The sequence below is a fragment of the Bombus terrestris genome, chromosome 17 (assembly GCF_910591885.1).
Source record: "Bombus terrestris chromosome 17, iyBomTerr1.2, whole genome shotgun sequence".
NCBI classification, from domain to species: Eukaryota; Metazoa; Arthropoda; class Insecta; order Hymenoptera; family Apidae; genus Bombus; species Bombus terrestris.
The window spans coordinates 6,585,135-6,729,313 of record NC_063285.1 but is presented as its reverse complement, the minus strand read 5'-3'; the positions used below and the strand labels follow the sequence as shown (position 1 = coordinate 6,729,313).

Below are 144,179 nucleotides of genomic sequence, written 5' to 3'. Positions count from 1 at the left end.
ACTTCTTAACTTTTAAAATGTTTTTAACAATTGACCGTAAAAAGTGCTAAATTTTATGGCGGTTGCTTAGGATATGCATTGAGTTCTTGGTTGATATGCTTTGACAGCTGATGGCCATCTAGATCGAGGGATGGATTGTAATACATGGCAAGATTACGGGCGTAACAGTTGTTATTATTTGTTATTACCGATTTTGTTTGTTGTCGGACCTTGAGATAGCCTTTTCTTTGAACTGATTGCATTTATTTTAAGAATAACTAAATTATTTTATCGGCTGGTCAAATTGACCGCCCGCAGTAGCCAGGACAGAATACAGTTTTTTCTTAGAAAAGAAAAAAAGTAATCTAGAAGTAAATACAGAAAAAAATATTGTATGCATGTTTTAGGAACCATGTTATGCCAGAAATTATAAAGCGATATGATAACGTTTAAATATGGTTAATTTTATATAAATGTTTGACAACGGTCAGTTTGACTAACATTGGTAAGTTTAGTGTTAATATCTATGGATTCTATGTCTTCTTGGCTGTTATGTTACATAATCCTTTCAACATTAGTAACTGTAAAAATTGACGTTTTTCTTGTACTTTGAGCCATTGAGGCCATTTCTCAAATGCCACACGCGGAACATCATTGACAAGGCACCTCTTCATTACAACTTCATTTGCAGTTTTACAGAGAAACCAGATCATTACATCTGTATTTTCGAGCTATCGCGGGGAGACGCGGTCGTTAGAATACGCGTCAACGGGAGTCATAAATTACCGTTACGATTCGAATAATCGACACCACGTATAGTTCGATCCCCGTATTTCGGTTAGGATAATCGAGGTAGTTGTTGCGGTATAACACTGGGAGTCACAGAGTTATTATAATGTATATTTCCAACACTTTATACAATCACACAAGGTAGTAACGTCGTTGATTAAGATACAGTTAACGAAGAGAGGGATTATTCTTAGATGCGAGAAGGAGAGCTGTGTGTGCTCTAGGCCCGTGAGAGCTGTAGGAGCTGTCGGACTTGTGGATACTGTGAGAGCCGTAGGAGACTCTAGGCCTTGTAGGCACTTTGAGAGTTGTTGGAAACTCTGAGAGATATAGGAACGGTGAGAGTTATAGGGAATGCAGGAACTCTAGGTCCCGTGAGAGGTGATGAAACTCTGAGAGATGTAGGAACGGTGAGAGTTGTAGGAATTGCAGGAACTCTAGGCACCGTGAGAGACGATCTAACTCTAAAATTTTATTCTGATGTGAGTACGGAAGAAAGCTCGGTATGGGTGTGCCCTTTGAACGAAGAACGCGGATTCGTTGCATACATTTTCAGTTCAGTTCCACTGGGCAGGCGACCTAAACGGACGTGCGCAACAGTGTCCCAGTGAAAGTGCGGCAAGAGGGAAGAGAAAGGGACAAAGTAAACGCCAAAAATCGACAAAACGTGGAATCATGCAGATTCCACCAATAAAAATAGTTAATTCCGGTGAAACATATTTCATAAATAAAGCTACAGACTCTACATATGTAGAGGAAAAAGACGATATTATGGAAACAACACAATCCGACGGGGTGCAAAACATACCAATACACCAGGAAGAAAACTGGACGGTGGTAACCTCCAGCAAAAAACGGAAGGTAACCCCGCTCGCAAGCGCGAGGAAAATTGATACATATGAAAAAAAAAAAACAATGGCTACAAGATATCAAGCTGCACAATCCATTCAGCGCACTGCCAGAAGAGGCAGCAACGGACCCAACGGAAAGTCCGACAAACCGTATTCCCAAACCACCACCGATATACATAGATGCGAAAATAATTGACCCCCTCATCGAACTACTAAACAACACCGCAGGGAAAAACAACTATGTCATCAAACAGATAAAAATAGATCAGGTGAAAGTGCAAACCAACACCCCAGAAATATTCAGAAAAATTACAAGATCACTAAAGGAAAGAAACGCAGCATATCACACTTTTCAACTCAAAACTGACAGAAGCTACAAAGCAGTAATCGGGGGACTACACCCAAAAACAAATACCGAAAAAATAAGTGAAGAACTGGAAAAAATCGAACACCAGGTAAGGTCAATTAATAACATCAACAAATACGATACCAAACAACCGTGACCGCTATTCCTAGTTGAACTAGAACCTAAAAACAACAACAAAGAAATATACGATATAGAAAAATTACTAAACACAATAGTAAAAGTAGAACCACCTAGACATAAAAAAGATATCCCACAATGCATAAGGTGCCAACAATACGGACACACTAAAAACTATTGCAATAGAACCCCAGCATGCGTGAAATGCGCAAAAAGTCATCTTACGATACACTGTCCATCCACGGGAAAAACAGAGAAGGTTAAATGCTACAACTGCAACGGAAAACACCCAGCCAGTTATAAAGGTTGCGAAGCTAGGAAACAATTACGACGCAAACTGTTCCCGCCCCTACGAAGCAGGACAATCACTAACATACAAGGCCAAAAGGACAACACAAAACCCGAAATAATACCAAATACAGAGCAAGCAACAAACACCAAACCCATCAGCACCAACACCATTGGTAGTCTAAGCTACGCTCAAGTAACCAGCCAATCGACACAGACAGACAATCAATATCACAGCAATAGTAACAATGATACTGCAGAAATCAAAGAACTGCTCAAACAATCCATAAAGAACACCGAAATGCTAACCAGAATGATAAGCGAACAAAACGCAGTACTCAGACAGCAAACCCAACAAATCACAGTCATGCTACAACTATTTACAAACGTGCCAAACAAAAAATAAAAACGGACACTCTAAAAATAGCAGCCTGGAACTCAAACGGCCTACAACAATGGGCCCTCGAAATTAAAACATTCATATACAATAGCAATATAGACATACTACTTGTCTCAGAAACACACTTCACTACAAAAAGCTATTTGAAAATACCATACTACACCATATATGATACCAAACACCCCTCAGGAAAAGCTCACGGAGGGACAGCAGTGATAGTCAGAAACGATATCAAACATTATCTTCACAGCCAAGTTAACAAAGAATATTTACAAGCAACCACTGTTACAGTTCAAACTAGCAGCAACTACTTCCAGTTGTCAGCAGTATACGTGCCCCCGCGACACAAAATAACAACACAAATGTGGGAAGAATACTTCCAGGACCTAGGGGACAAGTACATCGCAGCGGGAGACTACAACTCAAAGCACACGCTCTGGGGATCAAGAAACATTACACCTCGAGGTAGAACACTGGAAAAATACATTAGAAATAATAACCTCAATATATTATCCACAGGAACACCGACACATTGGCCGACTGACCAGAACAAAAAACCAGATCTTCTGGACTTTGCAGTTACAAGGGGACTAAACACAAATAAACTAAAAATAAGCCAATAAAAGGAAGCCAATAATACTCGTCCCGGCAATCAGAAAAGCAGATAACACATGGGCAAGAAGCAACGAAGAACAAGCTGAAGAATTCTCCAACCACCTCTGCAACACATTCACACCACACATTATCAACAACAGCAACCTCAAAAGTCATACGGAGGAGGATCCACAAACCACTATTACCACAACCGACAAGGAATACACCATACCTAAAACAACAGCACAAGAAATTAGAAACATAATGGATAAAACAAAAAACAACAAAGCACCAGGAATCGACCTAATCAATGGTAAAATCTTGAAAAACCTTCCGCCAAAAGCAATAAGACTAATGACAATAATATTCAATGCAATTCTAAGAATTCAATACTTCCCCAAACCATGGAAATTAGCACAGATCAAAATGCTACATAAACCAGACAGAGACCCGCACCAAACTGCATCTTACAGACTAATATCACTGCTTCCAGTATTTTCCAAAATACTGGAAAAAATAATGTATTGCCGGATAAAAACAACAATACAGACAAAAAAACTAATACCGGATCACCAATTTGGTTTCAGAAACAAACACTCCACGATAGAGCAAATGCACAGGCTTATAAACGAAATAATAATAGCATTAGAAAATAAGGAATACTGCACAGCCCTCTTTATGGACATAGAGAAAGCATTCGATAAAATTAACCATGAAAGTATACTACAAACAATTAGGAAACAATTCCCGGAGCAAATACACCAATTAATAAAATCCTACCTAAGCAGCAGAACCTTCGTAATAAAAATCAAGGACACACATTCTGAAGTCAAAGACATCAAGGCCGGGGTACCACAAGGAAGCGTCCTAGGCCTAATACTATACACATTATACACGGCGAACATACCAACAACTACCAATAGCACAGTATTGACATTCGCGGACGACATAGCTATACTAGTCAGGCATACGAACCCAGAAACGGCAGTCAAATTACTACAAGAACATATCACAAAAATAGAAAAGTGGCTGCAAGAAAAACAAATAAAAGCAAACCATAATAAATGCAACCATATTACATTCACGCTACGAAAAAAGATACCACCAAACATCCTTCTGAACGGCACGCATATAACACAAACAAAGCATGTCAAATACCTAGGACTCCACTTAGATACACAACTCACATGGAAACTACATACCAAATCAATAATAGAAAAAATACAGAAAACAAGGAGACAAATGCATTGGCTAACAAGCCGAAAATCCAAATTAAGCATAGAAAATAAATTAAAAATATATAAAACGATCATAAAACCAATCTGGACGTACGGAATACCATTATGGGGGACAGCAGCAATGAGCCATATAAACAAAATAGAGGTAATACAGGCTAAAATCCTTAGAACAATAGTAAACGGACCTTGGTACGTCAGAGACGAAGATATACGGAGGGACCTGGGAATCCCAACGGTCAAGGAAGAAATTAGCAGATACTCCGAGAAATACAAGTCAAGAATAGCATCACACCGAAACCGGTTTGCTGCGGAGACATACAAAACCATAAACATGGACAGAAGACTAAAAAGGAAGCACCCTGCAGACCTTATAAAGGACATAACCTAGCAAACACGAGGATGGTACCCCGCTGGGGGTAGCCACCAACATGCTAATTTAACTGTTAAAAAATTCCATCAAATGTCCAAATTGGACAAATTGTGAATTTCAATAAATAAATAAAAAAAAACCACAACTTGTTATATTTTTAATCACGCAACGAATCTCATTCGCGATTGCAGACTTATTTTTAGTAGATGATAATCCTTCTTCTGCTATTACGATAGGCGTTACAATCGCAAGTGAATGACATTTTCTTGTTATATTTTCGTCGCAATCATCAGTTGTAGACATCGAGAGTATTGCCTCCGCCCTTTCTTTTAGATTAATGCCTTCCACAGAATTCACAGGAATAAGAAATAAACAAATAGATATTACAGGAAAATAGACACAAGAGAAAACACATAACAACGAATGAAGAGAAACACAAGGCAGCTAATTGTTCCACAACATACTTGGCGGATATCGGTTATAAACACATACGCGCGGTTCAGTGTCCGGGAGCAGAGTCCATTGAAAAATATCCTGTGCTAATTAAAATGCCAAGCGTATAGGATTAAAATTATATTAAGCTGGACTTGCGTCATGCGCACTAAAGATAGCACTTGTCTGACCGCTTCGCGGAGTGACGTGTTCGCGGTAGAACGCGCCAACAACAGTCGTAAATTTTCATTGCGATTCGGTAATCGACGCCACGAATCGGTTGCTTCTCTATTTCGGTTAAGATAATAAGGCTGGTTGAATGATTATAACACTGAGTTACCAGGTTTAATATACACATTACTTCCAACAACTTTGAAGATTTGAGTATTTCCGCGTGGTGCGTGTAGAGTTTTTTCAGCGCAGTGTTAATAGCAAGTGAGATGTGTTCAGATCTCTGAAATACGAGCAAGTGCCGTTCGGTATCGGTGATGTCGGGGAGGAAAACTATTGATGGGTGTGTCTAGAGCACGAGACAAACGGATTCGTTGATGGCAATTTTCCTTAAGTGAGGGCAACGGATATCGCTGCTAATTGGTAAGAAAACAATTGGTGGGTAAGGATGGGCGCTGGCCGTTCCCTACCAAAGGCGCTCACGAATGGCATTATACATAGGAAGAATCCGCTGCCCTGCGTTTTCCCGGCGTGAATAACAACCCTATGGAACGTTTCTCCTTGAATGATATCTGAGAGATTCAAAGGCTTTGATTGTAAAAGATGCTAAAATTTATGACGGATATTAGGATTATTGCAAGTCCGGCTAAGGATATTGAGACATCTGGTAATTATCTTAACCGATAGATGGAGTATGGTTTATTTGGAGGGTCACAAGACGCAACAGTATATTTTTTATTATTTAATTCGTACCTTAGTATTTTGGAAACCATAGGAAGTAGTGATATTGGTCTGTAAGATGCAGTTTTGTGTGGGTCTTGCCTGGCTTAGGTTACATTATGATCTGTGCTAGCTTTCATGGATTAGGAAAGTATGGGATTCTTAAAATTGCCCTGAATAATATTATGATTAAACGTATTGCTTTTGGGAGAAGGGTTTTCAGGATTTTACTATCGATTTCTGGAGCTTTATTGTTTTTTGTTTTCTCGATTATGATTTTAATTACTTATGCTGTTTTATTAGGTACGGTATAGTGCTTGTCAGTTGGAATACTAGTATTTAGCGCATCTTTGAATGAATGACATTGAATTTACTGTTGTTACTATTATATGGAGTAAATGTGTTAGAAAGGTGGTTGGAGAATTCTGCAACTTACTCTTCGTTGCTTCTGGTCCATGTGTTGTCTGCTTTTCTGATTGCTGGGATTAGTTTTATTGGCTTCTTTATTTTATTCGTGGCTTTCCATAGAGAGTAGTTGGCATTTTCATGCGCAGACAGTGTTTCTATGAATTTTAGGAATTCGTTATTATTATGATTTTTTATTTTACATTTCACTTGCTTCGTGAAATTATTTAGATGTTTTTTGTTTACACTATTGTTTGTTTGTTGTATGTTTTTGTCATTTTGCTTTCGCTTTCCTTTTTTCTCTAATTTTGTCAAGGATGTCGGTTGAAATTATTTTTGTTTGCCTGTTGCTTGGTTCATGGTTAGTAGTTGCCCATGCTGCCTCTTGTATAATTTCTGTCAATGTTCTTACTGCCTGATCGATGTGTTTTTTTTTTTTTATTTATTTATTAAAATTCACAATTTGTCCAATTTGGACATTTGGTGGAATTTTTTAACGGTTAAATTAGCATGTTGGTGGCTACCCCCAGCGGGGTACCATCCTCGTGTTTCTTAGGTTGTGTCCTTTATAAGGTCTGCTGGGTGCTTCCTTTTTAGTCTTCAGTCCATATTTGTGATTTTGTATGTTTCCGCAGCTAGCCGGTTTATGTGTGTTGCTATTCTTAATTTGTATTTCTCGGAGTATCTGTTGATTTCTTCCTTGACCGTTGGCATTCCCAGGTCCCTTCGTATATCTTCGTTTCTGACGTACCAAGGTCCGTTTACTATTGTCCTGAGGATTTTAGCCTGTATTACCTCTATTTTGTTTATATGGCTCATTGCTGCTGTCCCCCATAATGGTATTCCGTACGTCCAGATTGGTTTTATGATCGTTTTATATATTTTTAATTTATTTTCTATGCTTAATTTGGATTTTCGGCTTGTTAGCCAATGCATTTGTCTTCTTGTTTTCTGTATTTTTTCTATTATTGATTTGGTATGTAGTTTCCATGTGAGTTGTGTATCTAAGTGGAGTCCTAGGTATTTGACATGCTTTGTTTGTGTTATATGCGTGCCGTTCAGAAGGATGTTTGGTGGTATCTTTTTTCGTAGCGTGAATGTAATATGGTTGCATTTACTATGGTTTGCTTTTATTTGTTTTTCTTGCAGCCACTTTTCTATTTTTGTGATATGTTCTTGTAGTAATTTGACTGCCGTTTCTGGGTTCGTATGCCTGACTAGTATAGCTATGTCGTCCGCGAATGTCAATACTGTGCTATTGGTAGTTGTTGGTATGTTCGCCGTGTATAATGTGTATAGTATTAGGCCTAGGACGCTTCCTTGTGGTACCCCGGCCTTGATGTCTTTGACTTCAGAATGTGTGTCCTTGATTTTTATTACGAAGGTTCTGCTGCTTAGGTAGGATTTTATTAATTGGTGTATTTGCTCCGGGAATTGTTTCCTAATTGTTTGTAGTATACTTTCATGGTTAATTTTATCGAATGCTTTCTCTATGTCCATAAAGAGGGCTGTGCAGTATTCCTTATTTTCTAATGCTATTATTATTTCGTTTATAAGCCTGTGCATTTGCTCTATCGTGGAGTGTTCGTTTCTGAAACCAAATTGGTGATCCGGTATTAGTTTTTTTGTCTGTATTGTTGTTTTTATCCGGCAATACATTATTTTTTCCAGTATTTTGGAAAATACTGGAAGCAGTGATATTAGTCTGTAAGATGCAGTTTGGTGCGGGTCTCTGTCTGGTTTATGTAGCATTTTGATCTGTGCTAATTTCCATGGTTTGGGGAAGTATTGAATTCTTAGAATTGCATTGGATATTATTGTCATTAGTCTTATTGCTTTTGGCGGAAGGTTTTTCAAGATTTTACCATTGATTAGGTCGATTCCTGGTGCTTTGTTGTTTTTTGTTTTATCCATTATGTTTCTAATTTCTTGTGCTGTTGTTTTAGGTATGGTGTATTCCTTGTCGGTTGTGGTAATAGTGGTTTGTGGATCCTCCTCCGTATGACTTTTGAGGTTGCTGTTGTTGGTAATGTGTGGTGTGAATGTGTTGCAGAGGTGGTTGGAGAATTCTTCAGCTTGTTCTTCGTTGCTTCTTGGCCATGTGTTATCTGCTTTTCTGATTGCCGGGACGGGTATTATTGGCTTCCTTATTTTTTTTCGTGGCTTTCCATAGTGAATAGTTGGTGTTCTCGTGTGTGGAGAGTGTCCCTATGAACTTTGCGAATTCGTTATCGTTGTGCTCCTTTATTTTGTTTTTTATTTCCTTTGCAAGTTTGTTTAAGTGTTTTTTGTTTTCTCGGGTTCTGCATTTTTGCCATTTTGCTCTTGCTTTTATTTTTTCTCTGATTTTGTCGAGTATTTCTTGCAGAATTGTTATTGTTTGTCTGCTGGTTGATTCGGGTGTAGTGGTTGTCCTTGCTGCTTCTTGAATAGTTGCTGTCAATGTTGCTACTGCCTGTTCTATGTGTTCAGGAGTTTTCAACGGGATTTTGCAGTTTATTTTGCTTTCTATTATTTCTTTGAAAGTTTGCCATTTGGTGGTTTTATTGCATAGTGTTTCTGGATTGCTATCGTGTATTGGTTTGTTTCTGTATTCAATTATTATGGGTGTATGATCGGAGCTGAGCTCGAGGTTGGTTGTTATTTTTAGTTTATTTGTATTTAGTCCCCTTGTAACTGCAAAGTCCAGAAGATCTGGTTTTTTGTTCAGGTCAGTCGGCCAATGTGTCGGTGTTCCTGTGGATAACATATTGAGGTTATTATTTCTAATGTATTTTCCAGTGTTCTGCCTCGAGGTGTAGTGTTTCTTGACCCCCATAGCGTGTACTTTGAGTTGTCATCTCCCGCTGCGATGTACTTGTCCCCTAGGTCCTGGAGGTATTCTTCCCACATTTGTGATGTTATTTTGTGTCGCGGTGGCACATATACTGCTGACAACTGGAAGTAGTTACTGCTAGGTTGAACTATAACAGTGGTTGCTTGTAAATATTCTTTGTTAACTTGGCTGTGTAGATAATGTTTGATATCATTTCTGACTATCACTGCTGTCCCTCCGTGAGCTTTTCGTGAGGGGTGTTTTGTATCATATATGGTGTAGTATGGTATTTTCATGTAGCTTTTTGTAGTGAAGTGTGTTTCTGAGACAAGTAGTATGTCTATATTGCTATTGTATATGAATGTTTTAAATTCGAGGGCCCGTTGTTGTAGGCCGTTTGAGTTCCAGGCTGCTATTTTTAGAGTGTCCGTTTTTATTTTTTGCTTAGCACGATTGTAATTAGTTGTAGCATGACTGTGATTTGTTGCGTTTGCTGTCTTAGTACTGCGTTTTGTTCGCTTATCATTCTGGTTAGCATTTCGGTGTTCTTTATGGATTGTTTGAGCAGTTCTTTGATTTCTGCAGTGTCCTTGTTACTATTGCTATGGTATTGGTTGTCTGTGTGTGTCGATTGGCTGGTTACTTGAGCGTAACTTAGACTACCAATGGTGTTGGTGCTGATGGGTTTGGTGTTTGTTGCGTCCTCTGTGTTTGGTATTATCTCGGGTTTTGTGCTGCCCTGTTGGGCTTGTATGTTAGTGATTGTCCTGCTTCGTAGGGGCGGGAACAGTTTGCCGTGTAATTGTTTCCTAGCTTCGCAACCTTTATGACTGGCTGGGTGTTTTCCGTTGCAGTTGTAGCATTTAACCTCTATTTTTCCAGTGGATGGGCAGTGTATCGTATGATGATTTTTTGCGCATTTAACGCATGCCGGGATTCTATTGCAATAGTTTTTAGTGTGTCCGTATTGTTGGCACCGTATGCATTGTGGGATGTCTTTTTTATGTCTAGGTGGCTCCACTTTTACTATTGTGTTTATTAATTTTTCTATATCGTATATGTTTTTGTTGTTGTTTCTAGGTTCTAGTTCATCTAGGAATAGCGGTAATGGTTGTTTGGTATCGTACTTGTTAATGTTATTAATTGACCTTACCTGGTGTCCGATTTTTGCAAGTTCTTCGCTTATTTTTTCGGTATTTGATTTTGGGTGTAATCCCCTGATTACTGTCTTTGTAACTTTTATCGGTTTTGAGCTGAAAGGTGTGATATGCTGCGTTTTTTTTCCTTTAGTGACCTTGTCACTTTTCTGAATATTTCTGGATTGTTGGTTTGCACTTTCACCTGGTCTATTTTTATCTGTTTGATGACATAGTTATATTTCTTTGCAGTGTTGTTTAGCAGTTCAATGAGGGGGTCGATTATTTTCGCATCTATGTATATTGGTGGTTGTTTAGGAATGCGGTTTGTCTGACTTTCTGGTGGGTCCGTTTCTGCCTCTTCTGGCAGTGCGCTGAATGGATTATGCAGTTTGATATCTTGTAGCCATTGTTTTTTTCAAGTGTTTGAGTTTTCCTCGCGCTTGTGAACGGGGTTACCTTCCGTTTTTTGCTGGAGGTTGCCACCGTCCAGCTTTCTTCGTGGTGTATTGGTTCGTTGTCCTCTCCGTCGGATTGTGTTGTTTCCATAATATCGTCTTTTTTCTCTACATATGTAGAGTCTGTAGCTCTATTTATAAAATGTGTCTCCTGAGTTGGTTATTTTTATTGGTGGAATCTGCATGATTCCACGTTTTGTGAATGGGCGTTTACTTTGTCGCTTTCTCTTCCCTCTTGCTGCACTTTCACCTGAGCACTGTTTCGCACGTCCGTTTAGGTCGCCTGCACAGGCGGAACTGACTGCCAAATATCAACCACCAATTCGGACAGGCGTTAAACGTCTGACTTTCCGTCACGATGATGCTGCGTAGGAATGGGATAGAAATGCATGGGATGGCGTGTGTCTAATGATACGAGATCATCGGATTCGTTAAGGAAAGCGTTGGTTCGGAAAGTGAGGGAAATGGACGTCGCTGTTAATTAGCTAATTTCGTGTTGGTGGTTGGAAAAGGGTGCTAACCGCTCTTGAGAGAAAGTTGTTAGCGTAGTAGGTGGTATATTTAGGAACAGTTAGGATAAAGCTTGTTTGTCCGTTTGAAGGACTTTGGTTAACTAAATCTTAAGATTTATAACGGGTCCTCGGGCTAGCTGAACATGTACTGTGGCGATGCGTCGACATCTGGTAATCATCTTATCCGAAGAATAGAGTCTGCGTGTGGCGAGCCACGGGACAGAAGTCGTTGGAATATTTACTGTCACGCGCCGCTACAACTATTTCTTTTAAGGAGTACTATAGAATTACTCCATACCTCTGTTACGTAAAAACGCTCATCCCGTAACCGCGGCTACGTTCGGCGACTGGTTGTCGCCTCGAGCTCATGATCATTATCATAAATCTTGAACAAATACAATCGGATTGAATGACGACAATTGCTTAATTACGGCTATGGTAGAATCTAGATTAAAGTGTTAAGGTACTTTCCCAAAATTACAAAGGGAAGGCTCCGGTATCCTTTCATCTCCGACATATATAACAAAATAAATACAAATATAGCCTACTTTTACTAACGTGTGCTTGCAGAAGTACTCATTTTTTATTTCTACAAGAATTAACAACTACAATTGCTGGGAAAAATTGCCAACTTCGTAGGTTGTTACTAACTACTTTTGCTAAACTTTAACCTAAATGTATATACATTGACGTTTGAGTACATACCTCTCGAAAGCAGGATAACATTCTTAAAGTTGGACCGCACGATTTGAATTTTTTGTAGAGATATGTGAATTAGTTGACTAGATTTTTTGAAGAGTTATGTCAGCCATATACATACTGTTACGCCGCGCGACACATCTGCATTCCATCCCGCGCGGCGTGACAGCCAACAGTCTACGTGCCGTCCTTCGAACCCTCCACAGGCCTAAGGACCCACCATAAAGTCGAAATTCTAACTGCATTGTTCGCACACATGGTTTACGTCAATCTGTTTGCCAGAAAGGACTTTCTAATTCCAGAAGTGTTTTCAGCTGGTTTTTTAGAAGGGTCCTTGGGTTTATTATGTGCTCTTAAGAATTACGAAGAAAGCGGAGATATACCTAACGAAAAATCTGAGTTTCCCTGTAAACAATGTCGCCTAGGACCCAAGTTGGTAGGAGGTTTCTTCCTCCTCTCTTCCTTCCTAACATTGGCCCCAACCAATCGACATCGCGGATTATTGCCCTCACTTTACTAACTAAAATGTAAGCAACGAATCCGCGTTCTTCGTTCAAAGGGCACACCCATACCAAGATTTCCTCCGTGTTCACATTAGAATAAGCTTCAGAGTTTGATCGTCTCTCACGGTGCCTAGAGTTCCTGCATTTCCTACAACTCTCACCGTTCCTGTATTTTTCTGAGTTCCTTCATCATTCATCAAGGTGCCTACACGGCCTAGAGTCTTCTAAGGCTCTCACTTATCCAGAAGTCCGACAGTTCCTATAACTCTCAAGGGCCTAAAGCGCCTAAAGCTCTCCTTCTCTCATCCAAGACTAACCCTTCTCTCGTTATCTGTATCTTAATCAACGGCGTTAACTACTTTGTGTGATTGTATAAAGTGTTGGAAATATACATTATTATAACTCTGACTCCCAGTGTTATACCGCATTAACCACCCCGATTATCCTAACCGAAATACGGGGATCGAACTATTCGTGGTGTCGATTATTCTAATCGTAACGGGAATTTACGACTCCCGTTGACGCGTATTCTAACGACCGCGTCTCCCCGCGATAGCTCGACTAAACACATACTCAATATCTAATCGAAACCGGTTAATGTTGCTGAGAGTTACAAACGAATGAAATGGAAATCGCAGTTTTCCACGACTCTCACTGTACTATAACTGTAATAATTCTATATATTGGTCCATTTTTTGATACTTGTTACACGTTTCTGTATCAACCAATTTCAATGAAACGTGCACCATGTATATAGTTGACAAAATTCTTCAGAATGCGTTATTTAAATTTTCATTGCATGCTCAGATAAAAAAGTTATAAAAGAACACTTTTATCTTTTTCTGTGCGACGCCCATCAATCATATTTTTTCAAAAGTGAGGCGTGTATGGCGTTAGGTTGTCGTCGGTGATAGTAGTAGTTGCCGGCTGTAGATGTCGCTGCTGGAACGCTGCTAATTATTCTTTTTTTATTTTGATGCGTGGTAGCAAAATAGGATCACGGGCGCCGGGACTCCTGCTCGGACAGCCGATGAGGACGGACGTGTCTAGACGGTCGTCCTCTCCAGGTATAAGTGAATAGTGAAAAAGTGCTCCAAAGTAATAGTGCTGCAAAGTGATAGTGAGGAGGAAATAAAATAACAATGCAGATACCAACTATAAACATAGCAACAAAAGGAGAAACATATTATATAAAAACCAAACAAACTAACATGGAGACAGAAGAAACAAAAGACCATCGGGGACAGGAAGATAGCAATTCAGAACATGAAAGATACTACCAGGATGAAAGCTGGAAGCCAGTGAAGGCTAGCAAAAAACGTAAAACAACCACAGACACAAGTGCCATAGGAAACCCAGTCACAGAAAAGCAGCGATGGCTGCAAGAATTACCACTAAGTAACTCCTTCAACTCACTAACTGAAGAAATAGACGCTGACCCCGTAAGTAAAACCACTATCCAAACAAACCATATTACAAAACCACCACCAATCTTTGTCGAGGCCCAAATAATAGACCCGCTCATTGATCTACTAAATAATCTAGAAGAGAAAAACAATTACACAATAAAGCAAACAAAATTGGATCAAGTAAAAATTCAAACAAACACACCAGAATCATTTAGGAAAGTTATAAAAGCATTAAAAGAAAAAAATGCTATCTACCACACGTACCAGCTTAAAACTGAAAGGAGCTATAAAATTGTCATAAGAGGATTGCATCCTAAAACCAACGTACATAAACTAAGCGATGAGTTAGCTAAAATTGGACATCAAACAAGAACAATAAACAATATAACAAGATTCGACACAAAGCCACCACTACCACTATTCTTAATAGAACTTGAACCCAGAATCAATAACAAGGAAATATATGATATCAAACAAATACTAAACACAATAGTAACAGTCGAACCACCACGACACAAAAAAGATATACCTCAATGCATGCGGTGTCAACAATACGGACACACTAAAAACTACTGCAACAGAAGCCCAGCCTGCGTCAAGTGCGCAAAAAATCACCTAACTGCACACTGCCCATATTCAGGAAAAATAGAAAAAGTTAAATGCTTCAACTGTAACGGTAACCACCCAGCCAGCTATAAAGGCTGTGAAGTAAGAAAACAACTACAACGAAAACTGTTCCCGCCCCTACGAAGCAGGACAAGCACTAACACACAAGCCCATCATGACAGCACAAAACCTGAAATATTACCAAATACAGAGCAAGCAATAAACACCAAACCTATCAGCACCAACACCATTGGTGGTCTAAGCTATGCTCAAGTAACCAGCCAACCAACACACACACACATAACCAATACCACAGCAATAGTAACAACGACACTGCAGAAATCAAAGAACTGCTCAAACAATCCATAAAGAACACCGAAATGCTAACCAGAATGATAAGCGAACAAAATGCAGTACTCAAACAGCAAACCCAACAAATCACAGTCATGCTACAACTAATTACAAACGTGCTAAGCAAAAAATAAAAACGAACACTCTAAAAATAGCAGCCTGGAACTCAAACGGCCTACAACAACGGGCGCTCGAAACTAAAACATTCATATACAATAATAATATAGACATACTACTTGTCTCAGAAACACACTTCACTACAAAAAGCTATTTGAAAATACCATACTACACCATATATGATACCAAACACCCCTCAGGAAAAGCTCACGGAGGGACAGCAGTGATAGTCAGAAACGATATCAAACATTATCTTCACAGCCAAGTTAACAAAGAATATTTACAAGCAACCACTGTTACAGTTCAAACTAGCAGCAACTACTTCTAGTTGTCAGCAGTATACGTGCCTCCGCGACACAAAATAACAACACAAATGTGGGAAGAATACTTCCAGGACCTAGGGGACAAGTACATCGCAGCGGGAGACTACAACTCAAAGCACACGCTCTGGGGATCAAGAAACATTACACCTCGAGGTAGAACACTGGAAAAATACATTAGAAATAATAACCTCAATATATTATCCACAGGAACACCGACACATTGGCCGACTGACCTGAACAAAAAACCAGATCTTCTGGACTTTGCAGTTACAAGGGGACTAAATACAAATAAACTAAAAATAACAACCAACCTCGAGCTCAGCTCCGATCATACACCCATAATAATTGAATACAGAAACAAACCAATACACGATAGCAAACCAGAAACACTATGCAATAAAACCACCAAATGGCAAACTTTCAAAGAAATAATAGAAAGCAAAATAAACTGCAAAATCCCGTTGAAAACTCCTGAACACATAGAACAGGCAGTAGCAACATTGACAGCAACTATTCAAGAAGCAGCAAGGACAACCACTACACCCGAATCAACCAGCAGACAAACAATAACAATTCTGCAAGAAATACTCGACAAAATCAGAGAAAAAATAAAAGCAAGAGCAAAATGGCAAAAATGCAGAACCCGAGAAAACAAAAAACACTTAAACAAACTTGCAAAGGAAATAAAAAACAAAATAAAGGAGCACAACGATAACGAATTCTCAAAGTTCATAGGGACACTCTCCACACACGAGAACACCAACTATTCACTATGGAAAGCCACGAAAAAAATAAGGAAGCCAATAATACCCGTCCCGGCAATCAGAAAAGCAGATAACACATGGGCAAGAAGCAACGAAGAACAAGCTGAAGAATTTTCCAACCACCTCTGCAACACATTCACACCACACATTATCAACAACAGCAACCTCAAAAGTCATGCGGAGGAGGATCCACAAACCACTACTACCACAGCCGACAAGGAATACACCATACCTAAAACATCGGCACAAGAAATTAGAAACATAATTGATAAAACAAAAAACAACAAAGCGCCAGGAATCGACCTAATCAATGGTAAAATCTTGAAAAACCTTCCGCCAAAAGCAATAAGACTAATGACAATAATATTCAATGAAATTCTAAGAATTCAATACTTCCCCAAACCATGGAAATTAGCACAGATCAAAATGCTACATAAACCAGACAGAGACCCGCACCAAACTGCATCTTACAGACTAATATCACTGCTTCCAGTATTTTCCAAAATACTGGAAAAAATAATGTATTGCCGGATAAAAACAACAATACAGACAAAAAAACTAATACCGGATCACCAATTTGGTTTCAGAAACGAACACTCCACGATAGAGCAAATGCACAGGCTTATAAACGAAATAATAATAGCATTAGAAAATAAGGAATACTGCACAGCCCTCTTTATGGACATAGAGAAAGCATTCGATAAAATTAACCATGAAAGTATACTACAAACAATTAGGAAACAATTCCCGGAGCAAATACACCAATTAATAAAATCCTACCTAAGCAGCAGAACCTTCGTAATAAAAATCAAGGACACACATTCTGAAGTCAAAGACATCAAGGCCGGGGTACCACAAGGAAGCGTCCTAGGCCTAATACTATACACATTATACACGGCGAACATACCAACAACTACCAATAGCACAGTATTGACATTCGCGGACGACATAGCTATACTAGTCAGGCATACGAACCCAGAAACGGCAGTCAAATTACTACAAGAACATATCACAAAAATAGAAAAGTGGCTGCAAGAAAAACAAATAAAAGCAAACCATAATAAATGCAACCATATTACATTCACGCTACGAAAAAAGATACCACCAAACATCCTTCTGAACGGCACGCATATAACACAAACAAAGCATGTCAAATACCTAGGACTCCACTTAGATACACAACTCACATAGAAACTACATACCAAATCAATAATAGAAAAAATACAGAAAACAAGGAGACAAATGCATTGGCTAACAAGCCGAAAATCCAAATTAAGCATAGAAAATAAATTAAAAATATATAAAACGATCATAAAACCAATCTGGACGTACGGAATACCATTATGGGGGACGGCAGCACTGAGCCATATAAACAAAATAGAGGTAACACAGGCTAAAATCCTTAGAACAATAGTAAACGGACCTTGGTACGTCAGAAACGAAGATATACGAAGGGACCTGGGAATGCCAACGGTCAAGGAAGAAATCAACAGATACTCCGAGAAATACAAATTAAGAATAGCAACACACATAAACCGGCTAGCTACGGAAACGTACAAAACCAGAAACATGGACAGAAGACTAAAAAGGAAGCACCCAGCAGACCTTATAAAGGACATAACCTAACAAACACGAGGATGGTACCCCGCTGGGGGTAGCCACCAATATGCTAATATAACTGTTAAAAAATTCCACCAAATGTCCAAATTGGACAAATTGTGAATTTCAATAAATAAGTAAAAAAAAATCCTGCTTTCTCTGTAATTTGTAAAAATGTGCAATAGAGCTAAGGACTGTTTTAAGTATCAGCTATAAACCGAAAATACTTGCAGGATTAAAGGTTCCTGCAAGCTAATAAGACTCGGTTTATGTTGGGGCCTTAGGTTTATTGACGGTCTTTCTATTGGTGTTTGGGCCTTGACGGTCAGACAATGAAGGACGTCGCGCGGACCATTTCACGCGACGTAACAATGCTATTGAATGGTGGTGGTATGCTCCCTTGCATGAACTACATACAGTGTCTACACAAAATACCGGTCACTGCATATTAAAAGATTCACATACATACAACTGAAATGAAAAATGGAGATATAAGAAAACAATAATAAAATTGCTTGATCTTATGTTCGAAATATTGGCTAAGGTATCGCTCGATCACAATTTATAAGCGTCTCAAGAAAACTTAATGCGTATGTGATTTTTCTACGGACATACGCGGACAGAACAATCGCGGTGCATGTATGAAATTGGCATAAACATTCTTTATATGTGCTATTACTTAGTAATTAATTACAGAGACAATAAATTAGAGGAAACATTCATTCATATCATTTCTACTGTAATATTCCATGAGACGGGTTTCGATATGCTATTCTGGATTTTAATGAGTAAGCAAGTTTAATGTCTAATCTATGATTTTTCTTAAAAAACGTCGCGCAGTACAGTTTACGTTTACAAATCTTCTTCTCTATGACTTGTACAAGGTAAGCTGCTGACATACTTCCGTTCGTATAAGCGGGTTACCTCGCGCACGGGGATATTTCGGATAAGTTCTAATTATCGATAACTAAAGAACAAAGCCGAAAATGCAACCTTTTTTTATTCTTGATCATTAGTTAATTTGAGATTCAAGAATCACACCTTAAATTATTTCACACCCATAGTCGAGCACCCTGTACATTGACAGCAAACACAAGTCTGGCAACATTAGTCAACAAATTCTACGTTTTTATTCATAGTGTGGCGGCACTCGACAAGCCAAATACCACCATTCGACACTAACTAGTGTTGGACGACGGCAGCGCAGTGGTTAACGTCTTAGGTTGCGAACGTTCGGAACCCGGGTTCGAATTCCGGCGACCGGAGTCCGATTTTATTTCCACGCACCAAAAAACGGAGGAAAAATCAGCAGTACCCCGGCAGCTACATCTACAGCCCCCTAGCGACAATTACTGCGGACGAGGACCAGCAACTACTACAACTATAACGCACGTCCAATATATATGTCGGGTTGGCGTTAAGATTTGAGTTAGGGTTGAGGGCGTGAAACGAATCCCTATTGGCGCTAGACGTGATCATTATGCAATAGAGGAGATATTTACTAGTGCAAATATGACTATGATGGAATTGGATAAGTAATCGCGATAAGTAGATACTCGAGAAGCTAATGACAATGATCCTAGGCTCACTAACGAATCCGCGGTCAAGGGGATGACGAACTCTACTTTTCTTCAGCGTCTAAGTTGTACTCAATGTTAATGCACGAGGCAATCACTACGTATCTGAGAGTTACTTGAATCGTCTTTGAGATCGTACCGGAGAGAGTGGTTCTCCATCACGGTAACGCTGTCGAGGAAAACTATGACGGGTGTGCCTAAGAGCACGAAATCATCGGATTCGTGGAGAAAAGCCTTCATTCGGAAAGTGAGGGAAATTGGCGTTACTGTTAATTGGTCAATTTCCATGTTGGTGGTTAGGGAAGGGTGCTAGCCGCCTTTAAGAGAAAGTTCGAGAAGAGGAAGCGTCGTTCGTGAGAAAAATAGATTTCTCCTATTTTCTCGTAGTTGGGACGAGGACTGTTTGTCGGTTTGAAGGACTTTAGTTAAACAGATCTTAAGATTTATAGCGGGTCCTCGGGCTAGCTGAACATGTACTGTGGAGACGCGTCGACATCTGGTAATCATCTTACTCAAAGAATAGAGTCTGCGTGTGGCGAGCCACGGGACAGAAATCGTTGAAATGCTTACCGTCGTGCCCCGTCCTAAGTATTTCTTTTAAGGAGAGCTATAGAGTTACTTCATGCCTTTGTTAGACAAAACGTTCATCCCTTGACCGCGACTACGTTCGGCGACTGGTTGTCGCCTCGAGCCCGAGCTCACTATCATAAATCTCAAATAAGTACAGTCGAATCGAATGACAACAGTTTCTTAATTCGGCTATGGTGAAATCTAAATTACAATACTAGGGGTCTTCCCAAAGTTCCGAAGGGAAGGTTCCAGTATTCTTTCATCACCGACATATATATATATATATAACGCACATCACGGCCACCTCAATAGACAGTACCTAGACTCAAATTTAGTCTCTAAAATACACTCAAAAAGAGTATATTTCAGATGTGATGTCAAACAGGTGGTGTGACATGCCATAGCCTCTACATATCCAACACTACCAGAAGGAGAAAACCAAGTTAAGAAAGATAGGTGCCCGGGAAACCAAGTTTAGTCAAAAAGTTAAAGCACCAACCATAATAAGATAAAACTGTCATGTACATATTTGGCAATTTAAGAAGCACCACGGAAGATAAGCAATTCGGTATTTGTTTAGAGCGTCGATAGGAACCTAATATCCGATATTCAACGACTTTTGCTTTTGGCTGGGGCGTTTCTTAAAACGAATGGCATGCGATTATAGTGAAAGTGTCCCTGAGGTGTGCTAAAGGCTGTATATTTCTTTGAGTCGGGGTCCATAGGTATTTGATGGAATCCTGAAGATAAATTTAGAGCGGAGAAGAATTTGGCGTTGCCTAATTGTGACAGGATGTTATCGATTGTCGGTAATGGGTAAGCGTCTTGGTCGGTAAGTTCATTTAGCTTTTGAAAGTCGATAACTATACACCATTTTTGTTTGCCTGATGCGTCTGATTTCTTGGGTACTACCCATACTGGACTGTTGTAAGGAGAATCTGATTCTTCAATAATATTTTTATCTAACATTTCTTTCATTTGTTTTCCGATTTCTGCTTTATGGGCTTCGGGAGGTAGGTATGATTGGATCAACGCTAGTCGAAGCGACAGGTGTAATTTTCTTATCGTCTCTTTTGTCCATTTCAGAGTAATAGATCGTCGGAGTCTGACGTTACCGAATACAGTCGATCGATTCTTTTAGAGGACATGGTTCTACTTACTAATAAAGCCGTCTTTCGTGGTGCAGGTTGCTTGATACACCTTTGGTCGGATGTCCCGTAGGCCAAAACCGTAGTCTTGTTTTATTGAACCGTAGTCTTGTTTTACTCGACATTATGACAGGGTCGCCATAATGTCGAGTAAAAAATAACTCTCGTGGTGATACATATAAAAACTTTATTTCTCAAGAGTCGAAGGCACTTGAGTACCAATATTACAATGCTCCAGTATCGGCTTATAATTCAGACTGGCTCGGCCGTCATTATTCGGAGTCTAAATACTAAGCGAGAACAACGAAAATGATGGAGGGGATAGTATTCTGAGAAGATCCTTATCAGGGTGGCGAGGTGTTAACTGTCCGGAGAACATCTAGAGGTGGTCGCCTAAGGTGACGCCAGGGTAAAAGAATTTGGGGTTACACTAGCGTGTAACCAAACAGGCCGGATCCATAATTTTATAGAATATTGTATATGGTAGCTTGTGTCATCTTCAGTACCTAACTGCATTGTGCAGTACTACTCCGGGAACAACCAAAACCATAAGCTTGAACATTCTCATTTCTCCTCTAATACTACTAAAGTACTCGAAAAATACGACTGCTGATCAAATATTTCCTCTCTCTGGGGGCATACAAGTATGCATATACACATGGAGCTGTTGGCTCCCATTGATTCTTCTTTATCGAGTGAACGTCGTTTATGAGCAGAGGACGCTAAAATGAGTATCGAATTTCCAATCACGTCAATGACAATCGCGTCAATGACGTGACAATCACGTCGGGCTACAAAGATACAAAATGTACTGTATCTCTTCTGAAAATGTTTGTGGCTACACATTTGTCTGCCTGACGTACCGTCGATATCATCTGACTATGTTCTCTTTTCACCCGGTAGGTGGCACCGTTTTACATTTTCTTGTCTTATTAATTTTTCTTGTATTAATGTAACGACCTGCCGTTTCCTTTTATTGCTTGTATGTATTTCATGTTTGGGGGAAAATATTTCTTTCAAATATAAAAGAAATATTTGTTTAATATTTGAAAAAGAACATTCTTTTTCCGTATATAAAAGAAATATTTAAATGAATACTTTATTTTAGCATGTAGACCGTAAAAAATATACTTGCCATTCATATCTATCCATTTACATTCATATCCCTAAAATGACACTTATTTTCTACCAAACTGAATGAAATATCTATTTTGTATTAAACAAAGCGCGTGTTTCAGAGTGTTTAAATAACAAGAAAGAATTAAAGGGAAAATACAAAAAAAAGCCAAGTGGAAAAGAAGGTATGCAATATATAACGATGAATTTGTCACGTAAAATAAAAAAAGGGGTAGCTGAAACGAAAAGAAAAAATAAAATGTAACAAAAAACAAGAGAATTTATTTCTTGTACTCCGAGTTTACACTGACTGCAATTTGGTTCTGAGCTCCAGCCGTGACTTTCCAAAACTGAAGCTCTTACAATATGACTTTCGGTAGCATCTGTTACTTCTGTGTTTGTCATTCCTCAATATCCCCACTACCCTGTAGGCGTACGTGACCGTTGCCACGCTTTTAGAACATTCGGCGGAAGGGCCGTTGGGATATCGATGACTCATTAGGCACTTCGGCGATATACATTGTCGCCAAGGCCGCCACATCTTTATCCCCATCATCGATCCATCGAATTTGAAGTATGCCGATCGTGACAAATTGATCTGTTTGGATGATAACTGAGTATTAACCTGTATCAATAGATGCTACATTTCCTGTATTTGTCTGCAAAATGTAGACACATGTAGTATCGAAAAGAGGGAGGTGTACGTTCTGTTACGCTGCGAGGTTTTAGTATAGGTCGCATTTCTGGTCGTCGCTCGCGGTCATACAATGTCGTAGGCGGATCGCCTTGTCTGCCCGACGAGGGACATACAATGTATCGACGAGCGCATCCAAGCAGCGACTTACAGAAATGTCGATTTCGGCTGTTTGTTTCAAACGAATGCGGCATATGTGGTCATAGATGCGAACGGTGGCATGATCCGAGCGTGGTTAGGGTCGTCTCCCCGAGAAGACCAAGAAATGATCTACGAAAAGTAGTCCTTGTTGAAGATTCTAAGAGCACACGTCGAGAGGTCAGATGTATAAAGCCGCTAAGCCGAACGAATACGTCGAACACGTTGTTTATCACTGAATAATCTATCGCTCTTTATTATTATATTCATCGTTATTAAATACACAAACTATACCAACTTATTAACAAATAAAGCATCCTTACTTGTTCTTCCTCTAAGACCCATTAAGTTACTACACACATTGTGAATAAAGCCAGTATAAGAATTACAATTTTAACATTTTCTCTAGAACAAGTGATAATTTGCGACTAATGATTTCTTTGAGATTTTTGTTCGTCATAATGAGTAGAATACAAATTTTAAAACTTGACCTTCGATTCCAGGTAAAAGTCGCTTTCGCACAAACTGTTTTTGTACAAATTTCATATCTAATGGTGCACAATCACACCACGATCTCTAAACTTGCTTTCTTTATATGCTACAGAATATAAATATCCAATGATTCTTTTAGAATGCATTGTATATAACACCTTGTAAAAGTAAGTCATCAAAGCGATGAACTTATGCAATTGCGGATTTGAAGTATTTAATATGATGTAGCTCTTGTTGTTAAAGAAAAAGTATATATATGTCGGGTTCACATTATGATTAGGGTTAGGGGCGTGAAACGAATCTTCATTTGGATTAGACATTATTGTTATGCAATACAGGAGATATTTACTAGTGCAAATATGATTATTATAGAATTTGACAAGCCGTAATACTCGAGAAGCTAATGACAACGATCCTAGGTTCAATAACGAATCTGCAGTCAACGGGATAATAGAAAGCGCCTTCTTCCAAAGTCCAAGTTGTACCCAACTTCCTTGTCTACGGTACAAGAATAACTAAACTAACTCTTTGTTAAAACATAAAATATCCACCGAGCGTAAAGGCGCTATGTAACTCGCTAATGTGACCTCATGAGAGAATGACTTTCCGTCACAATGATGCTGTAGAGGAAAACTATGATGGGGTGTGGTCCAATGACATAAGATCATCGGATTCGTGAAGAGATGCTTTCGTTCCGAAAGTAAGGGATATTGACGTTGCTCTTAATTGGTCAATTTCCATGTTGGTGGTTAGAGAAGGATGCTAGCCGCCCTTGAGGGAAAGGTACTAATGGGAAGCATAGTTCGTGGGAAAAACAGATTTCCCGCATTTTCCCATAGTAGGTGGTAGATTTAGGGACTGTTAGGATACAGACTTAGGATACATGTTTGTCCATTTGAAGGACCTCGGTTAACTAAATCTTAAGATTTATAGCGCGTCCTCAGGCTAGCTGAACATGTACTGTAGAGATTTATCGCCATCTGGCAATCATCTCGCTCGAAGAATAGGGTCTGTGTGTGGCGAACCACGGGACAAAAACAATTGGAATGTTTACTGTCGCATGCCACTACAACTGTTTCTTTTAAGAAGAACTGTACAATAACTCCATACCTTTGTTAGGTAAAAACGTTCATCCTTTGACCGCGACTACGCTCGGCGACTGTTGTCGCCTCGAGCCCAAGTTCATCATCACAAATCGCGAATAAACACAATCGGATTAAATTACGACAATTGCTTAATTACGGCTACGGTGGAATCTAGATTAAGGTTTTAAGGGATTTTCCAAAATTCCAAAGGGAAGGCTCCGGTATATATCGACATATATACATGTCGGGTTGGCGTTAAGAAGTCAGTCAGTAAAGGGCAGTTGAGATTCAATCAGCTTTTGCAGTTGAATAAAGTATTGGTCGAGTGTTAATATCAAGTTCAGGAAAACAGTAGTCATTGCGAAGCTGCGAAGTGTTTTTAATCTAGCCATAGAAGCTCCTGCTCGTAAATATTATTTTTGATTCTTTCAATAATTAAGCCTGCCAGGAGCCAAATTGATTAACTTTACTTCCTTTTCTGGAATTGTGATCGTGGTTTGAGTGCTCAGATTTACGATGAGATGAAAGCAAAGTATGCTTCAGTTCTCGCCAAGATTTATCCCGTGAAAGGTGATGTAAGTCTGCCAAATTTGGGTCTTTCGTAAGAATATAGAAATCTGTTGTCAGAAAAGGAAATCAAAATTTTTGACTTCGCGGCCACGAGATGAATTTTGTGAGATTCAACGAGCCGTTACACGTGGCTGTTAATGTGAATACGAAAGGTACTTCTTGTGTCATCGAACTTTGGAAGGAACTAATGCATCCAATTAGCTTCGTCCATGTTAATGTCACAACCGGCACACTTCAAATGGACTGATGACGGAGATAAAGATGTGGCGGCTCTCGGCGACAATGTATATCACCGAATTGCTTAATGGGCCATCAATATCCCAACGAACCTTCCGCCGAATGTTAGAGAAGAAGGCGTGCGCGGCAACGGTCGCGGATTCCAACAAACGCATGGATAGTGGGGATATTGAGAGGTGACAATGAAGAAAGAAAAAGATCCGATCAAAAGTCAAATTAGAAGAGTTTCAGCTTGAAAATTCACGGTTGGCGCTCAAAAGCAAATCGTAATTAGTGTAACGGAAGTGTTAAAAAATAAATTCTCATTTTATTTTTTTTATATTTTATTTTTCTTTTCATCTTCGACTTCCTTTTTTATTTTACATGACATTAGCATAGCTTATAGTCATGCGAATCTATATGAGATCGGGGAAAAATTTTATACGTAAGAATAAGTTATACGCAAACGTTATTCCATGGTTTACGAATATTGTATTTGCAATTATAGCGTGAAGAATATGTTCACTTATTATTGACTTTGCAGCATGAGCTCGAAACCTTCAGAGGTGATCGATATGTGTGACAAATTCGACAAAACGTCGATCAACGAAACAGGAAAAAATATTTTAATAACTTATCCAAACACATATACATTCAGTAAGAATTTAGCACAACAGATCTGCCAGTTACGATAGTTTTTTTCTCTTTTTGTTATTTACTAGTATCTTGCGATCAATTCTCGCATTAAAAATTTTGAGTAAGTTTCTCCGGTGTGGCGCAGTGGCATGGCTAATTATTTATAATACGTTAATACTTATTAACTTATTATATATACGTATAATTTATAAATAATTATTACAAGTAAGTAAATATTACTTATTAGAAATATCTAGTTGAATCTTGTGCTTAGGTCTAACGGGTAATGTTTTTTTAGCCTGTGGATCTGGTCCGACTGGTTTGGTTTAGCACAAATTTTTTGAGTCTCTCTTTCCTTTTTTTTATGCAGAATGTGTTCTAAATACTTAAAATCTTCTACCTTTTCCTCAACTTTTACTCTATCGCCCTAATTTCCTTTTCCTCCTTTCCTTTGGCTTCTTTTTTTCATAACCGATAGGAAGTATCGATCTTCCGACTTTCTTGCGTTTAACATTAAATCTTTTCCTTTGTCGAAAGTCGCTACAAGGTCGGTGAAAACGCGTACAGTTTCTCCCCTATTTTCTTAATTTCTCTGTTTATCACTTAATTCAGGATACAAATATTTAAGAAGGAAATGAAGAAGAAAATGTTTCAGTGTGTAGCTTCTCACCTTGCTTATATGTGTTGTTGACCTCACTCTTGGACTATCTAAGTACTAAGTTAGTATAGTTGAAAGACTGAATGTATGAATCGTTGACGATTAATAAAATGCTCGGTTTTACTTCTTGATGTTACTCAAAGACTGAATTAAAAACAATTTTCGGCTACACAAAGACTGCTGTACCTCTGAACTTGATATTAACTCTCGACCAATTCTTTACTCAACTTAACTTATTCTTACTTACTGAATAACTGAACTCTTAACAAATTTTTAACTAACTGAACTGAACTCTGAACTGAATAACTAAACTCAACTGACTGAACTCTCTACAATCATTCTCTCTACAAGTCTTTTAAATGAATTGCGCTTTGACGAAATTTACACTGAGCTGCTCTCTGCACAAATATTTACTGAACAGCCCTGTGTCTAAGTGGTCACCCTTATTTGTACTAAGACTATTATGGGCTAATTGTCACGTGACGGATTATTCAATTATAACGCGGGGTTTTGGTTCTGCTGGTGTCCTTCCAGAATTATTAGGGTTTCAGCTGATCTGGTTTTCCTGGAATTGTTATTCAAATTTCCCCTTTTTTAACTCGTCAAGACTATCGAGACCTTTTTGTTTCTTATGATACTCCAGAAGCATGTGCCCAGCTTTTATGTATGTCTTACATATGTATTCATAATGGTGCACAATGTACTAAAAATAATTTTTAGTTATCATATGAAAATTGCCAGACACGTCAAGGTTTTATACGTATTAAAGGACTGGACCACCGAGAGTATGATGTAGGTAAAAGTCAAGTAGAACTTTTCATTAGTAAAGAAGCATACATCATTAATGTAATCTCCATTAGGATGTTGTACTCGACGACGTAGGTAACGATCCGTAAGAGGTCAATTTGTCCATGATCTACGGGGGTTCATGGCGGAATAATATCTGGCAGAACGAGGTATTTTGTCGATGAATTCAATAATAGAATATGATTCAATTTCTTCTATTTTACGACGTCGATACAAAGCTAAAGAAGTGGATCGGAAGTTGCTGTATTCAATGATATAGTAGACTGTATTGCGACAGAGCGGGTATCTTTTTTCTATTTATTGGCGGGATATTATTTTGCCTTGAGACTACTTTTGATCTCCGGTCTCTGGTCGAATACGATGTTTTCGAAAGGTGTGAAGGCGGAATATTTAAAAAATTAGCAACTCCTGAAACATTTTAAATTAAAATATTCCTTTACCTCGTGTGCTTGTTTACGTCCACCGCTTCACACAAGGTATAAAGGACATAGAGAATCTGTTTCTTGAAAGTTTCAGATTATACATCAATCATTCAATATGCATTACTGAATAGTAAATAATTTTCTCATCTTTGTCTAGTTCTTGCTACTTGGTATAATTTTCTTTAATTTTTGTAATTTGCAATTACACACTTACGTGATTATATATATACATACCAATATATGTACATACCGTGCATGTTTCTGTACACAATTTATCACTAAGTAATTAAATTTCACTGAATTATATCGTCAAGTTTTGTTGTTAAATGTTACTCAATTTTCATGAAAATTCATATTCATGAAGTTCAAATATTCCTACAATATTACATAACACTATAACATATCGTTATATATTATAATGATTATTACATAATCTTTGTTTTCGTCGATTCTACATAAATGAAGTCATCAAGCATGTGTTACGCATCTGATAAAACTCCTTTATCATCTGAACATGGCCCATTAATACCACAAAGTTCTCCGAACGAATACCGCACTCTTTCGATTGTAAGAGTATAAAAGCCATTCGCAATCTCCAGAAATCGATTCTTCTTGTATTATCCCTCAAAGAGTAAATTTTATTTCATTTTGCGAAGTAATTATAGTCCTTAACACTTTAAAATTACAATACTAATATTTTCTTGAAAGTTAAGCAAAGTTTATCGTACGTAGTAAGCTCTTTCGAACCACCTTTGAGATATCAAACTTTATTTAAAAAAGAAAGACAAAATGCTCCGTACGGTTTATGACGTGGCACATGTATGACCGTAAAAATTGTAGACATTCTCGTAGTTTGTGATATTCTGTCATTTTACGTTATTATAACACATTGTATTTCTAGTTTTTCTTCGAATAACCAAAATTAATATCCAACTCATAGTAGTTTACCACGCATGATTTATGGTTGTTATTTACAATTCCTCTTTCCACAGGCGAAGGTGAAGAGGGACAAGCCGCCCCAGGCGTTCGAATTTTACGTTTTCTTACACGAAATGATCCGCAAGGTCATTGGAAAGGAAATGTATGTCTTTGAAACCCGTAAGAAGTTGGATGTTATTGCTAAGAAGAGACACGGAGGTACAGAAAACAGGTTTTTCGCATATCGAAAGATATATAATGATTTTTCAGATAAATTCACAAATGTACACTTTGGAAAAATCTATAAAATAAGGCGTATGAAGTTAGAAACCCTCCATGTGATGATTTGCAATAGAAATCGTTAAAATATGGTTTCTCTCATTCGTATGTTATTCGACATTCGTAATGACAAAAGGAGTGCGCTAATGCATTCGTACAAACGCATTTCGAAATTTCGTGAAACTCTTCCTTTAGAAGTTATGTAAGTGACTGACTGATTACACGATAAACTGATTGTGAATAATGATATTGAATAATATATCTACGATAAATGCAAGAATATCAGTATAAAACACGTATATATCATATGGTGATCCATACGGTATACACTCAGTGTCGAGAAGTCACGTTCTTTCCATGCAAAATATTTTCTTAATCATTTTATAACCAACAACGAGTGAGGACTAATACATAACTTGATAATCTTGATAACATATGTGAATGTCAAGGTCATTGGAGGTTAACACCACTTCCTACGTACACTATTTACTACTTGTTGTGTGAAGGAATGTTTCGTTCAGCTCTGACTATCACGTCTGTTCGCTATTTCGTCCATGATGTTATATATTTTAACGCCGATTGGTGAAAGAACTACAAGGTTTGTGAACAAACAATTCAGAAACCAAAATGAGCTTTTAGAACTATCTTATTTTAAAAGATATTTTTTCTATCGTCATTGTCCATTGCTCAGAGGACTTTTCAATAATTTGTTATTGTTGTTATCGCATAGTGATCTTTGTACTAGAAACATCGTGGAATAAAGATATTGTCATGTATGACAAATCAGAAACCGTGTGCATATAAATACATACATCCATATTAAGCAATGTCATAAATGAATATATTTAGAAATCAAACGAGTGGAAAGACAAAATGAAAGCAATGATGAATCCCTTCTTTATAAAATTCTATTTACATTGTTCTTGGTTCAAAGAGAAAAAAGTAGCATTCAAATAGTCAGTACACTAATTATAACATTATCCATAGCAAAATTATTATACCGGATATTTTGGTGATCTGATGTATCCAGTACAACCTGAAATAACCGAAAATATATGTATTTATATTAGTTCCTATTTTGTTATAAGAAGATATTTTTATACGCACCTTGATAATCGTTGTCGGGCTGTTGACTTAAACTCTTCTTTCGGAATAAATTTCTTAATTCCCATCAGGTAAATTGCAATATACTTCTCCCAATTCATATCTCGTAAATCTAGTTTGACCATATCGCTGTCGTTTAACATTTTCACCTTCCTCGCCAAGTCGGAACAGTTATCCCTTTGAAAAGTCCATTCGTTTGTGGTGAAATGTGTTATCGATGCTAACAGCTTATTGCCATTTTTGAGAAGTTTCATCATTCTGAAATATCATTTTTAATTATTAATATAAATGCAATCAGAGATAATATTCTTGAAAGATTGATCTCGTTGATCTAGGATCGGTAGAATACTTACATTGGTTTACCGCGTCGGAGTTTTAAAAATATATCTATAACGAAGGCAGGAAAAACACGCGGAATTACACTCAGAACGTTGTAAATATATTTATTAGCTACGACTAAACAACCTGGGTACCATAGCGTATCGTTCAGTGGGGTATCTATATTACATTTTACCATAGCATCTATCAGCGGACCAAACCTAGTTAATTGGAACATTTACATTATTACAATTAATGGAATTACGCGTAAAGTAAAGTTTATCATTATCCGAGTATCTCAGGAAATATTATGAAATTTGAATAAATATTATTTATATTACTATTTTACAAAATTGAGATATTGGGAGCAAAAGTGGACTTTTATATTCTACATTTGTTTGGGCTTTCATTGTCCACGTTACTTAAATAAACTGAAACTTTGGAATACTATAACAATCGAATTACATTAGTTCGTAATAAATTCGCAATAAATATTACTTAAAAGGGTATGCGTTACTCGCGCAGTTGTATACTTTAACTTCGTGATCACGATGCAACGTGACATGCCATGCAATACATATTATCGTATCGACTACGAAATCGACAGGCAATATATCCAATCTTGTATCTCTCCTGCACCATACTGCTGTTGCACATCCTCTGCCGATTAGCAAAAAGGTACCTGGTAACATTAAGTTGGTTTAGAAATTATTTGTGATTTTGAACTAGCAGAAATGTAACGCTAAATACATAGTAATAAATTCTCGTAATAGCGAGTAGCAACAAATTTGAACTATAATAATGATCAAGTAGCGGAAAACCTCTCATTTAGCCTCTAACAAACTAACCGGTTAACTCTACTTCTGTGAAATGTAAGGAATATTGACCAATTATCACTGAAAAAGATTTATGTAAATACCTGTAACTGCAGAAATATTCTGTATCCAATCAGGACATGGCTCTTCCAAAGAGGCACCAATCATGCTTGGCCGTACTATCGCAAATGGCAGATCTCTGCACTTGCTTGCTATAATCTGCTCTGACATATTCTTACTGAATGTATATGTGTTGGGATAAGTTTTTAAAGTCTTTTTTTCTATTTTGTTGATCGACGTTTTATCGAATTTGTCACACATATCTATTACTTCCGAAGGTTTCAAGCTCGTGCTGCAAAGTTAGTAATATGTGAGCATATTCTTCACGATCTCATGTAGATTCGCATTACAATAAGCTGTGCTAACGTAGACGAAGCTAATGGGATGCCTTAGCAGCTACGTGTAACGGCTCGTTGAATCTCACAGTGGTCGCAACGTGAAACACTACATTTACTTTCTCTAACAACAGATTTCTATCTTCTTGCGAAAGATCTAAATCTGGCAGACTAACGGCACTTTTTATGGGATAAACTCTGCTCAAAGCTGAGGGGTGTTTTGCTTTGATGTCATCGTGAATCTGAAGACGAAAAAATACCAACTCAATTCCAGAAAAGAAGTTTAATCAATTTGGCTCCTGACATGCTTAAATATTGAAAGAGACAAGAACGTGATCATCTATCAGCTTCTTAAATCGTTGTTCTATCGTTTCGTCCGTTTTTGGACGAAGTAGTATAAAAATAGCAGTGATGCGCGGACACATGCGGATCAGGCTTTCCAGGAGACCTTTTCCAACGAAACCGGTTGCTCCAGTCACAACAATCCCACTACCGGCGTAGAAGGTTTATTGATCCCAAATTCATTCGTTTTTTTATTGATTGTATCCATGTTTCAGAATGTTCGCCCTTTCAGTTCCAATAACCACATGTCCATCTACCCTTACTCCTCAAGACCTTCAATAAAGCTAAGGAGTCACCATAAATCTTAGTATCTTAACAATGAGAACTCTAAAGTCTCGTAAGTGTCTTTGGTCTATTGATGATTCTTGGTTGTTCTACCCATTATCATCCACTAACGTTTTTTCTAATCAATTGGCATCGCTGATCGTTACCCTCATTTTTCCCAATGAAACGTGCCATAAGCGAATTCGCTTTCTTCGTACTCTAGACACACTCATAACGTTCTTTCCTTCCGTAATAACACGACAGCCGATAGTCAGTCAAAAGTTAGTCGCCAAGTTGCCAAGTTGTCAAATCTCTTTATTAATCGCCTAGTCGCTAAATCGCTAAATCGCTAAATCACTAAACACATCTCTCGGTTCATATTTTACTTGCGATTTATACCTCTTGCGATACTGTAGCTCATTACTTGCAAGTCACACTTACTACTATTAACATCGTAGTCTTGCTAGTAACTATTCGAGCCGAACACTTTTAACCTTATTGTAAACGACATTACAATTCGACATCGTAACATACCACGCGAGTCTCTCCGAACATTTATACTCGCTGCGAGACAAGTTGTTGGAATAAAGTGTATTTTATAACCTGTTAATTCAGTGTTATACTAATTCAATCACCTCTATTATCCTAACCGAAATAGGGAATCGTTCAGTTCGTGGCGTCGATAATCTAATTGTAACAGGAATTTACGACACCCATTGACCTAACTCCTCCGCAATCGCGTCTCTTCGCGAACGGTCCAACAACAGCAGTTTGCAATCTAAAAATAGTGTCACGCTTTAAAGGAAACGACAAGTTTCCGAATATATTTTACTCAGTTGTCTTAAAGATACTAAGAGCACGGCATATTGGGATATTCGAAATAGTCCCGCGCTTCAGAAGAGTACGACAAGTTTTGGAAACTGTTCCATTCAGCCGTTTCCATTGTTTCAAACATTAACGAACGAAAATCAAGTTAATCAAAACAGTTTAACGACGATTTCTGGTGGCAGCAACTACTGTATTGATTTAGATATAATTCGAGAAACTCCAGATTCGACATGTAGAATTGCACATAACGATTACGAACATCGAAGATCAACACCAGATCGTAACACTGTATACAGTAGAGTCCCCATTATCCCTCCCGCATTATCCCAATATTCCAATGTAAGAACGATTTATTATCTGAACATAATATTTCCTAATAGCGGATGCCTCTTCGATTTCACATATCTACTGTGGCTATACTTTATTCGTGTTCAAGTACAATGTACTCTAATGTATTCCTTTCCTTATTCGATTCAGTGAATTCTTATTATAAGACTTTAGTATGAAACTAATGGTGCTTTAGCTATCGAAACAAAACAAAACAAAAACTCGAAAGTGGTGCAAATGCTGTTATTAAATATAGGTTGATATTTAATTAATTCACACAGATTCAAGTTTTACTTTCTATATTTCACCACCTCGTACAACCGTCAGATTACGCCGAATACTCTTAGACAATTAACACGTGGTCAACTCCTAAGACAAAAGAGTGTCGTTAGAAGTCGTACCAACTTAGCTTGTAGGAACTAGCGATCACACCAACTTAACGTTTCTCAACAAATGCAATAGAATTAACAAATATACATAATGTTGGGAGAAGCCATAATCACAGACTTTGAATGTACTGATGTAATGATCTGGTTTCTCTGTAAAACTGCAAATGAAGTTGTAATGAATAGGTGCCTTGTCAATGATGTTCCGCGTGTGGCATTCGAGAAATGGCCTCAATGGTTCAAAGTACAAGATAAACGTAAATTTTTACAATTACTAATGTTGAAAGGATTATGTAACTTAACAGCCAAGAAGACATAGAATCCATAGATATTAACACTAAACTTACCAATGTTAGTCAAACTGACCGTTGTCAAACATTTATATAAAATTAACCACATTTAAACGTTATCACATCGCTTCATAATTTCTGGCATAACATGGTCCCTAAAACATGCATGCAATATTTTTTTCTGTATTTACTTCTAGATTGCTTTTTTTCTTTTCTAAGAAAAAACTGTATTCTGTCCTGTCTACCGCGGGCGGTCAATTTGACCAGCCAATAAAATAATTTAGTTATTCTTAAAATAAATGCAATCAGTTCAAAGAAAAGGCTATCTCAAGGTCAGATAATAAACAAAATCGGTAATAACAAGTAATAATAACTGTTACGCCCGTAATCTTGCCATACACTACAATCCATTCCTCGATCTAGATGGCCATCAACTGTCAAAGCATATCAACCAAGAACTCAATGCATATCCTAAGGAACCGCCATAAAATTTACCACTTTTTACGGTCAATTGTTACAAACATTTTAAAAGTTAAGAAGTTTCTTAGGGATACTGCTCATTGCGATAAAACACGGTAAAAGCAGATTTTTCTCAATTCCACCCTCGTGTAACCGTTGGTGAGAACGGCCAAGACTCATCAATATTTTCGTATGAATATCGCCATCGCAGACCATATTCTTACTTGCTACTGTCCTTTCGACCAGAATATATCTCAGTTTGTTAGTCAATAAGTCGACATCTAAACTTGTTATCTCCAAAACTAAGAGGAAGCATCTCAGAGCGTTTTGTGTAAAGTTGTTATAAAAGCAAAAGTAAAGCATATATAATTTGACAATAATTTTGTATCCCGATCATGGTATTATTCTATGATAAATATTTACCCTAAAAATGTCAAGACTTTCCAAAAAAAATTATTAAAAAAATAACGGACATGGAAGAATGTTCAATGTGCGACGAACAAGAAACTTCAGCAACAGAAAACAGCATGGAAACACATGAAAAGCTCTTTATAAGCGAATGAAAGTTGAATATAATAAATGAGCGTTCGCGTCTAGAGCAAAAAGGAAAGAAATTATCGTTACTGACTGATGTAGAGAACCAACCTATCGTAACTGGGCCCGATGGAACAGCTTGGAAAGAAATAGATGTGTAGTATCGGAAAAGGATAGGATTAGGATAATTTACATTTTTTAAATTCTCCTAATACTATTTATTTAAGGTAAATAAAAATAACAGAGATTAATTGGACAGAGAACGATAAATGTTCAACTTGAACTAAACGCAAAAATCTTATTCCACTCAAATCACTCTCGCAACTCTATAACTCTAACAACTCAATCTCTCTACAATGCTAGTGTAACCCCAAATTCTTTTACCCCGACGTCACCTTAGGCGACCACTTCTAAACATTCTCCGGACAGCTGATACCTCTAATCTAAATATTCTCAGGACAGTTGAGATACTTCTAAATATCCTCCGGACAGTTGACATTTCTAAATATCATCCGGTCAGTTAACACCTCGCCACCCTGATAAGGAACTTCCAGGAACAATATCCCCTCCATCATTTTTAATTGTTCCTGCTTAGTATTTAGACTCCGAATAATGACGGCCGAGCCAGTCTGAATCATAAGCCGATACTGGAGCATTGTAATAATGGTACTCAAGAGCCTTCGACTCTTGAGAAACAAAGTTTTTATATACATCACTACGAGAGTTATTTTTTACGTGACACTAGCAACTCAGGCAACTCCGCAACTCTCACTGACTCTCTCAACTCTACAACTCTACTCTTCGGCTTCTGCGCTCGCTCTCGCTTCTCAACTCACACTGTACCCCTTTTGCATTCGTTCTCAACTAACACTGCCTTTAGCGTCTCTTTGTCTTTTCCCACCCTATCGCGCACGTGTCCCGAAAACGCCCGTGGCCAGGGTCACGCAGGCCTTTTCCACGAAACTATTCACTTGAAAGGACTGACGATACATTGATGTACCCGACGATGCCGCGGCTCTTGCGACATTGTTTTGGTTTGGCCGATATCTTAGGCCTTTTGTCCACGATACTACAGATGCAAGTCCCAAACCTGCCTAGATATCAGTTCATAATATTTTTAGAGATATGCTAAATGGCATATAATGAAAGGACAAATGAGAACGACATTTTATCTTATCACTGATTACCGTATAAGGAATCATAGAATAAAATATACGGAAGAAGCATTTAGAGTATTGGGGAATAAGAGGGAGTTAGATGCAACAAAACTAGACGTATTTATTGCTGTGCTTTATGCCCACGGTGCATATTAAGCAAAGGAATTTAGATGTCTCATATTTCTGGAATGAAGTTTGGGGGCCTGCATTTTTTTAAAAACAATGAGCAGAGATGACCTTACTGAAATACTGAGGTTTATATGATTTGATAAGAAGAGCGAATGAAGCCAATAAATTTGCAATGGTATCTGCAATATGGTGACTGATTTATAGAAAATCCACAAAGTGGTTATAAACTTGGTGCATACATTACTTTTGTATAAAGAATTGCGAGAAAAAACCATGCAATGAAACTATCAACAAGTTCAGATTCATTACTACAAAAAACTTGTCGAATAGAAAATTGTAAATGTTACAAAATTACGAAAATGTGTTCAAGATGCGGGAAATATGTATGCGGCAAATGTACATTTGATAATAAGATAATTTGTAGAATATGCAATGAGGTTGCAGAAGATATGTCTCTATATAAATGAAAGTGTAATTTTATGTAAGTCTAAACTTGAAATCAGGCAACAGCAAATTTGGACGAAATTTTTTGAAAGTTCATCGTTTTATATACATTCAGTTATAAATTAATCGTTACCTAAGCTAAATCACAAAAACTGTTATTTCTTTAATCATCGGTCATTTTGACCCGACAAAGTAGGAATAGATGTACACGAAGTGCCGGTAGATTTAGTGCAGAAGGTACAGTCAATCGATCTTGATGTGTATTTGAATAAATGAAATTTCGTATGAAAGTGATTGCTCCATTATCCGTACAAGTAATGTATTTTATCACGATGAACGATATTTTACTTGAACTTAATAATATAATTGAGTAATACATATTTCTCCATTACCATTTCATGGTATCTCTTATACATATGTAATCAATGTTACATTAGCATACTTCACTTCATCTGCGTATATTTTATCTTATTTTGTGAAAAACATGTATATTTTTTACTAAGAGAATGTTACACAACTAAAATATATCTCGCATGGTTGATATTGCCATCGCAGATCGTATTTTCTACTTTCACAGATACGAATGCTTTGGGAGATGAATTAATTAATAATATCAATAACGCATATCATTATCCAGTTTCAGTAGTAGGGTGGGGTTATTAATATTAATAAGCTCTTCTAAGTTCTCATAGTATTATGAGAACTCATAGTATTATGTATAGTAATTCTCATAGTATTATGAGAACTTAGAGGAGTGACACATTGAATATCGTTAGAGTGCTGCGACAGACGTACCGGTATTCACAATCGTGAAGTCGCACTTTTGTTCGATGTTTGGTTAACGATACGCAGTGGAAATATTATCAGGTAACAGACGATTCCTTGTTATTTTGTATTCAATTGTGTCTTTCATTAAAGGTTATTCATTATTACCACTATCATATATATCAAAGATATCATCGGGTCATTAATTACTACAATAGCTTAAATGAAGTTTTTGGATTCTCAAATATTTATCTTATATTTTACATTTTATCCAGTAAAACTGGTTTATTATTGCGATTTTTCAATAATTTACAACCAACCAATCAATCAGTAATCGGAACATTCGCCGTTTCGAGATAGTTGCACGAGATATCGGATAATTTTACGGAATATATCGGAATGTATCGGAAAATACGCTCCGCGGTGACATTAATCATGCGAGATATTTCAGCCATTTTAAATTTTAAATGGTTAGATCCCTTGGTTTAGTAATAAAACTGAAATAAACTGAAGTATACATGTATAATATTGATTATATTTAAAAGAAACGATGAAATGGTAGTAGAGAGGGTATTTAATTACGCAATTATTTTATTAAATTTAAGCAAAATGCTCTACATCGTGATACAATATATCTCTCTTGTTATATTTATTACATTCCTTATAATTATACTTTCTAATTATTTAGATGCTGCGTCAAAATATCTCTTCGAATAACAATGTAAACATCGTTTCATAGAGATTCGTGAGTTAAAAGGGCTTTATGTTCAGTATTTTTACAAAATTGTTTTTAGTTGATTATATTAATTTTCTTCACTTTTATACTATATATAGATGTGCGTGTACAATACTCGACGTATCAAATCTCTATATCACAACAACTTGTGCTATAAAAGGCTTGGTATTGTAAAGATCAAGCAGAAAAATAACAAAAATAAATGACGTAGAATGTAATGCAACGTAACATACATAAGCATGATAATATAAATATATATTACACATATGTACAAAGCAATATAGATATATATGCATACAATGACAGATATAATACATAATAACGTATACATAAATATGAACGTATTAAAATTACAGGATATGTGAAAATCATCATAAAAATATAGATATAATATATGTAGTATCGTGGAAATTTAGGTATAAATTTTTCCTGATACTATTTACAATTTGTAATTTATTTACAATAAATTAGTTATACAGATATTAATGAGACAGAAAACGATGATTGTTTAATATGGAATTAAATGTAACAATCTTACTCTAATTCGACCACTCTCGCAACTGAACAACGCGAACAACTCAATCTCTCAGCTAGGCTAGTAACTCATGCAACTCGACAACGCTAACAACTCCACTCTCAACAACGCTAACACCTCTCGCAACTCGACAACGCTAACGACTCTACTCTTCGACTCCTCGATTAACTTTGAACTCTCAACTTACTCTCCTTCTCGATCAACCGTCTAACGCTTCTCGACCAATAACAACTTCTTTTAGATTCAAACCGTCCTCCTCCGTTGGCGTTATTTTTTCCCCTCTCTAATCCCGTCCTGTTAACGCTCCTCAAGAACTAGGTGACTTTAGTCACATAGGCTTTTTTCCCTATGTAAACTAACAACCGAAGGACAGACGATATTGTTTTGATCGATTTCTAGCCAGGCTTTTTCCTCACGATACTACATATATGACATATAACATGTAGGAATATTATGTTCTGGTTAATTTCATTGACCGCTGTTCTCATTTACACTATCACATTCATCAGTTTGCTGTGAGAATAAAATTTTAACCAGGTAATTTGAAATACAGTAGAGCCTCCGGTGTCAAAACTAACAGGGCGACAAAACTGTTCGGATATTGGAACAATCACTTTTATATGAATTTTCATTTATTCAAATACAGATTAAGATTGATTGACAGTTCCGTTAAATATCCAACACTATGTATATACGTTACTTATATTGCATTTACATTACTTTCGAGTTTTTGTTTTGTTTTGTTTCGATACCTAGAGCATTATTAGTTCCATACTAAAGTCTTATATTCGGAATTCACTGAACCGAATAAATAAAAGAATACATTAGAATACATTGTACATGAACATTAATAAAATATGTGTACAGTACATATTTCAAATAGAAGAGGCATCCGCTATTAGGAAATACAATATTCTGTTCGGATAATAAAATGTTCCAGTATCAAGGTAATCTAATAATGGATGCTCGAAAAAATCGGATGGGGGGGGGGGGAGGGACTACTTATACAGGGTGTTTGGTTGCAAAATCTTGAAGATACAATAAAATAAAAATATCAGAAATTTTCCTCCTTTTGCCACCATAAATAATTAATGAATGAAGAGAACTTATGAAATATATTAATACTGATATCACATGAGCATGTTGTCACGGAGGGTGACAGCAGAATCACATACGCATTAACTATTCACGAGGAGCTACTAAATGTGAGCTAACACTGTCTCGCACGACCTACACACATTTCCCACACAAATTACTGATCACTGTATGTTATGATATTCACAAGCATACACATGAAATAAAAAATGAAGACGTCAAATGAAACTACATAAGGAATGTTTAAACTTAGACTCGAAATATTATCGTTACTTAATCGAATATCGTTGACCTAACGCAATTATTTGATTCATGCAAAACGAACCAATAATTATTGAATTACGTAGATTTCTTTAGAAGGTAATATATAAAAAGATTTCAACTATAACCAATATGGTATATCATTTAACACATTTTTCCACTTACTGTTTGTCGGGAATGATAATCTATAGCAAATATTGGAACTGAAAGTGTCAAGATCCTGAAACATGGATACAGTCAATAAAGAAAGAAATGAAAATGCGATCAATAAAGGGTTGAATAAGACGAATACTCTCGAAGAGTTCTACGCCGGTAGTGGGATTCTTTTGACTGGGGCAACCGGATTCATTGGAAAAGGTCTCCTGGAAAAGCTGCTCCGCATGTGTCCGCGCATCACTACCATTTTTATACTTATTCGCGCAAAAGCTAACGAAACGATAGAACAACGAATTAAGAAGCTCATAGATGATCCCGTTCGTAAATATATTCTTGTTTCTTTCAATGTTTAAGCCTGTCAGGAGATAAATTGATTAAATCTCATTTCTGGAATTTTCGTTTTCAGATGTACGATGACATCAAAGCAAAACATCCCTCAGTTTTCCATAAAGTCTACCCAGTTAAAAGTGACATGAGTCTATCGAATTTAGGTCTCTCGCAAGAAGATAGAAATCTGTTGTTAGAGAAAGTAAACATAGTGTTTCACGCCGCGGCGACTGTGAGATTCAACGAACCGTTACACGTGGCTGTTAATGTGAATACAAAAGGTACCGCTCGTGTCATCGAGCTTTGGAGCGAACTAAAGCATCCGATTAGCTTCGTCTACGTTAGCACAGCTTATAGTAATGCGAATCTACATGAGATCGGGGAAAAAGTTTATACGTAAGAATAAGTTATACGCAAACGTTGTTCCATGGTTTATGAATATTATATTTGTAATTATAGCGTGAAGAATATATTCACATATTATTAACTTTGCAGCACGAGCTTGAAACCTTCGGAAGTAATAGATATGTGTGACAAATTCGACAAAACGTCGATCAACGAAATAGAAAAAAAGATTTTAAAAACTTATCCAAACACATACACATTCAGTAAGAATTTAGCAGAGCAAATCGTAGCAAGCAGGTGCAGAGATTTGCCAGTTGCTATAGTGCGGCCAAGCATAATTGCTGCCTCTTTGAAAGAACCATGTCCTGGTTGGATACAGGGTACTTCTGCACTTACAGGTACTTTCGTAAATCATTTGCAATGATAATTGTTCAATACTCGTCACATTTCAGAAAAGAGGAGTTAATCTGTTGGCTTGTAGGAAGCCAAATAACAGGATTTCCACTAGTTCATCATTATTATTGTTCAAGTTTGCTGTTGTTCATAATTAGGAGAATTCTTTCCTATCTATTTAGTGCTACATTTCTGCTAATCGAAAATCACAAATAATTTCTAAACCAAATTAATGTTACCAGGCATCCTTCTGTTAGCCAGTAGAGGATGTGCAACAGCAATACGGGGTAGGAAAGATGCAAGATCAGATGTAGTGCCCGTCGATTTCATAGTGGACGCGATAATATCTATTGCATGGCATGTCACGCTACATTCTGAGCACGAAGTTAAAGTTTACAATTGCACGAGTAGCGCTAATCCTTTTAGGTAAAATGTATTACGAATCTTTTTCAACTCATGTAATTCGATTGTTACAGTATTCCAAAAAACTCAGTTTGTTTAAGTAATGTGAACAACACGCAAATGAACGTAGAATACAAAAGTTCGCTTTTGCTTCAATACTTCAATTTAAGAAAGTAGTGATATAACATAATATTTATCTAAATTACGCAATATTTGCCGAGATACTAACATAACAGTAAACTGTGCTTTAAATAAAGTTGCAATAATTGTAATAATGTAAATGTTCCTATTGACAAGGTGGGGTGATGTGCAACAGTTCGTGTTGAAGCATAGCAGAGAAACGCCACTGAACGATACGTTATGGTACCCGGGTTGTCCAATGATAGCTAATAAATATATTTTTAACGTTTTGAGTCTAATTCCGTATGTTTTGCCTGCGTTCATCATAGATATCTTTTTAAGACTCCGAGGTAGTAAACCAATGTGAGTATTCTATCGAACCTCGAACAAAGAGGACAATCTTTCTGAGACAATCTTTGTGTTCATCTACAATAACAATTAAAAATGATATTTCAGAATGATGAAATTTCTAAAATCTAGCTACAAATTGTTCACATCAGTAACATATTTCACCATGAACGAATGGACTTTTCAAAGGGAGAACTGTTCCGACTTGGCGAGAAAGGTGAAAATGTTAAACGACAGCGATATGGTCAAACTAGATTTAGGAGATATGAATTGGGAGAAGTATATTGCAATTTACCTGATGGGTATCAGGAAATTTATTCTAAAACAAGAGTTTCAGCCAACAGCCCGACAACGATTATCAAGGTGCGTATAAAAGTACCTTACTATAAAAAAATATGAACTAATATAAATACATATATTTTCGGTAATTTCAGGTTGTACTGGATAGATCAAATTTCGAAAATGTTCGGTATAATGATCGTACTATGGATAATATACCTTATCTTGTACTGACTATTTGAACCTTATTTTTTCTGTTAAAACAAATACAATATAAATAGAATTTTATGAGAAGGGAAACATAATCCGCTTCATATTGTCTTTTCACTCGTCCGGTTTCTAAATAAAACTATTAGGTCATCCCATAAGTTCGTGCCGACTTTTGTGTATACATTTTATGTGTCGCTTTATAAACATACGGCAATAAGGGACCAATGCACTTGAAAAACGGGAAGAAGTTGTACAACGAGAGGGGGATTACATTTTTTCATGAAATTGAAAGATATGTAAACAATCTTAACATATATAACCGCTCGAAAAATGGAACGACCTTATGGGATGACCTAATATTTAATACTCTTAGACAATTAACACGTGGTCAACTCCTAAGACAAAAGAGTGTCGTTAGAAGTCGTACCAACCTAGCTTGTAGGAACTAGCAATCATACCAACTTAACGTTTCTCAACAAATGCAATAGAATTAACAAATATACATAATGTTGGGAAAAGCCACAATCACAGATCCTGAATGTACTGATGCAATGAAATGGTTTCTTTGTGAAACAGCAAATGAAATTGTAATGAAGAGGTGCCTTCTCGTGAGGAATCGCGCGTGGCATTCGACAAATGGCCTCAATGGCTCAAAGTACAAAAAGAACGTAACTCGTTCCAAATAATTATGTTGAAAGAATTATGTAACTTAACAGGCAAGAAGATGTGGAATCCATAGATGTTTAACACTAAACCTACCAGTGCTAGTCAAATTGACCCTTTTCAAACTTCAACACAAATTTAACCATATTTAGACGTTATCATATCGCTTCATAATTTCTGACTCTTCCTAAAACATGCATAGTTTGATTTTTTCTTTTATAAGAAAAAATTGTATTCTGTCTTGCCTAACGCGGGCGGTCAATTTGACATGCCGATAAAATAATTTAGTTATTCTTAAAATGAATGCAATCAGTACAAAGAAAAGGCTATCTGATGAGGATTATACGATTTGATAAGAAGAGCGAAAGAAGCCAATAAATTTGGAATGGTATATACAGTATTGTGATCGATTTATAGAGAACTCACAAAATAGTTATAAACCTGGCGCATATATTACTTTCGTATAAAGAATCGCAGGAAAAAACCATGCAATAAAACTATCTACTAATTCAGATTCATTACTACAAAAAGCTTGTGAAATAAAAAATTATAAAGGTTACAAAATTACGAAAATCAAGATGCGGGAAATATGTATGCGGCAAATGTACACTTGATAATAAGATAATTTGTAGATGTTTAGCTAACGTGAGGACCCGCTATAAATCTTAAGATTTAGTCAAGTGAAGTCCTTCAAATAGACTTTGTTGCAACTACGGGAAGATAGGAGAAACCTATCTTCGAACGTTGCCCCCCGTCAACAACCTCCCCTCAAGGGCGGCCAGCATCTCTTTCAAAACGCCGATATGGAGATCGACCAATTAGAAACAGCGCTAATTTCCCTCACCTTTGGAACGAAAGCTTTCTTTGACGAATCCGAGGATCTCATGTCCTTAGACCCACCCATTATAGTTTTCCTCGATGGCATCGTCGATACGGAGAGTCATTCTTTCGTGCGATTTCATTGACGAGTGACAGTACTATCTTACAAACAGTGAATACCTCACGTCTACTTAACAAAGAGTTAGACTTGAACTGTGCGAGAACATACGTTTATCATCCCGTGACCGCGGATTCGTTTCGAACCTAAGGTTATTATCACTAGTGCTACGAGTGCCTAATCTTGTTAATAAGCCTGTGCTAATAAACTCTTCATTGTATCACGGCAATGACTAATTCTAATGAAAATTCATTAAACGCCCCTCTCCTTAATCCTGACTTCAACCCGACATATACATTCAGTTATAAGTTAATCATTATCTAAGTTGAACTATAAAAGCTATTATTTCTTTAATCTCCGGTCACTTTGACCGGACGAGGTATGAAAAGGTATACACGAAATGCCGGTAGGTTTAGTGTGAAAGGTACTGTCAATCAATCTTGATGTGTATTTGAATAAATAAAATTTCACATGAAAGTGATTGTTCCATTATCCGTACAGTTTCGTCGTATTTAAACAGATATTTTGACACAGCAATATTTGATAAGTATACTAATAAAGACAGTGATAAATAAAATAAGGGAAATGTATTTTATCACGATGATATTTTACTTGAACTTAATAATATAATTGAGTAACACATATCTCTCCATTATCATTTCATGATATCTTTTATACATATGAAATCAATGTTACATTAGTATACTTCATTTCACCTGCGTATGTTTCAGTTTATTTTACTAAAAACAAAGGATCGGTAACATTTAAGATATTACACGACTAGAATATATCTCGCATGATTGATGTAGTTCCCGCTGAGCGTATTTTTCACTTTCATGAACACGAAAGCTTTGGGAGATGAATTAATTAATAAAATCCTTAACGCATATCACTATTGAGTTTCAGTAGTAGGGTGGGCTTAGTAATAGTATGAGAATCTAGAGAAGCGACACATCGAATATCGTTACAATACTGCGAAAAGCGTGTTGGTGTCTACTATCGCGAAGTCGCATTTTTGATCGATCATTGGTAAACAAAACGCAGTGGAAATAGTGTTAGGTAGCAGACGATTCCTTGTTATTTTTTATTCAATTGTGTCTTTCGTTAATGCCATTATTATCAATTTCATTATTATAAATATCATATATATCAAAAATATCATCAGGTCATTAATAACTTTTTTTTTACGTGGAGGAAATCCGCACGGACACCAGGTCACTTCTGGGGGGAGGGGGGAAGTGGTGTGGTAGTTCCGGACTCCAACCGACTAAAACCTCCACGATGACCGACCCGGCTGCGATCCGAAGAGGCCCGGGATCCGGTGCGAGCAACACACCGGGCCCCTCCTGCGCACAAAAATGCATCATCTCCGGAGCCGCCGTACAAGGCAGTCTGGTTCCCCCACCGGACTGCCTGGCGGTCCCGAGGCGCTGATCTATCAGCACCAAACTTTGACCCCCACCGGGGGGAACGGCGGCCCTGGAGTGCCTTGTTCAAGCGTGCCCGCGGGCGTCTGCCGCGCCCCCGCCGGTTGATACTCTCGGGATGGGAGCTCCGCATCCTTACTCCTTCCGCTGCCTCCTTCCGAAGCATAACCTACTCACAGAAGGAGGTTACGGCCCTCCTCCCTCTCTAGCTCACCAACAGTGCCGCGAGAATCGCCTGTGGCGAGAGATTCCACCCGACTTCCGCGATGAGATCGCTGCGCAGCCGCGCCCACGCCGGACAGAACTGTAACGTGTGCTGCGCTGAATCCACGCTCGCATCGCAGTGGTGGCAACGCGCGGTCGCTTCCTTCCAGATTCGATGCAAGTATTCGCCAAAGTATCCGTGCCCGGTGAGCACCTGCGTCACCCTGTAAGTCAGGGGGGCCCGGCCCCATCCAACCAAACGTCCCAGTTTGGGAGGACGGCCTCTAGAACACTTAGCCCCGGCGCGCCTGCCCTCATGTCTAGGCTGACACGCCATCTGTCGAGCAGGGCCCTCAACGTCGTCGCCCACCGACTCGACCCCGTTAGACAGACACCGCGTGTGGAGGTAAATTTCGCGACACCTCAGAGTGCCTGCAGTTCGAGCGGGGAGAACACGGCGAGCACCGCCGTTGCTGCCGCCGAAATGGTGCGGAAGCCCCTCGCTACCCTGATTGCCACCGTCCTGTGCAACCTCCTGATCTTCAGGAGACTGCGGCGGCTGGCCATCAAGTCCTCTGCCCAGATCGGAGCTCCATAGAGGAGCCTCGATCGCACTACGCCGGTATACAGACAGCGCACTCCGACGCCGGGCCCGCCCAGCCGAGGCTGCAGACGTCTTAATGCATTCGCCGTCGCTTCGACCGATGGTACCAGGCGCTCGAAGTGAGAGCGGAAGGTCCAGTGACTGTCGAGGGTCAGGCCCAGGTATTTCATGCTGGTTCCGACCTCGATCTCAGCCCCCTCCAACCTCAGGCGATAGCCCACTGGAGGCGTCCCGTGATCGGCCCTGCGGCAGAACCACATTGCCTCAGATTTCTCAGGGGCACCCTCAGCCCCAATCCCTTGATCGCGGCGACCACGCGGCCCACAGCCAGTTCCGCCAGACGGACGATTCCGTCCCACGCCGCGCCCCAGACCAGCACTAACGTGTCGTCGGCATAGCACACCAGCGGCGAGTCCGGAGGCATCGGCACTCGAAGCACCGCGTCGTACGCGATGTTCCATAGCAGTGGACCTAGCACGGAGCCCTGCGGTACACCGCCCTCTCAACCATCCCCTCGCCACAGATGCTTCGGTCCCAGAGAAATGCCCGGACCACACCCCATAGATACGCGGGTGCCCGATGAAAGTCGAGAGCCCGGCGTATCCTGTCCCAGGGGATGCTGTTCAACGCGTTGACCACGTCCAGCGACGCGGCCAACGCCACGTAACCGCGCCGTTCGGCCCCGTCGACCAGGGAGCGGACACGGGCCACAGCGTCGGCCATAGACCGTCCCCTCCGGAAGCCAAACTGGCTGTCGTGCAGTCCTGGAAAACTCCGGTACAGGTGCGACTCGAGACGGGTCGCCACTATTCTTTCCAGTAGTTTGCCAACCCCGTCCAAAAGGCACACCGGCCGATAGGCAGAAGGCGAGTCCGGAGAGCGTCCCGGCTTCGGCAGCAAGACCATTCGTGCCTCATTCCACAAGATGGGGAATTTGCCCCGAGACAGCCATCTGTCAAATAGACGCATTAATCTCGGGGCTAAGACCCCGGCGACGTCCTTCCATAGGCGGGTCGGGACTCCGTCGGGGTTTGGAGCCTTCCGTGCTCCGATCCTCCCGACAGCCTCGGCCAATTCTTCCTCGGTGACTCTCGATTCCGGGCTCCAACTTCCCGCGGGGTCCCGTGGCTCCTCCTCCGACGGTTGGAGTTCCTGCTCCTCCTCATTGGTGGACCTGTTATTTTCCTCGTCCGTCGCTCCCGGGAACAGGGTACCGACAACCTCCTCTAGGAACCGGGGATCCATGTTCTCCGTTGTGGAAGGCGCCCATGGACGAAGTTTATTCAGTACCATCTTATAAGGGCGCCCCCAGGGGTCGTTGTGGAGGCTGGTCAGAAGCTCGCCCGACGCCCGCCTCTTCGCCTCCTTGATGGCTCACTGTAGGGGCCTCCGCGCTTCGCGGTAGGCCTCATACAGTCGAACCACCGTGGCTTCGACCTCTCGCCGCCTACGGCGGGATCTGGTGTAACGGCTCCGAGCACGGATGCACGCCTCGCGGAGACTAGCGATCCCCTCGGACCACCAGTACGCCGCGCCGTCACGGCGCGGGGCTCCGGACCGCGGCATACATGAATCGCAGATCGCATGCAAGTCGCGCCTCAGCCGCGTCGCTCCCGCCTCCGCGTCCTCGTCGGTCGGAGATTCTTCCGACCAGGCGACGGCTATAGCGGCTGCCGCTATGCCGGTAGTGAAATCCTTGTGACTGCAGCAACCGGATTCGTAGAAACAGATCTACTAGAAAAACTGATGAGCGTGTGTCCACGCGTCGTTGCCATTTTTATATTAATTCGCCCCAAAACTAACAAAACGATAGAACAACGATTTAAGAAGTCCTCTTCGAGGTGGGTCACCGCCCACCGCGGGAATCCTCTTCTCCTTTCTGGTGGGCCAGTCGGTCCGCTCGCATCGAGCGACGAGTCGCCCATCGCACCCCTAACCGCCATCTCCATCAAAATGTAGAGGTGGTCCGAGAGGGTCTCCTCCGGGGTCACGCCCCATCCGGAAACACGGCGGGAAGCGGCTGGGCCACGTGAGGTCCACTATGGACTCTTCCCGCCACGCCACACACGTGCTGGTCGACCTAGGTCATTAATAACTACAGTAGTTTGAATCAAGCTTTTGAATACCTAAATATTTTGTATTTTACATTTTACGCAGTAAAATGGTTCATTATTTTGATTTTTCAATAATTTACAACCAGTCCATAGAGGTAATCGGAACATTCGCTTTTGCGAGATAATTGCACGAGACATCGGTTAATTTTACGGAATATATCGGAATGTATCGGAAAATACGCTCCGCGGTGACAACATTAACCATGCGAAATATTTGAGGCATTTTAAATTGTAAATGGTTAGATCCCTTGATTTTAGTAAAAAAACTGAATTGAACTGAAGTATACATGTATAATATTGATTACATTTAAAAGAAACGATGAAATGGTAGTAGAAAGGGTATTTAATTACGCAATTATTTTATTAAATTTAAGCAAAATACTCTATATCGTGATACAATATATTTCTCTTGTTATATTTATTACATTCCTTATAATTATACTTTCTAATTATTTAGATGCTGCATCAAAATATCTCTTCGAATAACAGTATAAACATTATTTCATAAACATTCGTAATTTAAAAGGGCTTTATGTTCAATATAGTTACAAAATTGTTGTTAATTGATCATAATAAATTTCTTCACTTGTATACTATATATAAATGTATCACATCTCTATATCACAAAAACTTGTGCTATTTGTACATTACACTGGAAGTATCGTTGACTTAACGCAATTATTTGATTTATGCAAAACGAAACCATAATTGTTGAATTACGTAGATTTCTTCGGAAGGTAATATATAAAAAGATCTCAACTATAACCAATATGGTATATTATTTACAAAACTTACTGTTTGTTGGGAATGCCAATCTATGACAAATATTGGAACTGAAAGTGTGAAGATCTTGAGACATGGATACAATCAATGTAGAAACGAATGAAAATGGGGCCAATGAAGGATTGAATAAGACGAATTCGCTCGAGAAATTCTATGCCGGTAGTGAGATCCTTGTGACTGGAGCAACCGGATTCGTAGAAACAGATCTACTGGAAAAACTGATGAGCGTGTGTCCACGCGTCGTTGCCATTTTTATATTAATTCGCCCCAAAACTAACGAAACGATAGAACAACGATTTAAGAAGCTCATAGATGATCCCATTCGTAAATATAATACTTGTTTCCTTCAATGTTTAACCCTGTCAGGAGCCAAATTGATTAACTCTCATTTCTGAAATTTTCGTCTCATAATTAGAATCTAATAAAGGAAAGGATACATGAACGCTAATAAAATATGTATACAGTACATATTTCAAACAGAAGAGTTATCGTCTAGATTTACATTGACGATTTTCATAATTTCCTTAATAGACATTAATTCACTCACCGCTTCCGATAGAGCTACATACTCTGCATACGTCGAGGCTTTTGTCACACACCTTTGTTTTTTAGACTTCCAACCAATTACATTTCCATACAATCTAATTACATATCCAGAAGTCGATTTCCTATCTAAATGATTTCCTGCATAATCAGCGTCCACATAACAATCTATCGTTTCACATTTTTCATTCCTTTTATAATCTAATCTTAAATCTCTAGTCCGGTACAAATATTTCAATATTCGCAAAGCATATTTAAAATGCGCCTCGCTACAACAATCTTGAAATCTACTCAAATAATTCACATATAACTTATATCGGGTCTGGTATTTACACTAATATACAACAATGCGCCAATTAAATTTTTGTATCCAATATCCTCTCTATTTATCTCAGCTTTTTCAATTTTTTAAGTTGGTCTCCATAGGTGTACAGTGCAATTTGCTATTTTGTAACTTATATTTGTTTGCTAATGATTCAATGTATTTCTTTTGGCTTAATCTCATTTCATTTTTTAAATAATCATACTCTATATTTATTCCAAGATATTCTTTGACTTCACCTAAATCTTTCATTTCAAATCTATTAGTTAATAACTTCTTTACACTTTGTATCTTCCTTTTGTTTTTACTACAAATTAACAAATCGTCTACATATATTAACAAATAAACAACATTTTCTCCCTCTCCATGTGTATATAGGCACAACTCTATGTTATTCTTCTTAAAACCTAATCTCGTCACATACTTATCAAAACACTCATACCAGTCCCTTGGACTTTCTTTTAACCCATAAAGCGCTTTCGATAGTTTACAAACTCTATTCGTTCCGTCCGCATATCCCTTTGGTTGATTTACATATATCTCCGAGGTTACTTCACTATTTAAAAAAGCAGTTTCTACATCCATTTGCTCAATAATTAATCCATTTTGACAACAATATGATAGCAATATCTTAAAAGTCTGATTACTCGCTACTGTGGAATATATGTCATCGGCTACGTTTCTTTGTTGGAATCCTCTTACCACTAATCTAGCCTTATACGTGTCATCTGATTTTCTCGTGTAAACCCATTTTACATCTAATACTTCTTTGCCTTTTACCCTTTCTACCAATTTCCAAGTTTTATTCTTATAAAGACATTCTATTTCCTTATCCATAGCTTGTTTCCAATCTTCACTATCTTCACAACAAATCGCCTCCTCAAATGTACAAGGGATATCTACTCTACAATAATTTGCATGGATTTCACTAATGTTTTCTTTTTCTGGATATCTTACTGGAGTTCTCTTATTACGTGTAGATCTTCTAGGGATGTTTAAGCTTTCAAGACTGTTATCATTTTCATCTTCCCTACTTTCTAACTCTTCCTTATTCATGTTTACCAATAAATCATTATCCTCAATGTCATCGTTATCTTTATCGAATGCATTCTCCACAAAGCCGATACATTTTGTGTCTGTTCCTATGACCTCTACATGTCTCGCTATTGTTATTTTCCCACCTAATAAGACTCTGTAACCTACTTCACTATATCCTAACAAAATTCCCATATCTGCCTTCTTATCCCATTTAGAAACTCTTTTTTGTTCTGGTCTTCTTACAAAAACTTTACTTCCATATAGATGTAGATTTTCAACACTTGGTTTTCTCCCGAAGAATATTTCAAAAGGTGTCTTTCTCTCTATAGTATTTGCTAGTATTCGATTTTTCAAGTATACCGCTCTACAAACTATTTCCGGCCAGTACCTTTTATGTACTTTCGCTTCCGCTAATAAGCAACGCGCCATGTCCATAACTGTTCTATTATATCTTTCCGCTGTCCCGTTTAATTCATGTACGTAGGTTGCGCAATTATTTATTCTGATACCTTTATTCCTAGCAAATTTATAAATTCGATTATTCAAGTACTCTTTTCCATTATCACATCTCAATATTTTTAACCTCTTGCCCGTTAAATTCTCGGCTTCATTTACAAATTGTACGAAACAATCAAAGACTTCATCTTTTGATTTTATATAATAAATTCTGGCTATTTTGCTATAATCATCGATAAATGAGATGAAATATTTCTCTTCATTGAATCCGGTAGTCTTAAAGGGACCGCACACGTCCATATGAATAATTTCCATTATCTCCCTAGCCTTGTTTCGATTATTTTTGAATGGTAAATTGTGCATTTTACTTTCCATGCACACCCTACATTTCAAAAACTCAATTTTCAAATTCATTCGGTATACCAGTAACTAGCTGCTCTTTATCCAAAATATTTAAATATTTAAAATTTACGTGTCCTAGCATCCTATGCCATCTTTCCTTTTTACTCATACCACTACGTTCGGCGCTGTTTGCTAAGTGCTCCTTCCCTTTCAATATACTTTTCACTCTATATGTTCCATTTTCTTTAACCGCTACCGCTTATTGTCCTCATCTATTACTTTTGCAATGTTTCCTTTTGAAATAACCGTGTTCTTATTATCTGTTAACTTGCCTAAACTAATCAAGTTTGCGGACATTTCTTTCGCATAAAAAACATTATTCATATTTATTTCATTTTGCTTTTCAAATACTTCAAAATAACTTATAACATTCCCTACTTTTGTTGCCTTTATCGATCTATTATCGCCTAAATATATATATTTACCGGTTCTTTAAGGTCAATAGATTTATTGAAATAATTTACGTTGTTAATTATGTGATCTGTACAACCGCTATCTAATAGCCACATTACTTCATTATTACTTATCTCGTTCACCTCGCCGCTGTGTGCCGCGTGCGCCGTTGCTATTGTCACGTAAAATAAAAAAAGGGGCAACTCGAACGAAAAGAAAAATAAAAGGTAACAAAAAAAACAAGAGAATTTATTTCTTGTACTCTGAGTTTACACTGACTGAGATTTCCAGCCGTGACTTTCCAAGACTGAAGCTCTTACAATTTGATTTTCGGGGATCTGTTTCTTCTTTGTTTGTCATCCCTCAATATCCCCATTACCCTGTAACGTAAATCACGTCAGAGACCAGGACACACACACACCGCGGGCAGGATGGTGTCACGATCGGCATACTTCGAACCCGATGGACCGATGAGGGAGACACATAGTGGCCTTGGCGACAATGTATATTGCCGGAGTACCTGAGGGTTCATCTATGTCCTAACGGTCCTTCCACCAAATGTTCTAGAAGCGTAGCAACGGTCACGTACGCCTACAGGGTAGTGGGGATAATGAGGGATGACAAACAAAGAAGGAACAGATGTCACCGAAAGTAAAAAATATTGTAAGAGTCTCAGTCTCGAACGGTCACGGCTAGAGCTCAGAAGTGTCTTATAAGTGTATAAACGAGGAAAAAATAAAGTTTTCTTCTTTCTTTTAAATTTCTTTTTATTTTACGTGACAACCCTGTAGGCGTACGTGACCGTTGCCACGCTTTTAGAACATTCGGTGGAAGGGCCGTTGGGATATCGATGACTCATTAGGTACTTCGGCAATATACATTGTCGCCAAGGCCGCCACATCTTTATCTCCATCATCGGTCCATCGGATTTGAAGTATGCCGGTTGTGACATTGACAAGGTAAATACAAATACATATGCAAATAAAATAAATGAGATGGCAGTATGAGATCAACGTACATATCTTGTTTCACATTATGATTATGTAACATAACAGTTTCAAATCTTTTACGAGTACGAACAATGTTCGTAACGATCGCTAAATAACAACAGTTAAGACTGGATACGGTGCTCTCAAGGTCCTCGATAATACGCGTAGCAGTTAGCAACCCTCGCAAGTATTTATGTTTCTTTATCTTTATAATCGGACAAAAATAAAAAATTCACTGTGGGAACTTGAAACTGGCTTCATTTATCTGTTATCATATCGTTGATTTTTCTAAACCTTACCAGATTCATTGATCTCTTTGCAAGTAATACCATGTGCAGCAGGAAGATATTAGACCACAGTAAAAGGGTACATTTTATCAAAAAGAATGAAAATTATATAAGATAATTAACACTTAGGCAACAGTGCGCGCCAGAGCGAGCTATATGTTTCCACTGCGCATTTTCCACACAAATTCGAGGATTAATATTCACTATTTAAAAAAGAAAAAAGTCTAGAAATTATTTTAATGGTTAAGTATATTTTGCGGTAATGATTTTATTTAACAATTTCACATATTGTTTATACAAATCAAATCATATTAATAGTACGTATAAAAAGTATAACAAATATAGGTAAAATTGAAAACATTAAATATGACTAAAGATAAATAACACGACTTGAAGGTGAAATTAAAAATTTATAATCCATTTTAATATTCTTTAACAGTGTGGTACCGTTCGATTATAGTTTTATTTAGTCATAACTGATAGTGTAACTTTTGAATTAATTTTAACACCACTAAATTGGTGTATTTTATTATACATTGTACTCTATAAAAGCAAAAAAAGCGGGACAATTAATTGGGAACAATTCCAGGTAAACAATAACTGATAATAACAACAAAGTAAAAGAAGAAACGATGTTTATCACAGAGGGCAGATCTGCCTATTCCGTTGGCTAAGTGTGACAAACGGTTGCATGAAATTCTATTTTCTCTACTCGTTAAATTACAGTTACTATCACTTGTATTTTACAAAAGAAAATGAATTTTTGTTAGTACTTTGCGGCTACAAAATTTTGCGTTAAGTGCAATGTGTTTTGTGCGGTCTTTGACAATCCGGTTGGCAAAAGGCATCACTGTCTTTCCTACACAGTGGCTAGATCCCTTAAACAATGTCTTCATCTTCTATTATTTATTCTTTGACACAATGCCACCGACGCAGTTCGCTGTTGAGTGCCGAAGCGTGCAGACGTGTCTCTAGTGCCCAGTGAAGTTCGAACGTAACACGTGTCACCCAACCGTCGAAAGTGAACACAGCGTGCTTTTATCCTCCCAAGTGTTTCCTATCCGTCAGAGAGAAGAAAAGCCTACGCACCTAACCCCAACCCGAACCTTGCCTCATAGCCTCACGACTAGTTATTCATACTGAAATAGCTAGCTCGATGATGGCCCAGCAATCACGACCAGGCTCGCCTGTGCAAACTCACAACTACCCCGCGCTACTCCCCCCGTGATAGAAGTGCAGCAGATCCCCCCGTGCCAACGACGCCAATAAGGCGAAAAAACGCAAAATTGAACCATCAAACACAAACTCGAACGAACAGCCAACAACACAAATTAACACTCACAACAGGTTCGCAATATTGGAATCCTCAAACGATGCCATGGAAATCGCAGACCCGCCACCAAACAACCAAGTCAAAATCCTGCCGACGAACCCAGAAGCCTATAGGAAGCTTACCAAGATACTTAGGGCCCTGAACGCCAACTTCCACACCTACCAACTCAAAGAAGAAAGACCTTTTCGGGTGGTGCTACGAAACATCCACCACTCCGCAGACATCGACGAACTAAAAATAGAACTATCGAAACTCGGCCACGAAGTCACCAATGTCAGCAACATAAGGCATAGAGTCACAACAGACCCGCTATCCCTATTTTTCATCGATTTAAAACAGAAACCAAACAACAAGGAAATCTACAATATCAGTCCCCTAATGAACGCCATCGTTAAATTCGAACCACCGCAAACCAAAAAGGAGATAGTCCAATGCAAAAGGTGCCAAAGATATGGGCACACGCAGAAATACTGCAACCACACCTTCCGCTGCGTCAAATGTGCAGGTACACACCCCACCGACCAGTGCAGGAAATCACCGGAAACCCCAGCGAAGTGCATCCACTGTCAAGGTGACCATCCTGCCAACTACAAAGGCTGCTCAGCCTACAAAACTCTGTACTCAAACAAGTACCCCAAACCTAGAACAAAAGAGGTAACCTACCAAACACCCAGCTCGCCAAAATTCACCTTTACCCCAATCCCCCCAAACACCCAGCCCTACCAAACTCACCACGCCCTCAACCTCCTATGCCCAAGCGGTACAAGACACTCGAAATACACCAAATAGCCACAGGGATCCTCCTCAAAATAGTGCCACCAACTCACCTAATACAGACAACGTCTCTAGGCTTAAAAAGCTAATAGAGAAACAATGAGAGCAAATAAACAATTTGCTATCGCTATTAACACTCATCATGGATAAATTAATACGCCCCGACACAAAATAAAACCAAGAAGCATAGCTCTGTGGAATGCCAACGGTCTAGCGCAACGCAAACTTGAACTAGAACTCTTCCTAAAACACCAGCAAATCGACATAATGCTCATATCTGAAACCCACTTCACCGACAAAAACTACCTGAACATAAACGGATACATAAAGTTCTACCATACCCAACATCCCAGCGGAAAGGCCCACGGCGGCACCGGAATCATAATCAAATCAAACATTAAGCACTACGAACTTCCACCATTCCAGAAAGACTACCTCCAAGCAACAAACGATGCAATAGAAGCCTGTCATGGTACAATCACCACTTCAGCTGTATACTGCCCTCCCAGACACTCCATCGCCAAAGAAGACTTTGACAACTTCCTGGACACCCTGGGCAATAGATTCATAGCTGGAGGAGATTACAACGCCAAACACACCCAATGGCGCAGCAGACTGGTTACAGTAAGAGGCAAAAACCTCCTCAACAGCATAATAACCAACAACCTCAACTACCTTACTACATACGAACCCACACACTGGCCCACCGACACAAACAAAATACCCAATCTCCTTGATTTCCTCATAACTAAAAATATCTCGTCAAGACACATTCAAATCAATTCCTTGGCTGATCCCTCCTCTGATCATTCCCCCGTGATAGTAACAATCAGTTCAACTATCATCGAGAATACACCTAATGCCTCCATTCATAACCAACACACCAACTGGCAGCTCTTTAGAGAAGTCTTTATCCACACAACTTCAGCCTCAACTTCACTAAAAACCAATGAAGAAATCGAAGCAGCCACGGAATACTTAAACACGAGCATAATAAACGCTATCCGCTTCTCCACACCGGCAAAAACGTCCATCAGCAATCACGAATACCCCCAGTACATATTAAAAAAAATAGCAGAAAAACGTAGACTAAGAAGGATATGGCAGACCTATAGAACACCGGAGGACAAACGCAAACTAAACAACGCAACTAGAAAACTATCCAAAACCATAAAAAACTACAATTATGACCGTTTTCACAAATATCTCGCCAGCTCGTCCCCCACAGCCGACTCCACTCTCGATGGAAGGCCTCCAGGAAACTCACGCGCCCCCCACAAATAATACCTCCAATCTGCCGTCCGCAGGGTGGATGGGCGCGTAGCCCTATAGAAAAAGCCAACCTATTTGCCAAACACTTGACTGAAGTATTCAAACTCCACTCCTCCATAGCTGCAGCGGACGTTACCGAATACCTGCACACTCCCTTCCAAATGTCCCCTCCTATTGAACCCTTCACCTCTACAGAGATCATAGAAGCAATCAGTCGCCTAAACACCAAGAAAGCAGCAAGTCACGACCTAACAGGAAATAAAGCAATCAAGGAACTTCCCATAAAAGGGATTGTACTCATCGCATCAATCTTTAACGCTATCCTCCGCCTTGAACACTTTCCTAAGGCGTGGAAAATCTCACTGATCACCCTCATCCCTAATCCCGGTAAACCAATATACGAAGCCAGCTCCTATCGCCCAATCAGTCTCTTACCTACCCTGTCTAAACTATTCGAGAGGATGCTCACGAATCGTCTCCTTCCACTCCTAGAAGAATTGAAAACCCTCCCAGATCACCAATTCGGCTTCCGAAAACAACACTCAACAGTAGAGCAAATCCACCGCATAACCCACATGATCAGCCAAACCCTTGAAAAGAAAAAATACTGCTCAGCCGTATTCCTAGACATCCAACAGGCATTCGATAAAGTATGGCATGAAGGGCTACTCTACAAGCTTAAAAAAATCCTATCCCACCCATACTACTCCATCTTAAAATCCTACCTAACCAACAGACAATTCATAGTCAAATGTCTAGGCGCCACTTCCGCAACATTCCCAATAGAATCCGGCATTCCGCAAGGTAGTGTCCTCGGACCCCTACTATTCTCCATCTACACTGCCGACTTACCCATATCAAACGAGGTAACAATAGCAACATTTGCCGACGACACAGCACTATGAGCTACCCACGTAGACACGGCAATTGCCTCATCCACTCTCCAGCGAAGTCTCGACTCCATGGAAATGTGGTTCCAAAAATGGGGCTTCAAAATAAGCGAAAAAAATCCTCACATGTAACCTTCACGCTTCGAAAACAAACCTGCCCCCAGGTTACCATTAACAACACATTAATCACAAGCAAGGACTCCGTAAGATACCTGGGCATGACCCTGGACAGGAGGCTAACTTGGAAAAGACATATCTCAGAAAAAACAAAGGAATTATAGGAAAATGTAAGAAAATTCTATTGGCTCACGGGCCGACGCTCCAAACTGAACATACAGAACAAAATAACCCTCTACAAGGCCGTAATAAAACCTGTCTGGACCTACGGAATCCAACTATGGGGAACAGCAAGTAACTCCAACATTGAAATACTCCAACGCTTCCAATCGAAAACGCTAAGATCCCAATTAAATGCATCCTGGTATGTTACCAACGAAACAATCCACCGTGACCTCAAGATATCTACAGTCAAAGATGAAATGCACAAGTCCAGAAGCAGATATAACACAGGAGTCAACAACCACCACAACCCACTAGTCACCCAACTACTGGACACGACGGACCAGACCCGCAGACTAAAAAGAAAATACCCTCTAGATTAAATCCTTAGTTTCTACTAGAACCAACAATATAAAACTATTATAATCCATGTCATTGTATCACGCCAAATTAAGTTACTGAAAATTCTCAACGAGAATTGATTGTAAATATTCTAAGAAATAAAAAAAAAATGTGGGAAGAATACTTCCAGCACCTAGGGGACAAGTACATCGCAGCGGGAGACTACAACTCAAAGCACACGCTATGGAGGTCAAGAAACATTACACCTCGAGGCAGAACACTGGAAAAATACATTAGAAATAATAACCTCAATATATTATCCACAGGAACACCGACACACTGACCGACTGACTTGAACAAAAAACCAGATCTACTGGATTTTGCAGTTACAAGGGGACTAAATACAAACAAACTAAAAATAACACCCAACCACGAGCTTAGCTCCGATCATACACCCATAATAATTGAACACAGAAACAAACCAATACTTTATAACAAACCAGAAACACTATGCAATAAAACCACCAAATGGCACACTTTTAAAGAAATAATAGAAAGCAAAATAAACTGCCACATTCCGTTGAAAACTCGTGAACACGTAGAACAGGCAGTAGCAACATTGAGAGCAACTATTCAAGAAGCAGCAAGGACAACCACTACACCCGAATAAACCAGCAGACAAACAATAACAATTCCGCAAGAAATACTCGACAAAATTAGAGAAAAAAGAAAAGCTAAACCAAAATAGCAAAAGCACAGAACTCGAGAAAACAAAAAACACCTAAACAAACTTGCAATGGAAATAAAAAACAAAATAAAAGAGCACAACAATAACGAATTCGCAATGTTCATAGGGACACTCTCCACACACGAGAACACCGATTACTCACTATGGAAAGCCACGAAAAAAATAAAGAAGCCAATAATGCCCGTCCCAGCAATCAGAAAAGCAGATAACACATGGGCGAGAAGCAACGAAGAACAAGCTGAAGAATTCTCCAGCCACCTCTGCAACACATTTATACCACAGATTATCAACAACAGCAATCTCAAAAGTCATACGAATGAGGATGCGCAAACCACTATTACCACAATTGACAAGGAATACACCATACCTAAAACAACAGCACAAGAAATTAGAAACATAATCGATAAAACAAAAAGCAACAAAGCACCAGGAATCGACCTAATCAATGGTAAAATCTTGAAAAACCTTCCACCAAAAGCGATAAGACTAATGACAATAATATTCAATGCAATTCTAAGAATTCAATACTTCCCCAAACCATAGAAATTAGCACAGATCAAAATGTTACCTAAAGTAGGCAAAGACCCATACCAAACTGCATCTTACAGACCAATATCACTGCTTCCAGTATTTTCCAAAATACTGGAAAAAATAATATATTACCGGATAAACACAATAATAGAGATACAAAAAACTAATACTGGATCACCAATTTGGTTTCAGAAACAAACACTCCACGATAGAGCAAATGCACAGGCTTATAATCGAAATAATAGTAGCACTAGAAAACAAGGAATACTGCACAGCCCTCTTTATGGACATAGAGAAAGCATTCGATAAAATTAACCATGAAAGTCTACTACAAACAATTAGGAAACAATTCCCGGAGCAAATACACCACTTAATAAAATCCTACCTAAGCAGCAGAACCTTCGTAATAAAAATCAAGGACACACATTCTGAAGTCAAAGACATCAAGGCCGGGGTACCACAAGGAAGCGTCCTAGGCCTAATACTATACACATTATACACGGCGAACATACCAACAACTACCAATAGCACAGTATTGACATTCGCGGACGACATAGCTATACTAGTCAGGCATACGAACCCAGAAACGGCAGTCAAATTACTACAAGAACATATCACAGAAATAGAAAAGTGGCTACAAGAAAAAAAAATAAAAGCAAACCCCAATAAATGCAACCATATTACATTCACGCTACGATAAAAGATACCACCATACATCCTTCTGAACGGCACGCATATAACACCAACAAAGCATGTCAAATACTTGGGACTCCATTTAGATACACATCTCACTGCATACTAAAACTGCATACTAAATCAATAATAGAAAAAATATAGAAAACGAGGAGACAATTGCATTGGCTAACAAGCCGAAAATCCAAATTAAGCATAGAAAATAAATTAAAAATATATAAAATGATCATAAAACCAATCTGGACTTACGGAATACCACTATGGAGGGCAGCAGCAATGAGCCATATAAACAAAATAGGGATAATATAAGCTAAAATCCCGAGAACATTAGTAAACGCTCCCTGGTATGTCACAAACGAGGACATGAGGGACCTGAAAATCCCAACGGTCAAGGAAGCAATCAGCAGCAACGCGGAAAGATACAAGGCAAGAATAACAACACACCCAAACCGGCTCACCATAGGGATCATCATATGATATATACGTGTTTTATACTGATATTCTTGCATTTATCGTAGATATATTATTCAATATCATTATTCACAATCAGTTTATCGTGTAATCAGTCAGTCATTTACACAACTTCTAAAGGAAGAGTTTCACGAAATTTCGAAATGCGTTTGTACGAATGCATTAGCGCACTCCTTTTGTCATTACGAATGTCGAATAACATACGAATGAGAGAAAGCATATTTTAACGATTTCTATTGCAAATCATCATATGGAGGGTTTCTAACTTCATACGCCTTATTTTATAGATTTTTCCAAAGTGTACATTTGTGAATTTATCTGAAAAATCATTATATATCTTTCGATATGCGAAAAACCTGTTTTCTGTACCTCCGTGTCTCTTCTTAGCAATAACATCCAACTTCTCACGGGTTTCAAAGACATACATTTCCTTTCCAATGACCTTGCGGATCATTTCGTGTAAGAAAACGTAAAATTCGAACGCCTGGGGCGGCTTGTCCCTCTTCACCTTTGCCTGTGGAAAGAGGAATTGTAAATAACAACCATAAATCATGCGTGGTAAACTACTATGAGTTGGATATTAATTTTGGTTATTCGAAGAAAAACTAGAAATACAATGTGTTATAATCACGTAAAATGACAGAATATCACAAACTACGAGAATGTCTACAATTTTTACGGTCATACATGTGCCACGTCATAAACCGTACAGAGCATTTTGTCTTTCTTTTTTAAATAAAGTTTGATATCTCAAAGGTGGTTCGAAAGAGCTTACTACGTACGATAAACTTTGCTTAACTTTCAAGAAAATATTAGTATTGTAATTTTAAAGTGTTAAGGACTATAATTACTTCGCAAAATGAAATAAAATTTACTCTTTGAGGGATAATACAAGAAGAATCGATTTCTGGAGATTGCGAATGGCTTTTATAATCTTACAATCGAAAGAGTGCGGTATTCGTTCGGAGAACTTTGTAGTATTAATGGGCCATGTTCAGATGATAAAGGGGTTTTATCAGATGCGTAACACGTGCTTGATGACTTCATTTATGTAGAATCGACGAAAACAAAGATTATGTAATAATCGTTATAATATATAACGATATGTTATAGTGTTATGTAATATTGTAGGAATATTTGAACTTCATGAATATGAATTTTCATGAAAATTGAGTAACATTTAACAACAAAACTTGACGATATAATTCAGTGAAATTTAATTACTTAGTGATAAATTGTGTACAGAAACATGCACGGTATGTACATATATTGGTATGTATATATATAATCACGAAAGTGTGTAATTGCAAATTACAAAAATTAAAGAAAATTATACCAAGTAGCAAGAACTAGACAAAGATTAGAAAATTATTTACTATTCAGTAATGCATATTGAATGATTGATATATAATCTGAAACTTTCAGGGAGCAGATTCTCTATGTCCTTTATACCTTGTGTGAAACGGTGGACGTAAACAAACACACGAGGTAAAGGAATATTTTAATTTAAAATGTTTCAGGAGTTGCTAATTTTGTTAATATTACGCCTTCGCGCCTTTGAAAACATCGTATTTCACCAGAGACAGGAGATCAAAAGTGGTCACGAGGCAAGATAATATCTTGCCAATAAATAGAAAAAAGGCATCCGCTCTGTCGCAATACAGTCTACTATATCATTGAATACAGCAACTTCCGATCCACTTCTTTAGCTTTGTATCGACGTCGTAGGATAGAAGAAATTGAATCATATTCTATTATTGAATTCAATTAGAATCGACAAAATACCTCGTTCTGCCAGATATTATTCCGCCATGAACCCCCGTAGATCATGGACAAATTGACCTCTTACGGATCGTTACCTACGTCGTCGAGTACAACATCCTAATGGAGATTACATTAATGATGTATGCTTCTTTACTATTGAAAAGTTCTACTTGACTTTTACCTACATCATACTCTCGGTGGTCCAGTCCTTTAATACGTATAAAACCTTGACGAGTTTGGTAATTTTCATATGATAATAAAAATTATTTTTAGTACATTGTGCACCATTATGACTACATATATAAGGCATACATAAAAGCTGGGCACATACTTTTGGAGTATCATAAGAAACAAAAAGGTCTTGATAAACAGAGATTGAGAAACTATTACTTTTTCAGTTGGCAATAAGACATTAGCTTCGCAACATATGTTCAATATGTTTCCAGTTCATATTAACACTTACTTTGGCACGTTCTCTTATAGAAGCACATCATCAAAGATCTCGGACATTTTCCTAATCTCCTGGCATCAAGTGATTATACCAAATAATTGGTTTTTTATACGCTATACTCTTTTATACACCGAACGTCTCGTAACTCTGGGGAACAAAAAAATTGCACTTTGTTGCTTACACGAACTATATATGGATTTGCTTACAGTGGTTTAAACTGTAAACGATGGTTATTTAATGCCAACTTAATGCAGTGATGTGATTTAACTACGACAATTAATTGATAATTCACAACTCACAATTAACAATTAACAATTCAGAACAACTCGGTAATTAAGGATTAACCAACTCGCAATTCGGTTTCGACTCAACTGAATTCCTCGTAACTAGACTCTCAATTAACGTACACTACCGCGAGCTGCTAATTTTAGCTATTAACTTTAAATCTAAGCTTTATCGTATACGATTATAAAATTTAAAAGATAAAAAAAGGGATATAAATCCAATATATAAATGTCAAAGTTCCATTTTGTACAGTAATAAAATATAAAGAATTGGATGAATTTTGTTGAAACAAATTCCTTTCTCCTGCTCTTCTATGATTATTTAGGAAGAATATAAATCAAATATACGAAAGAACAGGATAAGTCAAGTTACGTAAAATGTATAACGTATAAAAAATGTTCATCCGAAATATTCTGCAACATGCGCAGAAAGTATTCCTTGAAAATACAGTCAGGCTCTTAAATAAAAATATATAAGATGCGAAGACATTCCTCCGGAACGCTGAGTGGCACGCGTGCCATTCTTCGATAGCCTATTGTGCTCCTTAGAAGGAAGACGATTAAAGGGGAAACGATTTCATAGTGTTTATTTCATACGGTCTCCTCAAGTTTTCTCTTCGGGGAGCCTTATTCTCTGCAGCCCAGTACCGCCACACATTCGTCCATCACTGTCATCGGTTCAGTGGCGCAGACGATAACTGCCTTCCTTGCGAGTCCTGTGGCACTCACAGCAATGGAGTTCGCCGCATCTCGTAATATCAACAAACAACAACAAAGAAAAGAATCCGTTGGTTTCGAACCAAAGATTCAGTCTGCCCCGAGCTGCGAAATGCGAAAGGTTAAGCATCATAGTGAAGCAAGCACAATTAGAGAAACGGATTATTGACTTTTGATAGTTAATTGTTAATCATTAATTGTTTTTGATCGTTAATAGTTGTTAATCGTTAATTGTTGTTAGTCGTTAATCGTTATTTATTGTTAATTGTTGATAGTTTAATAAACGTTATTGCTGAACATCAAGAGAATTTCTTGCGGGCACCTTCACCAACGATCATCTCAGGTATTTAGCCCAAGTCGCCGTCCCGCTCCGTTTCTCGGCAAAGGTAGATTTTAACGCTTGCTTCTCCTTCCTGTAATGGTCAGCATCCACGTCTAGAACCTTATGTCGAAGGTCAAGGATGGGAACGTGAGAAAGGAAACTGGATAGGGAAAAGATTTGGGATAACCATTGCTCCGATAGCCATTGGCAAGACAGTTGTTACGATCTGGTCTTGATCTTCGGTGATTGTAACCATTACGTGTCGCTCTAGATGTCGAATCTCAGATTTCTCGAGTTATATTTAAGACAAAACGATAGTTGCCGCTACCAGAAATAGTTATTAACTATTTCGATTAATTCCACTTTCATTCGCTATTTTTGAAACAAGGCAAAGGATGATTTCAAAAACTTGCCGCACCCTTCTAAGGCGCAGCACTATTTTGAATTTCCAAACTGTTGTATCCTTGGTGTTTTAATTTATTAATATAATCTTATGGGTAGCGTTAACTAGCCTATCAATACGACTGATAAATAAAATTCCACGTTTCGGCTTACCTGCTATGTGCAACAGGACTACTAGCGCGGGAAGGTTTACACCTTCCCTGGAATAAATAAATATTCTCAATATCTTCTTGGTTATAGCATCTTACCGTCCATTATATGCTTATTGTACAGCGTATTGTGGTGGAGAGAGCACATGCAAGGCGCCACGTCACTGACGATGTCAGTGAACGTCTCATTGTTTCTTGTTTCGATTTGGATGCTCTTAGATTTTAAATTTGTTTAACTATAATGTTGTGTATCGGTTTATTGAATCACTGCGATATTAATATATTTATACGCGTAGTGTCTTTTATTTCCTTTAAATTTTCTGTTTTTCTAATTCCATTCGCCTAGTGGATCGAGCCTCTTTTTTATTTCTGGCGAGAGATTGTCTGGCCTCGTAACCACATTTGACCTCCTGTCTCCGGTGGAATGCGATGTCGTTAAAAAGCAATAAGTCGCATCCGATGAGTGAGATCAATGAAAACAAAAACAAGATGGTGCTGAGGTGAAAACACAACTAAACAGATTCGTTGAATATAAAAGAAAGAAATGCTAATAAATGTCGTGACTGTGGAATTCGCCTATCGTCACCAATTTCACGAAACATCATATTCGTCCTTCTGGAATTTTCTGACGCGCTGTCAATATGACCAGCGGAGGTTCGGCATGAAGCCGTGTTCCCACAAACGCTGAACACAGAACCATGCAAAATTGTTACCATGGCTGACGAAGTAAACTTATGCGTTGCTACTTTACATGGGTGTTTTAAATATCGTCAACTGCTTTCCTTCCTAATATTTTCTGCACGATGGAGCTCACTTTCATTGCGTCCGGCCTGCTCGGGGGTTCACAGCCGACTCAAAATACAGATCACCTGGAATTCGGATTTTCGACATTATAATATAATCTTTGTTTTCGTCGATTCTCCATATGTGGAGTCATCGAGCATGTGTTACGCATCTGACAATACCCCTTTATCATCTGAACATGAACCATTAAAAGCACAAAGTTCTTGGAACGAATACCCTACTCTTTCAATTGTAAGACTATAAAAACCATTCCCAATCTCCAGAAACCGATTCTTCTTGTATTATTCCTCAAAGAGTGAATTTTATTTTATTTTGCGGAATAATTATAGTCCTTAACACTTTACAATCAAAATACTGATATTTTCTACAAAGTTAAGCGAAATTTATCTTACGTAGTAAACTCTTTCGAACCACCTTTGAGATATCAAACTTTATTTAAAAAAGAAAGACAAAAATCTCCGTAAAATATATGACGTGGCACATGAATGGCCGTAAAAATTGTAAACATTCTCGTAGTTTATGACGTTCGGTGATTTTACTTGATTATCATCCATAGCAGTTTACCACAGATGACTTATGATCGTTATTTACGATTTCTCTTTCTACAAGCGAAGGTGATGATCAGGCGGACGCTCCTGGTGTTCGAACTTCACATCTTCCTACACGAGATGCTCCGGGAGGTCATTAAAAACGAAATGTATGTCTTTGAAACTTGTGAGAAGTTGGATCTCATTGCTAAGAAGAACGGAGGTACTAAAAGCAGGTTTTTCGCATATAGAAAGTGTTTATTCGAGCTATCGCGGGGAGACGCGGTCGTTAGAATACGCGTCAACGGGAGTCGTAAATTCCCGTTACGATTAGAATAATCGACACCACGAATAGTTCGATCCCCGTATTTCAGTTAGGATAATCGGGGTGGTTAATGCGGTATAACACTGGGAGTCAGAGTTATAATAATGTATATTTCCAACACTTTATACAATCACACAAAGTAGCTAACGCCGTTGATTAAGATACAGATAACGAGAGAAGGGTTAGTCTTGGATGAGAGAAGGAGAGCTTTAGGCGCTTTAGGCCCTTGAGAGTTATAGGAACTGTCGGAGTTCTGGATAAGTGAGAGCCTTAGAAGACTCTAGGCCGTGTAGGCACCTTGATGAATGATGAACGAACTCAGAAAGATACAGGAACGGTGAGAGTTGTAGGAAATGCAGGAACTCTAGGCACCGTGAGAGACGATCAAACTCTGAAGCTTATTCTAATGTGAATACGGAGGAAAGCTTGGTATGGGTGTGCCCTTTGAACGAAGAACGCGGATTCGTTGTTTACATTTTTAGTTAGTAAAGTGAGGGAAATAATCCGCGATGTCGATTGGTTGGGACCAATGTTCGGAAGGAAGAGAGGAGGAAGAAACCTCCTACCAACTTGGGTCCTAGGCGACATTGTTTACAGGGAAACTCAGATTTTTCGTTAGGTATATCTCCGCTTTCTTCGTAATTCTTAAGAGCACATAATAAACCCAAGGACCCTTCTAAAAAACCAGCTGAAAACACTTCTGGAATTAGAAAGTCCTTTCTGGCAAACAGATTGACGTAAAACATGTGTGCGAACAATGCAGTTAGAATTTCGACTTTATGGTGGGTCCTTAGGCCTGTGGAGGGTTCGAAGGACGGCACGTAGACCGTTGGTCACGCCGCGCGGGATGGAATGCAGATGTGTTGCGCGGCGTAACAGAAAGTAATATAATGATTTTACAGAAAAATGTTTAGATTTACACATGCGGACTTTGGAAAATCAATGAGGTAATAAATAAAAAATTCCGCCTGTGCAGGCGACCTAAACGGGCGTGCGAAACAGTGCTCCGGTGAAAATGCGGCAAGAGGGAAGAGAAATCGGCAAAGTAAACGCGGAATCGTGCAGATCGCAAAACGTGGAATCATGCAGATTCCACCAATAAAAATAACCAACTCAGGAGAAACATACTTTATAAATAGAGCTACAGACTCTACATATGTAGAAAAAAAGACGATAACATAGAAATATCACAAGCCAACGACGAGGACAACGAACCACCAGGACGAGGAACACACCACGAAGAAAGCCGGACGGTGGCAACATCCAGCAAAAAACGCAAGGTAACCCCGTTCGCAAGCGGGAGGAAAACCGAAACACTGGAAAAAAAACAATGGCTTCAAGATATCAAACTGCATAATTCATTTAACGCACTGCCAGAAGAGACAGCAACGGACCCAACGGAAAGTCTGACAAACCGCATTCCTAAACCACCACCAATTTACATAGATGCGAAAACAATTGACCCCCTCATTGAACTACTAAACAACACTGCAGGGAAAGATAACTCTGTTATCAAACAGATAAAAATAGACCAGATGAAAGTGCAAACCAACACCCCAGAAGCATTCAGAAAAGTGACAGGATCACTAAAGGATAAAAACGCAGCGTATCACATCTACCAGCTCAAAACCGACAAAAGCTACAAAGCAGTAATCAGGGGATTACACCCAAAAACAAATACCGACAAAATAAGCGAAGAACTTGCAAAAATCGGACACCAGATAAGGTCAATTAACAACATTAACAAGTACGATACCAAACAGCCATTACCGCTATTCCTAGTCGAACTAGAACCTAGAAACAACAACAAAGACATATACGATATAGAAAAATTACTAAACACAATAGTAAAAGTGGAGCCACCTAGACATAAAAAAGACATCCCACAATGCATAAGGTGCCAGCAATACGGCCACACAAAAAACTATTGGAATAGAACCCCGGCATGCGTTAAATGCGCAAAAAATCATCTTCCGATACGCTACCTATCCACGGGAAAAATAGAGGAGGTCAGATGCTATAACTGCAACGGAAAACACCCAGCCAGTTATAAAGGTTGCGAAGCTAGATGGTTCCCCGCTGGGGGTAGCCATCAACATGTTAATATAACTGTTAAAAAATTCTTCCAAATGTCCAAATTGGACAAATTGCGAATTTCAATAAATAAATAAAAAAAATTAATAAAAGGACATTGCTACGTCCTGTAACACTCTACACAAACTAGGCCCCACGCCGCGGGCGAGATGGCTGCCAGATGACTTCACACCCTCATTGCGTACCCTCAATAATCTTAAGGACCTACCATAAATCTTATCATTTTCATAGTTAAGGCCCTCCAGACCAAACAAGTCTCGTTTTACTACAAGTGTTACTTAAATTTGTGATCTACTCCGGGAAGGTACGGGAAATTTGGTTTTTCTCACGTACGGTGTCTCCCGCTAGCAATTTTCTCTCGGGGGAGACTAGAACCCTTCCATGTCCACCAATCTTTTTCTTATCCAATAAGAAGTAACGTCTATTGCCCTCACTTTCCTAGCCAAAATTACAATCCACGAATCCAATGGCCCCGTGTGCTAGACACATCCATCAATAGCTTTCCTCCACCACATCATCGTCTTTCAATTGACTGATTTTCCATCTCTAGATAAGTCAACATCCCTTGACTGCTTTTCCACCCTTAGATCAGTCATCTATTTAACTTATATCCATACGCACGGTACGTAACTGTCTATGTCTATAAAGTCGTTGGAATGATGTGTATATTGTAACCTGTTACTTCAGTGTTATAATCAGTTCAACCACCTCTATTACCCTAAACGAAACAGGAGATCGATCACTACGTGGCGTCGATTATCTAATCGTAACGGGAATTTACGACTCCTGTTGGCACACTTCCTCGCGATCGCGTCTCTCCGCGAACGGTCGAACAGATAGAAACCGTTAAAATATTTTTTCTCACCTCTGTGTTATTCGACATTCGTAATGATAAAAGAAGCGCGTTAATGAATACGTGCTAACGCAGTTCAAAATTTCGTGAAACTCTTAGTCTCAAAATTATATAAGTTACTGCTGAATTAAACGATAAACTGACTCTGAATAGTAATATTGGATAATATATGAAGAAGAATCTCGACAGAAGAAGTCAGGATACAACGATAAATGCAAGAAAATGATTATTATACACGTATATATCACATAGTGACCTTATATATGTACCCAGTTTCGAGAGGACACATTCTTTCTATCAAAAATAGTTTCTGAATAATTTTACAACGAACAACGCGCGAAGGCTAATACATGATGAATGAATGATAACCTTGATAACGTATGTGAATGACAAGGCTATTGGAGGTGAGTACTCCAAAGACAACTTTCTACGTACACTCTTTACTACTTCTTATGTGAAGTAATATTTTATCCAGCTCTGACTGTAACGTCTATTCCCTATTTCATCAATAGTGTCATATACTTTAAGGCCGATTGGCCAAAGAACTACGAAATTTGTGAACAAACAATTCAGAAAACAAAATGAGCATTTAGAACTATCTTATTTTAAAAGATATTTATTTTCTATCATCATTGTTTATTGCTTAGAGGATGTTATAATAAACGACTATAAATAGTTATAAATGACTATAAAAAGTTATAATAAATGAATATAAATAGAGGATGTAATAATAAATTATTGTTGTTATCGTATAATTATCTCTTAACTTTTGTTTGGTGGAGGATGAAAGAAGTTTTTATCATCATACAGAAAAATATTTATTTTCAGTGAATAGATTTAATATACAAATTAATAGTGAATGTTAGTATTTTTCTCTATATAATTATTTTGTTGTTTAGCATTACATAAAGACATGTCGTAGAATTTTTATGTAGAAATGATCTTCAAACACACACTTAAAGAAATCGTATGTATGAATTATATATAAATCGGAAACCGTGCATATAAATACAAACATCCTTATTAAGGAATGTCATAAATGAATTTATTTAGAAATGAAACGAGTGAAAAGACGAAATGAAACAGATGATAAGACCCTTTTTCTTAAAATTGTATTTATATTGTATCTGGTTCAAAGGTAAAAAAGTAACGTTCAAATAGTCAGTACACAAAATATAATATTATCCATAGCAAAATTATGATACCGAATATTTTGGTGATCTGATGTATCCAGTACAACCTAAAATAACCGAAAATATATGTATTTATATTAGTTCCTATTTTGTTATAAGAAGATACTTTTATATGCACCTTAATAATCGTTGTCGGGCTGTTGACGTAAGCTCTTCTTTCAGAATAAATTTCTTAATTCCCAACATGTAAATTGCAACATACTTCTCCCAATCCATATCCCGGAAATCTAGTTTGACCATATTGCTGTCGCTCAACATTTTCACATTTCTCGCCAAGTCGGAACAGTTATCCCTTTGAAAAGTCCATTCGTTCGTGGTGAAATGTGTCACCGATACGAAAAGCTTGTTGCCACTTTTTAGAACTTTCGTCATTCTGGAATATCATTTTTAATTATTATTGTAGATGAACGCAAAAATTGTCCCAGGAAGATTGTCCTAGTTGTTCGAGGATCGATAGAATACTCACGTTGGTTTCCTACCTCGGAATCTTAAAAATGTATCTATGATGTACGCAGGCAAAACAAGCGGAATTACACTCAGAACGTTGAAAATACATTTATTAGTTATCATTCGACAACCCGGGTACCATACCAAATCATTCAGTGGTATTTCTCTGCCATACTTCACCAAGAGCTGTAGGAACGGACCCCACCTTGTCAATTGGAACATTTACATTATTACAATTATTGCAATTATACTTAAAGCACAGTTTACTGTCATGTGAGTATCTCGGGAAATATTATGGAATTGAAATAAATATTATTTTGTATCACTACTTTTCGAAATTGAAGTATTGAGAGCAAAAGTGTACTTTTGTTTTCTACATTTGTTTGCATATTGCCTAAATTACTTAAATAAACTGAATTTTTTGGAATGCTGTAACAATAAAATTACATGAGTTGAAAAAGATTCGTAATAAACTTTACTTAAAAGGGCTCGCGTTACTCGTACAGTTGTAAATTTTAACTTCGCGCTCACGATGTAGCGTGACATGCCATGCAGCACATATTATCGCGTTGACTACTAAATCTAGAGGTACTATATCCAATCTTGCACCTTTCCTACCCCGTATTGCTGTTGCACATCCTTTAGCGACTAGGAGTATGATACCTGATAACATTAAATTGGTTTAGAAGTTATTTGTGGTATTCGATTATCAGAAATGTAGCACTAAATAGATTGGAAAGAATTCTCATAATTGTGAACAACAACAAACTTGAACTATAATAATGATGATCTAGTGGAAATCCTCTCATATTAGCATCCCATAAACCAACAGATGTACTCCACTTTTCGGAAATGTGACGAGTATTAAACAATTATCATTGAAAAAGATTGATAAAAATACCTGTTAATGCAGAAATATTCTGTATCCAACCAGGACATGGTTCTTCCAAAGAGGCACCAATTATGCTTGGCCGAACTATCGCAACTGGCATATCTTTGCACTTGCTTGCTACAATTTGCTCTGCTAAATTCTTACTGAATGTGTATGTGTTTGGATAAGTTTTTAAAATCTTTTTTTCTATTTCGTTGATCGACGTTTTGTCGAATTTGTCACACATATCTATTACTTCCGAAGGTTTCAAGCTCGTGCTACAAAGTTAATAATATGTGAACATATTCTTCACGCTATAATTACATATATGATATTCATAAACCGTGGAACAACGTTTGCGTATAACTTATTCTTACGTATAAATTTTCTCCTCAATCTCATGTAGATTCGCATTACTATAAGCTGTGCTAACATAGACGAAGCTAATGGGATGCCTTAGCTCGTTCCAAAGATCGATGACACGATCAGTACCGTTCGTATTCACATTAACAGCCACGTGCAACGGCTCGTTGAATTTCACAGTGGCCGCGACGTGAAACACTATGTTTACTTTTTCTGACAGCAGATTTCTATCTTTTCGCGAAAGACCTAAATCCGGCAGACTCACGTCACCTTTCATGGGATAAACTCTGCTCAAAGCTAAAGGGTGTTTTGCTTTGATGTCGTCGTAGATCTGAAGATGAAAAAGTACCAGCTCAATTACAGAAAAGAAATTTAATCAATTTGGCTTCTGACAGACTTAAATATTGAAAGAAACGAGAATAATATTTACGAACAGGATCATCTATGAGCTTCTTAAATCGTTCTTCTATCGTTTCGTTATTTTTTGGACGTAGTAGTATAAAAATGGCAGTGACGCGTGGACACACGCGCATCAGTTTTTCTAGGAGACCCTTTCCAACGAAACCGGTTGTTCCGGTCACAAAAATTCCACAACCGGCGTAGAATTCCTCGAGTGTATTCGTCTTATTCAATTCTTTATTGATCCCATTTTCAGTCATTTTTTTATTGATTGTATCCATGTTTCTGGATCTTCACACTTTCAATCCTAATATTTGCCATAGATTGGCATTCCCAACAAATAGTAAATGGAAAAATGTGTTAAATAATGTAGGAAATAGGTTATAGTTGAGACCTTGTTGTATATTACTTTTTAGAAAAGTCTACGAATAATACTCACAAAGAGATACGTAATTCAACAATTATGTTTTCGTATGCATGAATCAAATAATTGCGTTATGTTAACGATGCTGCCAGTGTAATGTATAAATATTTTTCCAAACGGTGAAATCGTTCTCCAAAAAGGGGGCTAAAAGAAGGTAAAATAGCTATGCAACGCAGTAAATACAATTTTTCATGTGGCTGTACATTAATTTGTATTATTGCACATTACTCCATAAAACGATATCCTAATTGATGCTTAATTAATACTTAATCTTTTTGTAGTTTCGTTTGACGTCTTTATTTTTTATTATATGTGTATGCTTGTAAAAATTGTTGTATACTGTGATGGATAATTTGTGCGGAAAATGTGTGTGGTTCATGCTAAATAGTGTTCGCCCACATTTAGTGGCACCATGAGAATACGTAATGCATATGTGATTTTTCTGTCACAAACCGTGGACGCGTGTGTATTTGAAATCTGTATAAACATATTTTATGTGTGCTTTTATTTATTAATTATTTATGGAGGCAGAAGGAGGCAAATTTCCGATATGCCGTTATAGATTTTAATGAGTTTAATATAAAATGGATGATTTTTCTTGGAAAGCGTTGCCTGAGATGGTTTATGTCGTCATAGTTTTCTCCTTTACGGCTTGCATGAGGTAAGCTGTTGCAAATCTATCGTCCGTGTAGAAAGAGCGCAGTTTTTATATTCACCATTTTCATCTTATTTTAACTTCAAGAATGTGCAATATTTTTATATTGTTATGATTGTGTATATTATATTGCATTACGTTCTACGTTATTTAGCTTTATAATTTGATTTCTGCTTGATCTTTACAATACCAAGCCTTTTGTTTCAGAAGTTGCTGTTTTATAGAAATTTGATACGTTAAATATTGTACACACACACACACACACACACACACATATATAGTATACGAGTGAAGAAAATTAAGTAATAACTAATGACAATTCGTAAAAACATTGAAGATAAAGTCTTTTTAACACTTGAATGTCTATGAAAGAATGTTTACGTTTTAATCCGAAGGGATATTCTGTCGCATGTAAATAATTAACAACTATATTTATAAAGAAAGTGATAAATAAAATACGGGAAATATATGTTATCACAATGTAGGATATTTTACTTGAACTTAATAATATAATTGCGTAATACATAATCTCCCCACTACTATTTCATACTTTCTTCTATATAGAATTAATATTACATATGTATATTTCAGTTCATTTGCGTTTGTTTCAATTTAATTTACTAGAAACAAAGGATCTTTACTATCTAAATTATAAAATGACTAAAATATTCTACATGATTAATGTAGTTAGCGCGGAACATATTTCCTCCTTTCATAAGCCCGAAAAGTCGAAGTAAGTTCCAACCATAACTTGTGAAAAAAGATACTAAACTCAAAATTTGCCAAAAAATAGCCAGTGTCTCGTGCAACTATGATATGAAGGCGAATGTTCCGATTACCTCTACTGATTGGTTATAAATTATTGAAAAATCTCAATAATGAACCATTTTACTGAGTAAAATGCAAAGTACAAAATAAAAATTTCAGAATTCAAAAACTTCATTTGAACTATTGTAGGAATTAATAACCCGATGATAGTTTTGATCTATATGACATTGGTAATGATGAATGACAGCTAATGGAAGACACAATTGAATACAGAATAACAAGAAATCGTCTGTTACCTGATAATGTTTTCCTGACACGTCTTTCACTATACTGTAACCATATTCGATGTGGCGCTTCTCCAGATATTCGTACTTTTAATAACTTCACCCTACTACTGAAACTGGATAATGTCATGCGTTATTCATTCGAATAATATATTCATCTCCAAAATCTTTCGTGTTCATGAAAGTATACACAACACACCGGGGTGACTACGTTAAACATGCGAGATATTTTAGTAATTTTACGTTTGAAATAGCACATACCACGTATTTTTAGTAAAATAATCTGAAACATATACAAATGAACTAAAATATACTTAAGTAATATTGACTACATATAAAAGAAACCATGGAATTGTAATGGAGAGATTACGTATTTTCCCAATTATTTTATATATTATACTTAATATACAGTAATAATATTATCAAGTTTATCAAGTTATGCATTAGCTCTCGCTCGCTGTTCGTTGATATATACGTGATATATACGTGTTGAATATTAAGAATCTTGCATTTATCGTTGTATCCTGACTTCTTCTGTCGAGATTCTTCTTCATATATTATCATATATCAATATTACTACCCATAGTTAGTTTATCGTGCTATCAAGTAGTTACTTACATAATTTCTAGACGATCAATTTCACGAAATTTCGAAATACATTAGCACGAATTCGCTAACGCACTACTTTTATTATTACGAATGTCGAATAACGAACGAGTAAGGAAAGCCATATTTTAACGGTTTCTATACTTTTGCAAATCGTCGTATGAAAGGTTCCTTGCCTCATACGTCTTATTTTGCAGATTTTTCCAAAATCTACATTTGTCAATCTAAACATTTTTCATCATCATAAAATCATTAATTCAAAATCACTATATTTCTTTTTATATGCAAAAAAAAATGCTTTCCATACCTCCGTGTCTCTTTTTGACAATGACATTCAACTTCTCTCGAACTTCTAGGTCATACATTTCGATTTTAATGACCTTCCGAAGCATCTCGTTTAGGAAGATACGAAGTTCGAACGCCAGTAGCTGCCGCATGACCGTCTTCACTTTCGCCTGTGGAAAGAGAAATCACAGCTAACGACCATCCACTGTTTGTACTGAACTACTATGGGTTGAATACTAATTCTGATTATTCGAAAAAAGAACTAGAGATACAACGTATTATAATCACTTAAAATAGTAGAATATCACAAACTACGAGAATGTCTACAATTTTTACGGTTATATTTTTACGGTTTTCCACTTCATAAATCTTACGAACATTTTGGTCTTTCTTCTTTAACCTTTTCGCTGCGGCAGTCCAGTCTGCCGAAGTACTGTCACTGAACGGATACGCGCGCCAGAAATGAACACAATGTGCGTGGATGCTGTATAAACGTTTTCCTAAGTCTTAAATAACAATAATTCTTGTAGGAAACGTATGTGAAATATCGTTTCACTGTCAATGGATTTAACAGATTTTTTAGCACGAAACGGTATATGATCGTTTCGATGTTTGAAATATATTGCGTAAAATGTTTTGATATTGTTTCAACAATAACTAACTTTTAAGAAGTGATTAGTCCAATGTATCAATAGAATCAACAGAAAATGTTCTGCCGATAACGAAAAAATATATTATTGACTACAGATGGCATTGGTGAACCCAGAATTCGTCGCGTGATCGCCGCCGATATGCGGCACTCGTACCCACAGATCATTTCGTAGATATCGCCTATAAACGACGCTCGTACCTACAGGTCATCTCGCAGGCGCCGCCTATAAGCGGCACCCGAAGCGAAAGCGTTAAATAAAGTTTGATATTACATCTCAAAGGTGATTCGTGAGTTAACTGCGTACGATAAACTTCGCTTCACTTTGTTGAAAATAACAGTATTTTAATTGTAAAGTGTAAGGACTATAATTTTTCCGTGAAATAAAATAAAGTCGAAAACATTGTTATGAATCAATTTTATTAAAGACAAATTCACTCTTTGAAGAATAACACAAGAAAAATTGATTTCTTGTGGTTAGGAATGCTTTTTATAGTCTTACAATTAAAAGAATGGCGTATTCGTTCTAAGAACTTTGTGCTTTTAGTGGGCCATGTTCATATGATAAAGGTTTGTCACATACGCAACACATGCTTGATGTACAACACATGCTCCATTTGTGTAGAATCGACGAAAACAAAGATTATGTTATAATGTCGAAAATCTGAATTCTAGGTGATGTGTGTTTTATAGGAAATTTTTTTAGGAATGTAAATTTCCATGAAAATGGAGTAACATTTAGCAACAAAACTTAACGATATAATTCGGTGAGATTTAATTACTTAGTAAAAAATTATATATAAAAACATACATAGTATGTACATATATTAGAATTGGAAGAATTATAAAAGTGTGTAATTACAGATTACAATACAGATAGTAAGAACTAAACGAAGATTAGAAAATTATTTACTATTCAATATTTGAATGATCATTGCATAAGCTGATACTTTCAAGGAACAGATTCTCTATGTCCTCTATACCTTGTGTGCAGCGGTCGACGTAAACAAACACACGAGGTAAAGGAATATTTTAATTTAAAATGTTTCAGGAGTTGCTAATTTTATAAATATTACGCCTTCGCGCCTTTGAAAACATCGTATTTCACCAGAGACAGGAGATCAAAAGTGGTCACGAGGCAAGATAATATTTTGCCAATAAATAGAAAAAAGGCATCCGCTTTGTCGCAATACAATCTACTATATCATTGAATACAGCAACTTCCGATCCACTTCTTTAACTTTGTATCGACGTCGTAGGATAGAAGAAATTGAATCATATTCTATTATTGAATTCAATTAGTATCGACAAAATACCTCGTTCTGCCAGATATTATTCCGCCATGAACCCCCGTAGATCATGAACAAATTGACCTCTTACGGATCGTTACCTACCTCGTCGAGTACAACATCCTAATGGAGATTACATTAATGATGTATGCTTCTTTACTAATGAAAAGTTCTACTTGACTTTTACCTACATCATACTCTCGGTAGTCCAGTCCTTTAATACGTATAAAACCTTGACGAGTTTGGCAATTTTCATATGATAATAAAAATTATTTTTAGTACATTGTGCACCATTATGACTACATATATAAGGCATACATAAAAGCTGGGCACATGCTTTTGGAGTATCATAAGAAATAAAAAGCTCTTGATAAACAGAGATTGAGAAACTATTACTTTTTCAATTGGCGATAAGACATTAGCTTCGCAACATATGTTCCATATATTTCCAATTCATATTGACACTCACTTTGGCACGTTCTCTTATAGAAGCACATCATCAAAGATCTCTAACATTTTCCTAATCTTCTGGCATCAACTGAATTGGTTTTCTATACGCTATACCCTTTTACACACTAAATGTCTTATAACTCTGAAACTAATGGTTCTGGGATTCATTAAAACCCGTTTGTTGGTTTTTATAATTACCAACAGAGAGAAAATTTCTTCGCTGCTTTTATTTTAAAACTAAACCTTAACCTCTTCAGAAATAATATAACTAACTGTATTTGCGAGTTATCGCGAAGAGACGCGGACGCTAGAAAACGCGTCAACGGGAATTGTAAATTTCCGTTACGATTGTAATAATCGACACCACGAATAGATCGATCTCCTGATTTCCGCTAAGATAATAGAGGTGGTTGTTGTAGTATAACACTGCGACTAACAGGGTTATAAAATTTATTTCCCACACTTTGTACAATCACACAAATTAGTAACGCCGTTGATTAAGATACAGGTGACGAAGAATTATTCGTAGATGAGAGAATCCGTGTATATGTTGACTTTGACTCGACTTTTACTTACTAGACTCTGACTCGTTTCTTGACTTTGACCGTTCTTTGGTGATGAGAACCAGTAGAGTTGATCCTCCTGGTGGCGCAGAAGCAGTAGAAGAAGTAGCAGCAATAGGAGCCGTAAGAGCCGTAGGAACAGTGAAGTTTGTTCTGATGTGATTACGGAGGAAGGCTCGGTATGGGTGTGCCCTTTGAACGAAGAACGCGGATTCGTTGCTCAAGTTAGTAAAGTGAGGGCAATGATCCACGATGCCGATTGGTTATGACCAATGTTGGGAATGTAGATAGGAGGAAGAAACCTCCTACCAACGTGGTTCAAACCAGCTTTTCAGTTAGGCAACTATTGGTTTTTCTCATTAGGTAGCTACCTGCTTCCTTCGTAATTTGTAAGAATGTACAATAGATCTAAGTACAGTATTATGTACCAGCTATAAACCGAAAATACTTGCAGGATTAAAGGTTCCTGCAAGCTAATAAGACTAGATTTATGGTGGGGCCTTAGGTTTATTGAGGGTTTGTCTAACGGTGTTCTGCCTTGACGGTCAGACAATGAAGGACGTCGTGCGGATCATTTCACGCGACATAATAATGTAATTAGATCAAAGTAGTTATATAGAGTCATTAGTGAAACAATATAATATAGAAAATATTAAACTATATTTTACACCAATGGAACAAAACTTAAGTTTAGAACCCGCACAATCAACCTCAGACGATAGAAACCTCATAGGAGCTTTATTATATATTAGTATTGGAATAAGATTAGACGTTAACTACAGTGTAAACCATTTAAATCGATTTCAAAACAGTTACGGCGGGTCCCATTATAAATATGCATCGAGAATTTTGAAATACTTATATTTAAATAGAAAATTAAAAGTAATTTGTAAAAGAAATTTGAACGCTGAAGTTATGGATTGTTTTTTTGACGCTGATTGGTCTGAAGTTTTATAAAGTAGATAGAAAGTCCACTACGGGATTTATCATAAGATTTATCGGAAACGCAATTTACTGGAAATCGAGAAAGCAAAGTAGCGTGACAAAATCATCAGCCGCCGAGTATGTAGCTTTGTCAGAAGCAGTGAGTGAAATAAAATTTGTAAAGAAATTATTGAAAAATTTCAAAATAATGATCGAGAGACCAATAAAAATTTTCGAAGATAATTCTGGAGCGATTGCGATATCAAAATATGGAAACTTGAGAAAAAATTCTGAGTACATCGAAGTTCACTTCCATTTTGTGAATGAAGGTTACGAAAATAAAGAGATTGACATTATAAAAGTAGACTCAGAAAACAATGTAGCTGATATTTTAACGAAGGCTCTAGGGAGAAACAAATTTGAAAATTTTAGATTACTTTAAAAAATGGTTTGATTGACTCATAAAAGGAAATGAATATGCAGCACAAAAATTAAGGAGATGTATTCAGATGTATAGTTTGTGTGCTGGACTGGGTTAAATGCGCAGTAGAGATGGGTGTATGTGGGTGGCAGTGTGTGGAGATATGTGTGTGCGCGGCGTCTTGAAAACAGATAAATGTAAACTGTTCAGTCAGTTAACAGTCGGGTATGGAAGAAAATGCTGAGACGCGTGCAAGTATGTATCGATGAATATTTTAGATATCATCCATAAAATAAATATATGACTATGCTAATATTAATTGCAAGTGTAAATTTACTATTGCTATAACATAATTTCGGCTGTCAAGATCCACAATTCTCAACATCGTTATTATATTATAATCTTTCATTTTACTTTTTATTTGCTTTGCGAGTTTGTTTAGATAATTCTTGTTTTCACGTGTTTTATGTTTTTGCAACTTTGTTTTCGCTTTCCTTTTTTCTCTGAGTCTGTTAAGGATGTCTGTTGGAATTATTTTTGTTTGCCTGTTGTTTGGTTCATAAATAGTAGTTGCCCATGCCGCTTCTTGCATAATTTCTGTTAATGTTGTTACTGCCTGTTCGACGTGTTCGGGTGTTTTTAGTGGAATATTGCAGTAGATTTTGTCTTCCTGCGGATATGTTCAGATTACTTGTTATAATTTTGTAATTATATAATATTTTTCTAGTGTTCTACCTCGAGGTGAATTTGACTATGTAAGTGTTGTTTGATTGTTGTTTCCAATTATCACTGCTGCCACTCCGTGTGCTTTTCCTGAGGGGTGTTTAGTATTATAGATGGTGTAATATGATATTTTCATGTAGTATTTTGCCGTGAAATCTGCTTCTGAAACAAGTAATAGGTTAATATTATTGTTACACAGATATGTTTTAGTTTTGTGGGCCCGTTGTTGTAGTCCATTGAAGTTCCAAGCTGCTATTTTCAACGTGTCCATTTCTATTCTTTACTGAACATATTTGTAAGTAATTGTAGCATGACTGCCATTTGATATGTTTGTTGTCTGAGTACCGCGCTTTGCTCATTTACCATTTTTGTTAGCATTTCAGTGTTTTTGATAAAAAAAAATCGTCAAAAAGTTTATTTAAATAATTGTTATAGCACCTTAAAGTTTATTTTCTTTTCCTTAAAAGAACACATTCTTTTTAAACCCGCCAAAATTTTTAATTTCACATTGTTTTCTGCCGTTGTTCAGTTCACCCAGAAGACAAATATATAATAATTTAATCCTTTTTTGGTTTTTTGTTTCAGTCAAGAATTACGAGGTGGATCTTTCACGCCGATTGAAAACTGCAGCCCATGAAATAGACTTAGAAATCTGTTATAATTTTTTCTTTTTTTTTTTTTTGTTTTAAAAGAATTTTTTTGTATTCGTTAAATATATATGTCGGGTTGACGTTACGATTAGAGTTAGGGTTGAGGGCGTAAACGAATCCCTATTGACACTAGACGTGATCACTATGCAATAGAGGAGATATTTACTAGTGCAAACATGACCATGTTGGAATTGGACAAGTAATCGCGATAAATTGACACTCGAGAAGCTAATGACAATGATCCTAGGCTCAATAACGAATCCACGGTCATCGGGATGACGAACTCTACTCTTCTTTAGCGTCTAAGTTGTACTCAATGTTAATGCGTGGGGCAATCACTACGTATCCGAGAGTTACTTGAATCGTCGTCGAGATCGTACCGGGGAGTGTCTCTCCGTCGCGGTGATGCTGTCGAAGAAAACTATGACGGGTGTGCCTAAGGGCACGAGATCATCGGATTCGCGGAGAAAAGTCTTCGCTCGAAGGGTGAGGGAAATTGACGTTGCTGTTAATTGGTCAATTTCCATGTTGGTGGTTAGAGAAAGATATTAGCTGTCCTTGGGGAGAGTTGCTAGCGAGAAGCGTCGTTCGTGGAAGGATAGATTTCTCTTATCTTCCCGTAGTTGGGGCACGGGCCATTTGTCTATTTGAGAGACTTTGTGTAATTGAAATTTAATATTCGTAGCGGGTCCTCGCCCAGCTAAACATATACTGTGAAGATGCGTTGGCATCTGGCAATCGTCTTACCCGAAGGACAAAGTCTGCGTGTGGCGAGCCACGGGACAGAAATCGTTGAAATGTTTACCGTCGTGCCCCGTCCCAAGTATTTCTTTTAAGGAGAGCTATAGAATTACTTCATGCCTTTGTTAGACAAAACGTTCATCCCTTTGACCGCGGCTACGTTCGGCGACTGATTGTCGCCTCGAGCCCGAGCTCACTATCATAAATCTCAAATAAATACAGACGGATCGAATGACAACAGTTTCTTAATACGGCTATGGTGAAATCTAAATTACAATACTAGGGGTCTTCCCAAAGTTCCAAAGGGAAGGTTCCGGTGTTCTTTCATCTCCGACACGGCCATTCTGACTATCACACGTCCTCGGGTGGATCTAAAATATTGGGTTCTCCCAACATTAGACTTGATATGACTAATATTTTACTCCTTTGTAGTTTAGCTAAATTATACTAGTTTATTTATGGTTTAAATAACTGTCCAAATAGGTCAAGGGCCCAGGTTAACAACAAAAATTTCGATCGGACGTTCAATGATAAAGTAGGGAAGAAAAAAAAACACAAAAGTCAGTAGCATTATGATTGGTATTCAAAGCGCCAGTTGCATTTTGTGAGTCACCAGTCAGACCGTAATGACATGACAGATCATTTTCGATTTCGTACACGGACGAGTCTCAGTTTGTTGGATCATATTACCGCACTGGGCGTGTGTGGAGACACTGAGTGCGGGTGCATTGACGTAATAGGTGTGTATGAAGACACTGAATGCGAGTGCAGTGTATGGAGACACTGAACACGAGTGCATTGATGTAATAGGCGTGTATGGAGACACTGAATGCGAGTGCAGTGTATGGAGACACTGAACACGAGTGCATTGATGTAATAGGCGTGTATGGAGACACTGAATGCTAGTGTGTGGTCACACTAGGCTTATGTGGGAATATCGAATGCTAGTGTGTGGTCGCACTAGGCTTGTGTGGAAATATCGAATGCTAGTGTGTGGTCGCACTAGGCTTGTGTGGAAATATCGAATGCTAGTGTGTGGTCGCACTAGGCTTGTGTGGAAATATCGAATGCTAGTGTGTGGTCGCACTAGGCTTGTGTGCTAGTGTATGGTAACACTAGGCTTGTGTGGAAATATCGAATGCTAGTGTGTGGTCGCACTAGGCTTGTGTGCTAGTGTATGGTAACACTAGGCTTGTGTGGAAATATCGAATGCTAGTGTGTGGTCGCACTAGGCTTGTGTGCTAGTGTATGGTAACACTAGGCTTGTGTGGAAACACTGTGTTACATGTCATAGTCATAGTGTTAATGATCCTCTGAGATCGGTGTAGTCATATCGTCATTGTCACTGCCATTGTCATCACTACAGACGTCCAACTCAGCAGGAACGCAACTATTCGGCATTTTTCTTAATCTGTCATGACTGTATTTATACGATCGTTTGCCATCTAATGTCTTTAAAGTATATCTATCCCCTTCCAAAATCTCTGCTATTACGAATGGACCCTTGAATTTTGGCTCTAGCTTGGTTTGGTTTCTTTTCTCGTTTTTGCGTGGTACGAAATCGCCGAGGTTAAACCTAACCACTTTAGCTTTGTTTCTATCAAATCTTTCTTTGTTGTACTGGGCTTTACTCTCTATGTTCTACGCAGCCTGCTATCTTACATCAGGGATATCGACTTCCTTTTCCTCGATATTGTCGGGTAGCAATAGGTCGTACGGTCTCGCTGTTCTACCGATTAGTAGTTGTAAAGGGCTCGAATTAGTCACGCGGTTGGTGGTGCAGTTCAACGCTAGCGGTATTTCCCCAATCGCGTCTTGCCACGGCCGCCCGGTCGTTTCTACTGTCGTGAACGTATTTTCAATGTACGCATAACACACTCTACCTGTCTATTGGCTCTATCATCGGTCGCTATCGAGTGAACTTTAATTCGTTTGCTTTCGCAGAATTCTCGAAATTCATTACCCTTAGGACATCTTTCCTGATCTGCTACTATCCGGCAGGGACTTCCGAATAAAATATAGCGGGTTTAAGCGCTTTAATGGTGTTACGGAAATCTATCTTACGAGTACGATGCAGGTATACGAATTTAGTGAACACATCGATCAAAACAATGACGTACTCCTTTGAATCGCTTTTACCACTCAACTTGCCTGTTATGTCCATGTGGACCGTATGCCAGGGTATGCTGGTCTTAGGTATAGGATGTAGTTCGGCTTGTATCTTACCTGAACTAGCTTTCGAAACTTGACAAGCATGACAGTTCTCAATGAATCGGCGAACGTACTTCGCCATCCCTTCGAACCAGTAATACCTGTACAGTCTCTCGAGCGTTTTCTCCCAACCTAAGTGCATAATTGACTGGTGCACATGGTTAATAACAGACTATCTAAAACCTCTTAGGACTATAGGTAAACAGAGAGTCCTGCCTTTTCTTTGTATCCTACGGTAAAGAGTACCGGACCGTAATTCGTATGTATTCGCGATGTCTTCCGCGAGCTCATCGTTTTGCAATTTCTTGACGATTCCCAAGGTTTGAGAATCACGACGTTGTTCGGCTAATAGCTAGTATTCCGATATTTCGGCCAGATTGATTTCTTTCTCCGCAATTTTATCGATTTTACGGTGGTCTAAATCTACGGGGTTTCGCGAGAAGAAATCTACGTGGGCTGTCCGTTTACTTTCCAGATACATAATGTCAAAAACAAAAGTCTGCAAGTAGGCCCATCACCGATGGTCCCTGTCATTTAAATGTACTTTATTACTCGACGCTTTCGACGAGTCGCAATCCGTGACGACAAGAAATTCCCGTCCATGTAGATAGTGACGGAAACGCTCGACTGCGTTTACGACTGCTAACGTCTCTAGTTCGTAGGAATTATACCTAGATTCTGCGAGGGTAGTTCTTTTGCTGTAATACTCTATTGCTTTGCCTTTACCTTCGACTTGATGCGTCAAAATCGCCCCGTAACTCTCCGAGCTAGCGTCAGTATGTAGTTCTATCGGGTAACTGGGGTCGAATATCATTAACACCGGCGCGTCGGTCAGGGCGGAAACTGCCTGTTGTCTTATTTTCTCGTGCCTATCTGTCCAAGTTATATTTCTGTTATTTAAGATGAGCGCATACAGGGGTTTGATCACCTGTGAGAATTTAGGGATGAACTTTCGGAAGTACGAAGCTAAGCCTATGAACTGCCTGGACTGTGTGACGGCTGATGGCACAGGTAAAGAGCTTAAGGTGTGTATTTTACCCGGGTTCGGACGAACTTCTTCGTTATGAATTACATATCTCAAATAGAGCACCGATGTCTTTAGAAAAGAACAGTTCGCAATGTTAACAGAGAATCCTGCTTTTACGAGGGTATCTAATACGGTGTTCAGTCTTCCTAAAGCTTGATCTATCGAGTCGGCAATAATTAGAACGTTATCGAAATAAATAACAACGTACGAATGAGCGAGGTCGCCTAGGGCCTTGCGAATGGCCCTCCGAACGACGGACGGCGCAATTTTTCAGTCCAAACGGCATCGTTATCTACTCATATTGTCTGTCGGGAGTAACGAACGCTGTATACTGCGCTGAATTAGGATAAGTAGGAATTTGGTGAAACCCGCTGGCCATATCCAGGCTAATAAAATATCTCGCCTCTTGCAATCTCGCGACTTGATCCGCAATAAGGAGTAAAGGGTACCGATCCGCGACGGTACTTTGATTTAGTTCTCGGGGATCCACTCGTAATCTATCTGAGCCGCTTTCTTCTTCACGAGTTACGTAAGGCTCGCGAATGGCGAATTACTAGGCCTTATGATCTTTGCTTTAATTAAAACGCTTATTTTCTCACGTACCGCTCTTCGGTCCTCCTCACTAAATCTATAAGAACTTCCTCGTACGGTGATGTTAGGATCAATTAATCGTATTTCTAACCGGCCTGTATTTACGCGAATACGTAGGGAATCCGTAACGAATGAATCTTTGAATTTGTCGAGAAGAGAAATTGATCGACTTTTATTATTACCATGTACATCAGTGTCAGCTTCATTAACGACGATCTCGTTTGCAGTGGTTTCATTACAGACATTAATTATTTTTGTTTTACACATAGCGAGGCTATTTTGTGTAATGTTACGTCAAAACCCAGACTTAGAGTTCCGCAACTAATCGCGATATCATATTTTAGATAACTATCAGCAAGGACATGAGAAATTGTCTTCGATGTAAAAATCATTAATACACACGATGAACAAATGGGAGGCGTATGTTTAATACAAGTATTTCCTGCTCCTCGCATTACTAATATGTCAGTCATTCTTTTGCCAGAAATCTCGAGGCCACGGACTCTTTAATTAGTGAACGCTCGGCTCCCGAATCGGAGTAAAATGGAAACGACTCACCCAGATGACTTGATCTACCCGATGATGCTTCCAGTACGTAGAAGTCGACTCGCCACTTGTTATTGAAATTATGGTTTTCTTTCATAATCAGGTTGACAGTTGCGCCCCGTGCAGCGGGGTCGGAACGTGCGATTTTAAGGGTTAAAACGTGGTAGCGAAAACTTGTTAGGTTTCACACTCGATTTTGCACTAGCGACTGGGTTACTCGCGCACGATGGTCGTAAGTTCTAACACTGTTATAATCGGCACTGATCCCACTTCTGATGTCGGGTTGACGTTACGATTAGAGTTAGGGTTGAGGGCGTAAACGAATCCCTATTGACACTAGACGTGATCACTATGCAATAGAGGAGATATTTACTAGTGCAAACATGACCATGTTGGAATTGGACAAGTAATCGCGATAAATTGACACTCGAGAAGCTAATGACAATGATCCTAGGCTCAATAACGAATCCACGGTCATCGGGATGACGAACTCTACTCTTCTTTAGCGTCTAAGTTGTACTCAATGTTAATGCGTGGGGCAATCACTACGTATCCGAGAGTTACTTGAATCGTCGTCGAGATCGTACCGGGGAGTGTCTCTCCGTCGCGGTGATGCTGTCGAAGAAAACTATGACGGGTGTGCCTAAGGGCACGAGATCATCGGATTCGCGGAGAAAAGTCTTCGCTCGAAGGGTGAGGGAAATTGACGTTGCTGTTAATTGGTCAATTTCCATGTTGGTGGTTAGAGAAAGATATTAGCTGTCCTTGGGGAGAGTTGCTAGCGAGAAGCGTCGTTCGTGGAAGGATAGATTTCTCTTATCTTCCCGTAGTTGGGGCACGGGCCATTTGTCTATTTGAGAGACTTTGTGTAATTGAAATTTAATATTCGTAGCGGGTCCTCGCCCAGCTAAACATATACTGTGAAGATGCGTTGGCATCTGGCAATCGTCTTACCCGAAGGACAAAGTCTGCGTGTGGCGAGCCACGGGACAGAAATCGTTGAAATGTTTACCGTCGTGCCCCGTCCCAAGTATTTCTTTTAAGGAGAGCTATAGAATTACTTCATGCCTTTGTTAGACAAAACGTTCATCCCTTTGACCGCGGCTACGTTCGGCGACTGATTGTCGCCTCGAGCCCGAGCTCACTATCATAAATCTCAAATAAATACAGACGGATCGAATGACAACAGTTTCTTAATACGGCTATGGTGAAATCTAAATTACAATACTAGGGGTCTTCCCAAAGTTCCAAAGGGAAGGTTCCGGTGTTCTTTCATCTCCGACATATATAAAACCATATCTCTAAACTCAATAACTTTATTTCTTTCTTTTCCTTCTAAAAAAAATCACAAAAATCACTGTTTTAGAACATTCTAATTCAGGTCACGTCCTTAAGATGTCTGTTAGCTTCTTCATGATGTCTGCATCATAAGGTTTACAGCTTGGGGATGTAGGCAATTCGGACCTTCGCAAAAAAAGGAAGAGGTGCTGTCCGAGTCATAAACCGACAGCCACTCCAAATTCCGTACAATATCTCAATATTCTCAAAGTATTATCATAGCAACACTCATGCAATTTACAATGCTTGAATTATTTCTATACAGACTGAATCAGTCGCACTTTGAAAGTAAGAAAAAATATAATAATTTTTTTACATTAAGGAGAGAAGACCCAAGAAATAAATATATACAGGTTCGGCTGTAGTACAGCATGTTCGGGTATAGGTGTAAAAAAATTTAAACAGTTATTTCCGATGCTAAAATAAGACGAGATTCAAGAATAAAAAAATTACGTTTCCGGATTTGTGTTCTAATTATCGAAAAATAAATATCAACCGAAGTATGGGTGTGCGCGAGCAAACCTCTTTACACAAACGAAAGCAAGTCAACCTAAGTTATAGACAAGTTATAGACAAAAAGAATATGGTATTCGAAAGCATCTTGCGTTATGTTTTGTAACTAAAGTCATATACCAAACATCAAACCTGCTTATTCATAAAAATTCTTGGCATATCATAAATCGCTTCAAGCAATTTTTAAGTACGGAAGACTAATGTTTTTTTTCCAATCTCTTGCCACAATAAATAATTAACAAACAAAGTACATATAAACAATGTTTATACAAATTTCACACACGTGTCACGACCCGCACCCCGCATGATCCATAGCGCGAAAGTAAAACTGGTAATTTCTTTTAAATCAAGGTAATTTAAAAGGTTTATATGAAGCCGTGTTTGCAATATTTGAAGTGAAAGGCATTTCAAGCCGCTAAAAGCTGTATTTTGCGAAAACTTATTCAACGATGTTTTTATATTTACCTAATTATGTTTTTATAACCATATTAAGACAACTTAAATTGTAAACAAAGTCGGCAGTTGAAGAAACGTTGGGGATTTACCCAAACATTTTCAAGAGAACGATCCAAACATCCTTTAATCTCCGACAGATATCTATAAATGTAGCGACTCAGAGAAGTCAGTATATTAATTACCGTTCGTTTATCGAATATTAATTAATTTGTAGCGTCACAGGAGTCAAAGGACGACGCGAGTCGAGAGCGACTCATGTTGTTGTTTTGCCTCAGGACATTGACACAGCCTTGACGCAGAAATATAATGATAAACAAGCTCCGGGCGAAAGAATGTCGCCGCTACATGCAACCGTCGATTGAAGACGAATTCAAATATTCCAACTTCTCCCCGACAAGTTTAAATAAACGGACGTCATCGCGAACGACACACAGAGTATCGAACAATACCGTAGAGTATCGTACAGTACCTGCAAAGTATCTCCGAGTATCTATCAAGTTACGAGTATTTATCAAGTTACGCGAAGAGCATTAACGAGTATTTACTCCGCGATTTTATTCTGCGATTTATATTTTGTATTAATGACTCACGTATACAGCTATACATTAATTTATTATTCTAAATATATTCGACTGTTTCAACAACGAACAATATCGTCCTTTAAACTTCACGTACTAACTACCCTTCACAAATTAATTACCATTGTCTATCGAAGATTATCGAACTAATTATCATCATGTCTATCGAAGAATTAGTTATCAGTTTGTCTATCGAAGATTCAGTTATCATTTTGTCAATCGAAGAATTGATTTATTAATATTGAATTATTAATATTGATTTATTAATATTGATTTATTAAGAATTGAATTATTATGTCAACTGTAGAATTTAAAATCTATATCTTATGTCAGTCAGTCAATTATCAATATCGAAATCGAGTAAGATTAGAATAAAGCATTACATATTGTAAATTCACTTTCGAACAACAAAGCTCTCCCGTGCCAGTATTCCAGCACATAGCAGGTTACGCAAAAGTCGAGCTAATTGCCAGTTACATTAAAGGTCAGTTAACGCAACCTTCTCGTCGGTAACTAAATAGAACGTAACAATACATTATAGAGTAATACTAAAAATACTAAAAAATACTAAAAATAATAAAAAAATACTAAAAATTACAACATAATATTACATAACGTAATACATTAGAATGTTATACTGTATAACGTTATTCTATATATCGTAATACGTTATAACGTTAAACTATATAAAGGAAAACGTTATAACGTAACACTATATAAAGTAATATGTTATAACATTATAGTATATAACATAATACATTATAAAGTACTACATTATAACCTAATATTATATAACGCAATACGTTAGACCGTCATACTGTATAACGTAATACTATATAACGTAATACGTTATAACGTATTACAATAAAACAAAATGCATTATAATGTAATACATTATTACAATGTAGTAAGTTATAACGTTATACTATTGAGGTGATGTGCGTGATAGGATTTTTTTTTATTTATTGAAATTCACAATTTGTCCAATTTGGACATTTGGTGGAATTTTTTAACAGTTATATTAGCATGTTGGTGACTACCCCCAGCGGGATACCATCATCGTGTTTGCTAGGTTATGTCCTTTATAAGGTCTGTTGGGTGCTTCCTTTTTAGTCTTCTGTCCATGTTTATGGTATTGTACGTTTCCGCAGCTAGCCGGTTTGGGTGTGTTGCTATTCTTTTTTTTTTTTTTTTTTTTATTTATTAGAATATTTACAATCAATTCTCGTTGAGAATTTTCAGTAACTTCATTTGGCGTGATACAATGACATGACTTATAATAGTTTTATATTGTTGGTTCTAGTAAAAACTAAGGATTTAATCTAGAGGGTATTTTCTTTTTAGTCTGCGGATCTGGTCCGTCGTGTCCAGTAGTTGGGTGACTAGTGGGTTGTGGTGGTTGTTGACTCTTGTGTTATATCTGCTTCTGGACTTGTGTATTTCATCTTTGACTGTAGATATCTTGAGGTCACGGTGGATTGTTTCGTTGGTAACATACCAAGGTGCATTTAATAGGGATCTTAGCGTTTTCGATTGGAAGCGTTGGAGTATTTCAATGTTGGAATTACTTGCTGTTCCCCATAATTGGATTCCGTAGGTCCAGACAGGTTTTATTACGGCCTTGTAGAGGGTTATTTTGTTCCGTATGTTTAGTTTGGAGCGTCGGCCCGTGAGCCAATAGAATTTTCTTAGTTTTTCCTTTAGTTGGTTTGTTTTTTCTGGGATATGTTTTTTCCAAGTTAGCCTCCTGTCCAGGGTCATGCCCAGGTATCTTACGGAGTCCTTGCTTGGGATTATTGTGTTGTTAATGGTGAACTGGGGGCAGGTTTGTTTTCGGAGCGTGAAGGTTACGTGAAAGGATTTTTTTTTCGTTTATTGTAAAGCCCCATTTTTGGAACCACTTTTCCATGGAGTCGAGACTTCGCTGGAGAGTGGATGAGGCAATTGCCGGGTCTGCGTAGGTAGCTAATAGTGCTTTGTCGTCGGCAAATGTTGCTATTGTTACCTCGTTTGATATGGGTAAGTTGGCAGTGTAGATGGAGAACGGTAGGGGTCCGAGGACACTACCTTGTGGTATGCCGGATTCTATTGGGAATGTTGCGGAAGTGGCGTCTAGGCATTTAACTATGAATTGTCTGTTGGTTAGGTAGGATTTTAAGATGGAGTAGTATGGGTGGGGTAGGATTTTTTTAAGCTTGTAGAGTAGCCCTACATGCCATACTTTATCGAATGCCTGTTGGATGTCTAGGAATACCGCTGAGCAGTATTTTTTCTTTTCAAGGGTTTGGCTGATCATGTGGGTTATGCGGTGGATTTTCTCTACTGTTGAGTGTTGTTTTCGGAAGCCGAATTGGTGATCTGGGAGTGTTTTCAATTCTTCTAGGAGTGGAAGGAGATGATTCATGAGCATCCTCTCGAATAGTTTAGACAGGGTAGGTAAAAGACTGATTGGGCGATAGGAGCTGGTTTCATATATTGGTTTACCGGGTTTGGGGATGAGGGTGATCAGTGAGATTTTCCTTTTAGGAAAGTGTTCAAGGCGGAGGATAGCGTTAAAGATTGATGCGATGAGTGCAATCCCTTTTATGGGAAGTTCCTTGATTGCTTTATTTCCTATTAGGTCGTGACCTGCTGCTTTCTTGGGGTTTAGGCGACTGATTGCTTCTATGATCTCTGCAGAAGTGAAGGGTTCAATAGGAGGGGACATTTGGAAGGGAGTGTGCAGGTATTCGGTAACGTCCGCTGCAGCTATGGAGGAGTGGAGTTTGAATACTTCAGACAAGTGTTTGGCAAATAGGTTGGCTTTTTCTATAGGGCTACGCGCCCATCCACCCTGCGGACGGCGGATTGGAGGTATTATTTGTGGGGGGCGCGTGAGTTTCCTGGCGGCCTTCCATAGTGAGTAGTTGGAGTCGGCTGTGGGGGACAAGCTGGCGAGATATTTGTGAAAACAGTCATTATTGTAGTTTTTTATGGTTTTGGATAGTTTTCTAGTTGCGTTGTTTAGTTTGCGTTTGTCCTCCGGTGTTCTATGGGTTTGCCATACTCTTCTTAGTCTACGTTTTTCTGCTATTTTTTTTTAATATGTACTGGGGGTATTCGCGTTTGCTGATGGACGTTTTTGCCGGTATGGAGAAGCAGATAGCGTCTATGATGCATGTGTTTACGTATTCCGTGGCTGCTTCGATTTCTTCATTGGTTTTTAGTGAAGTTGAGGCTGAAGTTGTGTGTGTAAAGTCTTCTCTAAAGAGCAGCCAGTTGGTGTGTTGGTTATGAATGGAGCCATTAGGTGTATTCTCGATGATAGCTGAACTGACTGTTACTATCACGGGGGAATAATCAGAGGAGAGATCAGCCGAGGAATTGATTTGGACGTGTCTTGACGAGATATTTTTAGTTATGAGGAAATCAAGGAGATCGGGTATTTTGTTTGTGACGGTGGGCCAGTGTGTGGGTTCGTATGTGGTAAGGTAGTTGAGGTTGTTGGTTATTATGCTGTTGAGGAGGTTTTTGCCTCTTACTGTAACCAGTCTGCTGCCCCATTGGGTGTGTTTGGCGTTGTAGTCTCCTCCAGCTATGAATCTATTGCCCAGGGTGTCCAGGAAGCTGTCAAAGTCTTCTTTGGCGATGAAGTGTCTGGGAGGGCAGTATACAGCTGAAGTGGTGATTGTACCATGACAGTCTTCTATTGCTACGTTTGTTGCTTGGAGGTAGTCTTTCTGGAATGGTGGAAGTTCGTAGTGCTTAATGTTTGATTTGATTATGATTCCGGTGCCGCCGTGGGCCTGGGTGCCGCTGGGGTGTTGGGTATGGTAGAACTTGTATCCGTTTATGTTCAGGTAGTTTTTGTCGGTGAAGTGGGTTTCGGATATGAGCAGCACATCGATTTGCTGTTGTTTTAAGAATAGTTCTAGTTCAAATTTGTGCTGGGCTAGACCGTTGGCGTTCCACAGAGCTATTCGCAATGGTTTTATTTTGCTTCTGTGCGTATGAATTTGTCCATGAAGAGTGTGCGTAGTGACAGCAAGTTGTTAATTTGCTCAGTTTGTTTCTCGATAAATTTTTCGAGTCTGGTGAAGTTGTCTGTGTTTTGTGGGGTGGGAATTCTAATTTCTGTGTGTACACTGTGTGTTTTCGAGTTGTTTACGTTTCCTTGTGTTGCCTGCGTACAGGATACTGATGGTGAGGTGAGTTTTTGGGGTTTATGTACTTGTATGGTTATGTCCTTGGGTCTCAGTTTTGGATACTTAATATTATGTAGTGTTTTGTAGGCTGAGCATCCTTTGTAGTTCGCAGGATGCTCTCCTTGACAATGGATGCACTTCGCGGGGGTTTCAGGGGATTTAGTGCATTGGTCAGTGGGATGATTACCTGCACATTTTACGCACCGGAAGTTATGATTGCGGTATTTCTGCGTGTGGCCGTACCTTTGGCACCTTTTGCATTGTACTATTTCTTTCTTTACAAGAGGTGGCTCGAACTTAACTATAGAGTTCATCAGCCGGTTAATGTTGTGGATTCCTTTGTTGTTTGCTTTTTGTTTTAAATCTATGAAAAATAGTGATAGTGGATTTTTTGGGATTCTATGTCTAATGTTGCTTATGTTTGTTACCTCATGGCCAAGATTTTGAAGTTCGAACTTTAGTTCATCTAGGTCGACTGAGTGGTGGATGTTGCGTAGCACCACTCGAAATGTTCTTTCTTGCTTGAGTTGGTAAGTGTGGAAGTTGGCATTCAGGTTTTTTAGCAACTTCGTTAGTTTCCTGTATGCGTCAGGGTTGGCCGGCAGGATTTTTACGCTGTTGTTGCTGATTTTCAGTTTATATTGCCGACTTCTTTTTGGATTGTCTTTGTCATTGATTGGGTGTCAATGATATCATCGATGAAGATTGGCGGGGAGGGGGCGTTTTTGTGTATGTTGTTTATTTACCTCTGTGGTTGTGTCCATAGCGACCTCAGCCTCCAGTATCGCGAACCTGTTGTGGGTAGTCACTTGGCTGGCTGGCGGGTTGGCTTGCCTTTTGCTCACATTGCCCCTGCTGGCTTCGAGTTTACGTTTTTTCGTTTCATTTTCAAATGGGGTATATTGCCCCTTTGCCACGGGGGAGGAAGAGCAGCGTTATTGTAAATACGCTCCGTAGCTCCCGTTAGGGGTGATTGGGCCATCGTCGATCTAGTTAATTCAATGTGAAATAACTAGTCGAGAGGCTGTGATTCCAATCAGAGCTTAGTGGCGTTGGATTTTTCACTTTTCACTGGCACGTTTGCGAACGCTTGGCTTGGTTTGTTGGACTCGCTTTCGACAGATGGGCATCACGTGTTGTTTTGTGAACTTCGCAGGGCACTGGACACACGTCTGCACGCTTCGGCACTCACCAGCGAACTCCGTGTTGCTATTCTTGATTTGTATTTTTCTGAGTATCTGCTAATTTCTTCCTTGACCGTTGGGATTCTCAGGTCCCTCCGTATGTCCTCGTTTCTAACGTACCATGGTACGTTTACCATCGTTCTAAGAATTTTAGCTTACATTGTATCTATTTTGTTTATATGGCTTATTCCGTACGTCCAGATTGGTTTTATGATCGTTTTATATATTTTTAATTTATTCTCTATGCTTAATTTGGATTTTCGGCTTGTTAGCCAATGCATTTGTCTCCTTGTTTTCTGTATTTTTCTACTATTGATTTGATATGTAGTTTCCATGTGAGTTGTGTATCTAGGTGGAGTCCTAGGTATTTGACATGCTTTGTTTGTGTTATATGCGTGCCGTTCAATAGGATGTTTGGTGGTATCTTTTTTCGTAGCGTGAATGTGATATGGTTGCATTTATTGGGGTTTGCTTTTATTTGTTTTTCTTGTAACCAATTTTCTATTTTTATGATATGTTCTTGTAGTATTTTGACTGCCTTTTCTGGGATAGTATGCCTGACTAGTATAGCTGTGTCGTCCGCGAATGTCAATACTGTGCTGTTGGTAGTTGTTGGTATGTTCGCCGTGTATAATGTGTATAGTATTGGGCCTAGGACGCTTCCTTGTGGTACCCCGGCCTTGATGTCTTTAACTTGAGAATGTGTGTCCTTGATTTTTATCACGAAGGATCTGCTGCTTAGGTAGGATTTTATTAATTGGTGTATTTGCTCCGGGAATTGTTTCATAATTGTTTGTAGTAGACTTTCATGGTTAATTTTATCGAATGCTTTCTCTATGTCTATAAAGAGGGCTGTGCAGTATTCCTTGTTTTCTAGTGATACTATTATTTCGTTTATAAGCATGTGCATTTGCTCTATCGTGGAGTGTTTGTTTCTGAAACCAAATTGGTGATCCGGTATTAGTTTTTTTGTCTCTATTATTGGTTTTATGCGGTCGTATATTATCTTTTCCAGTATTTTGGAAAATACTGGAAGCAGTGATATTGGTCTGTAAGATGCAGTTTGGTGCGGGTCTTTGCCTGGTTTATGTAACATTTTGATCTGTGCTAATTTCCATGGTTTGGGGAAGTATTGAATTCTTAGAATTGCGTTGAATATTACTGTTATTAGTCTTATTGCTTTTGGCGGAAGGTTTTTCAAGATTTTACCATTAATTAGGTCGATTCCTGGTGCTTTGTTGTTTTTTGTTTTATCAATTATGTTTCTAATTTCTTGTGCTGATGTTTTAGGTGTGGTGTATTCCTTGTCGGTTGTGGTAATAGTGGTTTGTGGATCCTCCTCCGTATGACTTTTGAGGTTGCTGTTGTTGGTAATGTGTGGTATGAATGTGTTGCAGAGGTAGTTGGAGAATTCTTGAGCTTGTTCTTCGTTGCTTCTTGCCCATGTGTTATCTGCTTTTCTGATTGCCGGGACGGGTATTATTGGCTTCCTTATTTTTTTCGTGGCTTTCCATAGTGAATAGTTGGTGTTCTCGTGTGTGGAGAGTGTCCCTATGAACTTTGCGAATTCGCTATCGTTGTGCTCCTTTATTTTGTTATTTATTTCCTTTGCAAGTTTGTTTAAGTGTTTTTTATGTTCTCGGGTTCTGTATTTTTTCCATTTTGCTTTTGCTTTTCTTTTTTTTCTGATTTTGTCGAGTATTTCTTGCGGGATTGTTATTGTTTGTCTGCAGGTTGATTCGGGTGTAGTGGTTGTCCTTGCTGCTCCTGGAATAGTTGCTGTCAATGTTGCTACTGCCTGTTCTATGTGTTCAGGAGTTTTCAACGGGATGTTGCAGTTTATTTTGCTTTCTATTATTTCTTTGAAAGTTTGCCATTTGGTGGTTTTATTGCATAGTGTTTCTGGTTTGCTATAGTGTATTGGTTTGTTTCTGTATTCAATTATTATGGGTGTATGATCGGAGCTGAGCTCAAGGTTGGGTGTTATTTTTAGTTTGTCAAAGCATGTCAAATACCTAGGACTCCATTTAGATACACAACTCACATGGAAACTACATATCAAATCAATAGTAGAAAAAATACAGAAAACAAGGAGACAAATGCATTGGCTAACAAGCCGAAAATCCAAATTAAGCATAGAAAATAAATTAAAAATATATAAAACGATCATAAAACCAATCTGGACGTACGGAATACCATTATGGGGCAGCAATATATTACGGCAGCAATGAGCCATATAAACAAAATAGAGGTAATACAGGCTAAAATCCTTAGAACAATAGTAAACGGACCTTGGTACGTCAGAAACGAAGATATACGGAGGGACCTGGGAATCCCAACGGTCAAGGAAGAAATTAGCAGATACTCAGAAAAATACAAATCAAGAATAGCAACACACCCAAACCGGCTAGCTGCGGAAACGTACAAAACCATAAACATGGACAGAAGACTAAAAAGGAAGCACCCAGCAGACCTTATAAAGGACATAACCTAGCAAACACGAGGATGGTACCCCGCTGGGGTTAGCCACCAACATGCTAATATAACTGTTAAAAAATTCCACCAAATGTCCAAATTGGACAAATTGTGAATTTCAATAAATAAATAAAAAAAAAATTTTCAGTTCGTTTGTGTTTAGTCTCCTTGTAACTGCAAAGTCGAGAAGATCTGGTTTTTTGTTCAGGTCAGTCGGCCAATATGTCGGTGTTCCTGTGGATAATATATTCAGGTTATTATTTCTAATGTATTTTTCCAGTGTTCTGCCTCGAGGTGTAATGTTTCTTGATCCCCACAGCGTGTGCTTTGAGTTGTAGTCTCCCGCTGCGATGTACTTGTCCCCTAGGTCCTGGAAGTATTCTTCCCACATTTGTGATGTTATGTTGTGTCGCGGAGGTACATATACTGCTGACAACTGGAAGTAGTTGCTACTAGTTTGAACTGTAACGGTGGTTGCTTGTAAATATTCTTTGTTAACTTGGCTGTGTAGATAATGTTTGATATCGTTTCTGACTATCACTGCTGTCCCTCCGTGAGCTTTTCCTAAGGGGTGTTTGGTATCATATATGGTGTAGTATGGTATTTTCATGCAGCTTTTTGTAGTGAAGTGTGTTTCTGAGACAAGTAGTATGTCTATATTGTTACTGTATATGAATGTTTTAATTTCGAGGGCCCGTTGTTGTAGGCCGTTTGAGTTCCAGGCTGCAATTTTTAGAGTGTCCGTTTTTTATTTTTTGCTTAGCACGTTTGTAATTAGTTGTAGCATGACTGTGACTTGTTGGGTTTGCTGTCTGAGTACTGCGTTTTGTTCGCTTATCTTTCTGGTTAGCATTTCGGTGTTCTTTATGGATTGTTTGAGCAGTTCTTTGATTTCTGCAATGTCATTGTTACTATTGCTGTGGTATTGGTTGTGTGTATGTGTCGATTGGCTGGTTACTTGAGCGTAGCTTAGACCACCAATGGTGTTGGTGCTGATGGGTTTGGTGTTTGTTGCTTGCTCTGTATTTGGTATTATTTCTGGTTTTGTGCTGTCCTGTTGGGCTTGTGTGTTAGTGATTGTCCTGCTTCGTAGGGGCGGGAACAGTTTACGTTGTAATTGTTTTCTTACTTCACATCCTTTATAGCTGGCTGGGTGGTTTCCGTTACAGTTGTAGCATTTAACTTCTTCTATTTTTCCAGAATATGGGCCGTGTATAGTTAAGTGGTTTTTTGCGCACTTGACGCAAGCTGGGCTTCTGTTGCAATAATTTTTAGTGTGTCCGTATTGTTGACACCGCATGCATTGAGATATATCTTTTTTGTGTCGTGGTGGTTCCACTGTTACTATTGTGTTTAGTATTTGTTTGATATCATATATTTCCTTGTTATTGTTTCTGGGTTCCAGTTCTATTAAGAATAGTGGTAATGGTTGCTTTGTGTCGAATCTTGTTATATTGTTTATTGTTCTTGTTTGATGACCAATTTTTGCTAACTCATCGCTTAGTTTATGTATGTTCGTTTTAGGATGCAATCCTCTTATGACAATTTTATAGCTCCTTTCAGTTTTCAGCTGATACGTGTGGTAAATAGCGTTTTTTTCTTTTAATGCTTTTATAACTTTTCTAAATGTTTCTGGGGTGTTTGTTTGAATTTTTACTTGTTCCAGTTTTGTTTGCTTTATTGTATAGTTGTTTTACTCGTCTAGATTATTTAGTAGATCGATGAGCGGGTCTATTATTTGGGCCTCGACAAAAATTGGTGGTGGTTTTGTAATATGATTTGTTTGGATTGTGGTTTTATTTATGGGGTCAGCGTCTGTTTCTTCTGTTAGTGAGCTGAAGGAGTTGCTTAATGGTAATTCTTGCAGCCATCGCTGCTTTTCTGTAGCTGGGTTTCCTATGGCACTTATGTCTGGAGTTGTTTTGCGTTTTTTGCTAGCCTTCGCTAGCTTCCAGCTTTCGTCCTAATAGTATCTTTCATAATCTGAATTGCTCTCTTCCTGTCCCCGCTGCTCTTTTGTTTCTTCTGTCTCCATGTTAATTTGTTTGTTTTTTATATAATATGTTTCTCCCTTTGTTGCTATGTTTATTGTTGGTATCTGCATTGCTCTTTTATTTCCTCCTCACTATCACTTTGCAGCACTATTACTTTGAAGCACTTTTTCCTTATTCACTTATACCTGGAGAGCACGACCGTCTAAACACGTCCGTCCTCCTCGGCTGTCCGAGCAGGAGTGAGAGCGATAAGTTAGCGAAATTCCAAGCGCCTTAACATGAGATACTATCGGATTAACATCCGGTCACTCTATCCGTTCTCCGAGATATATGATCGAAACCTTTTCCTACTAGTACGAATAAAAAAATTTAAATACTCCCCCTAAACTTATCCAAGTCAGTCTTGAACAGTCACGCTCAGAAGAGCTCAGAAGTGTATTGTAAACCAGAAAGAAATAAAGTTTTTTCTTTTCTTAAATTTCTTTTTATTTTACGTGACATTTTTGGCGATCCTGCCAGGATCCGTTCGCTTCAGTGTAAACGAAATCACGATTTCGGCGTACGCGCATCATTGAAGATTGAAGGATCAGCGGATCACTGCGAATCTTTGTTACTACGAAGCCCTGCAGCAACTTTCAACGTTCCACTACGGTGAAACTAAACGAGAGGACTACGGTCAGCGCAGAGCAGCCCACGAGTAAGATTCGGAATCTAGAACCAACCAGAGAGGAAACATCCCAGAGACTCCTCAACGGCCATAGCTACTACGGTAAGCTGGAAATCTGGATTCATTTGTACGTTACCGTGCGAGAAAACCAAGTTTCTCAAGCGTTTCGAGTTCAAATAGCAACGATAGTTCAGACTCAATAAGCTCAATTGGAATCATATCCACATCACGAAAAGAGAAAATCGCAACTATCGATATCGCTTCTGCAACCGGAGCTATGGATAAGTCAACTGGTGCCATACTCGAGCAAATCGTACTCCTTGCGCGATGTATAGAAGAAACGCAACGAATAGCCGATAGTGAAAACAAAAAACGTGCAGCACAGATAGAACTATTAGGAAAACATATCTCTAAAATAAATTTAGGACATGACGCTACTACTAAATTAGGCTCCTTTATTACCATGGACGAATCTAATACCAGCAATAATCAGAGAAAACGACCACCTGTAAAACCTAACCAAACGGACGATATGGACAGTGAAGAAGAAGCAGTAAGTTGTGACAACCCCACGTACAATGCAAAAACCTGCCTAGACTTTATCCCCATACTCAATGGACAAGACGATATAGGAGTAGGTTTATTAAACGGGTAGGAGAAGCTGGAGCCGAATATCGAGAAAAATGCATATTATTATGACTAATTCTAACGCTAAGAATGATCAGAGAAGCGGAACGCAGTATCCGGAACACCGAAATCGAGAATTACGAGGACCTGTTTGAAAGTCTCAGAAAATTTGTATCCGTGAGTATCACATCTAATGGAGCTCGTGATAAGTTGCAACGTACGCGACAAAACTGTTGAGGTTATTCGGTATATAAAGAGAGAAAAACGCGTGGATAAAGTGTAAGATATAACATATATATTTGATTTAATAGTGAAATACAGGAATACAACTTGAGCTGGTTCAGATCCGCACGCTAGCAGTGTTACCTTATAACTGAAAACCCCGAAGCCAACGTCGCCTGTCTACTGTTTATGGTCTGCCTCCCTGCTATTCTTTTGTCTATATGCTGTCGATGGCTTCAGCGCTTGAGAAAGCTAAAAAGACCAGATGTGGAATTTTCCTAGAAGTGGTGACCACTTCAACAAGACTAAAGTTAGAAGAGTATGAATACACAATCGAACACGTTAAAGGCAAAGAAAATCCAGTCGCAGATAGCTTATCTAGAATTCACGTGATTCAAAAAGTAGAAAACCCTGAAGGAACAGTAGTCTTAGATTTCTTACAACATTTTACGAAATGGAAAAAGAAATCAGAAATCCCAAGACGATTAGAAATGAAACTTAACGATCAATCTTTCTATCAATTAACTAAAACAGAATTAGGAGAGTTCGACGAGGCAATATGGTTACGGAAAATCGACAACATATTACGAAATAACAAAAAAGTAGGTATAGGAGACAACACGTTTGCAGAATTAGAAAAGAACCAGATCAAACTTATGCATCTATATATCAATAATACCCGATAGCCTGTCATTTTCGCGTGAGACCCAGTCCAAGAATTAACCGAGGAGAAGATAGAGAAAATATATCAAGAAAATCGTAATGGTACGACAGGACATTTAGGGATCCAAAAGACATACCAAAGAATAAAAGAACGATATAAAATCCCACATTTATTAAATAAAACCGAAAAGTTCATAAAGAGATGTGAAGCTTGTCAAAAGGAGAAATTAACGTGGATTAGACCAACAGAAGAACCAATAATATCTGACACGCCATTACAACCTAACGACAAAATTGCTATGGACATCATAGGACCTATGACCAACACTAAGAAAGGAAATTAATATATACTCTCAATACATGACGAACGCAGTTCCGCCTGTGCAGGCGACCTAAACGGACGAGCGAGACAGTGCTCCAGTGAAAGTGTGGCAAGAGGGAAGAGAAAGCAAAGTAAACGTCCATCGCCAAAAAAATGCAAATTCCACCAATAAGAATAACTAACAAAGGAGAAACATACATTATAAATAGAGCTATAGGCTCTACAGAGGCAGAAAAAAAGATGTTAACATGCAAATATCACAAGCTAATGACGGGAACAATAAACCAACACACCACGAAGAAAGCTGGACGGTGGCTACTTCCAGCAAAAAGTGCAAAGTAACCCCGTTCACAAGCGGGAGGAAAACCAAAATACCAGAAAAAAAGCAATGGCTGCAGGATATCAAACTGAGTAATCCATTTAACGAAATGCCAGAAAAGACAGCAACGGATCCAACGGAAAGTTCGACAACCAGCATTGCTAAACCACCATCAATATACATAGATGCGAAAATAATAGACCCCCTCATTGAACTGCTAAACAACATTGCAGGGAAAGATAACTATGTTATCAAACAGATAATAATAGACCAGGTGAAGGTGCAAACCAACATCCCAGACACATTCAGAAAAGTGACAAAGTCACTAAAGGAAAAAAATGTAGGGTATCTCACCTATCAGCTCAAAGCCGACAAAAGCTACAAAGCAGAAATCAGGGGATTACACACCAAAACAAACACCGGCAACATAAGCGAAGAACTAGCAAAAATTGGACACCATGTAAGGTCAATAAGCAACATAAACAAGTATGATACCAAACAACCATTACCGCTATTTCTAGTTGAACCTAGAAACAATAACAAAGACATATATGATATAACAAAATTATTAAACACAATAGTAAAGGTGGAGTCACCTTTATTCTTTTTCCTTTTCTTTACGTGAAGGAAATCCGCACGGACACCAGGTCGCTTCTGGGGGGTAGCGGAGTGGCAGTGCCGGAAACCAACCGACTAAAACCTGCACGATGACCGTCCCGGCTGCGATCGAAAGAGGCCCGGAAACCGGTGCGAGCGACACACCGGGCCCCTCCCGCGCACATCATCTCCGGAGCCGCCGAGCAAAGCAGTCTGGTTCCCCTACCGGACTGATTTATCAGCGCCTAAGTTTGTCCCCACCGGTGGAAGCGGCGACTTTAGAGCGCCTTGTCCAAGCGCGTCCGCGGCGTCTGCCGCGCCCCCCCCCCCGGTCGATCCTCTCGGAGTGGGAGATCCGCACCCTCGCCCTCTCCCTCCTTCCGAAGCATAACCTGCTCACAGAAGGAGGTCACGGCCCTCCTCCCTCTCTCGCTCGCCAACAGTGCCTCGAGGATCGCCGGCGGCGAGAGGTCCCATCCGATTTCCATGATGAGATCACGGCGCGAAAGCGCCCACGTCGGACAGAACTCCAAAGTATGCTGCACCGAATCCACGCTCGCATCACAGTGGTGGCAACGCGCGGTCGCTTCCTTCTTGATTCGGTGCAAGTATTTGCCAAAGCACCCGTGCCTGGTGAGCACCGGCGTCACCCTGTAAGTCAGGGAGGGCCCGGCCCCGTCCAACCATACGTCCCAGATTTGACGGCCTCGAGAACCCTTAGCCCCGGCGCGCCCACTCTCATATCGAGGCAGGCGCGCCATCTCTCGAGCAGGGCCCGTCGAGCCCGACCCTCAACGTCGGCGCCCACCGGATCAACCCCGTCCGACAGACCCCGAGTGCGGAGGTAAATCTCGCGACATCTCAGTTCCTTGCAATTCGAACGGGGGCAACCCGGCAAGCACCGCAGCTGCTGTCGCCGAAATGATGCAGAAGCCCCTCACTACCCTGATGGCCACCTGTGCAACCTCCTGACCTTCAGGAGACTGCGGCAGCTGGCCATCAGGTCCTCTGCCCAGATCGGAGCTCCATAGAGGAGCCTCGATTGCACCACGCCGGCGTACAGCCGGCGCACTCCGACGCCGGGCCCGCCAAATCGAGGCAGCAAACGTCCTAATGCGTTCGCCGTCGTCTCGATCGACGGTGCCAGCCTCTTGAAATGAGCGCGGAAGTTCCAGTGACTGTAGGGGGTCAGGCCCAGGTATTTCATGCTGGTTCCGACCCCGATCTCAGCCTCCTCCAACCTTAAGCGATAACCCGCTGGAGGCGTCCCGTGATTGGTCCTGCGACAGAACCACATTGCCTCGGACTTCTCAGGGGACACCCTCAGCTCCAATCCTTTGATCGCGGCGACCACGCGGGCCACAGCCAGCTTCGCCAGACGGACGGTTCCGCCCCACGCCGCGCCCCAGACCAGCACCAACGTTCCGTCGGCGTACCACGTCAGCGCCGAGTCCGGAGGCATCGGCGCTCGAAGCACGCGATGTTCCACAACAGCGGACCCAGCACGGAACCCTGCGGGACCCCGCGGTACACCGCCCTTTCAGTCATCCCCCCGCCAAGGACGGTGTAGACGATGCTTCGGTTCCAGAGAAATGCCCGGACCACACCCCGCAAATACTCGGGTACTCGATGAATCTCGAGGGCCGGGCATATCCTGTCCCAGGGGATGCTGTTGTAGGCGTTGTCCACGTCTAGCGACACGGCCAACGCCACGTAACCGCGCTGCTCGGCCCCCTCAACCAGGGAGCGGACACGGGCTACAGCGTCGGCTGTAGATCGTCCCCTCCGGAAGCCAAACTGGCTGTCGTGCAGTCCGAGAACATTCCGGGACAGGTGCGTCTCGAGACGGGTCGCCACCGCCCTTTCCAGTAGTTTACCAGCCCTGTACAAAAGGCACACCGGTCGATAGGCAAACGGTGAGTCCGGAGAGCGTCCGGCTTCGGCAGCAAGACCATTCGTGCCTCTTTCCACAAAACAGGGAATTCGCCCCGAGACAGGCATCTGTCAAATAGATGCATTAATCTCGGGGCCAAAACCCCGGCGATGTCCTTCCACAGGCGGGTCGTGACTCCGTCGGGGACCGGAGCCTTGCACCGGGGACCGTGCTCCGATCCTCCCGATAGCCTCGGCCAATTCTTCCTTGGTGACCCTCGATTCCGGGCTCCAACTTCTCGCGGGGTCACGTGACTCTTCTTCCTCATTGGTGAACCTGTTATTCTCCTCGTCCGTCGCTCCCGAGAACAGGGTGCCGACAACCTCCTCTAGGAACCGAGGATCCATGCTCTCCGTTGTGGGAGGCGCCCATGGACGAAGTTTATTCAGTACCATCTTATAAGGGCGTTCCTAGGGACCGGCGTCGAGGCTGGACAGTCTCTTCGCCTCCTTGATGGCTCGCTGCAGGGGCCTCCGCTCTTCGCGGTAGGCCTCATACAGTCGAGCCACCGTCGCTTCGTCCTCCCGCCGCCTACGGCGGGATCTGGTGTATCGGCGCCGAGCACGGATGCACGCCTCGCGGAGACGAGCGATCACCTTAGACCACCAGTACACCGCGCCGGCACGGCGCGGGGCCCCGAACCGCGGCATACACGAATCGCAGATCGCATGCAAGTCGCGCCTCTGCCGGAACGCTCCCGCCTCCGCGTCCTCGTCGGTCGCAGATTCTTTCGACCAGGCGACGGCTATAGCGGCCGCCGCCGTGTAGTCCTCGTCGCGACGGGTCGCCGCCCACCGCGGGAAGCTTCTTCTCCTTCCCGGTGGTCCAGTTGGTCCGCTCGCATCGGGCTAAGGGTCGTCCATCGCATCCCCAACCGTCACCCCCATCAAAATGTAGAGATGGTCCGAGAGGGTCTCCTCAGGGGCACGCCTCATCCGGAAACACGGCGGGAAGCGGCTGGGCTTGCCCACGCGAGGTGTAGTATGGACTCGCGCCGCCACGCCACGCACCCTCGTCTCTCGGTTCATAAGCCGGAGATCGAGTGCGGCTGCCCAGTCCTGCACGTCGCGCCCCCTTCCGTTGGTTCTATCGGAGCCCCACGCCGTTGAGTGAGCGTTGAAGTCTCCGGAAACCAGTGTCGGATAGGCGCCCAAGCTTCTCACGCAAGCCGTGAGCCCGTCCAGGAAGGAGGCGTACTCCGTCCGGTTGATGTTGGGCAACACGTATACTGCCACCACGACTGGGTCGTCTCATTTCGCGGCCGCGAAGCCCCGTCCCCGCTCGATCACCGAGCAGGAAGGGCTTCCCGCGCTCCCGTTCCAGAATATGGCAACCGAGCCGATTAGGTCTCCAGCGCCCCGTGACGCGTGGTGATGCTGTATGGCTCGGCCACCGCTGCCAGACCAATCCGCCGCTCCACCAGCCGTATTAAGAAACTGTTGTAATTCGATCCGACTGTACTTATTTGAGATTTATGATAGTGAGCTCGGGCTCGAGGCGACAACCAGTCGCCGAACGTAGTCGCGGTCAAGGGATGAACGTTTTGTCTAACAAAGGCATGAAGTAACTCTATAGCTCTCCTTAAAAAAAATACTTGGGATGGGGCACGACGGTAAGCATTTCAACGATTTCTGTCCCGTGGCTCGTCACACGCGGACTCTATTCTTTGAGTAAGATGATTACCAGATGTCGACGCGTCTCCACAGTACATGTTCAGCTAGCCCGAGGACCCGCTATAAATCTTAAGATTTGTTTAACTAAAGTCCTTCAAACCGACAAACAGTCCTCGTTCCAACAACGAGAAAACAGGAGAAATCTATTTTTCTCACGAACGACGCTTCCTCTTCTCGAATTCTCTCTTAAGGGCGGCTAGCACCCTTCCCTAACCACCAACATGGAAATTGACCAATTAACAGTAACGCCAATTTCCCTCACTTTCCGAACGAAGACTTTTCTCCACGAATCCGATGATTTCGTGCCCTTAGGCACACCCATCATAGTTTTCCTCGACAGCGTTACCGAGATGGAAAACCACTCTCCCGTACGATCTCAACGACGATTCAAGTAACCCTCAGATACGTAGTGATTGCCCCATGCATTAACATTGAGTACAACTTAGACGCTGAAGAAAAGTAGAGTTCGTCATCCCGTTGACCGCGGATTCGTTATTGAGCCTAGGATCATTGTCATTAGCTTCTCGAGTATCTAATTATCGCGATTACTTGTCCAATTCCATCATAGTCATATTTGCACTAGTAAATATCTCCTCTATTGCATAATGATCACGTCTAACGCCAATAAGGATTCGTTTCACGCCCTTAACCCTATCTCTAATCTTAACGCCAACCCGACATACATAAATTATATATATATGTATTTTAAATGTAATTTTTTAACAACGATTAACAACATAGTAACAGAGAAATTTGTTTAATTGCTATTTGTGCTTGGGTACGTTCTAAATTATTTAATAATTTATTATTAAAACATATATTGACTAAAAAAAAAACAATTATTAAAGAATATAATTTACGAACTTTGCCAATATCGTCACTAGTAAAAAGTAATGCTTTATCTTATTAGTAGCTTTTCCTAATTTGATTGCAGGTTACAAGGAATACAGTTATAGTACGTTTTAAACTATTAGGTCATCCCATAAGTTCGTGCCGACTTTTGTGTATACATTTCATGTGTCGATTTATAAACATATGGCGATAAGGGACCAATGCATTTGAAAAATGGGAAAAAGTTGTGCAACGAGAGGGTGATTACATTTTTTCATGAAACTGAAAGGTATGTAAACAATCTTAACATATATAACAGCCCGAAAGACGGAACGAACTTATGGGATAACCTAATATATCACATTTGCGAGATATATTCCAAATATGGCTAATAATTAATAAAAAATCTGTTAAAGAGTATTAATTTTAAGTTATTACATTACACAACGTATCCTAAACATTGTTTTTTGCCTTCTCTCATTGTTTCAACAGTTACAAATCTTCGATCCATAATTTCTAATTTAACGTTATGATCCATTAAGATTTAAAGTCACTTACCCTATTCCCATCCTTGCACCCCAAATTTTCTACGTTCTGCAAGTACAGCGTGGTAATAACAAAGTGCAAATAATATTGCTTTAAATTCGATTTCCTTGCTGCAGGACTTCAAAGTTTCCTGAGTAAAGTTACCCACGCTTTGTGAATATTCGCTTGAATTCCAGATGGTGCTTCGTTCGTGATCTTTATGGCTGATTCTAGTATACCCTGTGTACAATTTAACGAACCTTACATTTAGTAATTAGTGTTTCCTATCGATATTATCTACGTATTGGCTAATGTATCACTTATATAGTAATAGGTACCCCAATACAATACAATAGGTGCTTCAGAATTTTCTTAGATATTTTAAAGCAAAAAGACAATAAGAAATTAGGCCAGTTAATGAAAGACCTGTAATGCCTACCGCGTTAGTGAAAAACCATATTACCGACGGAGGGTTAAAGAATATAATTAGCACATGTTAACTTAATTAAAAGTGCATATTTTCTTTTGCTTTTTCAAAATTGTTGCTTTTGCTTTTTCAATTGTTTATTGCCTGAGGTATTTTTGATTCATGAGGATCAGGACTGGGTTCCGCACTAATGAACAAACGATAATCATCATGTGGATTTTCCGAGCACAGTTCCATCTTTTCTTCCAATGTAGGCAACCATTTCCTCGCCAAATGGACATTTTGCAAAATTACCCAGTAGCCTTCGTTCGCGGAAAGTTCTATGGCTTCTTCCGCTATGGGTTCTTGACCTTGACCCAGTGACACATTATGGAAATTTCTTCCTCCAAAAGTGAAACCCAATTGCATTCCCAGTTTTTCGACGTCCTGAATTTTTATCGTTGTCGTTATTGTACATACATATTCCATGTGATTACGTTGATTTTCATAACATGTTTTTGTATAACTCATTAGGTATCGATAATTCTTAATTTTAATTGTCTTCGATTCAGGTTATAAACTGGTAAACGAAAGATATGTCATCGACAGCAACAGAGTGTAGGAAATGAGAAGAGTAAGAAGATATTACAATTATATTGCATTAAAGAAAAATTATTAAATATTGCGAAGTTTGATTGTAGCTTATTGATTGTTCAGGGTATGCAAGAATTATATCTCGTGACTTTGGTAGATGATTATACACCTTTAGATCGGTGGAGATTTATTAAAGAAAGATACCGTATTATTGAATTTCAAAGCTAAATTTTTTGTATTGCATTGCTTAATGCTCGTTATGAGGAATAAATATCTGTAAGGAACCATGGGTCGCAAATGAACCGTTTTTTGGAAAATGACCTTAAAATTCCTTAAAAACTAAGTAATGACATATTAATGAACAAACAAAAAGCTGTTCCTTTGAATGTACGATAATCTACGCTAAATAGAATGTAGCATCTAACTTCATCATTTCAAACTATTACAAAATTACTTACTTTATGGAGAAATCTTTCGTATAAAAATCGAATAGCGTTGAAGAGAATATAATTCGGTACGTGGAATTGCAGAAACGTTAACTACTCTTCGATTTCGATATTTTTGAATGTGTTGTAAAAATCGATATTTCAAATAATCTTTTCCTATATGAGAAGTGAATTCGCTTAGTTTCCGGGATATTCGCGAAAAACTATCGATATCACTACAGTGAATTCTGTATCTGCAATTTTGCAGCCGTGACAGCATATGCATTAGTTTAGTTACCGATTGCCGGTCACTTATCGTCTGTTTGAAAACGAGGGTCGGGCGAGTTTAAAGGCTTCATGCACAACGTACACATGCGAGGTTGCAAGAGTCTCTTATAGCTGATAAATTATAACTCAATTAAAAGTGAATATCATCAATATATTAGGTTCAAACATTAAATAATTAAATAACTGTTAATAAACAGAAGATAAGCAACCGGCGACTGGTAACCAGACAGACGCATGGACTGTCACTGTTGAACATCTATAGGCAGAAAAACACTGTAATTGAGCCGGTAGATTCTTGCCAATATATTGAAAACTAAACGAGTTCACTTCTTATATACAGTATAGTATATAGGCAAAATATTTCTACAATATATCAAAAAATCATAGAATCCGAGGGTCGATAACGTTTTTACAGTTTCACCCTATATAGCGTTATATATTGCATACAATATTGTGCATTATATATGTCGGGTTGGCGTTACGATTAGAGTTAGGGTTAAGGGCGTAAAACGAATCCCTATTGACACTAGACGTGATCATTATGCAATAGAGGAGATATTTACCAGTGCAAACACGACCATGATGGAATTGGACAAGTAATCGCGATAATTTGATACTCGAGAAGCTAATGACGATGATCCTAGGCTCAATAACGAATCCACGGTCAACGGGGTGACGAACTCTACTCTTCTTTAGCGTCTAAGTTGTACTCAATGTTAATGCATGAGGCAATCACTACGTATCTGAGAGTTACTTGAATCGTCTTTGGGATCGTACCAGAGAGTGATTCTCCATCACGGTAACGCTGTCGAGGAAAACTATGACGGGTGTGCCTAAGGGCACGAAATCATCGGATTCGTGGAGAAAAGCCTTCATTCGGAAAGTGAGGGAAATTGGCGTTACTGTTAATTGGTCAATTTCCATGTTGGTGATTAGGGAAGGGTGCTAGTCGCTCTTAAGTGAAAGTTCGAGAAGAGGAAGCATCGTTCGTGAGAAAAATAGATTTCTCCTATTTTCTCGTTGTTGGAACGAGGACTGTTTGTCGGTTTGAAGGACTTTAGTTAAACAGATCTTAAGATTTATAGCAGGTCCTCGGGCTAGCTGAACATGTACTGTGGAGACGCGTCGACATCTGGTAATCATCTTACTCGAAGAATAGAGTCTGCGTGTGGCGAGCCACGGGACAGAAATCGTTGAAATGCTTACCGTCGTGCCCCGTCCTAAGTATTTCTTTTAAGGAGAGCTATAGAGTTACTTCATGCCTTTGTTAGACAAAACGTTCATCCCTTGACCGCGGCTACGTTCGGCGACTGGTTGTCGCCTCGAGCCCAAGCTCGAACAATCGGAGCGACGTTTGTTTAATCTAAATTACGACATTACGGTATTCCCGAGAATCCAAGGAGAGGTTCCGGTGTTTTTCCATCTCCGACATATATATTATTATTATTACAAGTTAATAGTGTTACACACTAGATAAATAAATAAATAAATAAATAAAAAATTTTCAGTAAGGACTCCTGTTATTCTAACAACAAAATGACTTTCAGTCGCGCGCGACTACTTTACACGTGTGCATAGCACGTATAGATATGTGTATGCCTTCCATATTCTTTGTAGTCGCAGAGTCGTGTCTTAACTTCGCGGTTGCACCCGTCTGGTCGCGAATGGGAAGAGGAATAAAGAGTAGACTTCCTTTAAAGGACCTATCTGCGGAGTGGGGAAAGTAGCGATACCTTTTAGTAAGCAGATTGTAAGGAACCGCGCGATACTTAGCCCAGAACCTTGGAGACCCGAAGTACTTAACAAAAAAGAACACAAAAGATTCCTAGGAATCTTCAGTCAAATTTTCTTTTCCTTTCCTGCGATAAATTTAAACAGCTGATCCATACGAATCTTGATAAGCTTTTGGAAACTATCCTGATAGACTATAAACAAACTACTGGATTTTTGTTTCGATTGATAATACAATACTAAATGGTTATTAATAACTAATAAGCCGATGTGATATTATTTAAATAAAAAAGAAAATTAACAGAGCTGTTATGCATAAAAAATGTTTATAGCTATTGAATAAATTTCTTACCTTCAACGGATCAACGCCTGGAGAGAGAATGAAAAATATAGGCGTGATTGAACTGGTTTCTTCAAAGGATTTATGAAAAGGTGGAAATCTGGATTCAACAAATTTTGAGCCAAGCTTTTCTTCTACGAAGCACCTAAATAAAGTCGTGAGATACAATATTTTAAACAATTTGAGGAAAAAGGAAATATTATAATTTAACTTAAAGTAATACCAGGTAGTATACTGGGTGTTACTGATATTCTTAATGCTCTTTTTTATAAATAACAGATTTGTAAGATAGATAGAAAAGAAAAATAATTATTTCTTATACATGCTACGATAGGGTGAATAGATTTTTGAAATGTTATTGTTTCTACGAAAATATTATGATTATGTATGTTTTTCCAATTTATCAATAACGTAATACTAGAACTCTTTCTTTCTCCCACAGAAGTAAGATAATTTGTACTAAATGAATTAAATGAATACTCTTAGATTGAATACTATTTGGTGATATCCATTTACGTAGTGTAAATATAACATGGTTGCATATACTGGGGTTTGCTATATTTGTTTATCTTGTAGCTATTTTTCTATTTTTATGATATGTTCTTGTAGTAACGTGATTACTGTTTCTGGATTAGTATGCCTAACTAGTACAGCCATGTCGTCCGCGAATGTCAGTATTTTGTTGTTGGTAGTTGTTTGTATGACGGCCGCGTATAGTGTGTATAATATAGGTACTAAGACCAAGGGGTTCCTTGCGGTATCCCTGCCTCGATGTCTTTTATTTCAGAATATACATCGTCTACTTTCACTGCAAAGGTTCTGTTGCTTACGTATGATTTGAGTTAGTGGTAAATTTATTCCGGGAAGTGTTTTTTCATTGTTTGTAAGAGACTTTCATGGTTGAGTTCACAATTTACTGGTGAGTGCCGAAGCGTGCAGACGTGTGTCCAGTGCCCTGTGAAGTTCACAAAACAACACGTGATCATCCAGTTTGCTGGTGAGTGCCGAAACGTGCAGACGTGTGTCCAGTGCCCTGTGAAGTTCACAAAACTCCACGTGACGCCCATCTGTCGAAAGCGAATCCAACAAATCTAGCTAAGGGTTAACAGCCTCTCGACTAGTTCTTTCATACTGAATTAACTAGCTCGATGATGGCCCTAACATTCCAAACAGATTCTCCGGAGCTAAATTATAACACCGCCGTTTTTCCTCCCCCGTGGCAAGGGGGCAACACATCTCTCCTGGCAAACGACCATCACTCGAAAAAACGCAAGCTGGAACCAATCAAGACAAATGTGAATAAGAGTCAAGCTAAACTACCAGCCAGCCAAGTGACCACCTTCAACAGATTCTCAATACTGGAGACTACAGAAGACTCCATGAATACAACCAAAATGGTAAATAATCTCCATACCCTAAGAATTCCCCCCCCCCCGCCAATATTCATTGACGTAATCGACATCCAGACAATGATAAGGACCATTGAAAAAGATATCAGCAAAGAGGATTACAAGTTAAAAATTAACAACAACCACGTGGAAATTCTGCCGACCCACCCAGACGCCTATAGAAAATTAACTAAGTTGCTAAAAACTTTGAATACAAAATTCCACACATATCAGCTCAAGCAAGAAAGACCTTTTCGTGTGGTGCTACGCAATATCCACCACTCAGTCGACCTAGACGAACTAAAGTTCGAACTTCAAACACTTGTCCACGAGGTAACCAACCTCATCAACATTAGACATAGAGTCACAAAAAATCCCCTATCGCTATTTTTCGTAGATTTAAAACAAAAAGGAAATAACAAAGAAATCTACAACGTCAACCGGCTGATGAACTCCATAGTTAAGTTCGAGCCACCTCTTGTAAAGAAAGAAATAGTACAATGCAAAAGGTGCCAAAGGTACGGCCACTCGCAGAAATACTGCAATCATAACTTCCGGTGCGTAAAATGTGCAGGTAGTCACCCCACTAACCAATGCATTAAATCCCCTGAAACCCCCGCGAAGTGCATCCACTGTCAAGGAGAGCATCCTGCGAACTACAAAGGATGCTCAGCATATAAAACGCTACATAATATTAAGTATCCAAAACAAAGAACCAAGGAGATTACCATACAGGAACCAAGACCCCCAAAACTCACCACACCATCAATATCCTATGCGCAGGCAACAGAAGGAAACGTAAACAACTCGAAAACCCACAGTGAACACGCAGAAAATAGTGCTCTCACCCCACAAAACACAGACAACTTCACCAGACTCGAAAAACTTATCGAGAAGCAATCTGAGCAAATTAACAACTTGCTGTCACTACTCACACTCTTCATGGACAAATTCATACGCACAGAAGCAAAATAAAACCAATGCTGATTCTTAGCTGGAGGAGACTACAACGCCAAACACACCCAATGGGGCAGCAGACTTGTCACAGCAAGAGGCAAAAACCTCCTGAAAAGCATAACCACCAACAATCTCAACTACCTCACCACATATGAACCCACATACTGGCCCACTGACACTAACAAAATCCCCGATTTACTCGACTTCTTCATAACCAAAAATATCTCGCCCAGATACGTCCAAATCAACTCCTCGACTGAACTCTCTTCCGACCACTCCGCCGTAATAGCAACAGTCGGTTCAGCAATAATCGAGAACCCACCTAATGGCCTTATTCACAACCAACTGGCAGTTTTTTAGAGAAATCTTTAACCGCTCAACCTCTGCCTCAATCTCACTAAAAACAAAGACAGATATCGAAACTGCCTCAGAATACCTAAACACGAGCATAATAAACGCCATCCGCTCCTCAACACCTACTAAGACTTCTATCAGTAAACACGAATATCCCCATTACATATTAAACAAAATCACAGAAAAACGAAGACTAAGAAAAGTACGGCAAACCCATAGAACACCGGACGACAAACGCAAGCTAAACAACGCAAGCAGGAAGTTAACCAAAATCATTAAAAAATTCAAAAATGACTGTTTCCAAAAGTACCTCGTCCATTTGTCCCCCTCTGCCGACTCCAACTACTCACTATGGAAGGCTTCCAGGAAACTCACGCGTCCCCCCCCCCCCAAATAATCCTACCAATTCGCAGTCCGCAAGGCGGATGGGCACGAAGCCCTATAGAAAAAGCCAACCCCTTCGCCAACTACCTATCCAACATTTTGAAACCACATTCCTCCAATACCGCTCCGGAAATAACAGAATACCTGCATTCTCCCTTCCAAATGTCTCTCCCCATTAAACCTTTCACTTCTCTAGAGGTTACTGAATTCATCCATCGTCTGAACCCCAGGAAAACACCGGGACATGATCAAATAAGTAATAAAGCAATTAAGGAACTACCTGTAAAAGGGATTGCACTCATTTCTTCAACCTTCAACGCAATCCTTCGCCTTGAATACTATCCCGAAACCTGGAAAACGTCACAAATCACGCCCATCGCTAAACCCGGAAAACCAATACAGGAAACTAGCCCAATTAGTCTTCTACCCACTTTGTCAAAACTATTCGAAAAGTTATTAACGAATCGACTCCTTCCACTCCTAGAGGATCTGAAAACCCTGCCAGATCATCAATTCGGCTTTCGGAAGCAGCATTCCACAATAAAGCAAATCCACCGAATAACACACAATATCAGCCAAACCCTCGAAAAGAAAAAATACTGCTCAGCGGTATTCCTTGATATTCAACAGGCATAGAAAAGCTGCGAAAGAAATAGCAGAGAGTGTTATAAATACATCCGAACATTTCAGAGAGAAAATAAGAAGTCCTAAAAATTTCACTAATGCCAAAATTTTGTTTGCAGAATAGAATGTACCGGTTCTTTGCAATGAAAGTGTGGAGGACTGGTAAATAGGATGTTTGACCGTGAGATTTACTGGATGTTATTGCTTGTTGTCGTAACCGTTGAATATATTTAAAAATGATAAATACATATACAGATTATATTCGCTGAGTAGCTCGTACACAGTATAAAATTGTTAATTAATACTCAGTAAATGCTGCCTAGATAATCGTCGATAACTCGGTAGATAACTTGTGATAACACTTAGATAGCTCGTCGATACAGAAAGATACTCGTAGATGCTGATAAATAGTAAACGCTTTTCGGTTGCGTCGATTTATTTATACTGGTCGGGAGGGAGTCGGAAAATTCGAATTCGTCTTCGTTAGACCGTTACACGTAGCGGCGACGCTGTTTTTGGCCGGTGTTACAACCGTTCGCGAAGAGACGCGATCACGAGATAACGCGTCAACGAGAGTTGTAAATTCTCGTTACGATTAAACAATCGACGCCACGAACTGATTGATCCCCTATTTCTATTACGAGAAGAGAGGTGGTTGGAATGAGTGCATACGGAAAACTACACTGGATTTATTATCAAAAGTTTAATAATAAATAAAGAAGCAACAGTTTCAGTCAACGATCAACAATGAACAATTAAGACGAAAATATAACAATTAAGGCTTTGTTAGTGGTTTGCTTATAACGAGATCTGTCGTACTTCGCAGCTTGAGATAGACTAACTGATGCTTTTGTTCGAAACCACGGAGTCTTTCCTTTGTTGCCCCTCGATATCCCAACTACACGTGTGTTTATTAGATGTACCACGGCGGTCGCCACGTATACGTTCTTCTGAGAATTCGGCGAAAGAAACTTAGAGATATCGATGATAGATTGGACACGTCGGTATTGCGCTTTGACGGCATAGCTCTTTGTGTCGCGAAGTCGTGGAAAGTTTCGTGGACGAGTGCCGCGACATTAGTATTTTGCTGTTGGTAATTATACATAATCCAGTGAAACTGAATAGTTTCGAAATTGAAGTAGGTGAGAAAATTAGAGTATTATGATGGTGCAGGACGAAAGGGCCTGATTTCCTATACAAAAATATGTCGACGATGAAGTAACAAGTTTTGACTCAAGACTTGGTTTTCTAGAAAATCAATTAAGAAGTTCCGTCCACTTGATTCGCTACTTTTTAAGTATACGCGTACGTATATGACGAAACTTCACAGTTCATTGCCTGGGAAACGAAGTCAGAATAGATTTTATATATCTGACTGCACGTCTAAAAATACCATTTTCTCTCATACATACACGTATGTTTTCTTCAATATTTTCTCTATTCGATAACATGAAATAACAAAACTAACTATTTCAGCCAACGCTCATACCGCGTTGAAAATACTCGTTCTCGTCCGATCACGAAAGTCAAGCAACGCTGGGCACGGGTAGTACTTAGATGGGTGACCGCTTGGGAACTCCGTGTGGTGTTGGCTTTTTTTACTTTTCTTAACACTTAGCCAATCGAACGGGCAGATCTCCCTTTTTTACTTTAGCAACGCGTTTTTGTTGTTGTTGTTGTTGTTGTTATTATCAATTATTATTTACCTGGAATTGTTCCCAATTAATTGCGACCCTTTTTCTGCTTTTATAAAGTGCAGTATGGAATAAAATGCACCAATTTAATGGTTTTAAAATTAATTAAAATGTTACACCATCAGTTATGACTAAATAAAGATATAGTCCAACGATATCACACTATAAAAAAATATTAAACTAAAAATATTAACTAATCAATAAATATGATTACCCTACAGCGTTAATATTATTGTTATCATTTCCGTGATAATTAAAAACAAAAGACTTTTTATTTATTAATGACTTATTTAAACGTGAAGCCTAATATTGTTCCTTTCAGACATAATTTGAATAAATCGATTTAAAAAGAAAAATGCGTATTTTCGATTACCCGTCAATTTGACGGGTCCCGTAGATATAGGTATACTACAAAAATTAGGTAGATTTAAAAATTAGAAAGTCTAAGAAAAAATAATTTTGTGCATAAATTCTTTAGATGAAATGATTAATTTACGATGCAAAATGGTTAAAATTAATGCTATGGTTTTTGAGATATTTCATTTCGAAGTTCAATATCCGACAAATTGGCGGGTCATTTCAATGTTGTTGTTATTTTTTTAGTGATAATTTAAAAGAAGACGTTTTATTTATTAATAATTTATTTAAATGTGAAGCCTAATATTGTTACTTTCAGACTTAATTTGAATAAATCTATTTTTTAATGAAAAATGCGTATTTTCGTTAATCCGTCAATTTGATGGGTCCCGTAGAGATAGCTATATACGAAACGCCCGTAAACCTAGTGTTAAATAACACAACTTGCAGTTTACGCGACTGATCTGAGAGATGTTGACTGATGAGAGTTTGTAGTTTCAGTCCCGAGCTGTTCTCGTATCATCACGGAGGAAGCTCGGTGTGGGTGTACCCTTGGAAAGTGAGGGTAACGATCCCCGATGCCAATTGGTTATAGCCCACGTTAAAAAATGAAGAGTGGAGGAGGAAGCCTCCTACCAACATGGCTCCTAGGTGACATTGTTCATGGGGAAAACCAGCTTTCCCGCTATTGAGGGTACACGGTGGGGACCTGCACACATCTGGCCTCTAATCTGGATTGACGTCACACTCTCGAAGGCGGCTGAGACCCTTCCTAGTCCACCAACCTTCTTCTTACCCAATCAAAAGCAGTGTCTATTGCCCTCACTTTCCTAGTCAAAATTGTCCTTTACGAATCAGCTCATCTCGTGTTCTTAGACACACCCATCACTGGCTTTCCTCTGCCTCAACATTGTCACTAAACTTCACATATTCTCTATCTTTAGAATAGTCAACATCTTTTTACCGAGTTCCTACGCTTAGACCAATCGCGTACTTAATTTATACATACGCATCAGTGTAAATAGGTTCTATATAAAGTTGTGGAGTGAATTGTGATTTATACGTGTCAATTCAGTGTGTATTCCATTGTGATTACTGAATTCATCATAAGGTTTGATAAAAGAAAAGTTAATAGTTGTGCTTTGGCTCAACCTTCTTGTTTTTATCATCTAAGCCTCAAATTTACGTGACGTTATCCTCGGTGTCTTTGTTGGTGTTGTGTATCGCTATACCTGCTTCTTGGACGAGGGAGTTTTGTTTTTTTGGTCTGAAAATTTGGTTTATATGCGGGAACATGCTAGCAGAATCCTTTTTGGAGATATTTTTTATTTTGTTTGTCCAGTATTGAGTTTAGAGTTTGGGAATTCTTGTTTCAGTTGCGATTTTACTTTGTATAGTAGGTACCTTAGGAATTCTAAGTCTTCTCTTTTGTCGTAAGAATAGTTGTATTTATTACTTTTTCCTTTTATCCTATTCCTATTTTTTACTTTTTCCATACTGTCTTTTTGTAATTGCACCTGGGAGTTTCGGTCTGTGTTTCAAGTGTTAGGAAGTCAGATGTATTCTTGTTTATCTGAAATACTATGACATTATGGTCGCTGTTACAGTCTAGGATATTGAGAGTGTGTTAAAATTTTGAAATTTTAATCGCGCGTCTGCTAGGCATGTGCCCAGGTAAGAGCCTTCTTTTCGGTAAGAGGGTAGCTCGGAGCTGTAAAGGTTTGTTATGTAGTATATACTTTTATTGTCTAGCCAGTTTCTAATGAAGTTTCCTCTCGTGTTGTTTAGTTCGTTTTTCCAGCTTGCATGTTTTACATTAAGGTCGCCAGCTATTGTATAGTAATTTTCCTGTTTGTCGATGTGTAAAAGTTCAAAGAGATTGTTGAATTCGTCGTTAAATTTTTTCTGCAGTGCTAAATAAGTTTTCCTTATTGCTTATTTTTATTTTTATGATCGTTTCTAGGATTTTGAAACTTGTTATTTTGTCGTTTTGCATTGTTTTGAACATCAGAGGATTTTTTATGAGGATTGCCGTTCCTCCACCTTGGGCAGCGTTCGGTCCGCCGTGTGTTATCATAGAGTAGTTTTTGTAGTGTACTTTGTGTCTATTGTTCAGTTTTGTTTCTGAGATAAGTACTATGTCGGGGTTTCTTTCTTTATTAGGGTTAGCATGTTGTATCTTTTTTGGTTTGAAATTAGAGAGTTAGCATTTATTGAAATTATTTTCAGATGTTTAACTTCTATCTGATTTGTTTTTTGCTGTAATTGGTGGTCGAGTGGGTTTTGGCTAATCGTCGTCTATATTTTCGATGATGTTGAAGATGGAATCGATTCTTTCTTCATGCGTTTTTAATGCTTTTTTTATTTCATTTAATTGTGTTTGTTGATCGCTTGGTATTTTTGGTATGCTTTTTTTGAAATCTTCAATGACGTTTACTATGCTTAGTTGGGGTATGTCTACCGTTGGGTTGGGGTTTTGATTGACGCGTGCAGCTATATTTGTTAGTTGTGGGGGTTTCTCGCTTATATGGCTTACACTTGTTCCTTGTTTTACTACATCCGCGAACTTTAGCTCGGGGACATACTTACAGCTTATTTGGGCGATCCGTTCGGTTTTTGTTTTTCTCGCTTTGGTGATTTTTTTCGTTGAGCTTTTTACGTAGCTCAGCGAGTTTTGGGCATCCTTTGTATGATGCGGGATGCCCGAAGTTTTTGCAATTTACGCAGTAAATTTTTTCTTTGCATACTGCGACTTCTTTTTTTATCTTACACTCGCCTGGTCCGTGCGGCTCGGTGCATTTTACATAGCGGTACTTTAGATTACAGTTTTGTGCTGTGTGGCCTATTCGCTGGCATTTGTAGCATTGGGTGATGTCGTTCTTTTTTATTTTTTCCCACGCTATTTTGAGGTAGTTCAGCCGGTTTATTTTTAGCAGAGTCCCAATATTGCTATCGGGGGATACTTGAATTATGTAGATTGGAAGCAATATATTGTTCTCCCTTGATTTTCTTGTCGTGAATCGTGACACTTTAGTGAAGTTAACTTCTTCTATTTTTAGGGCTTTTAGGTCTTCCAGTATTTCTGCTTCTGTAAAGCTATTTCCTAGCCCTTTTAGTAAGTAGGTGTGGGGTTTCTGAGATTTAGGTGTGTATGTGTAATATGCCGTGTTGGTTGCGGTCAGTATATTTTTTGCTTTGGCGTAATCGTTTCGTCTTTGAAGGTATAGAACGTGCTTACCTGAATGGATTCTTTTAATGTGGAAATTCCTGATTTTTAGAGAATTTTCCATGAGGGCGATCGTGTCTCTTGGGTCCTGGAGGGTTATGTTGATTGGGGGGGGGGGCTGGCCCCTTTTGCCAATGCGGGGGCGTCCGTGTGGTCTTCAGCGGGGTGGCTGAAGGGCAGGCCCTTATGCGTCTGACCCTTCAGTGGCGTTGTAGGTAGTGAAGGGCCTTTGGGTTTGGTTGTGTTGCTTTTTTCGTCGGAGCGGCGGGGGAGGTGCTTGTCCGAGCGTCATTGTTTTTGTTCCTGGTTACTGGTGACGTGGCCAGGGGCGTAGGCTGTCTGTTTGCTTTTTTCCTTAGTATATCATTTTTTTTTTTTTTTATGTTTTCAATGATCGTTTCCTGCAGTTGCGATGAGCTGGGATCTTGAGCTTGTAGGGCTTCGAATCTGTTTTTTGTAGGGATTGCCGTTGGCTGGGGGCTTCATTTTTGCTTCATGATTTCGCTCCCTATATACCTCCTCTTCTACATCCGTGTTTTCACTAAATATTTTATCGTAGATCTCGTCAAATTTTGAAATAACTTTATTTAAATTAAATACATCCTTCGACGTATATCTAAAATTTTTTACGTTACGCCTCGTCTTTCTCGTTCTAAAATCGTGCAGGGCATACGTGTGATCCTGTCCGACCCTGTCCACACCTGTGGTATTTTCCCTCCCATGTATTTCTCGGCCAGTCCTGTATCCGTACTAATCACGTCGATGACGCTCGTCCTCCCGTTCCTACAAAAGGTATAGCTTTCCTTCATATTGGTGGGTACGATACCATTCCTTATCAACATATTCAGTAGGCTCGTATCCCTGCGATCAGTTCTCTAGCCGCTTCACGCAGTAATCTTCGCGTTAAAATAGTTGGCGATTATCACTGAGGGATGATTCTTCTTGTTTGTTCAGATGATGGTCCCCATTTCTCTTATGCGTCAAATTCTTCTAGTTTGATATTGGGGGAACAATACCCCCGAATGCAATACACGTCGCTAACACCAATGCTCACTGGTCCTTTTGTTTCTACTGTTTCTTCGCCACCAGGAGGATCAACTCTACTGGTTCTCATAACCAAAGAACAGTCAAAGTCAAGAAACGAATCAGAGTCCAGTAAGTAAAAGTCGAGTCAAAGTCAACATATACACGGATTCTCACATCTACGAATAATCCTTTTCTTCGTCACCTGTATCTTAATCAACGGCGTTACTAATTTGTGTGATTGTACAAAGTGTTGGAAATATACATATTTATAACTCTGTGAATCGCAGTGTTATACTACAACAACCACCCCTATTATCCTAATCGAAATAAGGGGATCGAACTATGCGTGGTGTTGATTATTACAATTGTAACGGGAATTTACGACTCCCGTTGACCTGTTTTCTCGCGACCGCGTCTCCCCGCGATAGCTCGAATTTACACCGACTGTTGTCTAATACTCGCGTATAACAGTGTTCCGCTACAGATACAAATGATGTAAGGAGTGATATTTGAAACTATGACGTGTTCGGCTTCATTTTTCTATTCAAGAGGCCCGAATTTCCAAAGTCACTAAAACATGTTACATAACAAGGTAATAGTAGAGAATTCCTGGAGAAAGAAAAATTTACAATATTCTTCGCCAACGCATTTATTTCTTTTGTATGATCTTTTCGAAATTGGTCAGGAATAGACACATTATCTGAGGTGTTTCTTTGGGCATGTCTATTGAACAAGTATAGGCTGTTAAGCAGATGTGTTTAAAAATGGTTAAAACTGCCTTCCAAGGATAATATCATTTCGGCAAAAAAAGCGAAAATTTTAGAAGAGCTATTCAATGCGATACATATAATTTTTCATTTAGCATATTCAGTAGGCTCATTATCATACATTAACATTTATTATTACGCGTTACTCTATCAAACGATACCGTAAATAATTCTTCCAGTATAAGTTTAAATAATTTTTTAGCAGTTTTTTTCGTGCTACCTTATTTCTTATTTCATGTGCATGCGTTTGGATATTGTAATATTTAGTGATCTAAATATCTAAAGATCTAAAGATCAAATCCGCTTCACATTCCTGAAGTAGAACAGATTCATCGTCGCCTTCGATAATGCATATTTGCCAATGCGTTTCTATAAAATATGTTGTTCAATCATCGGTGAACACAAGACAAAACTTACAATTTTACAAAATTTGTCCTGTTCCTGCACTCCAGATATGTATGAAACACGGTCAAATTTTTGCCATTGGATGCTACCTAAGTTGCAATTATGCTTTTGGACTATATGAAAAATGCAGTACTACCTTATTAATAAATACCAGGAGTTGAATTCTCGAAAAACCACATGCAATAATGCGAAAGATTTAATCCAGAATGGAATTATGTGTCACCATCAATACATGTGCATTAAATTTGCTAATTTTACGTTTACGTCACAAGTTTTATTAAAATCAGAGTCTGCCCAACTGCGACCTCTTCCTGCTAGTAAAGTTATCTTTTGTTTCCTTTATGTCTTACAAATATTGTGACACTGAATTGATCAAATTGATGAGTACTCTATTTAAATTATTCTTCCATTTTTTCTAAAAAAACGTTCTATAAATGACTTCATGATGAAATATGCTGAATCGGTACCTTTATTTATATTTTTATTTAATTTATTTATATATTCTCAATAATGCTCATGTTGCAGGGCTGTTTTTAAGTGTTTCCAAACATGATACAAAACCCACGCTAATGTATTAGTAGTATTGTGCTTTGAATTTTCTTCCATCAGGATGAAATTGCGCTTCAAATACATATTATACTACGAGACACTAATTGCACGAATATATGTCACATTTTACCATTAGTCAGATATTAATATTTTCATAACAGGAACTGCTATCGAATCCTTACCTTTTTCTTTTTTTGAAAATTAGTTTGCAAATTTGTAAGAATATGTATATATTTTTCATTTGCTAAAAATCTCTTCCTAAACGATGTTCTATCTTAATTCTAATTTTTGTTATAGTTAAGTACTGTATGAATATCTTCTTCACTGATTGTGTGTTGGTGTTTTTTAACCTCAGGAAAAAAGATCGTTCGTTATATGAGATGGAATTTGAAATTCAATTATTTTCACCTTCAGCTTAACCTATAAAATGTTATCTGTAATGAAAATGTCATTAAAATGCAAATGTAGGAGCAATCAATAATAAAAAGTCAACTGCGGTCGATATTTCATGTTTAAAGACCATTCAAGACTCTTTTTTCCTTGGTTTTGGAGATAAAAAGCGTTAATAGAATCATTCATGCTTGACATTATGCACTTTCAGTAGTAGGGTGATGTTATTAAAAGAATGAGTATCTAGAGGTGTATCACATCGAATATCGATACAGTACTGTGACATACGTATCGGTATCTACTATTGCGAAGTTGCATTGTTGTTCGATTTTTGGTAAAGAATACGCAGTAGAAATAGCATCAGGTAACAGACGATTCCTTGTTATTTTTATTCAATTGCGTCTTTCATTAATGTCATTATTATCAATTTCATGATTATAAATATCATATATATCAAAAATATCATTCGGGTCTTTAATTATTACAATAGTTTAAATGAAGTTTTTGAATACTCAAATATTTTGTATTTTACATTTTACGCAGTAAAATGGCTCATTATTTTGATTTTGCAATAATTTGCAACCAATCAGTAGAGGTAATCGGAACATATGCCTTCGTAACGTATCTGCACAAAAGACGCCTTATTTTTTTAGCAAAATTTGAGTTTAGGGTCGGTTTTTCATCACTTATTATTAGGATTTGCTTCGAGTCTCGCGTTCATGAAAATAGAAATACGCTCCGCGGTGACAACATTAACCATGCGAGATATTTTATGCATTTTACATTTTAAATGGTAAGATCCCTTGTTTTTAATAAACAAACTGAAGTATACATACGTAATATTGATTACATATAAGACAAACGGTGAAATGGTAGTAGAGAGAGTATGTATTTACGCAATTATTCTATTAAATTTGAGCAAAGTACTTTACAGCCTGATAAAATGTATTTCTCTTGTTATATTTATCACATTCCTTATAATTATACTTGTTATCTCTTCGGATAACAACATAAACATCGTTTCATAGATATTCAAGAGTTAAAAGGACTTTATATTCAGTATTTTTAGAAAATTGCTCTTAGTTGATTATAATAAATTCAATTGTATACTATATATAAATGTATCAAATCTCTATATCAGATCAACTTGTGCTATAAAAGGCTTGGTATTGTAAATATCAGGCTGAAAACAAATTACAAAACTAAATGACATAGAACATAATGCAACATAACATACATAAGCATGATAATATAAAAACATATTACACATATATACAAAACAATATAGAAACGTCAATTAGAACACGTCAAATAAAACTACATAAAGATTGTTTAAACTTATACTCTAAGTATTAATTAAGATATCGTTTTATGGAGTAATGTGCAACAATACAAATTAATGTACAGCCACATGAAAAATTGTATTTACTACGTTGCATAGTTCTTTTAACTTCTCCCTTTTTTTGATGAACGACTTCCCTGTGTAGAAAAATATTTGTACATTACACTGGAGAACATCATTGATATAAGACAAATATTCGATTCAGGCAAAACGAAAACATAATTGTTAAATTATGTCTCTTTTTGTGAGTATTATTCGTAGACTTCTCTAAAAAGTAATATATAAAAAGGTCTCGACTATAACTATTTCTTTATATTATTTAACACATTTTTCCATTTACTGTTTGTCGGAAATGATAATTTACGGCAAATATCGGAACCGAAAGTGTGAAGATCCTTAAACATGGATACAATCAATAAAGAAGTAAATGTATATGGGTTCAATAAAGGATTGAATAAGAAGAATACACTCCAGGAATTCTACGCCGGTTGTGGAATTCTTGTGACTGGAGCAACCGGTTTCGTTGGAAATGGTCTCCTAGAAAAACTGATGCGCGTGTGTCCACGCGTCACTGCCATTTTTATATTAATTCGCCCAAAAACTAACGAAACGATAGAACAACGATTTAAGAAGATCATAGATAATCCCGTTCGTAAATGTTATTCATGTTTCTTTCTATAATAAAGCCTGTCGGGAGCTAAATTGATTAGTGTTCTTTTCTGAGATTAAGTTGGTATTTTTTTGTCTTCAGATTTACGACGGCATCAAAGCAAAACACCCCTCAGCATTGAGCAGAGTTTATCCCATGAAAGGTGACGTGAGTCTGCCGGATTTAGGTCTTTCGCAAGAAGATAGAAATCTGTTGTTGGAGAAAGTAAATATAGTGTTTCACGTCGCGGCCACTGTCAGACTCAACGAGCCGTTGCACGTGGCTGTTAATGTGAATACGAAGGGTACTCTTCGTGTCATTGAGCTTTGGAATGAACTAAAGCATCCGATTAGCTTCGTCCACGTCAGCACAGCTTTTAGTAATGCGAATCTACATGAGATTGGGGAGAAAATTTATACGTAAGAATAAGTTATACGCAAACGTTGTTCCACGGTTTATGAATATTATATTTGTAATTATAGCGTGAAGAATATGTTCACATATTATTAACTTTGCAGCACAAGCTTGAAACCTTCAGACGTGATCGATATGTGTGACAAATTCGACAAAACGTCCATCAACGAAGTAGAAAAAATGATTTTAAAAACTTATCCAAACACATACATATTCAGTAAGAATTTAGCAGAGCAGATTGTAGCAAGCAAGTGCAAAGATATGCCAGTTGTGATAGTTCGGCCAAGCATAATTGGTGCCTCTTTGGAAGAACCATGTCCTGGTTGGATACAGAATATTTCTGCATTAACAGGTATTTTTATAAATCTTTTTCAATGATAATTGTTCAATACTCGTCACATTTCGGAAAAGTGGAATTAATCTGTTGGTTTATGGGAAGCTAATATGAGAGGATTTCCACTAGATCATCACTATTATAGTTCCAGTTTGTTATTGTTCACAATTATGAGAATTCTTTCCAATCTATTTAGTGCTACATTTCTGATAATCGAAAACTACAAATAATTTCTATACCAATTTAATGTTATCAGGTATCATGCTCCTAGTCGCTAAAGGATGTGCAACAGCAGTACGGGGTAGGAAAGGTGCAAGATTGGATATAGTACCTCTAGATTTAGTAGTCAACGCGATAATATGTGCTGCATGGCATGTCACGCTACATCGTGAGCGTGAAGTTACAATTTACAACTTCACGAGTAACGCGAGACCTTTTAAGTAAAGTTTATTACAAATCTTTTTCAACTCATGTAATTTTATTGTTACAGCATTCCAAAAAATTCAGTTTATTTAAGTAATTTAGGCAATATGCAAACAAATGTAGAAAACAAAAGTCCACTTTTGCTCTCAATACTTCAATTTCGAAAAGTAGTGATACAAAATAATATTTATTTCAATTCCATAATATTTCCCGAGATACTCACATGACAGTAAACTGTGCTTTAAGTATAATTGCAATAATTGTAATAATGTAAATTTTCCAATTGACAAGGTGGGGTCCGTTCCTACAGCTCGTGGTGAAGTATGGCAGAGAATTACCACTGAATGATTCGGTATGGTACCCGGGTTGTCCAATGATAGCTAATAAATATATTTTTAACGTTCTGAGTGTAATTCCGTATGTTTTGCCTGCGTTCATCACAGATGTCTTTTTAAGACTCCGAGGTAGTAAACCAATGTGAGTATTCTATCTATCCTCGAACAATTAGGACAATCTTCCTGGGACAATCTTTGCGTTCATCTACAATAATAATTAAAAATGATATTTCAGAATGATGAAACTTCTAAAAAGTGGTAACAAGCTTTTCGTATCGGTGGCACATTTCAGCACGAACGAATGGACTTTTCAAAGAGATAACTGTTCCGACTTGGCGAGGAAGGTGAAAATGTTGAGCGACAGCGATATGGTCAAACTAGATATGCGGGATATCGATTGGGAGAAGTATGTTGCAATTTACCACATGGGAATTAAGAAATTTATTCTGAAAGAAGAGTTTACGTCAACAGCCCGACAACGATTATTAAGGTGCGTATAAAAGTATCTTCTTATAACAAAATAGGAACTAATATAAATACATATATTTTCGGTTATTTTAGGTTGTACTGGATACATCAGATCACCAAAATATCCGGTATAATAATTTTGTTGTGGATAATATTATATTTTGTGTACTGACTATTTGAACGTTACTTTTTTATCTTTGAACCAAATACAATATAAATACAATTTTAAGAAAAAAGGGCTTATCATCTGTTTCATTTTGTCTTTTCACTCGTCCCATTTCTAAATAAATTCGTTTATGGCATCGCTTAATAAGTACGTATGTATTTATATGCATACGGTTTTTGATTTATAAACAATTCATACATGATGATTTCTTTGCTCCTCCATGTTTGTAGTATAATAACATTGGAAACATTCATACATCATCTTTAAGTGTGTATTTAGAGATCACTTCTACATAAAAATTCTACGACATGTCTTTATGTAATGCTAAACAACAAGGGAATTATATAGAGAAAAATAGTAACATTTACTACTAATAGCTTGTATATTAAATCTGTTTACTGAAAATGAATATTTTTCCCTGTAATGATAAAAATGTAGTGATAAAAACTTCTTTCATCCTCTACCAAAGAAAAGTTAAGTGATAATTATACGATAACAACAATAATTTATCATTAAAAAGTCCTCTGAGGAATAAACAATGATGATAGGAAATTAATATCTTTTAAAATAAGATAGCTCTAAAGGCTCACTTTGGTTTCTGCCTGAGCAGCCGAACTAGACAGACGTGAGGAACTATGCTTGAATGAAAATGCGACAGGCAGTCAATTTAGCTGACCGAAAACACAACAAACACTGGCAAATGGTAAAGATACCAAATGCAACAGCAAATACCACCAATCAAAATGACGAAGAAAGCAGAAATATGTTACATAAATAAAGATACAAAAGAAATGGAGACGAAAAAAGCTACGAAGACGAACTATATTATATCAAGATGAATACTGGAGGACAGTAACAGCGGACAAGAAGCGTAAAATAATACCAGGTCAAAGCACCATGAAAATTTCGCATACAGAAAAGCTACAAGAAATCCCACTTCAAAACTCATTCGGTTCACTAATAAAAGAAATATATACGAACCCAAAAGAAAAGTTCATACCTCATATCGTTACTAGTCTTGTTAATACAATATAAATATAGCTAAAATGCAAATTTTGCGAACATCGCACGAAGGTTGTTCCAAAAACAGATATGGTATATTCATCAATACTACTACCACGGAATACATACGACACAACGAATTAAAAAAATGTGCGATAAAACCGGATTAACTCAGAAACGTCAATTATTCTGATAGCCTTTGACGAGATGTAAAGAAGTGAACGACGAAAGCTCCCAACAAACACAATAAAACAAAATAATACATTTACACTGGTTTTCTTGTTTCGTCAGTATTCGGAATTTGGAGTAGCCGTCGGTTATGTCTCATGATTCTCTACATACACCAAACTCTATCTCTCGAACAAGACGGCCACCAAATCTCTAAACACCCTTATTGCAGATTCTCAATATTCTTAAGAACCCATATACATTTTAGCATTTTCTATAGTTAAGATCCTTAAGACCACACAAGTATCTTTTAAGTTGAAGCATTCCTTTGAGTTATTGTCCATTCCGAGAAAACACAGGAAAGACGGTTTTCCCATGTACAATCCCACCCACCCAAAGGTCGATCTTTGATTGAGAGCGGGCAGCACCCAGCCTTATCCACCAGCTATTTTCTTATCGAATTAACAGCAATGACCGTTGTCCTTACTTTGCTAACCGAAATTGCCATGAACGAATCCGCTTGTTCCGTGCTTTAGATACACTTATCACTAGTTTTCCTTCGCGACAACGCCAGTGTTGCGTAAAATAAAAAGAAATTTAAAAGGAAGAAGAAAACTTTATTTTTTCCTCGTTTACACACTTATAAGACACTTCTGAGCTCTACGCGTGACCGTTCGAGACTGAGGCTCTTACAATATTTTTACTTTCGGTGACATCTGTTCCTTCTTTGTTTGTCATCCCCCATTATCCCCACTACCTTGTAGGCGTACGTGACCGTTGCTACGCTTCTAGAACATTCGGTGGAAGGACCGTTAGGACATAGATGAATCTTTAGGCACTTCGGCGATATACGTTATCGCCAAGGCTGCCATGTGTCTCCATCATCGGTCCATCGGGTTCGAAGTATGCCGATCGTGACACCATCCTGCCCGCGTTGTGTGTGTGTCCTGGTCTCTGACGTGATTTACGTTACACCAGCACCGAAAGAGACTGGTTTTTCAATCCTCAATCGGTCAACATCTTAACGTGCTAGTAATTCTCTTCGTGTTATACTAAATAGTGCAAATAAATCAACTAAACGCAACATTACTCTACATCTTCAATCTACCTCCACCTTGAGCGTTAATAGCATTCACGGTTCGTGATATCAACCGATCAGTTGTGGAGTATCGTGGACAAAAAGGCCTAAGAGATATCGGGTAAACCATAAACAATGTCGCGAGAACTGAGGCATCTTCGGGTCCATCAATGTGTCATCGGCCCTTCAATTGAATAGTTTCGTAGAAAAGGCCTACGTGACCCTGGCCACGAGTGTTTGCGGAACACGTGCGTGGTGGGCCTAAGAAAAGACAAAGGGATGCTAGAACAGTCAGTGTCAGTGGAGAAGCCAGAAAGTGTGAATCGAGGAGTCAGAGAGTGCGAGTTATGTTGTCGACATAGTACTGCTAGCGTTGTCGTGAGAGTGTGGTCCACAAGAGAGAGAGAGAGAGACAGAGAGAGAGCGTTGAATTCGTGGTGACGAGAGTCGCAAATTAACTATTGAGTTGTCTAAATTATAGTCTGTTATTGCAATTAATTCTCATTAAACACCATCCTTCTCCTATTTAATCAACATCTGTACAATCCACTCATTGTAAGTACATCATCGATCAATTATTATTTCAATATTTATTTATTCAATATTTATTATTTCAATCAATATTTATTCCCGATATTGCAACCTGACTGATCGCCAATTCGTTAAGAATTCGCAACAGTCAGCTTAAGGACACTCTATTACAAATAGTTGAAATCGTATTTTATAGGCTAGAACGTAATATTAAAATAAAGATATGTTGAAAAATCCCGGTCACCCTGGTATTTCAAAAATATACGACAGAAAGAAATCATCCGAATGCAACATAATTCATTTCAAAGGTTTTTGATATAATCAATACAAAACGAAATATTTTAGACAGTAGTTTTTATTAACTTATCATACCTAATATAATCATGACCGTACAGAAACCCTACTTCAAGCACTTTTTTAATTATGAAGGAAATTTTGATAGTTACTTCGCAATCCCTAGGTGTAGAACCGAACCGACTAAAACCTTCACGGAGCTCTTACTTGAACATATCTTCCCCGTACTAGCGTAAGCACGCACTTCTATTTTTTTTTTTTTTTTTATTTATTTATTGAAATTCACAATTTGTCCAATTTGGACATTTGGTAGAATTTTTTAACAGTTATATTAGCATGTTGGTGGCTACCCCCAGCGGGATACCATCCTCGTGTTTGCTAGGTTATGTCCTTTATGAGATCTACTAGGTGCTTCCTTTTTAGTCTTCTGTCCATGTTTATGGTTTTGTACGTTTCCGCAGCTAGCCGGTTTGGGTGTGTTGCTATTCTTGATTTGTATTTTTCTGAGTATCTACTAATTTCTTCCTCGAGTTCCGCCTGTGCAGGCGACCTAAACGGACGTGCGAAACAGTGCAACAAGAGGGAAGAGAAAGTGCCAAAGTAAACGCCCATTGACAAAGCGTGGAATTATGCAGATTCCACCAATAAAAATAACCAACTCAGGAGACACATATTTTATAAATAGAGCTACAGACTCTACATATGTAGAGAAAAAAGACGATATCATGGAAACAACACAAACCGACGGAGAGGTCAATGAACCAATACACTACGAAGAAAGCTGGACGGTGGCAACTTCCAGCAAAAAACGCAAAGTAACCCCGTTCACAAGCGCGAGGAAAACTGAAACACATGAAAAAAAACAATGGCTTCAAGATATCAAACTGCATAATCCATTCAGCGCACTGCCAGAAGAGGCAGCAACAGACCCAACGGAAAGTCCGACAAACCGCATCCCTAAACCACCACCGATATACATAGATGCGAAAATAATTGACCCCCTCATCGAACTACTAAACAACACTGCAGGGAAACTATGTTATCAAACAGATAAAAATAGACCAGGTGGAAGTGCAACCAACATCCCAGAAACATTCAGAAAAGTGACAAGATCACTGAAGGATAAAAACGCAGCGTATCACACCTATCAGCTCAAAACCGACAAAAGCTACAAAGCAGTAATTAGGGAATTACACCCAAAAACAAATACCGACAAAATAAGCGAAGAACTTGCAAAAATCGGACACCAGGTAAGGTCAATTAACAACATTAACAAGTACGATACCAAACAACCATTACCGCTATTCCTTGTCGAACTAGAACCTAGAAACAACAACAAAGACATATACGATATAGAAAAATTACTAAATACAATAGTAAAAGTGGAGCCACCTAGACATAAAAAAGATATCCCACAATGCATAAGGTGCCAGCAATACGGCCACACAAAAAACTATTGCAATAGAACCCCGGCATGCGTTAAATGCGAAAAAAATCATCTTACGATACACTGCCCATTCACAGGAAAAATAGAGGAGGTTAGATGCTACAACTGCAACGGAAATCACCCACCCAGTTATAAAGGTTTCGAAGCTAGGAAACAGTTACAACGCAAACTGTTCCCGCCCCTACGAAGCAGGACTATCACTAACATGCAAGCCCAACAGGACAGCACAAAATCTGAGATAATACCAAATACAGAGCACGCAACAAACACCAAACCCATCAGCACCAACACCATTGGTAGTCTAAGCCACGCTCAAGTAACCAGCCACAGTTTGCTGGTGAGTGCCGAAGCGTGCAGACGTGTGTCCAGTGACCGGCGAAGTTCACAAAACAGCACGTGACCATCCAGTTGCTGCTGAGTGCCGAAATGTGCAGACGTGTGTCCAGTGCCCTGTGAAGTTCACAAAACTCCATGTGACGCCCATCTGTCGAAAGCGAATCCAACAAACCTAGCTAAGGGTTAACAGCCTCTCGACTAGTTCTTTCATACTGAATTAACTAGCTCGATGATGGCCCTAACATTCCAAACAGATTCTCCGGAGCTAAATTAAAACACCGCCGTTCTTCCTCCCCTGTGGCAAAGGGGCAACACACCTCTCTTTGCAAACGACCAGCACACGAAAAAACGCAAGCTGGAACCAATCAAGACAAATGTGAATAAGAGTCAAGCTAAATCACCAGCCAGCCAGGTGACCACCTTCAATAGATTCTCAATACTGGAGACTACGGAAAACTCCATGAATACAACCGAAACGGTAAATAATCTCCATACCCAAAGAATTCCCCCTCCCCCGCCAATATTCATTGACGACGTAATTGACATACAGTCAATGATAAGGACCATTGAAAAAGGTATCAGCAAAGAGGACTACAAGTTAAAAATTAACAACAACCACGTGAAAGTCCTGCCGGCCAACCCTGACGCATACAGGAAATTAACGAAGTTGCTAAAAAACCTGAATGCCAACTTCCACAGTTACAAACTCAAACAAGAAAGACCATTTCGAGTGGTGCTACGGCTGATGAACTCCATAGTTAACTTCGAACCACCTCTTGTAAAGAAAGAAATAGTACAATGTAAAAGGTGCCGAAGGTACGGTCACACGCAGAAATACTGCAACCATAACTTCCGGGGCGTAAAATGTGCAGGTAATCACCCCACTGACCAATGCACTAAGTCCCCTGAAACCCCCGCTAAATGCATCCACCGTCAAGGAGAGCATCCTGCGAACTACAAAGGATGCTCAGCATATAAAACACTACATAATATTAAGTATCCAAAACTGAGACCCAAGGACATAACCATACAAGAACCTAGACCCCGAAAACTCACCTCACCATCAGTATCCTATGCGCAGGCAACACAAGGAAACGTAAACAACTCGAAAACCCACAGTGTACACACAGAAAATAGAATTCCCACCCCACAAAACACAGACAACTTCACCAGACTCGAAAAACTTATCGAGAAGCAAACTGAGCAAATTAACAACTTGCTGTCACTACTCACACTCTTCATGGACAAATTCATACGCACAGAAGCAAAATAAAACCAATGCGAATAGCTCTGTGAAACGCCAACGGTCTAGCTCAGCACAAATTTGAACTAGAACTATTCTTAAAACAACAGCAAATCGACGTAATGCTCATATCCGAAACCCACTTCACCGACAAAAACTACCTCAAAATACACGGCTACAACTTCTACCACACCCAACACCCCAGCGGAAAGGTCCATGGCGGCACCGAAATCATAATCAAATCAAACATCAAGCACTACGAACTTCCACCATTCCAGAAAGACTACCTCCAAGCAACAAACGTAGCAATAGAAGACTGTCATGGTACAATCACCACTTCAGCTGTATACTGCCCTCCCAGACACTCCATCGCCAAAGAAGACTTTGACAACTTCCTGGACACCCTGGGCAATAGATTCATAGCTGGAGGAGACTACAACGCCAAACACACCCAATGGGGCAGCAGACTGGTTACAGTAAGAGGCAAAAACCTCCTCAACAGTATAATAACCAACAACCTCAACTACCTTACCACATACAAACCCACATACTGGCCCACCGACACAAACAAAATAGCCGATCTTCTTGATTTCCTCATAACTAAAAATATCTCGTCAAGACACGTCCAAATCAATTCCGCGGCTGATCTCTCCTCCGATCATTCCCCCGTGATAGTAACAGTCAGTTCAACTATCATCGAGAATACACCTAATGGCTCCATTCATAACCAACACACCAACTGGCAGCTCTTTAGAGAAGTCTTCACCCACACAACTTCAGCCTCAATATCACTAAAAACAAAGGAAGATATTGAAACAGCCACGGAATACTTGAACACGAGCATAATAAACGCTATCCGCTCCTCCACACTTACTAAGATTTCTATCAGCAAACACGAATATCCCCAGGATATCCCCACGAATATCAGCAAACACATATTAAACAAAATCACAGAAAAACGAAGACTAAGAAGAGTATGGCAGACCCATAGAACACCGGAGGACAAACGCAAACTAAACAACGCAACTAGAAAACTATCCAAAACCATAAAAAACTACAATAATGACTGTTTTCATAAATATCTCGCCAACTTGTCCCCCACAGCCGACTCCAACTACTCACTATGGAAGGCCTCCAGGAAACTCACCCGCCCCCCACAAATAATACCTCCAATCCGCCGTCCGCAAGGTGGATGGGCGCGTAGCCCTATAGAAAAAGCCAACCTATTTGCCAAACACTTGTCTGAAGTATTCAAACCCCATTCCTCCATAGCTGCTGCGGACGTTACCGAATACCTGCACACTCCCTTCCAAATGTCCCCTCCTATTCAACCCTTCACTTCTGCAGAGATCATATAAGCAATCAGTCGCCTAAACCCCAAGAAAGCAGCAGGTCACGACCTAATACGAAATAAAGCAATCAAGGAACTTTCCATAAAAGGGATTGCACTCATCGCATCAATCTTTAACGCCATCCTCCGCCTTGAACACTTTCCTAAGGCGTGGAAAATCTCACTAATCACCCTCATCCCCAAACCCGGTAAACCAATATATGAAGCCAGCTCCTATCGCCCAATCAGTCTCTTACCTACCCTATCTAAACTATTCGAGAGGATGCTCACGAATCGTCTCCTTCCACTCCTAGAAGAATTGAAAACTCTCCCAGATCACCAATTCGGCTTCCGAAAACAACACTCAACAGTAGAGCAAATCCACCGCATAACCCACATGATCAGCTAAACCCTTGAAAAGAAAAAATACTGCTCAGCGGTATTCCTAGACATCCAACAGGCATTCGACAAAGTATGGCATGAAGGGCTACTCTACAAGCTTAAAAAGATCCTACCCCACCCATTCTACTCCATCTTAAAATCCTACCTAACCAACAGACAATTCATAGTTAAATGCCTAAACGCCACTTTCGCAACATTCCCAATAGAATCCGGCATACCCCAAGGTAGTGTCCTCGGACCCCTACTGTTCTCCATTTACACTGCCGTCTTACCTATATCAAACGAGATAACAATAGCAACATTTGCCGACGACACAGCACTCTTAGCTACCCACGCAGACCCGGCAATTGCCTCATCCACTCTCCAGCTATATCTCGACTCCATGGAAAAGTGGTTCCAAAAATGGGGCTTCGAAATAAACGAAAAAAAATCCTCACATGTAACCTTCACGCTCCGAAAACAAACCTGCCCCCAGGTCACCATTAACAACACAATAATCCCAAGCAAGGACTCAGTAAGGTACCTGGGCATGACCCTGGACAGGAGGCTAACTTGGAAAAAACATATCTCAGATAAAACAACGCAACTAAAGGAATAACTAAGAAAATTCTATTAGCTCACGGGCCGACGCTCCAAACTAAACATACGGAACAAAATAACCCTCTACAAGGCCGTAATAAAACCTGTCTGGACCTACGGAATCCAATTATGGGGAACAGCAAGTAACTCCAACATTGAAATACTCCAACGCTTCCAATCGAAAACCCTAAGATCCCTAATTGATGCACCTTGGTATGTTACCAACGAAACAATACACCGCGACCTCAAGATACCCACAGTCAAAAAGGAAGTAGCAAAATGTAGCTGCCGATATAGCAAAAGAGTCAACAAACACCGAAACCCCCTAATCACTGGACTACTTGAAACGACGAACCACATTCGCAGGCTGAAGAGACACTACCCGCTAGACCTAAACGACAGATTCAATTAGTTATTTAATAATGTAATATTTACTTATTTATAATACTTACTCATAAATTATACTCATCTATAATATGTATCAACGTATTATAAATACTAGCCATGTTACTGCACTACGCCAGAAAAATTGCTGAAAATTCTCAACGCGAGAATTGATTGTAATTTAAACAAACAATAAAAAGAAAAAAAAACTTTGATACAGTCCTCTTGACGTTTTTGTTCAACGATGTTGAAATGATTCTGTCCTTCCAAAATTGTTTTATCCTCTTTCCAAAAGAGAGAGATCGGGCTATGCTCATATTTCTAAAGTCACCAAAACATGTTACATAACAAGGTAGTAGTGGAAAGTTCTTCCAGAAGAAAAATTTACAATATTCTTGGCCAACTCATTTACTTCTTTTGTATGATCTTTTCGAAATTGGTCAAGAATAGACACATTATCTGAGGAGTTTCTTTGCGATTTCTATTCAATGCGATACATATAATTTTTCATTTAGCTGTAACATTCATGTAGCTATTAATATTTATTATTATGCGTTACTCTATAAAACTCTTTTTACAGTTTTTTTCATGTTTCCTGATTTCTTATCTCATGTGCATGTGTGTGGATATTGTAATATATAGTGATCAGTAGTTTGTATGGAAATCGTTTCTGATTTATGCAAAACGATATACGACCACATTCAGTAGCAGCTCAAGAATACTTAATGCACATGTAATTTTTTTCTGTGAACATTACTATTTTTATTGCGACTTTTCTGTGAACACTTTGCACATCCACGATACGCAAATTTTTCACACGGTATGTATACTTTGCGCAAACATTGCTTATATGTGCTTTTGTTTATTAATTATTAATTAATGTTAAAGATTAGAGGAGACATTAATCCTCTCTATTCGAAAATAAAGTGGTTTACGTTATGCTGTTATGGATTTCAATGAGTAAGCATAATCGATGATTTTTCGTAGGGAACGTCGTGCAGGATGGTTTACGTGTCCGAACATCAAAGTCTTCTTCATTACGACTTGTACGAGATAAGCTGCTACCTATCTATCGTTCGATTTAATGATCACTGTGTAACCCGCTGTTTGAGCCGACCTACCTGTTCATGTACTCAGGTTTGCTTACGTACAGTGACATTTCGGCCGATTTTTAATTGTCAATAACTTAAAAGTAGAGCCGAAAGTGCAGTACTTCTGTTTTTGATTTTCGTCCTATTTTAGCTTCAAGAATCACCCCTTAAGTTTTTTTACATTTGTAATTGAACACCCTGTATACACAATAAACAAAAGATGAGTGGGTCACAAATATCAACGCATACGCAGTAGCGGATGTACAATTGTATACAATTATACATTGGTAGAATTCACAGGAGTGGTATCGATCATTTTTTCCGAATATCTCGGAAACTATTGCCCTGCAACAGTTTCATGTACAGGAAGAAGTTATTTAGAGTCGTACTCCCGATAATGTATTAAGAAGTCATCGAAATCGGAGAGGATGTAGCTATTCTATAGTTCGACGTTACTTGTTTCAGACAAAGGCGGACGAATTTCTCTAAATATAATTTCAAGGATCTGAAAGGGATTTTTTTCATCACTTTGTCATGACGTATGTATAAGAAGAAAAATAATTTAAAAGGACGGTGCCATGCCAGAAGCAACATGTTGTTGACGTTAGTACGAGCATGTATTTATAATTATATTTATGGTTATTAAGTAAGGATGGAACTATTCCTTATTTTCCGACCATCGCGCCCTAAGACGGCCAGTCATGCGTAAGCAGAAATTGACGATTGGAGAATCCATTCGCTTATTAATATGACTCGTGAGTATGATGACATATTCTCCAATTATTTTTCTTTGTTATTCGTACGACATAATAGAGTGATTAAATAAAATTCCGCCTCTGCCTGTATTTCGCCCTCTTGTCGCTTATTTTCTTCCAGCTAACCACTTTCCATGCTGTGCCCGCGCGTCCAAACTGCGGTCGCTCAGATTTATCGTTCATAAAATTTATTCAAATATTGCGAAATAGATTAGCACGTACGAGAGTAAGTGTAAAGAGAATCATTTGTATCGATATACTGAAGATTTGCAAAAATAATTTGTTCAAAATCTTCTGTGGATAAAACATGCCAAAATTTTAATAATTCTTAAATTGACTTTATTCGCAATATATTTATATTTATTTGCTTGTATTCACCTTTGTGTATATATTTACATTTACTTTTACTAAGAGAAATAACCTACTATCCACGAAGCAGCAGAATATTGTAGGTATATCAGAATACAGGTATAACAAAAGACTTTTACATGCAGAAAAGGTTGAACAATGCACACAACGATTTTCAGCAACAAAGTGAACTACTTGGTGATCAAGAAACTATTATTACGACATTTAAATCCGTATCAAAGATCAAATCCACTACACACTCCTAAAGTAGGACAGACTAACGTCACCTTCGATCATGCATATTTGCCAATGTGATTATATAAAATTTGTTGTTCAATCAATCACCAGTGAATACAAGACAAAAATTGCAATTATATAAAATTTGTCGTGTTCCTGCACTCCAGATATGTATGCAACACAGTCAAATTTTTGCCATTGGATACTACCTACGTTGCAATTATGCTTTTGGACTATATGAAAAATGCAATACTATCTTATTAATAAATGCCAGGAGTTGAACTCTCGAAAAACCACATGCAATAATGCGAAAGATTTAATCCAGAATGGAATTATGTGCCACCATCAATACATATACATTAAATTTGCTAATTTTACGTTTACGTCACAAGTTTTATTAAAATCGGAGTCTGCCCAACTGCGACCTCTTCCTGCTAGTAAAGTTATCTTTTGTTTCCTTTATGTCTTACAAATATTGTGACACTGAATTGATCAAATTGATGAGTACTCTATTTAAATTATTCTTCCATTTTTTCTAAAAAAACGTTCTATAAATGACTTCATGATGAAATATGCTGAATCGGTACCTTTATTTATATTTTTATTTAATTTATTTATATATTCTCAATAATGCTCATGTTGCAGGGCTGTTTTTAAGTGTTTCCAAACATGATACAAAACCCACGCTAATGTATTAGTAGTATTGTGCTTTGAATTTTCTTCCATCAGGATGAAATTGCGCTTCAAATACATATTATACTACGAGACACTAATTGCACGAATATATGTCACATTTTACCATTAGTCAGATATTAATATTTTCATAACAGGAACTGATATCGAATCCTTACCTTTTTCTTTTTTTGAAAATTAGTTTGCAAATTTGTAAGAATATGTATATATTTTTCATTTGCTAAAAATCTCTTCCTAAACGATGTTCTATCTTAATTCTAATTTTTGTTATAGTTAAGTACTGTATGAATATCTTCTTCACTGATTGTGTGTTGGTGTTTTTTAACCTCAGGAAAAAAGATCGTTCGTTATATGAGATGGAATTTGAAATTCAATTATTTTCACCTTCAGCTTAACCTATAAAATGTTATCTGTAATGAAAATGTCATTAAAATGCAAATGTAGGAGCAATCAATAATAAAAAGTCAACTGCGGTCGATATTTCATGTTTAAAGACCATTCAAGACTCTTTTTTCCTTGGTTTTGGAGATAAAAAGCGTTAATAGAATCATTCATGCTTGACATTATGCACTTTCAGTAGTAGGGTGATGTTATTAAAAGAATGAGTATCTAGAGGTGTATCACATCGAATATCGATACAGTACTGTGACATACGTATCGGTATCTACTATTGCGAAGTTGCATTGTTGTTCGATTTTTGGTAAAGAATACGCAGTAGAAATAGCATCAGGTAACAGACGATTCCTTGTTATTTTTATTCAATTGCGTCTTTCATTAATGTCATTATTATCAATTTCATGATTATAAATATCATATATATCAAAAATATCATTCGGGTCTTTAATTATTACAATAGTTTAAATGAAGTTTTTGAATACTCAAATATTTTGTATTTTACATTTTACGCAGTAAAATGGCTCATTATTTTGATTTTGCAATAATTTGCAACCAATCAGTAGAGGTAATCGGAACATATGCCTTCGTAACGTATCTGCACGAAAGACCCCTTATTTTTTAGCAAAATTTGAGTTTAGGGTCGGTTTTTCATCACTTATTACTAGGATTTGCTTCGAGTTTCGCGTTCATGAAAATAGAAATACGCTCCGCGGTGACAACATTAACCATACGAGATATTTTATGCATTTTACATTTTAAATGGTAAGATCCCTTGCTTTTAATAAACAAACTGAAGTATACATACGTAATATTGATTACATATAAGACAAACGGTGAAATGGTAGTAGAGAGAGTATGTATTTACGCAATTATTCTATTAAATTTGAGCAAAGTACTTTACATCCTGATAAAATGTATTTCTCTTGTTATATTTATCACATTCCTTATAATTATACTTGTTATCTCTTCGGATAACAACATAAACATCGTTTCATAGACATTCAAGAGTTAAAAGGACTTTATGTTCAGTATTTTTACAAAATTGCTGTTAGTTGATTATAATAAATTCAGTTGTATACTATATATAAATGTATCAAATCTCTATATCACATCAATTTGTGCTATAAAAGGCTTGGTATTTTAAATATCAGGCAGGAAACAAATTACAAAACTAAATGACATAGAACATAATGCAGCATAACATACATAGGCATGATAATATAAAAACATATTACACATATATACAAAACAATATAGATATATATGTTTATAATGACACATATAATATAAAACTATGTACATATACATACGTACATAATAAAATTACAGGATACATGAAAATTATAATAAAAATATACATATAATATATGACATATAACATGTAAAGGTATTATATTCTGATTGATTTCATTGACCGCAGTTCTCATTTACATTATCACATTCATCAGTTTCCTGTGGCAATCAAATTTCAATCAGGTAATGTGAAATACAGTAGAGCCTCCTAGTATCAAAACTAACAGAGGGACAAGACTGTTCGGATGTGGGAACAATCACTTTCATATGAAATTTCATTTATTCAAATACAGATTAAGATTGATTGACAATTCCTTTAAATATCCATGCATTTCATATCTTCTGGGCTGTTAAGTCACATAATTCTTTTACTTTTTCTAAATACTGTTTGTGTGGAATCTATGGCAAATATAATATCTATAAAATCTAATCTATGACAAATATTTGAACTGAAAATGTGAAGACCCTCAAACATGGATACAATAAATAAAGAAACGAATAAAAACGGGACCAATGAAGGATTGAATAAGACGAATTCGCTCGAGGAATTCTACGCTGGTAGTGGGATCCTTGTGACTGGAGGAACCGGATTCATAGGAGTCGCTCTACTGGAAAAACTGATACGCGTGTGTCCACGCGTCGCTGCTATTTTTGTACTAATTCGTCCAAAATCTAACGAAACGATAGAACAACGATTTAAGAAGATCATAGATGATCCCGTTCGTAAATGTTATTCATGTTTCTTTCAATAATAAAGCCTGTCGGGAGCTAAATTGATAAACTTTCGTTTCTGGAATTGAGTTGGTATTTTTTTGTCTTCAGATTTACGATGGCGTCAAAGCAAAACACCCCTCAGCTTTGAGCAGAGTTTATCCCATGAAAGGTGACGTGAGTCTGCCGGATTTAGGTCTTTCGCGAGAAGATAGAAATCTGCTGTTAGAAAAAGTAAACATAGTGTTTCACGTCGCGGCCACTGTGAAATTCAACGAGCCGTTGCACGTGGCTGTTAATGTGAATACGAAGGGTACTCTTCGTGTCATCGATCTTTGGAACGAACTAAAGCATCCGATTAGCTTCGTTCACGTCAGCACAGCTTTTAGTAATGCGAATCTATATGAGATTGGGGAAAAAGTTTATACGTAAGAATAAGTTATACGAAAACGTTGTTCCATGGTTTATGAATATTATATTTGTAATTATAGCGTGAAGAATATGTTCACATATTATTAACTTTGCAGCACGAGCTTGAAACCTTCGGAAGTAATAGATATGTGTGACAAATTCGACAAAACGTCGATCAACGAAATAGAAAAAAAGATTTTAAAAACTTATCCAAACACATACACATTCAGTAAGAATTTAGCAGAGCAGATTGTAGCAAGTAAGTGCAAAGATCTGCCAGTCGCGATAGTCCGGCCAAGCGTAGTTGGTGTCTCTTTAAAGGAACCATGTCCTGGTTGGATACAGGGTACTTCTGCATTTACAGGTACTTTCATAGATCTTTTTCAATAGTAATTGTTCAATACTCCTTACATCTCCCAAATGTGGATTAATGAAAGGCTTTCCACTAGATCATGATAATTGTAATTTTAATTTGTCATTCCTCACAATGTTGAAATTTCATTCTTATCTATTTAGCGCCATATCTCTGGTAATCGAGAAACACAAATAGTTTCTAAACGAATTTAACGTTACCAGGTGTCTTCCTGCTTGTGAGCAGAGGATGTGCAACAGTAGTACGGGGCAGGAGAGATACAAGATTAGATTTAGTGCCTCTTGATTTCGTAGTTGACACGATAATTTGTGTTGCATGGCATGTCACGCTACATCGTGATCGTGAAGTTAAAGTTTACAACTGCACGAGTAACGCATGTCCTTTTAAGTAATATTTATTACGAATTTTTTTCGACTAATGTAATTCGATTCTTATAGTATCACAAAAGATTCAGATTATTTAATTAACGTGGACAATAGGAGACCAACAAACATAGACTATCTCAATATGTCATTAGTTTAGAAAAATAGCAATACATATAATATTTATGTCAATTTCATAATAATAATT

The 144,179-nt window shown here is 38.5% G+C and overlaps 3 protein-coding genes, 1 long non-coding RNA gene and 1 other non-coding gene across 10 annotated transcripts in view; 4 read left to right on the top strand and 1 right to left on the bottom strand.

Annotated features, from left to right (window-relative positions):
- Positions 1-30,213: 30,213 nt before the first annotated feature.
- On the bottom strand, positions 30,214-79,665 carry LOC100647052 (putative fatty acyl-CoA reductase CG5065). Of its 4 annotated transcripts, XM_048413926.1 has the most exons (10): positions 79,550-79,665; positions 76,608-76,755; positions 74,003-74,131; positions 73,599-73,870; positions 73,179-73,495; positions 72,832-73,079; positions 72,410-72,593; positions 71,950-72,135; positions 71,602-71,856; positions 71,280-71,530 (listed from the first exon to the last, which is right to left on the bottom strand). In XM_048413926.1, exons 4-10 carry the CDS (start codon positions 73,842-73,844, stop codon positions 71,452-71,454), a joined length of 1,515 nt encoding a protein of 504 aa, XP_048269883.1. In that variant the 5' UTR covers positions 73,845-73,870; positions 74,003-74,131; positions 76,608-76,755; positions 79,550-79,665; the 3' UTR covers positions 71,280-71,451. The 4 variants fall into 4 exon arrangements, with proteins under 4 accessions (XP_048269885.1, XP_048269883.1, XP_048269884.1 ...); XM_048413928.1 differs by lacking the exons at positions 71,280-71,530; positions 71,602-71,856; positions 71,950-72,135; ... (2 more) ...; positions 76,608-76,755; positions 79,550-79,665 and adding exons at positions 30,214-30,375; positions 30,447-30,701; positions 30,797-30,982; ... (1 more) ...; positions 31,681-31,928; positions 75,707-75,796; XM_048413927.1 differs by lacking the exon at positions 76,608-76,755 and having other exon boundaries at positions 79,550-79,652.
- LOC100647404 (fatty acyl-CoA reductase 1-like) lies at positions 40,390-128,569 on the top strand. Of its 3 annotated transcripts, XM_020868185.2 has the most exons (8): positions 124,627-124,740; positions 126,104-126,366; positions 126,470-126,786; positions 126,886-127,133; positions 127,372-127,555; positions 127,830-128,015; positions 128,109-128,363; positions 128,435-128,566. In XM_020868185.2, the coding sequence occupies exons 2-8, from the start codon at positions 126,121-126,123 to the stop codon at positions 128,511-128,513; spliced, it is 1,515 nt and encodes a 504-aa protein (XP_020723844.2). In that variant the 5' UTR covers positions 124,627-124,740; positions 126,104-126,120; the 3' UTR covers positions 128,514-128,566. The 3 variants fall into 3 exon arrangements, with proteins under 3 accessions (XP_048269878.1, XP_048269877.1, XP_020723844.2); XM_048413921.1 differs by lacking the exons at positions 124,627-124,740; positions 126,104-126,366; positions 126,470-126,786; ... (3 more) ...; positions 128,109-128,363; positions 128,435-128,566 and adding exons at positions 40,390-40,996; positions 41,086-41,402; positions 41,502-41,749; ... (2 more) ...; positions 42,723-42,977; positions 43,049-43,188; XM_048413920.1 differs by lacking the exons at positions 124,627-124,740; positions 126,104-126,366; positions 126,470-126,786; ... (2 more) ...; positions 127,830-128,015; positions 128,109-128,363 and adding exons at positions 40,724-40,996; positions 41,086-41,402; positions 41,502-41,749; ... (1 more) ...; positions 42,444-42,629; positions 42,723-42,977 and having other exon boundaries at positions 128,435-128,569.
- LOC125386800 lies at positions 81,493-82,246 on the top strand. The gene is made up of 3 exons (XR_007227216.1): positions 81,493-81,636; positions 81,804-81,899; positions 82,190-82,246. It is a non-coding gene; the product is annotated as an uncharacterized LOC125386800 (long non-coding RNA).
- LOC125386849 lies at positions 117,438-117,556 on the top strand. Its single transcript, XR_007227288.1, has one exon. It is a non-coding gene; the product is annotated as a 5S ribosomal RNA (ribosomal RNA).
- A 12,469-nt stretch (positions 128,570-141,038) lies between the features above and the next one.
- Positions 141,039-144,179, top strand: part of LOC100647284 (fatty acyl-CoA reductase 1) — a 4,288-nt gene continuing 1,147 nt past the window's right edge. The window contains exons 1-5 of the mRNA XM_048413924.1: positions 141,039-141,155; positions 142,578-142,833; positions 142,937-143,253; positions 143,353-143,600; positions 143,813-143,996. Coding sequence (XP_048269881.1) covers positions 142,588-142,833; positions 142,937-143,253; positions 143,353-143,600; positions 143,813-143,996 — 995 coding nt within the window. The 5' untranslated portion in view covers positions 141,039-141,155; positions 142,578-142,587. The remainder of the gene's footprint in view (positions 141,156-142,577; positions 142,834-142,936; positions 143,254-143,352; positions 143,601-143,812; positions 143,997-144,179) is intronic.

Excerpts from the sequence above, each read along its gene's own strand:
- LOC100647052 (XM_048413926.1), bottom strand. The coding sequence starts at position 73,844 with ATGGATACAATCAATAAAAAAATGACTGAAAATGGGATCAATAAAGAA. Across the intron at positions 72,594-72,831 it reads GAATATTTCTGCATTAACAG|GTATCATACTCCTAGTCGCT; the intron begins GTATTTTTATCA and ends TAATGTTATCAG. Across the intron at positions 71,531-71,601 it reads GCCCGACAACGATTATTAAG|GTTGTACTGGATACATCAGA; the intron begins GTGCATATAAAA and ends CGGTTATTTTAG.
- LOC100647404 (XM_048413920.1), top strand. The coding sequence starts at position 40,751 with ATGGATACAGTCAATAAAGAAAGAAATGAAAATGCGATCAATAAAGGG. Across the intron at positions 42,171-42,443 it reads AGTAGCGCTAATCCTTTTAG|GTGGGGTGATGTGCAACAGT; the intron begins GTAAAATGTATT and ends CCTATTGACAAG. Across the intron at positions 42,630-42,722 it reads CTCCGAGGTAGTAAACCAAT|AATGATGAAATTTCTAAAAT; the intron begins GTGAGTATTCTA and ends ATGATATTTCAG.